Source organism: Chamaea fasciata, unplaced genomic scaffold, assembly GCF_029207755.1.
Source record: "Chamaea fasciata isolate MVZ Bird 193981 ecotype frontalis unplaced genomic scaffold, bChaFas1.0.hap1 SCAF_28, whole genome shotgun sequence".
NCBI lineage: Eukaryota > Metazoa > Chordata > Aves > Passeriformes > Sylviidae > Chamaea > Chamaea fasciata.
Genome location: NW_027094113.1, coordinates 2,321,895 through 2,455,914, shown reverse-complemented (window position 1 = coordinate 2,455,914; position 134,020 = coordinate 2,321,895). Strand labels below are relative to the sequence as shown.

Below are 134,020 nucleotides of genomic sequence, written 5' to 3'. Positions count from 1 at the left end.
GCCCTCCATGAGAGGAAAACGCGGGTTAAGGGCGTCCGTGTGCCCTCCATGAGAGGAAAACGCGGGTTAAGGGCGTCCGTGTGCACTCCCTGAGGGAAAACGCGGGTCAAGGGTGTCCGTGTGCCCTCCCCGAGGGGAAAACGCGGGTCAAGGGTGTCCGTGTGCCCTCCCTGACGGAAAACACGGGTTAAGGGTGTCCGTGTGTCCTCCCTGAGGGAAAAGTGCAGGGTTAAGGGCATCCGTGTGCCCTCCTCGAGGGGAAAACACGGGTTAAGGGTGTCCGTGTGCCCTCCCTGAGGAGAAAACACGGGTTAAGGGTGTCCGTGTGCCCTCCCTGAGGGGAAAACGCGGGTCAAGGGTGTCCGTGTGCCCTCCCTGAGGGAAAACGCGGGTTAAGGGTGTCCGTGTGCCCTCCCTGAGGGGAAAACGCGGGTCAAGGGTGTCCGTGTGCCCTCCCTGAGGGAAAACGCGGGTTAAGGGCGTCCGTGTGCCCTCCTCGAGGGGAAAACACGGGTTAGGGGTGTCCGTGTGCCCTCCCTGAGGGGAAAACGCGGGTAGAGGGTATGTGTGTGCCCTCCCCGAGGGGAAAACGCGGGTCAAGGGTGTCCGTGTGCCCTCCCTGAGGGAAAACGCGGGTTAAGGGTGTCCGTGTGCCCTCCCTGAGGGGAAAACGCGGGTCAAGGGTGTCCGTGTGCCCTCCCTGAGGGAAAACGCGGGTTAAGGGTATGTGTGTGCCCTCCCTGAGGGAAAACGCGGGTTAAGGGTGTCCGTGTGCCCTCCCTGAGAGGAACGTGCGGGATGCGGGTGCTCGAGCGCTCCCCCTGAGGGGCAAGCGCGGGCTAATGGTGTCCTGTGCTCTCCCCGAGGGGAAGGCAGGGGCTCAGGCTGCCCCGCGCTCTCCCTGAGGGGCCGGGACCCTTCCCGGCCGTGCTGCGGCGCGCAGGCGCACCCTCGTCCCCATTTTTCCTTCCGGGACACGGGGGTGTTTCCTGTTGCTGTGGCGGCGGCTCCCGGGACCAAGAGGGAACCGGCGGCTCCCCGGGGAGTCCGGTAAGAGACCGGGCTGTCAGCGCGCCCGCCGGCCCCTGGCTCCGCTCCCCCCGGCCCTGGCGAGTCCCCGGGCACCAGCACACCCTCCCCGGGGCCGCGGCGCGGGGAACCCCCGGCCCCGGTCCCTGTGGGGGCAGCGGGGGCTCGGAGGGCTTCAAGGGGTCTCGGCGTTTGGCCGGGGCAGCGGGTTGATCTTCGCTTTGCCCCAATCCCACAGGTTTACAGCAGTCCCGACCTTTGCAGCTCAGGGCTTCAGCTGCGGGACGGGACGCAGCTCGAAAGATGCGGTGTTTACAATAGAAAGCTCTTTCAAGCGCTACGGAAGGAGTGGAAGATGTTGCTGTGTGCAGTGGGGAGGCGAGCGGCTGTAGCCGGCGTGAAACCGGCTCTCTTTATGCCACAGCTTGAGTCTGAGCATCCTTGTGATCATTAAATCCCGCGCCTCGTCCTCTCGGTTTTTACACACGTTGTATGTACTGGTGCTGCAGCAGCGAGAAAAATCTGGGATGTGCGTGGAGAGATCTTGAATGCGTTAGGGAAAAGGTGGTGGAAACTTCCCTTTGTCCACAATTGGGAAGACTGACCCATTTTAAATATTCCACGGCTCTGGCCCCTTGGGGAGAGGAGCGGGAGATGGTATCAGCTTAGCTTGTGCGTGCTGAAAGGAAACGCTAGGAGTGGTGATGGATTTTGGAGGAGGAGCGGGGGAACAGGCAGTGATTCGAGCAAACAGCTTTCTGAATCTTTCTGGTGCTATGTTTTTTTTTGCTGCTCTAATAAATAAGCATAATTTTTGAATATTGTATGAAGATTTGGTGTGTCACCAAGAGAAAAAAAAGAGCTGCTACTTAGTTCCTTTTCAGTCCCCTCTTAAGAGAGTTTTATGGGAGGCTTTTTTGTTTCTGCCTTTTTGTTTAAATTTATTAAAGTAATAGTTTCTCTTTGGCACGGTAAAATAAAAGAAACCCGTGAAACATTACTCTCAGACAGGAGCCATTGGACATCGTGTGTTGTAGTTCCACCTACTGTTTACCTATGAAATATTTTAAATACCTTTTATGATTGTCATAGTTGCTGCTTCAGTTCTGTATCATAGACTGGGGGAAGGGTTCAGCATGAGAGAATCGAATTGCGACTCCTGTTTCTTTTAGGATAACATGCAGATTTTACTTGGCATTGTTTAAAAACCAGAACTTTTGGTTGTTTATGTGTTTCTGTGCCTAAAGAAAACCCTGTGGCCACCAGACTTTGCACTGTTGCGAATCACACAACCCCTCTCTCTGCTTCATCCAATGGATATTTTGACAATAATACCAGATACAGTGAGCAAGTAATTATAGGTTGTTTTGGAGACAAAGAGGAATGCTCTGACAGGGAGGCTGAAACTTGATAATTTAGTGCTGTTGCTCTCTGGCGTGGACTGTCTCTGTTTCAGAATGTGAAGTATCTCATCTCCCTGCACCCTTCCAGTTTTTGGTTTCTGCCTCTGCGTAATTAGACAAGTGAGAAAACAAGTAAACACCGACCACTGGAGCCACTAGGACAAAGTTAAATCTGCTCCGAGTTCCACAAGATACCTGACCTGGATTTACCCAGTACAGAAACTTCCTCGTGTTCCACTGAAACTCCTCCTCTTTCCTGAGGAGTTTTATCACAGTCACTCTGCTTTTTCTGGAGTGCTGTGGTGGTTTGAAATGTTTCTTGGCTGCTGTGTTGTGCATCTCTGTGTATAAATGCAGAGTTTGTGTTCAGTGTTAATCATTCGTATGAGGGTTGTTTCTTTTGTCAGTTCAAGAGGGAGGAGTTCTCTGTGCGGTGTAAGGGTGAAGAAGGAGGGAAGAGATTCCCTTTGATCCCTGAAGCATTGGACAGTTGAAAACAGAAAAAAAATAATTAAAATTACTAATTTCACATGGAAGCTATTTTGTCCTTGGCTCTCTTCAGCTGGTTGGATTTCATAGGAGGTGAATTTATCCTTGAACTCCTTGCATCATTAGACCTCTGTTAAAATCTTTCCCTGTTTGAACTTAGCTGCTTTAAAGTGTTTTTTTTTTTAATCTGTCATTTAAAAAATAAACAAAAAAAAATCTTTGAGATAAAGAAAGTCAGTAGTTGAATTTTAAATTAATCACAGCTTTTTTGTCAGTGACTTGTTGTTTGCAAATGGCCTTTTAAGAATTATTTTATTGGGCAGTACCATTCCTGACCAAAGGTCAGGGTCATAGTGCTCATAATGTCTGGTGAGTCATAGATTTGTCCTGGAATCCAATTCTGGAAGACATTTATAGGAGATAGGCAGTGTCTGATCCCCTGGAAGGTATTCCTGCTGGGGGAAAAAATGTCTTTGCCTGCCCCTTTCCAGCCAGGTTTGTTGCCCTGTCATACTGTGAACAGGGTGATGCTTTTGGGTGTTGTAATGTGCTGTCCAATAAAATGTGCCTAGGTTGTAAATTACTTTCTGTGAGCAATTGGGAAAACATCTCATTAATAAGAGAAGGTTTTTTTATTAGACCAGATAGTAAATTCATTACTCTCAGTCATGAACAGGATCTTTTCTGATGTTTATGAACCTTTTAGTCTTAAATATTTCTTTACTGGTTGAGATCTTGCTTGAGTCATTCATTAGATCATCTTTGGCACAGGCCCCTGCAAAATGCTTCAAATGAGCGACAGTCCCTGTAGTAAGCAGATCTGGGATAAAGTGATGCTCCCAAAATTCTCAGCCTTAATTCCAAACCTGTGGATTAAAGCCCAGGAATAGCGCTGGTGAGTTTGCTCAGTTCCCACGCCCTGTGGTTCAGTTGCTCTGGTACCCTCAGCTGGAGTGGTGGTGCTCCTGTCCCCATCCAGTCGAGGTGGCCCAAATCCTTGGTCTCCGTGTGTTGGCACTTTGTCTGGTGGTGTCAGCACTGGCCAGAGCTGCAGCCCTTCTGCACAGTCTGTATTAAGATGAAATCCTTTGGAGGGTTTGTTTTTCCCTGCCAAATTAATCTTCTTGCTGTTCAGTGAGTGATTGAGGGAGGAGAGGACAAGGAAGAGCTTGGCTGCAGGAGAAGACAAGGAAGAGCTTGGGTGTAGTGCTCTGAGTTTTTATCTCTGCCTTTTTCAGAAATATCTTCTGTGCTTTACCAGTTTGGGAAGAGATGACAAAACTGTCCTTTCTTCTTTTTCTTCTTTCTCTTTTTTCTTTTTTTTTTTTTGGACATTCCCAAATTCTTGATCTGAATAGGACCAAATGCTACTGATGGTAAATGCAAAAATAATTTTTTTGTCAGTTTGAGTTTACTGATGCTGCTTTAGTCTGGATGACTGGAAAAAATAGAAATCTGGAATTTCTATACACCTGTTAGAGATCTGTTATTTCTTTTCACCTGTAAACAACCCTTCATGTGTATCTCTGCTCTTAAACATCGATCACCATGTGTGCAGGTTGCTGTCCCCTGTCCCTCATTCTTCTCTTTGCTGTTTTTTTCACCCCTGCAGTTCTCTGAAAGCATTTTCAGAGAGGCTTAATAAGAATGCAGAGTAATAAGAATAAATGCAGAAAAATGCATAAAAAGGAAACCACAGTCACTAGTATTCAAAAGCTCCTTCCCATTCTGAATTAGAGCGGCTTGCCTTCAGTGCTGCAGAAGTGTTCAATAGAGGAAGCTGGAGCATGTTTTATAAAATCAAGTATGCTTATAAAACAGTCTTCTGGCAGGTTTGAGAGTTCTCTTACATGGGCAAAAATAATGCCACTTTGAAATCATGAAGTAAATGCATTTCAAATAGTCTCATGGAGCATCAGGTCCTTGGATTCAGCTGCAGTTTCCTGCGGCTTTTCTGTAGCATTTTCCTCTTTTCTAGTATGTTCTCCACTGTTGTGTAAAGAACCTTTCAGCAGTGGAGGGAAGTCATACACAGCACTATTAGAGATGTCAGCTGATTAAGTGAAAAATGCCTACTGAGAGTGCCACAAGCTGTTATCTTTAACTGAGCAAGGGCATGATTTTAAAATTGAAATATGTTTTAAAGTGAGATCCCTTTTTCAGTTACCTTAACAGGGAGCTCAAGTTTTTCAAGTGGAATTGGACCTACTAATCATTGATAGGAAAAGAATTACTGAGTGTAATCACTGAAAATAGGTAAATGTCAGAGAATATAAATATCTTGTTGAAATTTGATGTTTATTGATTACTATATTACAGAATTCTAGGTGAGTTACGTGGATTTCAGGACTGTGTAGGGAAGCAGTGGCTGTGGGAACATGGGGCATCCATCGGGCTGCCTGTTCTGCCCTGGAGGGAACCCATCTGTGAGCAGGACTTGAAGCCAACCCAGCCTGACGTCATGGAGAATTTCCTCTGTTTCCTTTTGTGTGGTGATTTTTGTCCTACAGTTTGTTTCTTTGTCTCAGGGGAGAAGGGATTTCCATTGTCACCTACTTGTTTGTTGTTGTGGCATGTCTTTTAACAAGCTCTTCGTTCCCTCGTGGTAGGTGGAGGCCTTATCATTGCTGAAATAATGAATGTATTTCTTATTCTCTACAGAGTTTTATAGGTGATAATTTTGATACATTTTTCCCGTGCCTTTGCAGAGGCACATACATTTGAAATTAGATGTGGTGCCTTTTGGTTTGTGGCGTGGGGTGTGGTAGTGGTAGGAATATCCCAAATAAGAGAAGCTGTGGGAGGTGATAGTTTTTGTGGAGGTTTTTTGTGTAAGTGTGTGTGTGTGGCAGGCACTTGGGAGCAGAACTCTGCACTCCATTTCCCACACTTGAGGAAGTTTTATAACATGTGAGCATCTTGCAGGTCTGTGCACTCAGTCTTTCTCTCAGTCTTGTTTTTCTATCTTTATTAATTTATTTGTGTTTAAAGCCAAGTAAGTATTTTGGTCCTGTTCTCTGGCTTCTGCTGAAATTAGGGAAAACACAAGTGAGCATCTCTCCGGGTTAGCCAGGAGCCTTAAAGCAGATCCCAGCCCTGGTGCCAGGCGGGGGTGGTTCTGAGGAGACCTTAAATAGTTTTTCCTCTGCACTTTAAACATAAACTGGCTTTTCTCTAGCAGATACAGCGTTCGTCTTTCCACTTTTGCTCTATTTCTTTTTTAACAGGCATGTCTGGCAAAAGGCACATCCTGGTGTCCTTTACTGAGTTGTTGGTGTCCTGCTTTGCTTTTGATGAAGGATCTTGTTTTATGGATGGGCAGAAAGGCTGCAGAAAATATTTGGCACTATCAGTTCCCCTCCTGTTTTCTCAATAAGTAGTTATCAGGAGGAAAGAACCCGAGATTGGATTTTGCTATACTATTAATAGTTTTATGGCTTTTGGGTGAAAGGGCTGCTTTGGTCCCTGTATCTGGGAACAATTCCTTTGTGCAGCTGGAAGGGTGGTAATGCTGTGGTGCTGGTAATGCTCTGATGATTCTGGAGAGTGTTTTGATCTTTAATTTACTGTTGTTACTGCAACTCCCAGCAATAGTCCGTGCAGAAAGGCAGCTGTTCCTGTGGAGCCAAAAAATTGCTGCCCCTTGATTGGTATCAATTTTGGATGGAGAGACATGGAAATGGCCTTTGCAAAGATGAGGAAAGCTGTGGAGGTTGGGCAGAAAACTGCTCGTGCATTCCAGAGTGGCTCTTGGTTCTTGGATGTGTGAATTGCACTCGGTGGTGCAGTCTTACTGAAAAAGCTCAGGGGTTTGGTATAAAATCAAGATCGGAACATGCACAACAAGGATGCTTGCCACAACACCTGAGCTTACTCTGCACCACTTCCAAAATAAAAATCCTTTGTGTGCCATAATTCCTTTCCCTAGACAGGAAAGAATAATTAAGACTTTTTTTTTATGTGTGTGCATTTCAGATTGTGCAGTGAATGTCCACAAGAACTGCAAGAGTTTGCTGACTGAATGCAGCAGCATCAGACCCAAGGTGGGCTTTAACATTTGTTCTTCTTTTATCATAACAGGGCTTGACATAATAAGTTTAATTTATGCAAGTGGTTTGATTTACATCTGTACAGAATCTTGCCCTACATCTTTGAGGCATCGAGTAGTTATTAACTTGTTATTACAGTAATTAATGATAATGTATGGAGGGAAAATAAAGTGAAATGTTTTATTGCCATACTAGGAATTACTTAGCCTGCTCCCCAGAACTGTGACTAACCCTAAGAGTGCTCAAACCCATCACTTCTTTGGGGAATATAATTGAATTACATGGTACTTTTGAATGTTGTGCCATCTCAAAGCTGATAGAAGAGCATGAGGGGTGATGGGGAATTTGGTCGTAAGAGTTGCATATTATTTCTAAGCCAGAAAATGCAGAATAAGTGATTCCGTTTGGGAACTGTGATGAACCTGGTCTTGCTATGCTGTTTATTTTTCATCTCTGTCACTGTGGTGCCTGTGATTGCATGTAAGGTCACAGGTTGTTTCACATAGATGTCTATCTGTTGGGGTTTTTTGTTCTGGTATTGGTTTTGAAAATCATTTCCTCCTCCTTATAACTAATAATACTTGAGGGAGTTTTGGTTTGTTTTAACCTGCAAGTGCTGATGATTTCAGAGACTGATAGCAGATTAGGGAGTACTGTGAGGGGGAAAAGGGAGAGCAGAGCAGCTCAGACCTGAGCAATTAGGGGTTAGAGGAAGTGTGTTCAGCCATTGGTGATAGAGAATGTAACTCTTCTGAGGGCAGAAATGTTCTTGTGGGGGTTTTGATGGATAATTTTAAACATCTCAGGGCATTGTGAATTTCCCTTTTAAACCGAAAAATTCATTTGCTCTGATGCTTTCATTTCCACTCTTCACCATCCTGAACTTCATGGTTGAATCAGCCCTGACAAACCACTCCTGAAGTGAGCAGAGAGGGAGTGGTGGCACAAAATGGGGTGAAGAATTCAGTCAGAAATGGGAACCCCAATGGGAAGCTTCCCAAAAGCCATTTGTTCCAGTCTGTATTATTTATTTATTTACTTTGCATCTTTGATAACTTGCATCTCAATGGTTTTTAATAGCCTAGTGTTGCAAGAAGGAGGAAGCTTAGCAAAGATTGCCAAAGATGCAATTTGAAATTGGCAGTCTGAATTTTGATTGAAAGTGGCTGGATTAGTTTAGTCAGCATTGGTAGGAACCAAACAACAGCAACGTGTAAGTGAAGACTGTCAACGTGAAGGGGTTGCTTTCATCTCATAAATTAATTATCATAGCTTTAATTCAGCTTCAATTTTATTCAGTTTCAGTTTTGGTTCTATTTCAGCCTGATTTATACTTTGTGGAATTTAATACCGAGTGTTAGTGTCTATATGTCATCCGTCTGGCACATAAAAAAATCAAAGCTGTTATTGTGTTAAATCTTTTATATTCTCAGTGAACATCTTCACTTACAGTTAATGCTATAGGATAGGAAAAATCTGATTCATTTTGGACTGAAAGTTTGGTCTAGATGTGTAAGAATATTGTATTTTTTCCTATAGCAGAAAGATTTGCAGCACAGACCTTCTGGATCTCCACAAAGTTCGCCCCAGTGCATTTCCCCAGGTTTGTACTAAAGAATGATTTCTGTGCTCAAGGCTTATCTGTTCGATTGCATTTTTTTTCTTTAATATGTTTTAAAGGCTATACACGGTGTGTTATTGAAGTATAGAGAAGGTCTCTTTTAATAAGATGGTTTCATTTTTTTTTCTATTGGGAATGGCTTAGAGGCTCCTAGCAATCTCCTGTGTGTTTTTATCTTTTTATCTTTTTATTTTTCTTTATACCTTCTTGCTGTGTAACCTCAAAATATCATGGTGAAAAGGGATCAATAAGCTCGTTTTTCATTGATTGTCTATTCTCTGGCCTCTGAAAAGACTAGAACTGTGAACTTTGTTTTACATCAGATTTTCATAATTGTCTATTTAAAACTTGCCTGCAGCTAGTGGTTGCTAGAAATCTCTAAGACAAGCTAGCACTAATGGTCTGAACATAAATCTTTGTTGAAACTAAGTGAGGAAAAAGGATCTGGGAGGAGAAAAAAACCAAGAAGAAAGAACATTTGTGTTGCAGCATAGACTTTGAAATACCTTTTTGCTCCTGGAAAAAGACCATCCCAGTCACAGGTGTATTAAATGGCATTTTAATTTTACAAGATGTTACAAGGTCTGCATTAACAGACCAGGTGAGTGTCAAACACAGCTGGCTTGGATGTCTGAGCACCACTCTGGGTGTTTCAGCTGTTGTCAGGTACCATTTGCGTTGCAAGGTGTCCTCTTCATGAAATGATTCTTCCCAAGAGGCAGCACAGGGGATAATTGTTGTAAGGAGATAAGTGGCTGTTTGCATTACCCAGAATGGGTCTGTGCATTTAGGAGAAAGTGCAGAGACTAAAATAAGAAGCAGGGGCTAATGAAAATGGGAGAAGTTGTCTGTAGGGCTGGTCTGTGTGAGGGGAGCAGCGATCGATGTGGGGCACAGCAGTGTGCAGACAGTGCTAATTGAACTCAGAAAATGGCTTGTGGGCCATGCAGGCTCTGCTAGGCAGACAGTGCTCGTTTTCCTTAGTCAAAAGCAGAAGCTGGAAATTAAAGGAACAGCTAATAGCCTGGGCATTGTATGTTGTTAGCCACAGCATAACCCTGCAGACTGCAGTGCCCAGCAAAAAACCCCCAAAGATATTGTCTCAATGTAAAAGAAAAATTCATTTTAAGAGAGTTATAAACTGTGTTGTGCGTCCCCATCCCTCTCCCCTTGTTTTGCCTCTGAAGATTTTTAGGTCTGGCCTATCCTTGTGTAACAGAACTTCATGTTCTCAAGAAAGAGAACTTGATGGCCAATAATTTCAATACTTCCCCAAATGGAAACACAGGGAATTGGTTATTAAGCCTTTGTTTAAGAAGTCTGACTGGGCAAATCTTTCAGATACTTTGTCTCCTTTTGGATCTTGGAGGGGATGGAAAGGACTCAGTTTACCCAGTTTGTTGTAGACTGACAGTGTACTGTGTGTGTAGCTAGCAGGTTTCAAACCCAAATAGGTTTTGGGAAAGGTATTTCCAGCAGGATAAGATGTGGTGATATAATTTCTATTAAATGTCATTGATGAAACCTCCCCTGCAGCCCCAAAACAATTCTTGTGTCAATGATGAAATGAGAAACAAGGAGGTATAGAGCACGGGATATGAAAAAAATGTGGAAAAACCTGTTTCATGACAAGAACCGCAAATACCTTGATTTAATTGTGCTCCTCTGAACGAGGTAGAAGTGGGAGAGAGAATTATTAGTGAAGGTACACTAAGGAGGGCAGGCTGAAAAAGGGGAACTTTTAGGGCTGGGTGGACACCAGTGTTTTTACTAGAAAAGTGACACATTATCTGGGAACTGGAGAGCCCCTTGAAGTGCTACAGCAGCACCCCCCTGGTCCTGGAGCAGCCTCCTGGACATGGGACTGGGAGAGGAGTTGAGTCTGTCCCTGCAGTGACAGAGCCCTGGGGTCAGGGATCTGTGAGATCCCACTCCCATGTCCTTAAAAGCTCTTTGAAAAAGGGCAGCTACAGACCTTGTCAGGGATCAATTCTAAAGATTGTCTGGCTGAGTCTTCGTCTTTGACTTCCCTAGAGTTCCTTTTTTAAAAGGATGTATTTTGTCTCCTGTTCTTTATCATTTATTACAGACATTAGTACTAAATAATTGTATCCATTTTTTATAAGTCTATTACAGGCTTCCACGTATTGTGTAATAGTGATTAAAATTTCAAATATCTTTCCAGTTCGCAGTCTGTCTAGATTTAAAAAGCATTAAAAAGCTGCAGTATTAAAATTAAATTTAGCTCTGGTATCTATTATGTGCAGTGTGTGTGCATGCAGATATAAATCGCTGTGAGCAATAAACATTGCAAAGAACCTGTGAGGTTTTTTTTCCTGTGATCTCTGATTTTTCTTGTTTGCCATGAAATGTTCTATGCCCTTATACGGTGGGGTGTGAATAATTGTGTGTAGGTTCTGGTGTTTTACTAAAGGAGAAGATACTTTGCAATTTCCACACTAAATGGGCACAGTAGGGACCAATTTCCTGCACTTCAGACCTGCTGATTTAGCCAATACAGTAAGTTAAGTGGCAGCTTTACATTTCTAGAAGGATCACAGGTAGTATAAAAACAGAGCATCTCTGGGGCCACTTTACTGTGGCAGGTCTGAGGGCAGCCAGTGGTGAGCATGGGGAATACAAATTCAAAAAGCAGCGGCAGAAGCAATGCCATTCCAGCTCACCCCGAGCTGTCTTTTTGTGGTTCCTTTTCAAGAAAATGGAATGAGAATGTTTTTTTGGACAATGAGCTCCTCACATCCAAGATCCTGTCAGTTCTCCGTCCGCATTCCGAGCGAGGGCTGAGAGCAGGCGAGCTGCAGTGCACGCCTCATTTTCTGAGTACCAATTCCATTTTTGCTTCTTTAGCCACTTCTCTAAAGGAGCAGCCCCGAAGTCTTCTCCTGGGACCGGATGGCACCCCAGCACTGTCCCGGAACCTCGGGATGACTATCGCCCAAAGAGGACATCCCCAGCCTTCACTCAACACTGCTGGAGCTGTTAATAAATTTGGGTGAGTAAAATGCTTCTTTTCTAATCCACTGGCTTCAGCTGCCCCCCACCTCCCCAGCGTGAAAAGAGAAATGAGACCTCAGATCGAGTTTTCAACCTCAAAAGAGTTTTATTGAGCTTTTAATTCTGAAAGATTTTTCCCTGAACAATGTTGGGTTTTTTTCCTTTTTCATCTTTAGTCCTTCTGTCCTGTGTCACAAAAGATATTGTCTAAAATAGTGCAGTATTTGAGTGTTTCTGTCTAGATTATGGTTTTCATGGATGTATTTTTCTTGAGAACTACTGTGAAATTCAGTGATCTTGTCTGAGTTCAGCTGTTCTAGGTTGGGCTGGTGCTGACTGGTGTAGGAGGCAGCAGTGTTTTAAATTGCTAAATACCTTCATTAAAATAGTAGGCAAACTCAAGGCTATCTGCTGTTTTAAGTAGCTATTTACTTTTGATGTGCCCCAGTTATCCTCCCTTCCCAGTGAAAGTGCCCTTTGTACTCTGAACTGGCTGTGGCTTGTCACCAGGTGATGTCCTTGTAAACTGTCATACCAGAAGTTACAAGCTTTGCTCGTGCTGCTCTAATTAAACTGCAGTATTTCAGCGTTGGAGTTGCTAAATTGATTTAACTGTTTAAAGAGCGCTGTGATATCTTATTTATTTGTTGTAAGATAATTGCACTGTAGTTTAGGAAAGATGCTTGTTAAAGAAGCTGGATTTTTTTTTTTTAATTTTAATTGTTCTGGTCTAATTTCTTTGGCCATTTAGGCTAATTTCAGGAGACATGGATGAAGGGGATTCAGGCTTTATAAAATTTAAGCAGACTTCAGATGACGTTGTCTCGCTTGCACCTTCAACAGCAGACTCCATTTTTCTGGAAGGTATGGAATTTCTGTGCTTTTCAGGATTGTTATGCAACTTCTCCCACGGGTTTGAAAGCAGCATCGAGGTGTTTTTGCTCTTGTTATTGTTACTGATGGTAAAGAGGGATATGGTGAGAAACAAATTAATAAAAATTGAAACTGAATGTGCTTTTGGTCTAGATGCATATTCTGTGTCCCTCCGGAGTGAAATAGAAACAGATGCTCATGAGTTTGAGTCAGAGTCTTGGAGTGTTGCAGTGGAACAGCCTTATGCAAAAAGGCAAAGGAAAGACGTTATAAAAAGGCAAGATGTAATTTATGGTAAGAGTATTTGTTATTCTTAAAACTTCTTCTATTTCATAGTGCCAGTATTGTGAAACAAAGCAGAAATCATTTTTGTTGGTTCCCATTTTGATTTGTGGTTGAAAACTGAAACTGAGTGACAGTTTTTGAGTCTGTTACCTGCATTAATGTGTATAATTCCTTGTGTGAATGTCTTTAAGCATCCCATGGGTTTCAACAGGGCTCTGTAAGCAGCAAAGCCCAACTGTACAATTAGGGAACAGTTCCACTGTCACTGGGAGATGTCCTTAAATAAGTAGGGTCAGTCACTGCTGGGTTGGGATATTAGCAAGGCAAATTTAGGAGCTTCACTTGAGTGATGCAAAGACTGTAGTGAAGAAGATGATCGTGGCTTTCAGAGCCTGCTCTTATGTCTCACTGCACAGCATATAAATGACTTCTGATTTTATTTCTGTATTTCCCCTTGCCCAGAACTAATGCAGACTGAAATGCACCATGTTAGGACACTGAAAATAATGCTGAAGGTGTACTCCAAAGCCATGAGAGAGGAGCTGCAGTTCTCAAATGCAGTCATCAACAAGCTCTTTCCCTGTGTGGATGAGCTGCTGGAGATGCACGGGCAATTCCTGCTCCAGCTGAAGGAGAGACGGAAGGAATCTTTGGAAGAAGGCAGTGACCGAAATTATGTAATCCAGAACATTGGAGACCTCTTGGTAAAACAGGTGTGAATTAAATCCTACCAATGATGTTGACACTATAAAGCTTCTAAAAAGCTACCTGTGAGGGTGAAGTTACGTGATGCAAAGATTGATATCATCCTGGGTTTATGGTTCTCTTCCCAGTTAATGTGGGAATATATCTAGTCACAAATAACATGAAATGGTCATTAAATGTTCTCTGGGCATGCACATATACATGCTGTGGGATATGTGACTTGTCTGGTTCTGTTTTTCATCTATTCCAAGAGTAAAGTAACATATTCCTAGTGTCCATTCCAAACTTGGCTCTCCTTCAGATAAAGCCAGACTTCTTCGTTCTGATCTTTTAGAAATACAGTCAGGATCCTTTGAACTCATGGCAGCTTTAGCACCATTCTTCCTTGGAGTGGATGCAACAATGTTATCCATTTTTTTCTGCCGTTCAACTTTTACAGTTCACAGACTTTTTAAGTGCAGAGATCCAGAAATCCTTTTTAAAAATTCTCATAATTCCAACCATCATTTGATATTTGGTTATCTTATGGTATTCCAAGCCCTTGCATGTCACGCTGCATAAATCTCTCATTTCTGGTACAGAAGAAATTGAAATACAGGAGAAATGTCTCAGAAGCCATGTTAAACCTTGGGTTTGTAGTGGAGGTAGGTTTACTCTGAATGATTCATGTCTTTCATTCTTCTATTTCCAATTAGTTTTCAGGTGAAAATGGGGAGAGAATGAAAGAAAAATATGCTGTGTTCTGTTGTGGACACAATGAAGCTGTTAGCCATTACAAAGACCTGCTCCAAAGCAATAAGAAGTTCCAAAACTTAATAAAGGTAAACAGTAACCAGAAGTCTCCTATTCTGACTATGCAAAATATACTTCACTGATTTGGGCTTTGTTTTATACTTGAAGATCCCTCAAATGTCAATGAGCAGGGTTAAGGCATATTTTCATTATTTGGTAGGTTGTGAGCTGCTTGTATTTTAGATCATTTGAGCTATTTGGAGACAAAACCACAATTAGCAAGTGTTACATTTGAGGCAGGCTCTTGAGAGCACCTAGGACTGGGGAATAGAGTATTTGTTCTATTCAGGGCTCTGTCCTGCTGTGTGGCCATCAGGGTAAATTGGTTTGTTAATAAATTAAATCAATGATAAATGCTGTTGATGAGCTGCTGTGGAAGAAGCAGGGACTCTTAGTCAGATTTTGCTCACGCCATCATCTTTCCAAACCCAGGAGATTGTCTACAGGGTGGTTTTTAACCTGCAGTTAATAGGAAGGGCTGAAGAGACATGGCCCAAGTGGAAGCTGTAACCTGAATCTCAGATGGCTTTGCAGAGGCCTAAATATTCTCATTTTCCAGTCACCAGTAAGTGATACTGTGTGAACTTTCCAGCACAGCTCTGTACTTAATAGCTCATCTTAGCCAGGCACCTTTAAAGTGAGAGCCCTTCACTTCCAAGGCGCTAAATAAGTGACCAGAGTTTGAAAACATGTGGCTTCAGTCCTTGTAGAGAAAGATCTTGGTACTGTGTTCTCCTGCTGCCAGGTGTGTGCTGTACCTGCAGTCAGATTAACTGGTGCTTTACAGTCCTCCCTTTCTAAACAGGAATGTGTTTCTGTAGGTCAGGCTATTGGGGAGCATACAGTGGTAAAATAAACACTTAATTTCTTCATTATTGATTTAATTTGACTGGTAGATGGTTGAGTGTGGTTTTAAAACCACAGAACTTTCCTATATATTTAAGGTCTGACCCTGTTATAAAGGGCGATCAGTTACCAACAGTCGGTCAGACAGTTCAGGTTTGGAAGTTTCCCTGATTGACTCCACATTTAGTTAACAGGATTTGAAAACAATACCCAAGATATTTTCCAGTAGTAAAGGCAAATTTTTGAATGCTGTCAGTTGTTTTGCTTTAGTAGAAGAGTGCAGCTAATTTCATGGTGCTGTCTCTAATGTGCAGAGGTGTTTTGGGGCAGAAAGCATGTGAATGGAGAGGGAGTTAGATCAGCACCATGCACAGTGGGTGTGACAGGTTTTGTCCTGTTTTCTAGAAAATTGGGAACAGTTCCATCGTGAGGAGGTTGGGTGTTCAGGAGTGCATCCTCCTGGTCACCCAGCGCATCACCAAGTACCCGGTCCTGGTGGAGCGGATCATTCAGAACACAGAAGGTGGGATGGTCCCTGCAAGCCTCACAGTTGTCAGCTGGTCCATTTTCTGCCGTGTTTTGCATGTTCTCACCTCAGACAGGCTGTTACCTGCTTTCTCACTTCTCTGTTGGCTGATGGTGCCAGATCAGTCTCATGTCAGAGGGTCAAGAGAATCACAGACTGGTTTGGGTTGGAAGGGACTTTAAAGTTTATCTCATTCCACCCCCTGCCATGGGCAGGGACACCTGCCGCTATTCGAGGCTGCTCCAAGCCCCATCTTGGGGGCCCTTGGACACTTCCAGGGATCCAGGGGCAGCCACAACTGCTCTGGGCACCCTGTGCCAGGGCCTCCCCACCCTCACAGTGGGGAATTTCTTCCCAATCTGCCATCCAACCCTGCCCTTCTTCATCTTAAAGCCATTCCCCCTTGTCCTGTCACTCCAGGCCCTTGTTAAATAATCTCTCTCCATCGTTCCTGTAGGCTCCCTTCAGGCCACACTTAGGTCACTCTGAAATTTCTTTTCTCCAAGCTGAACAATCCCAGTTCTCCCAGCCTCTCCTCAGAGGTGAAGAGCAGCATTTAAAGTCTGCAACCACAAACCCATAGTAGTTAAACCTGTTGGTTCATTAGCTTTTCAGAGCTTTAGGTTATTATATTTTATTTTTAAACTTAAGCTCTTAGAAAATACTGTTAGATGTCCAGTATGGAACCCTTATGCTAACATACATTTGGATGGCTTATGTCTTGTATTCTGGAATTGGAAATGTGGCTGACTGCTTCTCTCTTCCCCTAGCTGGAACTAGAGATTACGAAGACCTGACCCAGGCCCTTGGTTTAATTAAGGACACCATCACCCATGTAGATGCCATGGTAAACGAGTGTGAGAAGGGGCAGCGACTCAAGGAGATCATGCACAAAATGGAACTGAAATCATCTGGGAAATGCAAGAATGGCCTTTTGTTCCGGAAGGATGACATGGGCCGGAGGCGGCTGCTCCTGGATGGGATGCTGTACTGGAAAGCTGCATCAGGGCGCCTCAAAGGTACAACACCAGCAAGGGCAAAAACACAACTGGGAAACAAGATTTATGTTGTTGTATTTTTTTTTTTTTTAGTAACTGTTTATTAGTGATCGATTGGGTATAAAATAAGATGACAATAACCTGCTTGTTTAATAGGATATTGGAGGAAATAGCACTTGTTCTATTCTTGGCTTGTCCAATAAGCATCTCTATAATGGTGCATGATAAGTTCCTTATGCTGTTTGCTTATTATCTGGCTGATCTGCTTCCCAATTCAAGAGGGAAGTCTTCAGGTGGATGACAAAGCTTTGAGTCATCCTGACTTAGTCTCCTGTGGAAAGGCATTATCTTGTGCGAGCTCTGCTTCACACTTTGCAAAACCTGTGTCATGTCAGCTGCGTGACACTTAATTCTGCATTTGCCAGAAAATCAAAGCAGTGGCCATCAGGGAATATTTGAGGAGCTTCATTGCTCAGGTGTTCAAGGAGAAGCTTCAGTGACACAGAAAGTGCAGCCAGGAGTAGGTGGGACCCTGAATGGCTGCAGTTCCAGAAGAATCTGCTGTTGAGAGAGACATGTTCCCTCTGGAGTGCTGGAGTCCATGTGTAGGATGTGTGTGTGGGTGTTCTCAAGCTTTAAATGAGCTCTGTTTAAATCAGCTGGTTCTGCATGGTGCAGCCTGGCTGGGGACAGCCCAAATGGAAGGCAGTAACAGACCCAGTATTGCAAATGGTGACATACTATTCCCTGGCCTGCAGGAAATATAAGTTAAGTGATTTTTGAGTCTGGACTGGTCTTTCTGCTTTAAAATATTACTTTCTTTCCTTTTTTTTTTTTTTTTTTTTGTCTCTTTTGTTACTGTAGATATTCTGGCAGTCCTGCTCACTGATGTACTGTTGCTCTTACAAGAAAAGGACCAAAAATACACATTTGCATCCGTGGTAGGTATTGTTCTCTTTATTTAAAACATGCACTTAGAGGATTTATGAAGGTGACAGTAACTGCAGAAGAAACACAATTAGGGATGTTAGATACTTGTTAGAGGAGGTTCAGAAAGAAAGTTAAGTGAATAAATCAGCCACGTATTATGGAATCACTTTTTCTGAAGCAGTTCTGGTACTTGTTGAATCCTTTCCCCACTCTCCCAGTGCAAAAAGTATTTCCTTGGATTGGCCAGTTGTAGCTACCACATCTCCCATGATTTTCACTGCTTCTCTTCTTGTGCTGTGACTTTCCCTTTCATTGAATTTTGTTCGGCTGAGATTTTGTACAAGTCATGGACATTACTTCTTGGCCCTCCCATGTCAGAGATTACAGTCTGAAAATCATCTTTAATAGCCTCTTCTTCATAAATTGTCTTACAGACACCTACAGTTCCAATCTCTGCAGCAGCCCATAGCAATGGACTATTTTTCAAAGCACTTGCTAGAACTGTGCTTTGAAAAACACTTGCAAATAGATCCTGCTTCTGTTTAGTGTGCAGGGTAAGAATCTGCCATTTCAGTCAGGGACATGGTGACTGTGGTCATAGTGCCCTGAGGTTTATTAGGGGCAGAGAACTTTCCTGAAATACGTGGAATAAGCACTAAGTGCAGATGGTATTACTGCAGCACTCCAGAACATTCAGTGAATTCGTTTGCTTTTCTAGGGCATTTCCACAGGTGTCCTCAAAGAAATTAATTTGTACAATTTGTCCTGATCTAGTTCACTGATGGCTGTTGTAGAACCTGTTACAGAGAAACTCTTCTATGTAATTGTTTTCTTGCATGTATTTTTTTTTCAAGACATTAACATTAGAGCTGAATTCTAATGGCAAAAGCTATTTTGGTGACCTCAGGGCTGTACAAACAACTGCTTTTCAAATTACCCTTCTCCTAATGCACAGAACAGGGTGCTGTGTGGTGGATTTTTTTCCCCTCTGGAAACGTGCTCTACACTTAGAGTCTGACCAATTTTTTTTCATCTTTGTATGTATACAGTTCATTTGAAATTTAATATCACTTCTCCATAAATAAATCAAGTGAGGGAGCAAATGGATCTGCTCAGTGATTCTGTTTTTCCAGTGACCTCTGTTCATGGCTGGAATTGCAGTACAGCTGCTCAGGGAAGCTGGCAGAAGCTGGTGTTCCTGGTGTTTGCTTCACAGTTCACTTCTCTTGTCATGGCTCTAGATTATTCTGTAAAGGTTCAGCAGTCACAAAGAGCTGCTTTATCCTGGGAAGGAACTTTCTAGGCTGCATATGTTGGAGCTATGCTGTAGGAAGCCTAGACAGGTTTATAGTAACTAATACCCCTCCTGTAAATGTGTTTTCATTGCAGAGGCTGACAGCTAATCCAGTTAATGCTCATTATACAATACACTACCTGTCACCTGGTATCATTTTTATCAGGGTCTGACACCCTCTAACACCTCTGTTTTCTTTCTTTTGTTGCCAACATAAAACCTCTAACAGTTCCTCTTGTTCTCTCCTTTCACTTCACAGTGTGTCATTAAGGTTTTTGTTTTCTTTGTCAGATTTTGGGTTTGCCTCCTTTTGAGCAAAATTTTTTGAGCCTGTTCTTGACTTCTGGGACTCAGTGGGAATCTTTAAATTAACACAGGCTTTGATGTTGAATCACATATCAAGACCTTTTGGTTTTGCCATGTTCATTCTTCATTCCATGTTTGGATTCATGGTAGAAAAATGACAATCATAAAAATCGTGAAAAAGCCAGAGTTACCTCATGATGTTACAGCTCCTGGTGGCTCTGGATAAATAGGAAGAGGGGGCAGCTAGGAAACAATTCCTAAAGAACACATACAATGTATTGCAATAAATGGTATTTTATTTTACAGGACTCTAAGCCACCAGTTATCTCACTGCAAAAGTTGATTGTGAGAGAGGTAGCTAATGAGGAAAAGGCAATGTTCTTAATTAGTGCTTCCTTAAAAGGACCTGAAATGTATGAAATTCACACCAGCTCCAAGGAGGAGAGGAATTCCTGGATGGCACACATCCGCAGGGCTGTGGAGAGGTAAGGGAGGAGGGAAGGCAGGAGGGCCCAATGTCTTGCTTGTCTTCTCTTCACAGCACTCACGGGTGTAAATTTATCTTTAAAATCTGTTTGACTCTTCCTAAACTTTCTTTGTAAGACTTCAGTGTGCAATTCTGTTTGTGTTCATTGGGAAGAAACCACTGTTGAAGGTGCAATAAAAACTAGTCAAAGACTTCTTCCTGCTTTTATTTAAAAATAAAAAGGCTCACTGATGTCAGATGCAACAGGGCTTTGGAAAAGGGAGGAAGATTGACGCCCAGGATAAACCACAACTGAGGCGAAAGCTTCAAGTTGAATCCTGAGATGGTTTTAAATTATCTCACATGGAAATCAAACATAAATCTGTCTTTCCCTTTGGACAGCTGTCCTGATGAGGAAGGAGGAACATTTAATGAACCTGAAGCAGAGAGGAGGCTGGCTGAAGCAAGAGCTGCAAAGTTAAAAGATTTTCAAGGTAATGACTTAGTTATATATTCCACAAGCTCCTTCTCAGCATTATTTGTGATTTATGGCTGTCTAATTCTTTATCAAGATATGATCAAACTTCTCCTTCATAAGTCTTTCAAGGTGGTGTAAGGTTCTGTAGAAACAGGGGCTAAAGAAGTCTAATAAGCTTAGTCTGCTCCATCAGTTTTCTCTTTAACTGTTAATTATATCTCTGCATTTGATGCTCTGGCCATAAAATGAATGATAATCTCCCAAATTGAACACAGTTCTGTGACAGCCACGAGGAAGGCAGGACTGAATTTGTTTCTTCCTTCAGAGCGTTTGAACATGAAAGATGACCTGATTCTGCAAAGTCTCACTGAGAAGCAACAGATTTATCTGGAAATGTCTGAGGTGAACGGCTTTGAAGATCATTCCCAAGGATCCCGAGCCAGGCTGCTTCTTCGGGGGGATATCTCAGAGAATCTGCAAGGGGAGACGATTCTGAAGTCTGCAATGACTGAAGGTGAATGGAATGTGGGAATGTGTGGGCATTCACTCAGGTGCTGGGGTGGGGATAAACACCCAGGATCTAAGTACAGGCCCTGAAAATCATCCTCTAATAACATAATGCTTTTATGTAACATGCTTCAGACTTCCTCGTTCTCAGAACCAATCTGCAAGAAAGGTGAAATGGGTTTAGGTGGAAGACCTGCAAAGCTTGAATTGTTTTGTTTTTAAGGATCGGCCAGTGGAATCTTAGGATGAGTCTGTTCAGAAAGGGTAACAGAGTGATCTAATAATACACAGTCCTGAAATGTAATATTATAGGAGGGTTATCTATTAAAAACAGCCTGTCTAAAGATAGTATGTTTAGAAAGAAAATAAGCCCAAACCTAGTTTCTATTTAAAAAAAGAAAGGAAAAACAAACACTCAAGGCTTGATAATCTTAACTTGCAGTTAAGGAAGAGCTCATCTTCATGTGAAGAGCCTGTCATGCAGAGCTACTCACAAAGGAAGATTCATCTGTACTGCAGGACGTCTCAGACTGCAGAACTTTTAGTGGACTTGATGATTGAAATGGGTTTTTTAGACTCATTAGCATGATAACTTGTATTGCTGCATAGACGTGGGTGTTTACATGACATGTTCTCCTCTTCCCCAGCTGAGAGTCTCCAGGACTTTTTCTTCACTCACTTTGGCAGTGCATCCTGTCAGCCTGAGGATGGCTCAGGACTTCCTCGGAGAGCAGAGACCTTTGGAGGATATGACAGTAGTCCCTCAGTTTCAAGTAAAAGTAAGAAAGGGAACATTCAGCATTTTTCTAATCTTTTTACTGTGATTACTGTACAGAGAATAAGAACAAGGAACTGAGGCTCTCATATAAGGAAGCTTCACTAGGCTCTAAAAAGGGAGATCAGAGCAATCTCCAGCATGTTGGATCTTTTGCTCCTGATACCAACACTAGAGAGCAGAGTAGAGCTCCCAGTGATATGCTGAGAGCATTACTTTATCCCATTCTTTATAATTACCACAGTTCCACACAGAACTTTAATTTTGTTAAAAAAAAAAAAGCTTGACCTGAAAACCTAGAAAATTTGAATTCAGCTGTGTGCTTTCATTGTGTCATGAACATTTCCTTCTACTTCTATCTGCACAGTCACTAGAGGTTTGCTGAATCCTTAGATAATATAAATTGTCCTTTTGAAACAGATGATTTATCAGTTAATTAATGAAAAAAGAGGAAAGACCAGATACTATTTATCTTCATTTTTGCTTCATGCATTAATTGAAAAAGTGAATGGCTCTTATTTCACTGGTTGTTAATCTCTAGAACACTTTCTGATGTCTGGAAGGGTCCATACATCTGCCATGTACTTTTTACAAGAGGGAGTCCATCTGCCCTTACCTCCTTCCACACTCACAGTGGTGCTGCTGTGACTGCAATATTCCTGCTGACTGGTATTTCATGTCATGAACTTGCAGTTCTGGGAGCTGATTATTTTCATGCAGACATTGTGGTTACTTCGCTTAAAATAGTGTAACGTAATTTGAACTTACCCTCTCTATTTATCTTAACCCGGCCTTCTCAAGTTTTTAAACTTTTTTGAGCAGCCCTGTGTGTCACTGTTGCCTGATCTTCCACTTGGGATCAGCATGGAGAAGCCATGCAGTTACATTTTGGCTCAAAGTCACCATGTTTTTCTGCTTGCTCTGGCACTCACTGAGTTATGCCAGGCCCTGTGGTGGTGTGAGCTCCTCATACTCCTCTCCTATTTCAGGCAGGAAGAACAGTGGTGGTGACCAGAGGCAGTGGGACTGGAGAGGTCCTGCACTGAGTTCAGATGTGCAACTCCATGACCCGTCTCCTGATGCAGAAGAAGGATCTCAAACTGTATGTTGAGTTTATGAGAGACTTAAATGCTTTTCCTTGTGTTCCACATCATCATAGTCATGCAGAACAACTCTCACAAAGTTAAAAGTTGTCATAGCTGGCAGGGCTGGACTTGGAACAGTTTTGTCTATAAAATTACTTGACTCTGTTTAGGATGTTTTGTGGGGCAACTTGGTAGTTCACCACTTGAGAGGCAAGAAAATTCAGTTTTCCATTTGCTTGTTTGATGCTGTACCATTAACACAGGCTTTAATCACCACACCGCTGTTTCAGCTTGGCCTGTGAATTCAGTATTTTTGCTGTATGTCCTTCAGTGCATGGGAGCAATCCCAGCTTTTTCTGGCAGCATTGCCAGTGCCCAGCAAGTGTCCCTAGCACAAATGTTGGTTTTGTCTCCCTTACAGAATGATGGGACAAGGCTGGATGACAGCAGTGGTTTTCAGCCCACCGTAGAGTCTCAGGTATGTTATTTCTGCTGTTAAGGGATCAATGGCAAATAGCCATAGTATAGTAACAGCATGTAAAATCAAACCCAAGCACCTCCAAAACTCAGTGTTTGTAGTGTCTGTGAAACCCAGCACATTAACAGCTCGCTGGCCAAACTTGCCTCTGAATCCCTGTGAGGTCTGTACCTGTGCAGTGATTCAGTGCTGGGGCATGGGAGGAAGTGATGGTTAAATAGTTCAGGTGAAGAGAAGATGATGAGGACTTCTCCATGGAATCCCAGGGAGATTTGCTGGGCACTGATTCACATCTGCACAAGGATAATAAAGTGGAATTCCTTTTGCCTGCATACTGGCTTTTGCTATGCTAGAGTACTCTGGTGGCCATGCTTCCATTGTGCGTGTTTTTGTACAGATACCATGGATTATTTTCACTGCTTAAAAATAAAAAACCAAAAAGTCTAAAGCCTCAAAACAGAGCTCTGCTCAAGTGCCTAATGTTTTTTTCCTCCTCTTCAGCTTGTCCGAAGGATACAGACGCTGTTACAGTTGCTCTTCAGTCTTCAGGTAAACCATTTTTACCATCCAAGAGATTTGTTAGGCACTAAATGTAATAAAATTTATGCAGGTGTGGAGAGGAGCTACTTTGAAAATATCCCCTAAAGCTGGATGAAGTGCAGAACCTGAGACTCAAGGAAATTGTGTCTGGTATTTTGGAGGAAGTGTTAGAGCTGTTGTCTTAAGTAATTACTTCCTTTTTGCTGCTCACTTAATTCTTTTCCTGCTTTGAGCTCTGTTTGCTCTCTGTGCTCATTGTTCATATACGTGTGTATGAATTAGTTGTTTTTACTGTTACCTTGTAATCAGCAATATTTTGACTGTTTTGATTCAGGGTAACAATTCTAGGTGCAAGAAATGTCCAATTTGACACACATAAGCATAATTTATTTGCCTGGCCATCTTCAATGTCGTGTCAGTCACCATGGGCTGTATGAGCTGGAATTAAGATATGGAAGAAAAAGACTCTGTGACTTCACCTGGTAGATGCTGTTGTCTCCTGCTTAGCTGTGCATGTTTGTTGAACCTGGGTGCCTCATGCTGTACTTTTATCCCCTCCAGGCTGTGATCTCTCAGCAGGACAGCTACATTGAGGTGCAGCGAGCCACCATGGCAGACCGGGAGAAGCAGTACCGGCTGCAGTCCACCCGAGGGAATCTGCTGCTGGAGCAGGAGAAGCAGCGGAACTTTGAAAAGCAGAGGGAAGAACTGATGAATGTGCAGAAGCTCCAGAGCCAGCTGAAGCTGGAGCAGCAGCGCCTGGAGCGGGAGAGGAGCCGGCAGCAGAGGGAATTTGAACTGACGGAAGCACGGCTGCAGGAGCGCGCGGAGGAGATGCGGCAGCTGCGGGAGAGGCTGAACCAGGACAGGGAAGAGCTGGAGAGGCAGAGGGAGGCCTATCAGCACGACCTGGAGAGGCTGCGGGAAGCCCAGAGAGCCGTGGAGAAGGAGAGGGAGCGCCTGGATCAGCTGAAGAAGCTGAAGAAGCAGAACACGGTGTCGGGCACCTTCTCCCCAGAAATGGGCCAGGTGAAGGATTGGTTTTCTCAGTTTTATTCCTAATAACCCGCTGGCTTCTGGATAAGGTTGCACTTGCTGCAGCACCAACCTGTCTTTGCCTTTCACTGGGGTCCTTGAAGGATCACCTGAAGTAGCTGGTGATGGCTACTCTCAGAGAGATCAGAGCTTGGCAGTTTCCCAGTGTCTGTGAAGTTCCACCCAGATGTCTGGCAATGAGAATATTGTTTTAAAGTATAGAAATGGAGAATGAGTTATTTTCAATTGTGTTGAAAATACTCCTGACTGAGTAGTTTTCAAATTCAGGAACTGTCCTGTTGCAGGCAAGTGATTGCAGAAGCTGTGCTTCATCAACAGCGTTTTGTACAGTTGATTTCTAAAAACATTTCTTGTGTTTTGAATAGAAATTTGAAGGTCTGATTTAATTGCTTCAATGAAACTTTCTCAAAGTCCTGCTTTCTCTCTGCTCTGTCATCACCCCCCATGCAGTCTGCTCTTTCCTAGGTGCACTGTTAAGCAGTTTGGAGCTGCTGAGGTTCTTTTCAGTGTCAAAGGACTTACACTCTTGCTCTTCCTTCTATTCCCCAGGAACCTTTAGGCTTTGTCTACCCTGTTCTGCTTTGCACTAGGAAGTGCTTCGTGCTCTCGGGGCTGGGGGTGGTCACTCCTCCTCTGCTGGAGAGGGTGAAAATTTGACTGAGAATGCCTTTTTCCTCTTGCAGAGCCAGATGATCAGTCATTCCATCAGCTTCAACGGAGAAGGGGTGGAAGCATCTGCAGCTGGCTCCAAATCCTCAGTGAGGGTGAGCTCAGTGGCTGGGCTGGAGTACCTGGAGCGGTCGGACCTGGCCCGCAGGGACAGCACCACCCTGGAGAACCGGCCCTCCCTGAAGAACGAAGTGCCAATACATCTCCTGAGTGCAACCAACCAGATCCAGAAACCAGCTGCAGTCCAGCAGCAGATCCCCACCAAGCTGGCCACCTTCACAAAAGGAAGCAAGGAGAAAGGTGGCAAGAGCAAAGCATCTCATCGGACAGACAGTTCCGGTATGTGTGGTTTTAAGTCTGTTTAAATGCATTTCTGATCTCCACCAGGAACACAGGGAGACAGAACCCTGCAGTTAAACCTCTTTATTAGAAATTAATATAGTACAAGTTAATGATGTGTTTGCTGAAATTAAAATCTCTTAACCTCCTAAAATCCTGTTAGGAGTTCCATGTCTATACTATTTGAATTGGAAGTGTAGCCCAGAGAGATGATGTTGAAAATGGAGTTGTGTATTCCAGCAAACAGAATGGTGGTGGGAGGTTTTAAACCTGGATGTAAAATCTCCTTGTCTAACTGTAATGTTAAAGAAAAAGAGCAAAACAAAACAAACAAAAAAAAATTTAAAAAGAAAAAAAAAAATGCTGCTGTGCATGAGTAAAGTGTTTTAAAATGTTTTGAGGCTAGCTTAGCCTTTTCCTGCTGTCTGTCCAGAGTTGTAGTGACATCGAATGCAGTGCTTTTCTTAGCACCAGTCAGTCATTAAATACAGATCTCCAGGCCAAAATTGAGATGTTGTGTGTGTTGTAGAGTTGAAAGGGGCTAATTTTGTCACAAATAGAAGCAAGTAAAACTGCAGTCACCCTGTCCTGGTGTAATTTCTGCCTTCTAACTGCTGGGTACTGGAGTAGTGATCTTTGCCAATGACAGACACACTAAAACCCATTTTATCTCTACCACTTAAAGTAGCCCCACTGCCAGCTTAGGGGAATGGCCTGTAATTTTAAGTTACAAAATTATCTTTTTAACATTGTGCTAGATTTAGACTTGGCAATCTTGTCCATCACTCTGCACTGCTTTAAAGGACTCAGGGCCAAACCTGACAGAGAGCAGGGGGAGTAGCTTTGGCACATTGCAGAAACATCTGTCTCTGTCCTGCATAAAGTTTAGTGCCTTTGCAAACTTGCTAATGGCTTATGTTGCATACCAAATGGTGGTAACATAAAGTTCTAATGCCACATCTCCCCAGTTTATTTTTAATAGCTCTTACATAATGGTTCCTGCAGTGGAAATGGACTTAATGGTGTTTTTGTGTAATTTATATGAAAGGTATAAACCACAAATATATTGGTCTCTATTCTCTTGTGAGCATTAGTGGGCTTTATGCTTGTTAGGGCCATGTGTAGGTCTTAGAATAAAATGGAACAAAACTTTCTGTACCAGAGGCGAAACGCTGTGTATTGAATTTGAGGTTTGCGACTTGTAAGGAATGTGTACTGAAAGAAAGAAGTTCTTTAGATCCAGAATAGCCATTTCATGAACTGCTTTCATTGTTGAAACTAAGAAACTGAGAGGCTGTAAAACCAGAATCAGTGGACTATGCTGCTGAGCAGCTGTGAGACAGATGGAGAGCAGAGACAAAAGTTCATCACAGCTCTGCGTGTTAGAAGTAGCACAAATGGCCATTTGCTCTTTGAATTCTACAGACAAAGATTTTTTTTTTTCTCTCTGCTGTGCTTGAAAATACTGGGTTTTAAATCTGAGATTGTCAGGGTTTTCCAGTAACTGAACTAGGAGTTTCAAGGAAAATAAAAGTATTCATAGTTTAAACAGCTGAAGAGATAATATAAGTAGGACCAGCTCTTTGTGGTTTTGCAGCTTTCTTGGGTGCATAAAGGTGTCAGTAGAGTGGCCTCAGCATGAAGTAGTGACATTTGTGAAGTGCTGCTTGCCTCAAATACTAATTTATGAAATATTTTCTTCAGCCTCTGTTGATCAGAAGCAGCTGCTTCCCCCCAGGCTTGCTGGACGAGAGGAGGCTGTCCTGAGGGGCAGGCGGTCAGCAAGTCCTTCCCTCCCAAGCAGCCAGACCACTGCATTCCAGCCAGGTATGCCTTGGCCAACCTGCCTGTCCATGGAAGTGCCTCAGGCTCTCTCTGCAGTGTCATAAATATGTCTTCTTCCATTTTATTCCCTCTAGAACTGTATGGCCCTACAGATGCTCAGCCAGAAGCACTTTCATCTGCCTCAGCGACCCTCTTCAAGCCTAATAACGTTCAGGTTCAGCCCGTGGTGCCCTCTCAGCCCAGCCTGTTGAATGTGCAAGATGATACCAGCAAAGAGGATGTCATTTTCTTCTAACTGAAGAGGAAAAGTGATTCGTTTGAAGATGAATCACCTGACACACTGTTCCAAGAACTCAGGCCCCAGTGTGCACCGTGATGGAGACCCGACATGGATGTCTTCTGATCCCTGCCCAGTTACTACAAGCAAGGACCAACCCAGGATTACTGTCCTGCTTTGTTGGCTTCTCTGCCAGCAGCTCAGAATGAGGGCACAGTAGTAACAATTTGCTTTTAAATTCTCCAGTGTGTTGACACATGGCATGCCTATATCAATTCAGAGCATGTTAAAATTCTGACATTTATTGTAATGTGCTCTTTTTGGAGAATGTAACTGTTCATGGGCACCATCTTGTAAATTGTTATTGATGATGTTGAACCACCCAGATTTTTATGTAAAAAATTTTAGTAGTAGAGCCCAAAATGGCTGCAAATTTTTAAATCTGTTTTCCCAGGTCCAGGTCAGTAATGGGTTGTATGTTGGTAACCAGGTGACAGCAAGGCAGTCCCCTCCCAGCCAGGTGTGCCAGGCACTGTGAACCCAGTGGCACAAGCCCCGTGGCCAGGTACAGTGGAAGAGAAGGTAAGGTGAGCTTCTGACAGCATCTTCAAGGGGCAGGAGCTCCACCTGTTTGTGGAGGAGAAGGGTTGGACGTGTGAGAATTCACAATGATGATGAAGAATTGGACTGAATGCACATTTCATTGGCCACCAGCGTCACTGGGATCCTGTCTCCCTGTTGGGGACAGCAGTGCAGGTTCCCAGGCAAACTCATGAGTTGGTTCTGATTGAACTTAGAGGCTTAGATTTTGTTCTTTGCTGAAGACGTGTAAGAAGCATTCGAATGCAGTAATTTATTGTCTTGTTTAATCCTGTTTTCTGCATCCTTTGTTTGTCTGTTAATTTGTTGGGACTTTACTCCCAGTACCAGAAGATATCAAAGCTGCTGTTACTGCAGAGACTTCTCTGCAGCATCATGTTAGGAATGAAGGGAATAAGAACTGTTTGGTTGTAGAATTAAAAATAATTATGCTAAAAAAGTACTCTTAGCTAAACCTGTGTTTAGCTGCTTTCAGCTAAAGCAGCTTTGATACCTCTTGTGAAATGGGTCAGTTCTTAAACATGGAATGGTGGTGACATTAAGTGTTCTGCTGAAAAGGCATTATTTCCCTTCGTAGTAATTTGCACAGTCATTTTGTGTTGTGTTTTTCACTCTGTGTCTCGAATTCTTTTCCCACCCTCACCCAAGGATGTGTGTTCTGGTGTGTGTTGAATGTGACTAGTCAGATAATGATGCACAGGAGAGATTGTTTAGGGGTATTGTTACAGAATTAAAGGAATCAGGATCTCGAAGCTTAAAATCTTGGATTAATACCTTTCAGGACATATTTGATAATAGTGTTTTTTTAATATATCTTTAACTGATTTTAAGTGGTTTTAGCAGCAGTGGATGGAAGTCCTGGTCAGTTCTCCATCCAGTCTTATGGCAATGGATCCAGAGGTGTTTGCCAGTCTCCTCAAATCACTGAGTTGTCCCTGTGATTAGGCCCTGTGTGATGTTAGTGATGTCTTTAAGGCCATAACTTCTCTTTGCTTGAGAACTTTAAAATTATTTCAGTAGTTACAGTGCAAGAAACTTCATCAGTTTTCAACAGGAAACAACAGCAGTTTATATTTTCTAGTGGTGATTTACTGGTCAGGGGAAAGATAAGCTATAAAATACTGAGTAGGTCTTAGGGACAAGCACACCTGCTGGAACAGCTCTTGGATTTAAGGGTCTTTTTCTTTGCTGAGTGGTGCTGGTATACACCTGAGGCAGTGGCACTGAGCTCAGTGAGAGGAAACTCCAGACTGGCTCCTTACCAGACTGGGGACACTCCCCCAGCCCCCAACAAGTGAAAATGCACACACTTGGCTTTAATACCAAAGGACTGCTTGGTAAATCAGCAGCATTGCAGAGCCTGGAGTGATTGTCAGCCAGAAACAGAGTGGGACTGTTCCGCTGTTGATTTGGTGTTGTTGGGATAGCGTATCTTTGGTGATTAGAACAGAGTTCCACTCCATATTCAGTTTTTCCTTTCCAAAAAGTTAGTTTGGAATGGAGGGGAATTCTTAAAATCAGTGTAACTCCTGATCCATGCAGCAGTGTGGGATCCAGCAGCTCTGTAGGACTGGCACTGATTTTTCCACTGGGTGTTGTGCAGACTCCAGTCACCTCTGGTCCCCTGTAATATCCCCTGGAAGCACACAGGGAAGCAGCAGGAATGCACAGGATGTTCTGTCCTTCATGCTGTGGTTTGGGCCACTCCTGGTGAAAGCTCGATGCCTCCATTGCCTTAAATTAACAGGTTTTTAGGAGTTTTAGCCCAAAGCTAAGTTGCATCAGTGGAGTAAATCACCTCAGCCAAAAAGGGATGTCAGTTTTGGTGCTTGGAAGCAGTTTTTGGAAACATTTATTTAGGTTTATTTTGTGCCTGTCCTAAAGTATGGGAGGGAGTGTTGGAAGGGCTGGAGCAGCTCATTGGCTGCTTTCTTCTTCTGTGCAATGGAAGAATTTCAATATAGAACAGTGTCATGTGGAAAATGAAGTCTGCAGTGAGGTCCCATTTATTTAATGTTTTAATTTAAACATAACTTCTTTAATACTTCTTGTCAGCAGTGCTTGAAATAAGTTTTGGCTGTTAACAAATGGACCCAGGCCTGTGACAGGCCAGGCTGTTGGTTCAAACTTCAAAAGCTTCTTGGAATATGGGACTTCAATCTGTAACTGAGAAATGACCTTAGAAGTCATTGTCTGTCCTCAGTGCACGTGTCTGGCTACAGCTGCCTTTATGAAACCTGTTTGCACCCTGAGCAGAGATGGTGTCTTCTGTCACTTGGGTCATCCTGGAGGAGGAATTAGCAGGTGCTGTGATACCTCATTGCTACCAGAGTGTGGGCAGGGGATCCACAGAAGGCTGAGGGAAGCAAGTGAATTATTTTCTTTTAGTGAATATGACTTTCTTTAAATGAATCATGGGTCTCTTCACTTGTGCAAAACTGAATCTGTGAAATTGTTAACAAATCACTCCAGTTGAGTGAACTGGTTTTGGACTCTTCACCCAAATCTTTTTCCTAGAAAAATAACTCTTCTAGGTAAATTAGTACTGCTGTGTCCTGGGCTAAGTAACCTGCTATTGATTCTGAGTCACATCCTTCCTATTGGACTTCTTGATCACTTCAGATAAAACTTTCCTTTTAAGTGATTTCTGAGGATTAGACAGTTCAAAATTCTGTGCCTCCCAGGTGCCTTTTGGCTTCTTTCTGAGCTGGGGTGTGGAGGAAATGCCAGCACGAGCTTTGAACTGCCGCCATGTTTGCTTGGTGTCACAGCCTTAAAATTATCAGCATGTTTGTCCTTCGATATTGTGATGTTGCAATGTAGAGGCTGTTTCTATGGTTCTGATTTCAATTTGAACTCTGGTGTTAAAGGAGGCTTCTTCTTTCTCTTCCCATCTGGAATGTGGAAGTTCCGTGTTCCAGGCTGAGGATGCCTCCGCGGCCACTAGTGCTGAGCACAGCTGCCCTGTGTGTGTTGTGGATGCTTGCCTAGTTTTTAACTGTGCTGTCTGTGGATTGTAGCTGTGGCATGTCCCACGATTTGAGATCGCTGATCATCCCCCAGCGTGAGGCAGAAGAATTGGTGTTCCTAGAGACGCTTGCTCATCCAGGTACTCGCCTTCCTGCACAGCTAGGAGTCATTCTAAATAATTTGCAGGCAGTTTTGTCTTTCTGAGTAGTGGTCAGATGATTCTGCATACATGGAACTTGGTGTTTGTCATTTGCATTTACAATGAGAGTCGAAACTTAAACTAGGAAAGGGTTAAAAATACTTACTTCATTTTACTTCTAACTCTGCGGAATGGGAGCTGAGGCTCCCCGGTGCTGCTCAGTGGAGTCCCTATGTGTTGCGCCCCCCATGCAAGGGAGTTTGGAGATTTTGTTGTCTTCCCCAGCAGTTCTCACATTTACCAGGAAACAGATCTGCATGCCAGGTTACACAAGTGCTGTAGGCAAAGCAAAGCCTTTCCCCTGCTCTCTCTTCGAGACCAGACCCAACATCTTCGTAACCACTGGCGACTTCATCATCCACCATCAGCACGTTCCTCTTCAAACAGCACGTGTGCGAGCTCTGGTTCATAACATTTGTGCCATGTTTATAAATCAGTTTTTTATATTTTTGTACTGAAAGAAATCGGAGCACTTTAGAAAAGTTGATTTCAAATTCCATTTCTGTCTGTAGCCGGAAGGAGATCTCTCATGGGTGTAGATCCTGTTGGCATAACTGCATGCATCTCACTCAGAGCTGTGAACTCTCTTGACGCTCTTTAGTCTTAGGTCTGGTTTCTAGGCCCACCTTGCACTGTAAAGATTTAATAAATAATCATGGTCCATGGTTAAATTGACCATTTTGTTGGGGAAGAGTTTGGTTTTGTTTTTTTTTGTTAGGGTGTAAACATTGTAAATATTTCCTTTACTGTTGATACTGCAGTAGCAACATCTTTGTAGTCATTATTTTATTTGTAAAGTTGATGGTTAAATGTTAATATTCTGTTGAATTGTGCACTCTTGATTAATTGTAAACATGATCTTAGCACACCAAATGATGATTTTTACAATGATTGCAATGTTTCTCCACTGAAGGATTTCAGAGCTGCAATAGGACTGAAACCAACTTCTAGCAATAAAAAAAAGAACATTTAAAAACTGTCTGCCTTTTATCTATATAATTATTTATTGTTTTCTATTTGAAAGAAGATCAAAGCAGTTACCACTTCTCACGTGCTTCTCATTTTCTACCCTGGACAGAAATTATGTGCCACAGGAACAAAACCGATACTTTTCTGAAGGAGAGGACGGAGCATAGGAGATGTTCAGTGCAGAATACAAAAAGCTGCAGCCCTTGGCAGTGAGGTCAACACCTGAGGGAAAGATCAGCTGCTCCCAAACATCTGAACTCTGCTGGTGAGAGAGAGAGAGAGAGATAGAGCTTGGTTAAGTTGCTTACATTAGCGTGGAGGTGCTTTGCATGGTGCCAGCCTGAGACATGCCTGGCTCTGTCCCAGGCAGTATCGGTTCCCACTTGGAACGAGGGTAACAAAAATAGAAACTTTCTCCCTAGTGCTCGTGCCAGTTTGGCAGCCCTTGCTGCCAGCACCATCCCATAGCCTCTGGCTGGGGCTGCTCTTCCCAGCACTGCAGCAGGCTGAGTTTCCTGGTGAAATCCCCACTGGTGGCAAGCGAATCCAAGAGCTGTAACCTCCAATCATTTTTAGAGAGAAGAGATGCAAAACCAGGGAGACAGTGGGAGGACTGGGCCTTGGATTGGTGCTCTCAAGGAGGAGGGAGAAGTTTATCATCAGAATCCTGCGCTGCAGCCAGGGGTGAGGAAAACCCTGAGTCAGGATTGCTGGCAGTGCCAGCAGTGTGCTCTGCCTGTCACTCACTGCCTTTGGGGGTTATCAAAGCAGCTTTGGGGAGACCCTGGACCTTTCTGTGCAGGAGTCAGTAAAACAAGCCAGCATTTGTCAGCCTCTGAAGTGCATGTGACATCTGGGTTGTGACACAAACTGGAACTCCACTGGAAAAACAAATTTTTTTCTACTTTTCCATCTATATAAATAATCAAAGACTTCTGGGCAGACCAGTGTTTAAAATTTGGTTTTTATGGGGGCTAACAGGCTGTCATGTGAGAGAATGATGTCTCAAAGTGAGTGTGTGTAGAAGCTTTTGCTTGTGCTCTTTTTAGGGAAATATTTCTTCCATGTGTGGAGCTCCCGGGAGCCGAGCCACGGTGCCCGCTGGAGATCAGTCACTGCCTCTGTGCTTCCAGACCTCGTGTCTGTGTCACCACAGCAAGGCTAGTCACTCCATGTCCATTTCTAAATAGTTTTTGGCAGCAAGAAGTGGAATCGAAGTGGTTTTGTGGGGGACAGCAGGGAGGGTGAGTCTAGGAGAAAAGCTAAGAGGAGCTGCACTGTGCTCTTGTGCAGTTGTTTTCGTCTCAGACCTGTAGGAATTGTTTTCAAGAAGACAAGAAGAGCTTGGATCAGGGAGATCCAGGGTTAACATGGCCAAGAGGGATCCCTGTAGCACAGATTCCCACTGGGAACTGCCCAGCTGCAGCAGCCCAGAGCTCAGCAGAGGCAAGTTTAAATCCTGGGCAGAATTTGCATCTGTTAGAAGTTCGGTGCTGCTGCAGCCATCCGTGTTCAAAGGTGTGTAGGTGTTGCTGTGTTCAGTTTTTGCCACAGTAGCAGCGCAGACATTCCTGGGGGATTGCAAACACCTTGCCTGGCAGTGGCACTGATAGCATTGTCACTCCTCTGTGAGACACGGAGGGTGTGACTTCAGGGAGGGTGTGACTTCAGGACACGACTGGCGGTGCCTTCAGAGCTGGTAACTTGCTCACACCGATATTCCAGCAGCTCCGCCCTGCCTTGTCTCTCTCTCCAATCTGTAGCTAATTAACCCGAAACCCAAACCACATTCTTTCTGTGGATGAATCACGCCGAGGCCATCGGCAATGACCAGCTTTATGCTAAACCTCCCTCTTTCATGTGGGTGAGACAAGGCTGATGGTTCCCATACGTGCATCTGAGATTCATCTGGGAGGCAGATGCTCGAGGACAAACATGCACAAAGGATATTGGCTCCACAGTGTGCTCCAGCAGTGGGAATGTGCTGCTTGCTGCCTTTCCCTTTCCTCAGCCCTGTGACTCAAATCCGATTTAATTTCTCATCCCAGCGCTGTGGCCAGCCCAAGGCTCAGCAGACAAGGGATGTGGGGCCTGTCCTACGTCATTTGCTGCTGCTGTGCCCAAGGGATCTGGCAGAAGATAAAAGCCAAACCCTCCTGGAGCTGGCAGTGCTGGCGTATGTGACACAGGGTCCCCAGCTCTGGGACTGTCACAGGCATTGGAGGCTCAGACAGGGCAGCATCCCTTTGTTCTGGGGCTCCTTGACTTTGCACAAGGGCCTGGAGTGACAGGACACAGAGAATGGCTTCCCACTGCCAGAGAGCAGGGCTGGATGGGATATTGGGAAGGAATTGTTGGCTGGGAGGACGGGGAGGCCCTGGCACAGGGTGCCCAGAGCAGCTGTGGCTGCCCCTGGATCCCTGGCAGTGCCCAAGGCCAGGTTGGAAGGGGTTTGGAGCAGCCTGGGACACTCGAAGGTGTCCCTGCCATGGCAGGGGTGGCACTGGATGGGCTTTAAGGTCCTTCCAACCCAAACCATTCCGTGATTCCCTGTGCACAGGACCATGAAAACTCCTCACTGACAGCACAGTGTGCACGTGCCTCTCCAGTGTCAGAGCAGCAGCTGATGTCATTTCTCTGTGTGGATCAAAGTGTCTTGCTAGACCTGAAGCCGTCCCAGATAACTACACATGAAATGCAGATCTGCCAGGGAATTTCAGGTATGCAATGCCCCTTTTCCCTTCTGCAACATTGGGACTCATGAACAAAACCACACTGTGTGTAATTAAAACTTTGTTTTCTAGGCTGCCATGAATTATCATTGTAAGAGTTCCTTGCTAGATGTGAGGTGGGTGTGCTGCAGAACATTTTCATGATCCATATCACATCTTAACTAGGAAGGGGAATTTCTCAGCCACTGCTGAGAAAGGAAGGGAGGGAGGGAGGAAGGCCACAGTGCTGTCTTGGTGCTCTGGCAGCAGGAGCTGCTGAGCAGGATGCACCTACAAACCCAAGCAGCAATTCCCTTAAAATCAACCCTGTCTGTCCTGTGGCCAGGAGGGAGGTGGATCAGTCTGATCCCAAACTTCTCTGGCTGTGGTGACTTCTAAGCTTTGTGTGAGAAGAGGAACATCCCATGCAACAGTGATACCACACTTGGATTGTTTTGCCTTTGAGCATAGTGCTGCCCATGAGTTGCCTCTTCCAGATGTGACTTTGGGCTGGGGTCTACCTCCTGCAGCTGGAGGTGCAGACACAAAGTGGGGGCCTGGGCTAGGAGAGGCCTAGATTTGAGCTATGCTGATATTCTCAACTAATTCTATTAATTCACGAGGATTCCTACCCCAGCAACCAAATTCACCTCTAAACCAAATTCACCTACAGCTCAGTTGGCCTGAACCTTCTGGCCCTGGCACCGAAGCAGCGAGTGGATCCACGCATGGAAATGTCAAACTGGGAAAACAGGTCTGTTGGGACGACTCCAGCACGCACCAGTGAAGCTCCCTCGTTTTCCCCAGGGTACTCGGGAGCTGGGAGCCGGTTCCTGCCAGGAGGAGGTGCAGCTGGAGGGACAGCACGGGGCTCTCTGCCAGGTGATGCAGTGCAGCCCGGGCTGGCTTTGTTGCTGGCTTTGTTGCCGGCAGCAGGGAGCCACCGCGGAGCAGCCCAGCCCAGGTGTGCTTGGAGAGCCGGCTTTCCCTGAGAGGGGGTTGGATTGAAAGGAGAGAGCAATGCCCAGCCCCTGCAAAAGCTGCAGCAGCCGAGCTGGGGCTCGTTCCCCCAGCTGAGAACACCCAAGCCTGGCTCAGATAACGCCCAGGCAGACGGATCCGTGCTGCTGGAAGCTGCTCCAAGCCCGGAGCGGGAGGCGGATGTGGCGGGGAGCCAGCGTTTATTGCTTGGCAGCACAAACAAAACAGCTGCTGCTGCTCAAACGGTCATGAATGAAATCTCTGCTCCTCTGACTCGCTGAGCACAGTCGGACTCTGTCCAGCTCTCAGGAGTAGCTGGAGATGTAACAAAGGTGAGGCAGCTCCTGGCTGGATAACAGGGTTGGAGACACTTCCAGACGGCTGCTGGCTCCAGCAGAGCCCTGCGCTGTGACTTTCCCCTCTTGCAAGGCACAGCCAGGCTGGGAGCTGCTGGATGGTTGGATCCCATGATCTTAACAGCCTTTCCTCATCAAAAGGAGTCTGTCTCCCTGCTGCTGTCTGTGTGCTCCAGGCGGGCTGTGGGCTCCTCTCCCTGCAGCCTGACGAGCTCCCGTTGGGCTCAGCCAGCGATGGAGAGGAGGCACAAGGGTTTGTGAAAAAAGGCTCAGCCTGGGGGCTGAAAATGGCAAAAGCATCAGAAAAGGGGGTGGAAATGAAGCTGGTGCATCTGCTCCAGCCCCCAGCAGCAAGGCAGGTCCCCTCCTTCCCATCCTGCCAGCTCTTGCCTGTGCAAGCAGCTCGGAAGAACGGTGACATTGATTTATTTAATTCTGAAATAATGGATCACACCCAAACCATGCTTCTGTGGTGAGACAGTTGGTTGTACCTTTGGTGCCTGTTTCCTCTGACCATGCTGGTTCCTGTCTCACCTCCTCCCCTTAACAGAGCTTAGCTTTCCCAGGCACTGCCTCTCCTCACCTGGAGCAGGGCCTGGAACACACAGCCCTTTGAGACAGAAGGGGCAACACCTTCTCCCATTCTTTTGGATAGTGAGGAAACCCCACTCTGCGGAGAGTGACCAGGAAAAGGGCAGAGAATACCTTAATCTTTGAAGTTTTGAAGAGATTTGTGTCTTCTTCAAAGACAGAAGGCAGTATGAGATCTGAGCTTTCCTCAGTCCCAAGTTTCAAAGATACAGGAAGATCTGAGCCCTTGGTTTGGACTGCAGCAGGGAATGCTCCTCACTGTTCTACTAGATATGGTCTCAAGTGTGGGCTGGGAAAACCTGCACCTTAGGCACACAGAACAGACAAGGGACATGGTGGATTTTATCCAGATTTATTGATGCAGCTCCAGGCTGAGTAATAAACACACAAAACTGCTGTATAAAAAAGAAATAAAGGTACAGAACCAGCCCGAGGGCAAAGTACTGTCACGTGTTCTGACATTCCAGGCTACTGCTTGGGTGCTGCAAGTCCCAGCGGTGCAGTCCTGCAGCTGGTCAGGAGAGCCCTTTCTCCTTTCTAGTAACACTGAAACCAAAATAATCCCTCTGGTTCCTGCTCTGAGATCACACAAGTTAGGAGAAAACTTGGAAACCTTTTGCTGTCTCAAGGGACAGCACAAGCTGTCAGCCCAAGGAGGAACCTCCGTGCCTGTCCCCTCCCTGGCCTGACCAAGGGGATGGATTTGCAGAAGCAATTCAAAGCCAAAACCTTGTCTTGGAGTTGCCTTGAGCCCTGCTGGTGCTGATGGGCTCCACACTGGCACCCAGCTCACAGACTTGCCAGGTGGGAGGAGGTGCTCCTGCTGCCTGCATGTTCCATCTGGATCCTCAGTCAAGCGAGGCACTTGGCAAAATCAGGTGAGAAGCCTGTGATGCAGAGCAGAGCACTGTGAGACCAGGGCACAGCAACCCCAACCCCACTCCTCAGGCCTCATATCCCAGAGAAATCCCAGCAATGCCTGCTGATTTCCCTCTACAGCCAGGAATTTTCTAAAGGTATCACTGGATATTTTATTACAGTACGTAATTTTATTTAGACAGCATGACTCTTGCAAGGAGAAAAGGAAAACCCTGCAGGGTCTGTGATTCACTGGCACCGTTTCTGCCAAAAGCCTTTAGAAAGGTTTAATTCCAGTTGCAAATGTTGAAAGTCAATCTCTGTGTAGCAGAAAAGCAATGGCATGAAAGGGACACCAGGGAATAATTAGAAGCAGAGAAACCCTGTGTTTATACATAGACAAGGCTTGTCTTATAAATGCAATTACCCACCATTCTGGGACTAAATCCCAGCTATAATCTTGTTCTGGCACCAGCTCACAGCCCTGGCGTCCCACAAGACATTTGGGTGCCACTGGCAGATTAAGCGTGGCACCAGGAGGAGGAGGCTGTGCTAAAAGCAGCAGCCGGACCCGGTGGCACCACAGGGTCTGTCCCAGCTCCTGCAGACAGCCTGCCTGCAAAAACATCGACTCCTCCAGCCTCCTGACCCAGGGACGACACCCAATCCTCACACACAGCATTCCCCAAAATCTTTGCACAGGCCAAGATGCCAGGTTAAGAGCCTTTTTATACTGATCTTTTCCCTGCAGCATTTCAGCACCTAGAGAGACCTCCTCTCTCCTGCAGGGTTTTATATCCCACACTACCAGCCTGGAAGTTCTGGAGCTGATGTTCACACAAGGTTGTTCTCTAGGACAACTCCAGTCCAGAGCTGCGTGCACCTGCCCCTCAAGTTTTAACCTGACACAGAGGAGCTCTGGTTAACCCACAACTATTTACCTTGCAGGTCCCTGGCCACGCTCAGGCAGACAGGTACTTCCAGGTGCTGACGAAGGCGGTGGGGATGAGTGAGTAGGGCACCGTGGTGACGCTGCTCCAGGTGTCGGACGAGGGGTCGTAGCAGTCCAGGGTTTTGCAGCGCTGAGCCCCGCAGTAGCCCCCCACCACGTAGAGCCTGTTCCCCGAGGTGACAGCGCGGCAGCTGATGCACTTGGCGGTGACATCCCCAAACTTGGACCACTGGAAGGTGTCGCTGTGGAAGCGGTAAGCGGAGCTGGCGGAGAACTCCGTGTCCCCGCCGATGACGATGACGTGGCTGCCCACCACGGCAGCGGCCGTGTAGCGCCAGGGCTGGGGGCAGCTGGCGGGCACCGTCCAGCGGTTCTGGCAGGGATCAAAGCACTGCACCTTGGGCAGCTTGTTCTGGTTGGCGCTGGTGCCCCCAAAAACAAACAGCTTCATTTTGGCTCCCACCACGGCGGCGTTGCTCACGCCCTCCCGGAGAGGAGCCACCAGCGACCACTTGTCCAGCTGAGGGTCGTAGTGCTCCACTTGCTTGAGGGACACGGAGGGAGAGGCGGGGAAGGCGCCGCTCATGGCCGTGTGACCCCCCACCACGTACAGGCAGTGCTCCAGCTCGGCGGAGCCGTGGCCAAACCGCGCCACCAGCATGGGAGCAGCTTTGGCCCACTCGTCGTGGAGGGTGTCGTACACCCAGACGTCCCTGGAAGCGCCGTTCTCGGAGCCCTTGCCGCCGGTGATGTAGACCTTGCAGCCGATGGCGCAGGCGCTGCACTCCTTACGGGGGCTGGGGATGTCGGCACGGGGGATGATCTCGCTGGTTTTATGGTCCAGTGTGTAAATCTTGTCGCACATGAAGGTCTGGCCCCCAAGCAGCAGCAGGGCCTGGCTGACCTTGCGGGGCCGGGCGCAGCACCCCGTCACCAGGCCGTCGTTCTGCAGGATCTTCATTTTGCATCGCACGGCGTCGGCCACGATCTCCTCCCCCAGCTTGTGGCTGGTCACCAGCTTCTCACAGGCCACCTGCTTCCGCAGGTAGGACTCGGGCAGCAGGGCCAGGCGGACGGAGCGCAGCAGCTCGGGCAGAACTTCGTGGCGTCGGGGCAAATCGTAGCGGATCCAGCCTATAACGGCTTCATAGACCAGCGTCTCATCCTCTACCTCCAGCTCCTCGCTCTCCACCAGCTCCAGCAGCTTGCCTTTGGGCAGTCGGAGGAAATCTTCAGTCTTGCAGAGCGAGGTGAAGTTGGCCAAGGCCATCCTCCAGGACAGCTCCAGCAGCCGCTCGCAGCAGTGGGCATCGGACAGCAGCAGCATGTTCAGGCAATTCCCAGGGTAGAGATTCTTCTCCAGAAAGTCAGCCGAAGCATCCCGGATATCCTGGAACTGCAGCATGTCCCCGGCCTCCAGCAGGGACTCCGCATTCTCCTCATTGATCAGCACCCGGGCTGAGTAAGCGTAGTCCAGCAGCAGCTCCAGCACCTCGGGGTGCAGCGAGTCGTGGAAGTTCACCTCGCCATCTCTGCTCTCTTTCAGGCCCCCGCTGAACATGGCGTTGAAGTAGCGGCTGCAGGCGGCCAGGACGGCGCGGTGGCAGGGGAAGCTCTGGTTCCCCGCCCGCAGCACCACGTCGGTGAAGAGGTTCTGCTGGCGGAGCAGGTTCAGTTGGGTGAGGAGGCTGTCGGCGTGGCCCGGTTTGTGGAAGAGGTGGATGTTCATGGAGCCGGAGCTCGAGCGGGATTTCCGGTTCTCGTGGCTGCTGACGGACATAGTGCTGAGGCCGCTCTGCGAGGCAAAACCGGCGAGTCAGCACGGGCAGCGCGGTCCCGGGCCCGGCACGGCCGGGGCTGCGGCGGGACGGCGGCCGCGGAGAGGAGCCTGTGGCGGGAGCGCGGTACCGGCCGGGAACGGGAGCGCGGTGGGGCCGTCCTGCAGCCACGGGGCACCGACCGAAACGGGGCACCGGGACCTCCCGGACCAGACGCAGCGCACGACTCCACTGGGCCTCACTCAGCACCGGGAAGGGGACGATGTGCACTGCAGGTGATGCCCGCGCCCAGCCCGCCCCTCGGTCCCGCACCCAACTCAGGGGTCCCCCAGCCGGCTCCGCTGTCCCGCGCCTGACTCAGTTATTCTGCACCCGGCCCCGCCGTCCCACACCTGGTCCGGTTGTCCCGCACGGTTCCCCTATCTCGTAGCCGATCCCGCACCCGGTTTCGCACCCGGTTCCGTACCCGCTCCCGCACGGTCCCCGCTATCCTGTACGCGGTTCCGTACCCAGTCCCCGCTGTCCCGTACCCCGTTCCGTACCCGGTCACGCACGGTCCCCGCTATCCCATCCTGGCTATCCCGTCCCCGATTCCGCGCCGTCCCCGCTATCCCGTACCCGGTTCCGTACCCGGTCCCCGCTATCCCGTACCCGGTTTCGTACCCGGTTCCGTACCCAGTGCAGTACCTGGTGCCGTACCCGGTCCCGCCCGGTCCCGCTCCGCTCCGGCTCTGCCACCGCCCCGCCGCCGCCGCCGCGTGGCCGCCCCACGCTGGCCCCGCCCCCTCCCGCCCCGCAGCCAATCAGCGGCCGCGGCGCCCACCGCCCGCTCTTTGTGAATGGGAGGCGGGGCCGGCCCTGCGCATGCGCCGCGCGCTGACCCCGCCCTGCCCGCGGGCAGCGTGGCCGTGTCCCCTCCCCACGTGTGCGGGTGTCCCCCGGTGATCCCCGGTGACCGCCGGTGTCCCCCGGGCCGAACATCGCGGCACGGCCCGGGCCGCGGCCAGCCGCGCCAAGGGGCCGGGACGGCGGATCTGAGGCTTCCGAGCTTGGCGGAGCTTTGCGGACGGAGCCACCCCGCCATAAAGGGCCATAAACGGGGCAGCGGCGCCGGGATCAGCAGCGCCGGCCCGCGGCCTTTGGATTCCGGCCTGCTGACAAAGGCAGGTCGCGGCCGAACAAACCAGCCCTGCTCAGCAAATGTTTCCCTGGATGGAGCCCACCTCAGAGATGTGGAGCCCGCCCATCATCTGCAGCACCACCAACAGCAGGGCGGGGTGCAGGGTGCTTTCCTCGCCAAGGGAAGGAACTATCACCCTCTCTCAGGAGCAAGAGACGAGTTGGGCTGATGGTCACATCAGAAAAAAGAAGAAAACCACCAAGTTTGGGGAAGATTGGGTCTGTCTGCACAAGGTCTTGTGCAAAAAATGAGTGAGTGCTGCCCTGGAGAGGCAGCAGCAGCCAGCACAGGTGTTTAAACACTGTCAGCAGGGATCAAAACCACCTCAAAAAAAAAAAGTACAAACTCCAGAAATTCTGAATTATCCAATTCTTTTTTATCTCTGCACGCTCTAGCTTTACCAGCTGCAAATAAAGGTCACTTGTTGAGGAACTGATGAAGCAAATGCACTTAGAGCAGTTGACAGTGTCCTTTCTCTACATTAAAATTAATGCATGCTTAATAGGTTTATTTATTTGGCATCAGAGGTTGTGTGGGGTTTCTTTTTTTTTTTTTTTTTAAATTGGCATATCTACACCTTGTCCTGTGCCAAGCAGTACAGTGAGTCCTGGAGGAATGATTCAATGGGGTTAAGAACACAAAATAAATCTGATTTATTATTAAAAAACACTTAAGTGCAGCAGAAACCAGCACAGTGGGTGACAGGACCAGGCAACAGCCAGAGCTGTCCCTAAGCAGCAGGACTTGGGTGCTCCCCCTGTTCAGGCACAGGGCTGAGAAAAGGAGAGAAAAAACAGGAGTCTCCTCCAGGTAAGCCCTGAGTTGTACCAAAACCTGTCAGTCTGGCAGCAAATGCCCAGCACAGCCAGCAAGGCATCCTGAGGGCTGCTGTGCAGGCTGAAGGTCCAGATAAACACCAAGGACAGGGCAAAGAATAAAGAGTATCTAGGCCTCACTCTGCTCTTTGAACACAGGCAGGACACAGTTCCCCGGGTCCAGGCCAAAAACAACAACACAACCCAAGGTCAAACCTCCTGGAAGTGCAGCATGTGCCGTGCTGGGGGCAGGGACACGCAGACTAAGCAGAACTGTTTTCAAAGGATGCATTTCAATGGCAGTCAGGCAGGGGCTGGGAATTATTTCAGCAGGAGGAAAGCTGGTGACACATGTGGAGCTGCAGCTCACACAGGACTAATGCTTTGGAGCTTTCCAGAACCAGAGATAAAGGACTTCTCCCTGTTATCAGGAGGAATGATCACTCAAGGCCACCTTTGAAGCATTCGTGTCGTTTATTATTGGCAACGCCCAGACTAACTGCAAACCACATCTCGGCATTGGTTTGACTGCTCCTTTTGAAAGGTGATTAATAAATTTCCATTTTTTTTTTTTCAATAAAAAAGGTCCGTTGGCAGCTGCCAGAGCCTGGTGGAAGAGCTCCACCCGGTGGCATTCCACAAAGGCACAGCTGGAGCCTCAGCTCTGCGGGAAGTCTCAACTTCCAACATTTCTCCTTAAACAAGCAAGGCAGGCTAGGAAGGTTCACGCTGCTTCCAGTGGCAATTTCCTGCCCTTCCCACCTCTGAGGAAACACAACTGTCACAAACAACACCCCTGCTCGCTCCTGTCTGAGCTCTGGGCATCAGCTCTGAGCCCAAACCCCAAAATACCTGGAGAGATCCCAGGACAGGGGGCCCATCCCTGGCTCAGATGCAGCACCAAGCCCAGAGTGTGAGCTCACAGGATTCATCCCTTACCAGTTCTCTGGGACAGAACCGTGGCCATTGTGCTCTTTTAAGTGGCAGAAAACACTGGGAGGTTGCATTTATCTTTTGGGACAGATGGAAGCAACTCTTTCCCCCTCAGTTTTATCCATTGTAGAAGGTTCTTGATTTTCAGAGGATTCATTATTTCTGAATTATTTCTCTGATGAAGAGTGATAAAAATTGTCAGTTGCAAACAATCTCCTCTGCAACAAGCATCTGGATTCCAATCCCAATTATGGGATATCTGGAATGACAATCATCAACCCAGGAAAGTTAAAATCCACCCTGCCTCACTAAAGGCACTTTTACCATGTGAAAACTGGGCTTGTGAAGCTCAGTTATGGCTTAAGCAGCTTCAGAACTTGCTCCTCTTGATGCCTGGTAGATTCCAATCAGGGAGGAGATGGTCCCCAGGAGTCCTACTAACCATGGAGGGAACCTTCCTGCCCAGAGGAATCCTGGAGGCAGCCAGTGGATTGCATTGGAGAGATCTGCTGTGTCCATGAGGATGCTCAGAACTTCCGCCTTCACCTGGGCTCTCAGCTTCTGCTGGCTCGGAGGTGAAGAAGTGCTGCCGGAAGAAAAGGTGATATTAGTGACAGTCCAGAATGTCCTGATAACTGTGATGGCTACAGATGGGAACTGAGCAGATGTTGGGTGAGTTACAGGAAAGATGGAGAGGGACTTTGGAAAAGGGCATGGAGGGATAGGACAAGGGGGAATGGCTTCCCACTGCCAGAGGGCAGGGCTGGATGGGATATTGGGAAGGAATTGTTCCCTGGGAGGGTGGGGAGGCCCTGGCACAGGGCGCCCAGAGCAGCTGTGGCTGCCCCTGGATCCCTGGCAGTGCCCAAGGCCAGGTTGGACAGGGCTTGGAGCAGCCTGGGACACTGGAAGGTGTTCCTGCATGTTGCAGGGGTGGCACTGGATGGGCTTTAAGACCCTCCCAACCCAAACCATTCTGGGATTGCATGATCAGCAATACAGCCACGCAGGGAAATCATACCACTTGTGCTGGCTCAATTTTCTTCTTAACTGGAACAAGATTCTCAGGGATCTGAAAAGAACAGAGTTAATTCTCCTACAGCACCAAACAGGAGGGGTTTTTTCCCTCTCCCACTAACTCCTTCAGTGAGGAAGAGCACTTCCCACAGATCATCCCCGCCCCTCCCGAGCCCGTGCCGCCGTACCGCAGGATGCCCAGGAGCAGGGCACAGCCCCAGAGCGCCGTGCTCCGCGCCCACCACTGCCGGGAGCCGGCGCGGACGATGCCGACATCCGCCGCCCACGCCAGGTGCTCGCAGGGGTAGTAGAGCTGGTTGGCCACGTTGCAGAGCACCGAGAGCCCCCGCACCAGCGCGTCCTCGCCCTGCGGGGAGCGGCACATGGGGCAGGGCCGCGGCGGGGCCGGGGGGGGCTGCCGGGGACCCCCGGGGCCGCGCTCACCTCGGGGCCCAGCCCGTAGCTGCAGCTGTGCCGGAGCATGGCCAGGTCGTCGAAGAGGCGCAGGACGGTGCGGCAGGAGCTGAGCTGGGCGGAGGCGGCCAGGAGCCCCCCGGGCAGCCCCGCGGGCCCGGGCAGCGCTGCCCCCGCCAGCTGGCAGCCGTAGGACAGCGCCCGGACCTGCGGGGCACGGCCCGCTCAGCGCCGGCCCCGGAGCCCCGGGGAAGGGGATGCTGCAACCAGGGCTGCTGATCTCTTTTCCTCTCTTCTCTCTTTAATCCGCTCTTCCCCCCCCCCCCCCCCTTTCATTCTCTTCTCCTTTCTTTAATTCACCTCTCCCTATTCAACTTCTCTTCCCTTTACCCGAGCCCCATTGCCCGGTGCTCCGGGGCTCCCACACCCATTTCCATCCCAGGCGCGTCATTTACCGGCAAAACTTGGATTGTTTTGGACCCTCTGCCTGTTGTCGTTCCTTTCCACCAAGCAGCACTTACCAATCTCTCGGGGGCTTCCGTCCCCTTAAGGGTGGGTCGCTACAGCAGAGTCGGGTCCCGTCGTTCACCGCCCGGTACCGGAGGGCTCAGACCGCCTCCTGTCACTCTGCCCGGTACCGGAGGGCTCAGACCGCCTCCTGTCACTCTGCCCGGTACCGGAGGGCTCACACCCCCCCTCCTGTCACTCTGCCCGGTACCGGACGGCTCACACCCCCTCCTGTCACTCTGCCCGGTACCGGAGGGCTCACACCCCCTCCTGTCACTCTGCCCGGTACCGGACGGCTCAGACCCCCTCCTGTCACTCACCGCCCGGTACCGGACGGCTCACACCCCCTCCTGTCACTCACCGCCCGGTACCGGAGGGCTCAGACCCCTCACTCACCGCCCGGTCACGGCCCCGGTGTGTCTCCAGCGCGGCCACGAGCCCCCAGAGCGCGCCCGCCGCCATGGCAACACTTCCGGGTATGACGTCACGTGCGGCCGCGGGGCACGCAGGGAAGGAGGAGGAGCTGTCGCCATGGCAACGCGGCCTGGCTGCCCCCGGCCCAGCCGGGCCCTGGCCGGGGATGGCGCCGGGTCGGGGATGGCGCTCGCCTGGGGATGGTGCCCGCACGGGGACGGTGACTGCCCGGGGCTGGGTCCCGCTGTCCGTGCCCCTCACGGCCTCCGCTCCCCTCCAGTGAATCCTCCGTCTCACCCCCGGTTTCCCCGTTCCGGGGGGTTCTCTGCCGGCCCCGCAGCTGCAGTGGTGCCGGGCCGGGGAGTAGTCAAAGAAATTTGAGAAACCCAAGTTTAAGAGGCCCTTGTGGTCCTCGTTGTGCCCCGACAGTGCTGTGTTCACATGCGCACAGATCTCCACATCCCCATCATCACCTGGGACACGGAGACATCTTCCCCTGTCCCACCTTTAGAGACCTCCCAGCCCCCGGCTGAGTGGTGGGAGGGGAACGTTCTGTGTGGAGACAGAAACGGGCTCTCTCCATCCTCCCACGCCTTCCATACTCTGCACGTGGATCCCGCCCGCCCCCTCCCGGGCTCCGGTGGGTCCAGTGGCTGGGCACGGAGTCCCACTCACACTGCTGTTAATTAAAGCTGTGAGAGCTACGTCGATGTTTTGCTTTCTATTTTTATAGCTGAATCCCAGAATATCCTGAGTGGGAAGAGACCCACAGGGATCATCAGTGCAGCCCCTGGCCCTGCACAGACACCCCAACAATCCCACCCTGAGCATCCCTGAGAGCGTTGTCCAAACGCTCCTGGAGCTCTGGCAGCCTCGGGGCTGGGACCATTCCCTGGGGAGCCTGGGCAGTGCCCCAGCAGCCTCGGGGGGAAGAACCTTTTGAGTAAATCAAGCTTTTGAGTAAATCATCCTTTGAGTAAATCGATCTGATTTCATGGAACACGTTTATAGCACTAAGCAGAGCCACTCCCAGCCAAACTTTTGCTGCACAGCTTCTCCAGTCTGGGAACTGGACCTGAGATCCTTGTGGGTCCCTTCCCACTTGGGATATTCAGTGACTCTGATTGTTCTACACTTGCTGTATCCTCAGATGCTGCAGTTATCCCAACCTGATGCACCACATCCTTGTTCCACAGTCTCGTGACTCACCTCACTGCAATCTGGTGTCAATCCCTTTGCGACTTCATTACGTAAAATGAATAAAATTAATGATTTCTGGGACATGAACCAATGTCTTGATCTTTCTCCATCGCTACTTTTGTTTTTAAAAGTTGTTTTGCATTTATTTTTGGGAGACAGGAAAGGATTTTGATCAAAAGCTGTGCTTATGCAACCTCAGGAAGGGATGTGGTGAGAGCTGGTCATGGAAGGTATTAAGAAATTCCTCCTCTGACGTTGCCTCCTGTTTCTCCAGCAGTTAAGAGAGAGGTCCCTTCCTGCCATGGATCTGTGATTAAGCCATTTGATTTACTAAATGTGGAACAGACCACAGTTGAATTGGCCTTTTCCTTGGCCCTCAACTTCTGGAGCAGCTCCATAACTACCATATGGAGTGATATTCCCGTAACCGCCATGTGAATTTCTTCATTTGCCTCCTCACCCTGAGAGTTGTTTTCTGTTTGGGCGAGGGTTTTGAGCAACGTGCTGACGGCAGAGCCGGCCTTTTCTTCAGGGGAAATGCACACAGGTATCTGTGACTGCAGAGCTTTCCTGCTGCTGCCTCCTAACTTACTGCCTCCAATTTTACTTTGATTCCATCTGTCAGCAGATGAAAGTTGTGTCAGAACCATGCCAGCCATGCTGGCGCCACACAGGCAGCAGAGGGACTCCCCAAAGATGTGCTACAGCAGGTCCAGCCTGAATAGGCTTGGATTAACCACAGGGGAAGTGGGTTTATACCCAGCAAAGCTCCAGCCCCCCCTTAACCCACCCTGGAGTGTGCTCCTGAGCTACTTGAGATGGACCAGTGAGCACCAAACCCTGTCTGCTCCAGCCTCGGGTGGGAGCAGAGTCGTAGACGAGAAATATTTTGAAGGGAGAGGAAGGACAGGCAACCAAATCCCTAAGCCAGGGAACTTTGGGGAGAGGTAGAAGGTAACTGAAGTCCCCCACAGAGGGACAGAGGGGGAAAATTGTCACGGCTAGAGCTGTCCAGGCAGGGTAAACATCTCTGCACCAGCAGCAGAGAAAGCTGAGAATCTGCCTGGTACCGGAGACAGAGGATGCTGCAGCTGCCCGGGTGGAGTGACACTTTAGGTAACAACACAGGGCTCAGATCTCGGGGCTGCCAGGTTCAGTGGTGCCACCTGCCCCTTTCTCAGCCCCATCCCAGTGAGCTGAAAGCTGCTTTGTCTCCTCAGATGAAATACTCATCCCGGGGGCTGCCCAGGAGGGCACAGAACCTCTGCAGGGCTGAGCAGAGAGGCGAGTTCACGCCCAAGCCCAGAAGCCCGCTGAAATCCAAAAGGCAAACTCCCAAGTGAGCTGTGTCCCCATGGGGACCCTGGAAGGGCCCTGTCCCCAGAGGAAGGTGATGTCCTCCCTTCTCCAGCGACTGCTGACGCACTCTGAGCTGCCTACACGGCGTGGGATCTCAGAGCCGTCCTTGTGCTCTGCTCTTGGCCCGTCTGTGTGTTGTCACGGGGAACATCCATTTCTCAGATTGAATGAGGACACAAGGAGGTGTTGTGACAGCAAGAATAAACACTAGGAGATTAGCCCAAAGGCGTGGGTGACACATCCCTCAGGATTGCAGGACCCACGGAGCGCCTCTGGGCAGGCCCCGGGGTGGAACAAGCAGGAGGGGTGGGGGAAGCACAGAGGAGAAGCAGGAGATCAAACAGAGCTGAGAGGCACCATCAGGGCTGTGTGGGGGATGGGATATTCCCTTATTATCTGTTTGGATTTTGGTGTCAAGGCCTGCAACCAAAGGTCAGTGAACAGTAGGACAGCGAGGCAGCTCTGCCCAGCTTGTGATGAGTGGGCTGTTTTCCCAGAGGTGAGCCCTGGGTTTTTTGTTGAGTTGGTCACTCACATGGGCTTCCTGACTGCTGAGCTTGCACTAACTCTGTTTGGGATCTAGGTGTGTTCCAGAGGGATCGGTGGGGGCTGGTCAGCCCCTTCCCTTGGGGGTGGAGTGAGCAGGGTGGTACAGCTGCCACTTCACAAGCGCTTCTCAGCCTTTTCACGCGCACAGGTTTGATTCCTCGGGATCCTTTGAGCACGGGGGCAGTGAAGTTTCACAGCTGCTTCAGTCTGTGTGTGAGCAGTGCCTGGGCCCACGAGCCTTGTACTTTACTTTATGGATTTGATTCTTTATTTTTCAGGAACGGGGCAGTCTCTGCTACACACGTGCCTGAAAGAAGCCGTGCACTCACATTTTCCAAGCGCACACAGGCACTCACATCAGTCCCTCATGCTGGCATGTGGTTGAACGCCTCCAGTCAAGCACCTCAGTTGCATCATTTGGTGGAGTAACAGGGACTTGCACCTGCTCCAGGTCTGCCCCATTACTTCGATGTGACCCTGAGGTGGCATTGCCACCTGTGCTGCTGCAGGAACAGCCACGGGGATAAGTGGTGGAATCACCCTTGGAGGCACCAGCTGGCTGGGAGAGCTGTTGCCGGGGGGTCTCAGTGATCATTAATTTTCTTTTTCATGTGGATTTTAGCGCAACTCAGACACGGAAAGCAAAGCTGGCTTTTGGAGTGAGGGCCTCTGCTTTCCAAACTCCTTTCCCATTCCAGCAGTGCCCCAGGAATGCCTGAAGTGGGAAGGCCAAACAGGCTTTCTCTGGTTGCCCCGCTGTGTGAAATGTGCCAGTGGTGTGTGTGCCACCCCTCCCTGCCCGCGCCGCCACCAGCACGTCCCGGTGTCACGTCGCCAGTGTCTGTGACTCAGAGATAAGATGAAATCATTTTTTTTTTTTTCTCTCGGTCGGTTTAAAAACACGTCCCTCGTCACCGCGGCCCCGGCCCGGGCACATCGTCAACCTCACGCACATGAGGTCAACGCTAAAGCATCGCTGCAAAACAGGGGCTCAGCCCAACCCCCGGGAAGGCCTGCAGGGTGGGGCCAGCTAGGAGCCGGGATAAATTCAGGGATTTTTGGTGTCGCCTTTTCTCTTCCTCCTTTCCCTGGAAGGCTCCAGGCAGGCAGGCAGGCAGGCAGCAGCCTGCTGGAGCTGCAGGGCCAGCAGCCATGCGGCCGCCGGGGCGGGTGCGGAGGCTGGCGGTGAGGCTGCAGGATGGCCCGGCGCATGGCAGCGGGCAGCTGCTGCACGGGTGGGTGCAGCTGGAGCTGCGCGGGGCGCTGCGGGTGCGGGCGCTGGAGGTGTGTGCCCGGGGCATGGCCGCCGTGCACTGGCTGGAGAGCCGCAGCATCGGCCTCAACGTCGTCTACCGGGACTACACGGCGTGCCAGACCTTCCTGTACCGCCGCTGCCAGCTCATCCCCGGTAAGCCCAGGGCGCCCAGGGCAGGTGTCTGCGCCAGGGAAGGGGGCTGGGACCTCCTTGGGTGGATCTGTGTGCCAAGGCATGGGGTTGGAACACCCTTGAATGAGTCTGTATGCCAGGGTGTTGGGTTATGACCCCCTTGGGTGGGTCTGTGTGCCAGGGCGTGGGGTTGGGAACCCCTTAGGTGGGTCTTGAATGGGTCTGTGTGCCAGGCTGTGGGGTTTTGGACCCCCTTGGGTGGGTCTCTATGCCAGAGTGTGGGGTTGGAACACCCTTGAATGAGTCTGTACACCAGGCTGTGGGGTCGGAACCCCTTCGAATGGGTCTGTGTGTCAGGGTGTGGTGTTGGGACTCCTTTGGATGGGTCTGTGTGCCAGGCTGTGGGCTGGGACCCCCTCAGGCTGCAGGTGTCCCCTCAGAGGAACCTCTGCCCTTGTGGGTGTTGCCGACCCACCCCAGGGCTGTTTGCCCCTCTTCTCACCTCAGCCGAGGGTTTCTCTCCTCCTGCTGGTTTCCAGGAGGCTGCTGGCAAAGCCAGGGCACCAGAGATTTGTGGCTTTTGTTGTGTTTGCACAGGGAAGGGCAAACACGAGTGTCTGTTCACAAGTGTGGAAAGAGCACTTAGTGCTTCAGCCAGTGTTTGTTTTCGGGTCCCTGATGCTGGGACCGCGTGCCCAGCTGGCACGTTGCTTGGATCTGCTGCAAGAGGATGAGCCGCTTGCATGCCACAAGCCGTTCTTTGTGTGCTGGGGATGAAATGATCCAGAGCTGAGGGATATGGGATGTCTCAACTGTCCATCCACTCCTTAACTCTGCCTTTTCTTAGGAACATGCATGTCTTTCATCCTCCCCTCCCATAACAGTGTCACAGCCGTTCCTCTGTTGCTTTTCCTCCCCCTTTCCCTGTTTCTCACGGCCTTGTTTCTACCTGTGGCCTGCATGCCCGGCCCTGGAGATGGCTGTAGGATTTAAACTGAGGGCATTTCATTGTGTCAGTGGCCAAATGCAACCCAGAGAGTGGTGCCAGCCCAATCTGGCAAATGTAGGCGTTGCAGGAATAAATTGGAGGGATGGAAAGAGGACCTGAGTTGGCTTCCTGGAGGTGTTCCTGTCTCCGGACTGCACTGGGAAGGTAATTTTCTCTATTTCTGGATGACTGTGCCCTGCCATCTGCTCCCAACACCTGCACTGCTCTGGAGTTTCTGTCTTTTGGCAGCAACTCTTCCATGCTGTGCCTAAGGATGTCCCCTTGGCAGCTGCACCTCTACAAAGTGTCCAAATTACAATTAAGCCCTTGCCCTGGAGACCAGCAGCGAAGGTCCTGAGCACTTGGTCCTCGTTAGCTCTGAGGTGACAGGGTGAGTTTTATCCCCCATTATCCTTGCAGGGAATGTCTGTAGGGAAGCCACGAGCTGCTGCCAGCACGTCCTGATCGTGCTGCTGGGATTGTGTGTGATAGGAGCCATGTGGGGAAGGGCACTTGGCCAAGGGCTGCAGGAATTGCAGGAGCTGCTCGGCCTCACAGGCACCTTGCACATCTGTACCTCGGAGCTGATGGCTCTGGACCCTCCCTTGCTGCACAGGGAGAGCTGAGCTGGGCTGCCTGGGGGGCAGAGAGCCTCACCAGAACTTGGGAGCTGGGATTTTATTGTCTCTGTCCGTACACAGATTCCTTTCCTGCCTTGTGAGAAGGACACGTGTGATCACCAGGGCGTTTTAAGGGAGCGAACAGCGGAGAGGGGCTGTCCTGCAGCCAAAATAACTTCCTGTGGATCCTGCTGTCCCCTGTTCTGTCCCCAACAGCAGCGTGAGGGCCTGCCTGATGTCAGCTGGTGAGAAACGTGCCACCATCCGACAGTCAGTCCCTGTGACTGCTCCTTTCTTGTAGCTTCTCCACGAGATCAGCTGTGTCTGCGTGGTGTTTAAAAAATGCAGGTTTTGTCATGGTAACAAGGCAGTGCAGAGGAGGGAAGCTGGGCACAGATAAGCGCCCTCCCTTCTGCTCTCCCCTCAGCTGAGTTTATCTGCAGTTTCCTGGCAGGGTGGTGAGTGCTGGCACCGGGGTGCTGCGCTGAGAGACAAGAAAAAAGTGTGCAAGAAGGATGTTCAGGCAGGGCCTTTAAACGTGTGTTGTGTAATCATCTGAGAGAGGGAGCAGGAGGAAAGGAAAAGAGAGGGGTTTAATGGGCAAAGGCAGCACAAGCAGAGCCCTGGACTCTTCTCTGTGGGGTGACGGGAGGGTGCCCTAGGGAACGTAAATAATTGTTGTGCGGTGATCTTTTCTGTCCGAGGACCCTGCAGCACTTCCCAAAGGTGTAGTTCCTGCCCTGGCGAGAGGCAAACATCCAGAAGCCATTTTATTTTCATGGAGACATCCAGGAGAGTTATGGCATCAGGGCTCTCCTTCCTTTGCGGGGTGTCCCTCAATCAGCACCTTAATCCTTGTCCACACACAGCAGTCCCACATCTGGCAGGGACAGAGCTGCTCCCTCAGCCTGGGGGCCCGTGCTTGTGCCAGGCTCTGCTTTGTCCCATCTCACCCCCACACTGGGCTGCTGCCTCACCTCTTTACCTGCTGCATTCCCTTCTCTCTGCCGGTCCAGGGCCCCTCGTGTGACTCCGGGCTCGGTGGGGAGAAGCCACCAGGTCCCAGCAGCGGGTCAGGGCAGGTGCAGCCCCCACGGGCCGGGCAGGGTGTCTGTCAGCTCCTGCTGGGAGCGGCTCCAGCCTGGCCGGACTCTAGATGGGGCTGAAGAGTTGGAGATCGTGCCCCGAGCGCTGTGCCCGGCCTGGCCGGGCTTGCCTTGGGCACAGCGCCGTTCCTGAAAGGAAAGCCCTTGGCTGTGTTCCCACAGGGTCTGGAGATCCCAGCAGAGGGGAGAGACCCTCTCTGGGTGCGGAGGTCCCAGAAAGGTCCCAGAGGGGCTGCCCTCCCTCCCCACGTGGAGGGGACAGCCGGGGGCATCGCGTGCGCTGCCACGGGAGGAGGTTTTGGTTTGCAGGGATCCGCATCCCGTGGGCGAGGGCTGAGTCACGGCCCAGGGGTGTGTGCCGGCAGGCGGGAGGAGGATGATGCCAAGCAAAGAGAGGGGCCCAGCCAAGGCTCCAGCCCCTCTCAAGAGCCTCCCCACCTCTAATGTCACTGCAGGGACACCAGGCGCCTTCCCAGAGCCGGTGTCACCAGTTAACTCGTGCTGTGACGTGCCTTCCTTCCTCCTTTCCCTCTCCCTCCGCAGCGTTTGCTATGATTCATGTTTGCCCGTGGCAGCAAATGGTCGTGCATATAAAACAAACCACAGCCCCCTTCCCCTGGGGAGGGAGACAGACAATTCCAGTCCGGCCTTGGAAACAGCCAAAGCAGTGCCAGGCTTTAGCCCAGCTCGTTTTATAAGTGGCTGAGATCAGTCGAGTTCAGCACAGCAGGTCCTGCCCGGCATGGCCGGGAGCAACTCAAAAATCCCCAAAACTTCGGCGGCCAAATGCTGAGTAACGTTTTTAGTGCCTGTTCTGTCTTATCCCCGGCCCGTGCTGAGGGGGCAGGGCTCTGGTGCTCCGCAAACGCGACAACCATCACCAAAGTGGAAGTTTCGAAGGCTGCATTGACCCTTTTGGGGGGCACACATTCCTTTCTCCTTGCTGTTACGATATCTCTGGGCACTGCTGATGGTGATGTCCACCCTGGGAATCCCCAGTTCTCAGTTTCCACACTTTCATTCACCCCAGCTGAGCACCGGCAGCCAGGGATGCTGCAGATGGAGCGAGTCCCTGTGCTGCTCCTGCCTGGGCAGGAATTTATCACTGGGTTTTGGACACCAATCCCAGCAGGATCTGGTGGAAAACTGGCACTTGCCTGGTTAACAAGTGCAGCGAAGAGGATTGCTCACCCTGTTGCACAAGCTGAATCCCAGCCAGTTCTTGATTTCTTAGAACTTAGCAAAGCGATGTCCCAGACATCAGCGCCAGTTGGCCGGGCTGTGTCAGGAGCCCAGATCCAGCTGTGGCCTGTTCCGAGCCCTGGGAATGGGGAAGGAAGGATGAGGGTCAATGGGGGCACTGGAAAGAGGGAGGCTTGGAGTGAGGCATCCCCCCCGGCCACAGCCCATGGCTGTGGGAATGGGGATCCTGGATGATGATGGGGTGGGACGTCAGGATTGGAGCTGCAGGGGGAGTTTGAGGGGCAAGGATGGGAGCTGGAAAGGAGTTTTGGGGGACAAGGATGGAGGTGGAGCGGAAATCTGGGGGGCAGGGATGGAAGTTAGAGGAGGGCTTGGGGGTCGAGGATGGGAATTTTGAAGGGCAAGGATGGGCATTTTGGGGGGCAAAGACAGGGATTTTTGGGGCAAGCTTAGGAGCTGGAGGGGAGTTTGAGTGGCACGCTTAGGAGCTGGAAGGGGATTTTGAGGGCCAAGAATGGGAGCTGGGAGGGAGTTTTGGGAGGCAAGGACTGAGTTGGAGAGGAAAGTGGGGGGGGGTGGGGCAAGGATGGAGCTGGAAGGGAAACTTATGGGGAAAGGACAGAAGCTAGAGAAGGGTTTGGGGGTCAAGGATGGGACCTGGAAGGGGATTTTGAGGGTCAAGAGTAAGAGCTGGGAGGGAGTTTTGGGGTGCAGGGATTGAGTTGGAGGGGAAATTTGGGGGGGGAGGGGCGGGCAAGGATGGAGCTGGAAGGGAAATTTGTGGAGCAAGGACAGAAGCTAGAGAAGGGCTTGGGGGCCAAGGATGGGAGCTTCAGGTAGTCTTGGGGAGGGGACACTGAAGGACCCGGCAGCAGACAGGGGCTCACCCCCCGAGCACCGGCAGCGCTCAGCCCCCTGCCCAGCCCACGTCTCCGCGGCGCTATCTCGGTGCGGCGCCGCGATAAGCCGGGGAGCCCCGCCGGGACCGGACACGGCACCGCGCGGTCCAACCCCCCCGGGGAGCTGTGGGCAGCCGTGCCGAGGGGCCGATCCGCACATGCTCCCTGCCTTGTTTTGCAGAGCTCGGCGGGGCCGGCCCGTCCCGGCCCGTCCCGCCCCGCCGGGGCCGCCCCCGGCCGCGCCGGGCGCTTAAAGCCGGGCCGAGCCGCGCCGGGCAGGGTAGAACCGCATCGCGCCGGTCTGGGCTGAGCCGCGCCATGATTTTCGATCGCCTCAAACGCTTCTCGATCGTGCTGGAGGGCGCGGAGCGGGACGGCCCGGCCGCCTTCAGCCCCGGGCAGGCGGTGTCGGGCCGCGTGGTGCTGGAGCTGGCGGCGGCCGCACGGCTCGGGGCGCTGCGGCTGCGGGCCGTGGGCGCTGCCCGCGTCCACTGGACCGAGTCCCGCAGCGCCGGCTCCAGCACCGCCTACACGCAGAGCTACAGCGACCAGGTGGAGTTTCTGAACCACCGCGACACGCTGATGGCACCGCCAGGTACGGCATCCCCCGCCCCGGGGGCACCCCCCGAGCCGGGGCGTGGGGACAGCGGGCACCCCGGGGCTGGAGCAACGCGGGTGTGCGGCAGCCTGGACAGCCCGGCTGTTGGGTGCTCCAGGCACCCCAGCCGGCTGAAATCTGGGGGCCTGGGGCAGCCGCCGATGCTGAGAGCGTGGCACCCCAAAACTGCAGAAATCTGGGTGCCTGGGGCAGCCGCCGATGCTGAGAGCGTGGCACCCCAAAACTGCAGAAATCTGGGTGCCTGGGGCAGCCGCCGATGCTGAGTGCGTGGCACCCCAAAACTGCAGAAATCTGGGTGCCTGGGGCAGCCGCCGATGCTGAGTGCGTGGCACCCCAAAACTGCAGAAATCTGGGTGCCGGGGACAGCTTGGCTGCTGGGTGTGTGACACATCAAGAAGCTGAAATTTGGGTGCATGGGGTGCCTTAGGGTGTGAGGGCTCTGGGAATGGGCTGTGTAGGTCCCTGGAGGCTCCTCGTGTTCTGGGTGTACCCCGAAATCTCGGGGTGCACCGCTGCACTCTGCTGCTGTGCAGGGCACCTCGGTCAGGGACAAGACCAACCCTTTTCTCTGAGCTGTTCATGGCAGGGAAGCAGCGTTGGAGAACTGTGGAGGTTCAGGAGCTTGTTTTGGGCTCCAGCGGTTGGCCTCAATGATCCCCTGAGATCCCCTCCAACTTTGGGGTGCAAACTCTTGAGGGGCTTGGGGGCTTGGCTGGTCACTGCCCTCCAGCTGGGCACCTTGGGCTCTCTCTCCAAAGCTGTGCAGCAAGGTGGCTGCAGGATGAAGCAGAGCCCTCCTGGGGAAGCTGCCCAGCTCTCCGAGGAGGTGCCCCTGGGCAGTGCGTGTCTGCAGACACATGGAATGCAGGCAGTGCCCAGCTCCTGTGTCACAGCTGCTGCAGCTCAGCCCTGGCAGAAACTCTGCTGTGCCCTTGTCCTGCCCCTTGCTGGGTGCTGTACATCTCTGTGAACTGCCCGGGGAGGAAGTTCTGCAGGAGGAGTTAATCCTCCTCAATCTGTTCTGCCCACAGACAATGGTGAGGCCACTGTCCTGCAGGCAGGAAGGCACGAGTTCCCCTTCACCTTCCAGCTCCCTGAGTAAGTTGGCATTTTTTGGGGGGAGAGGACATCCTTAAAATGAGGGGTTTTTTTGAGCAAAACCCTTCTGAAATTGTTTGTTTCTTGTGCCCAGGACTCTGGCCACCTCCTTCGAGGGGAAGCATGGCAGTGTGCGCTACTGGGTGAAGGCCAAGCTGCACAGACCCTGGTCAACAGTGAAGAAAGCAAAGAAGGAGTTCACTGTGATTGAACCCATCGACATAAACACCCCTGCACTGCTGGTGAGCTCCCCCTGCTCCACCCCAGGGCTTTGGCATCCAAAACTTACCCAGGAAGCCCCTGGGGAAGGTGTCTGCCTCCCCTTCAGCATTACAGTGCAGGCCTGGTTTCCAGAGGGAATGTTCCCCCCTGTAACTTGTGCCCTCCAGCATTACCTGGGCTGGGCAGAGGTCAGCTGTGCCTCTTTGCTTTTGGAAACTTTAATGCATTGCAACAGCTTCTTGCATCAGATACCTGAGAAGTTGCTGATGCTCCCCGGCAGGTTCTTGGTGCCAGGGAGGTGATTGCTTTGAGTTTCATCCTTAGTTACTAAATAGCCTAAATATTTCCCGTTCTCCAGGCTCCCCAGGCAGGTGCTAAGGAGAAACTTGCTCGTGCCTGGTACTGCAACCGTGGCCAAGTATCTGTGACTGCCAAGATTGACCGAAAAGGCTACACCCCAGGTGAGACCAGGTGCTGGGGCCCTTGAACCTCAGTGGGCCCTGGGGCAGAGCCCGGAGGAGGGGGTTTGGGTCACTGTGAGCTGGCAGGAAATCAGAGCTTCAGTGCGTGCACCTGATGTGGGCAGCGGCCTTGGGATGTTCCTCCTGGGTGAACCCATGTGCCTGCCCTGTCAGGCAGCGTGGCCAACCCCCAGTGCAGCAGTTCCTTGAGGCAGGACTGGGCTCTGCCTCCCCTCCTCCAACACGTGTGTGTCTGTTCTGGCAGGTGAGGTCATCCCCATCTTTGCTGAGATCGACAACTGCACGAGCCGCGCCGTGGTGCCCAAGGCGGCCATAATCCAGACCCAGACCTTCATCGCCCGGGGCACCAAGAAGCAGAAGAAGTCAGTGGTGACCAGCATCACTGGGGACCCCATTCCAGCTGGGAAGAGGGAGGTGTGGCACGGGCGGGCGCTGAAGATCCCTCCCGTGGGGCCGTCCATCCTCCAGTGCCGCATCATCCAGGTGGAATACTCCCTGAAGGTGAGGCAGCTCCCGAGGAGTTCTGCAGGAATTCCCTCCTGCCCCTCCAGACTGGGAAAACAGCACCAGCTGAGCTTCCCTGCTGCTCTCTGTCTCGACAGGTTTGTGTGGATATTCCTGGGACGTCCAAGCTGCTCCTTGAATTGCCTCTTGTCATCGGGACCATCCCTCTGCATCCCTTCGGGAGCCGCACCTCCAGTGTCAGCAGCCAGTACAGCGTCAACCTGGACTGGCTCAGCACCATCCCGGAGCAGCTGGAGGGTGAGCATCTCCTTCTCCCTGGGATAAACCCCCTGCTCAGGACAGAGAGACTCAAAGTTCTCCACTGGGCCAGTTTTACTTTTTTATAAACATAATTTTTTGGTTGCGGTGCTGAATCTCCTGGGTTCCTTCCTCAGGGACCTGGGATGGTTTGGGGAGGAGTGGGTTTGAAGCCCTTTTACCTGCGTGTCCCCCATTTATGGCGAGTGTTTGCTATTCCCTGATGTGGTTCTCCTTTCTCTTCAGCCCCTCCTGAGTACTCAGCAGTCGTGTCCAGCCCAGAGGCCGAGCAGAGCCTGGCTCCCCCGTGTCGCAGCGAACTCGGGGACATCCTGGAGGGTCCCTTCTTCGCCTACATCCAGGAATTCCGCTTCCGACCACCTCCGCTGTATTCAGAGGTGATGAATCCCTCTGGGCTGGGGGGCTGCTGGCGGCTGGGATGTGCCACTGCTGAGGTGTTTGACTCTGGCCTTGGCTCTGCAGGTGGATCCAAACCCCGCGTCAGACAACATCCGCCCGCGCTGCATGACCTGCTGAGAGAGGCGCTTTGGCCGCGTGTGACAGCGTGAGCATCCCTGGGGATGGCAGCGTGCACCCTCACGGCACTCGGGTCTGGAAATGGGGATATGAGACCCCGACCCGCCCACAGCCCTCGGCCACTCCTGTGGGGACTGTCCCACGGGCCCAGAGCCAGCGTGGTGCCGTGGCCCCGGGCAGGGCAGGAGAACACGAGAGGCTGGCGGTGCAGAGCGGCTCCGTGTGTGGCCGGGCAGGACACGCAGGGTTCAGAACTGTCCTGGGATTTCGGGCTTAGAACGGGGAATATGAGCAGAGATTGCGCTCTGCTTGCCTGCAGTGCCGTGCTCTGAACACTCCTGTCAGCTCCTGGTGTGGAAAACAGGAGCTTGAAGGCATTTCTCAGGATTACTGGAGAATGTTTGGATGGCGCTCAGGGTTGGGCCCCGGGGTGATGTAGGTGCAGCCCTTCACCTGTGGCTCACCAGGACTGCAGGTCCCCAAGGCAGTGAAAGGTCCTTTTCTGGCTGGATGAAGCAGAGGGCTCAGCCGCTGCTGATAATCTTTGCCACAAGCCTGTGGGTACCTGCGGGGGGGAATGGTTTGAGCCACTTAACCATACTCTAAAGGCCTCCAAGGGCTGATACAAGGACTTGGGAGGTGAATTCATGATCTGTGGCAGTCTTTTGGTGCTGTTTATTGAGAACAGGAAAGCTGGTTCGTGAGCATCAGCACCCAAACGTGCTCAGTGTGCTGCTGCCTCCCCGAAGATGGGGCTGAAACCAGCCCCAGACTGTGGTACCAGCACAGGGGGTTGGAGCTGTGTCTGGTGGCCAGGGAAGAGAGGGGGAAGCCCAGTCTAAGGCTGCTGGCAGCCACAGGTGCTGATGGGAGATGTGGAGTTGGGATAAATCCTTCGGGGCTGCGAGTCCTTGGTGCTGCACCCACAGAGGGGTCGGGGGCCCTGGTGGGGTGAGGACGCAGCAGGAACCTGTGCTCTGTGGGGTGGGAAGCAGTGTGGGAAGGGTGAGCTGGATGTTGTGGTGAGGAGCCAGGGGCTGACCCCGCTCGCTGCAGGGGGACCTGAGCAGAGTTTGGGGGCTGAGGACCTTTGCATTCCCTCACTGAGACAATCCCTGGCCGTGCACAGCCAAAGCCAGCGTGCCTTGGGCTCTGTGCTGGGGTTGCTCAGATGAGTCTTTTCTATCTGTGAACACTTTTGTAATGACCACTCTTTGTCTCTACTCTTTTTGTACGACTTTTTTGGTGGGGAATTTTTTTGTCTGTAATAAACTCTTAAAACCAAACTGATGCCTGGATAGTTTTCTGTTCCTCTTTCTGCTTCCCGTCTTCTGGAGCCATGCTGTGGCTGCTGGGATCTGGGGGAGCTCCCTGGCCTCTCTTCATTGCCCGGCAGGCACCCAGCTCTACCCTGCACCCAGTTCTACACTGGGATTAACTGGGTCACTCAGCCAGCACTGCTCCCCAGCAGGATTGGTCCCTTGAGCCTCCAGCTCCTCCACATCTGTGCAGTTCTGGCACTTTTCCCCTTACCTGGGATGCAGGGCTGCGAGCAAACCTGTTGTATTTTTCCACGCTTGCTTCCTGTTTGTGTCCAGGCTCCTGGAGGACAGACATTCTCCTCCATCCTGGAAGCCTGGCAGGGACCCAGCAGGTCCAGCTGCGAGCTGGGACACTCCTGCCTTGGCTCAGCCAGTCCCGAGGAGGGTTGGGATCAGCCTCATGCTGTGCTGGCTGGGAGCTGCTGCCGTGTGGGAAGAGCAGGAAGGCTCCTTCACCTGCTTCCCTGGGCTGGAATTTGGGTTTTCACAGCATTTCTGTGCTCCACATCTCCACTGGGCACGGCAAATCTTGGCGCATGCAAGGCAGGGTTTGAAATGGGGCTTTAGTTTTCTCTTCCATGGACTGTGCTGATTAAAAATACTGCCACTGGAATGTGATTTCCCCCCCCCTTACCCTTTTATTTATTTTTTTTGTTTGCTGAGCTGCTCAGCCCTGCAGCTGCATCAGAGCACGTGCTCCTGCCCTGGGCCAGGGGAGAGAAGTTGTCCCTGTGTTTGCCTGGGAGAAGCTGGTGCTCCTGCAACCTTTATTCAAATCTGGTTTTTATTTGGCATCCCTGGTGCTCTGATTAATTCTTCCCGGGGGAGGATTAACCGGCCTCACAGGGAATTTGTTTACATCTCTGTTTGGGGGGATCGTGTCTGGATCTGCCGCTGGCAGCAGCCGCAGTGGCCGCTGCTGCGTGTCCTCTTGGCGGTTTTTGGTGACATCAAAGGGGACACGCAGCACAGCACACCCCTCAGGTGAGGATGGCCCCGGAGGCAGCCCTGTGACCAGCCCGATCCCAGCCAGGCACAAGGGAGCCATTCTGTGCCCAGCAGCGGGGATGGCCGGGGGCTGCTGGTCAGCCCCGGATCATCTGCCCCGGCTGCACAAGAGGATGTTTATTCCGCGGGCCAGAGGGGAGGCGAGCGGCCAGCACCCCGTGTCTGTCCTGATGCGTCTTCCTGGGAAAACGCGTCACACGGTGACGGGGACAGGCCATGCCGACCCGGGGAACCCGATGCCGGTGGGCAGCGCTCCCGGGGCCTGTGTGGCAGCGATCTCCCTCGCCAGCAGGGATTCTTGTCGCCTGTGCCTCCAGGTTTTTCTTGTACAGTCGGGCAGTAGCACAGCGAGGTTGGGGTGGGGGGGGCATGGCCAAGCTGGGGCTCCTGCCAGGAAAGGGTTGCACTCCTGAATCCTGAACCCTGGAGGGGCTAAAAATACCTCGTCTGGACATTTGGAGCCAGGGCACGGTGCAGACCCTTCCAGGCAGTGCTTTCACAACTGCTGGCAGTGCTGCCGGTGCTCCCTCCAATCTTCTGTTGTTTATCTGCCCCGGCTCCAAAGTCCTGATTGAACAGCCCGGGCTGTTTCAGGTTTATTGGTGCAGCCGGGGAGTTTGAGGCTCCCTGGGGGTCCGCTGAGCCGGAACGGCCCCGTGCCCTGGCGGTGATGCCGCGGCAGCACCGAGACCCGACCCCGGGCAGGAGGCGCGTGATGCAATTACAGTGCCGGGATTATTTATAGCTCCTGGCCCCGTGCGCTGGAAAATGCTGCCCAGACCATCCGTCAGAATCTGCTCCTTGCGAGGGGCACGGAAACCCACCGCCAGCCCCTGCTCTGCTCCTCCACCCTGTCCTTTTTGCCTTTCACTCCCAAAATTGTGGGACCCCTTTGCCTCGGCCGCAGGGCTGCTGGGGACCCCCTCCCCGCTGCAGCTCGCGGCTCTGCAGGGCGCTGGGACACCCCGGTCCTGCGGCCCCTTTCTGCAGCATTTTGGGGGGCTCCCCCTTCCCGCAGCCCTCCCCGGCCCCGGAGGATGCTCGGTGCCGTCCCGGTGGCCCCAGCCCGCAGCTGAGGCTGTTTGTCCTGTGGCCTGGGGGCTCAGTGGCGGGGGCCAGCGCGGCCGTGCCGCGGAGACGGTGACACGCAAATCTTGTGGCCGTCCCGGCGCTGGCAGGGACAGAATGTGCCGGGGCTGGCGCAGCCCTGCGAGGGCCGGGATTAGCTGCGCCGCTGCTGCCTCCGGCCCGGGCGCCCGTCCAGCTCCCAAAACAAGCACCGCCTTCCCCCGTCCCAGCTGGGCTGAGCCCTGCGGGGTGCAGCTCACCCCAGAACCTGCCCTGGGGCACCCAGCGGGGGCTGATCTGTTTGCACGGGGGACGGGCAGCGGTGATAAATCTGGGTTTTGGCCGAAGCAGAATGCCCTGCTCTGTCCCTGTGCTGGGGTCGGGGTTCAGGCACTGCCCAAATTCAGCATCTTTGAGCCGGTGGGAGGCAGGGCTCACAGCACTCGCACCCTGCGGAGCAGCAGTCGGTGCTGATGGAGGCTCGGGTGCACGGGGACCTGCCCAGCCCGGGTTACAGGGTCCCTGAGCGCCGCGGGGACACGCACGGTCCCCAGCAGCACCCGGCCTTGCTTTGGGTCTGCTCCAGCCTCCGGCGCTGCAGAAGCACCAGGGCTGAGGACGGCACGGCTTGGGCCTGGCAGCATCTTTGGGGGCTGGGACACCGAGGCTCCCCTTCATGCTGTGCCAGGGCTCCGGGAAGCAGCCGTGCACCCCGACATGCCGGGGCGGCATCGCGGCCGCCCTCCGCCCGCTGACTCAGCCGCCTGTTTGCCGGAGCTGCTCCCGCCCACGGAAACCACAGGCAAAGTCCCCGCATCCCTCCGCCGGGGCTTTTCCCGCCGGCTCGACAGGAATCGCAGCTTTTCCCCAGCCTGGTGCGGGCAGCGAGCCCCTCCGGCTGCGGGGGAAAACTGAAGAGAAACCGCAGGATTTTTAAATTCCAAACCGGTTTTTTAAGGCCAAAAAACGGGGTCTGGAGCAGCCGGATGGCCGCGTTGCACGTGCCACACGTCCCGTCCCCTGTGAGCATCGTGCCAGCAGCATGGTGACATCACCGGGACACCCCACAAACCTCGATGGTGGCCGGTGCTGCCGGTGTTGTCTTTGCAGCAAACCGCCGCCTTTATTCACTATATCAAAACCAACCCCTTGTTTTTTTGGGTCTGACCGCTCATTTGGGGTCCCTCGCTGTTGGCACTGCCCGGCCCCTTGCACGGTTACTCCTCGCTCCCTCCCTTCCTCGGGCAATGGAAAATTTTTGTGACTTTTTGACTTTCCTGCAGTTGTTTGGGAGCGAGGAAGGGGCCGGAGCCGCGCACAAACATGTCTATGTATAAACACTGGGGACCGTGCCAGGGATGGAGCCGCCGGCACCGGACCCTCCCCACGGAGCCGGGTGTCCCCTCTCCTGCCGGGACCCCAGTCTGGCGTTCCAGCTCAGTGACCCACAGCCGTCCCCGTGTGGGACGCAAATATTTTGGCTCTGTTAAAACAACAACAACAACACTTAAAGAAAAAAAAAATCCCCCCCCCCCCGCCCCTCCCGGGTCCTCCAGGAGCTGCACGTGATGTGTTGGCACACAAACAGGGAGCTTGGGGACAGCGCCAGCCCAGCCGGGGACGGGGCACGGCTCCCACGCCACGCGCGGGGACGGGCCGGGACCTGCGGGTGACACGGCCGTGCCCTGTGCCGGGGATGTGGCGCGATGGGACTTTGCTCCCAGCGCCGCTCCACACGCCGGCTGGGTCTGCTGTCACTCCCAGGCGCCGCTTCAGAAATCCCCGAAAAATCCCCGAAAAAATCCCCGTGCAGCCCCGGGTGGGTGCGTGTCCAGGGGGATGTGGCACGGCGACATCCCACGCCCCGACCCCTGCAAATAAAGCCTTGTTCGTGAGGCATGTGGCACCAGGGAGGAGCGAGGGTCACTGGTGAGCTGCCCCGTGTCACAGGGGACACAGCTGTCCCCAGCTGAGAGGCGAGGCGTGCGGGGCTGTCACCCTCGCTGCTCCCTGTCCCCTCAGGAGTGACGCCTTGTCAAACCCATGGATCTGATCCCTCCTCCCAGGCCCCAGCCTCAACGTCTTCAGAAACCGAGTTGTGCTCTTTTTTTTTCTTCCCTATCACCCTGCAAGAAGCAGCAAATTTGAGCTCGGTTTGGGGGAAGAAGGGTCCAAGCCAGCTGGCAGGGATGCCCACACATCGCCAGCAGCCTGCAATGAACCCCCTCCCTATTTCCCAACCCCATTAGCAAGCCCGAAGGCGGTTATCTTTAAATGCGCGGGGTTATGTGGAGCAGGGAGAGGGATTTTCCTGCTGAGCAGCTGTGTAAATGCCACCGCATCCCGTCCCAGCGATGCAGGCAGCGATAGCCCGGAGGGTCCCGGCTGGCTGGAGGTGGCTGCGCCGGGCAGCGCCGGTGGGGAGGGCGGCTGCGGAGCTGCGGGACGGTCCCGGAGGGGCTCGAGCCGGTTCCCTCCGCCTTCCCGGCGGTTTTGGCGTGTGAAAAAAAACCCGAGGGAGAGTCAATCTGCTTGCAAAGAGCTGGTAAACACCCTGGGAGCGAATCTGCTAGAAGGGGGGTCGCTCTTGGTCCTGTGTTTATCGCTGCAAAGCTGGGCTGGCGGCTTGCTGGGATGAGACAGATGGGGGAGGCTGCTGTAAAAAGGCGATTTTTTGGGGGCTCTCTGGTTATCGAGCTGTCCTTAGCTCAACTCTGGCCGTCTGCTTGAGCAAAATATGTTTATGCTGCAAAACGTCTGGCCGGCTCCGCTGCCAAGGGGGCAGGGAACGCGTGTGCCGATAAGGGCGCAGCGTCCTCCCCTTCCCGATCACCCGATACCCGGGGCAGCGCACGGAGGCGACCGCCCGCCTCCCGACACCCTGGGTTTATGATTTCTTTTACGATTATGATAAAGCTTCCCTTGAAATTAAAAACAAAAAAACCAAAAAAACAAAAAAACAAAAAAACAAAAAAACAAAAAAAACCAAAAAAACCCAAAACCAAACCGAACCAAAACAAACAAACAAACAAAAAACCCCCAAAAAACCCCAAAAACAAAACGAAGGAGACCCCCATAATTCAGTGGCTGTCGCTTCGCAGCTGCCAAAGCCTGGAAAGCTCTTGGCCGTGCCAGGGGCTGAGCTGCCCCTGGGGCTGCCGGCCCTGCGAGCAGCCATCCGAGAACATTCAAACTGCAGGGAAGAAAATGCTTCCTGCCATGGCCCGGGCGTTCCGGGCAGGAAGAAGATGGTTTTTCAACCACTTCTCCCAGCTGGCGTGCTGGGGCTCGCAGCATCCCGGAGGGGTTTTCTGTGATCTGAGCATCCAGTGCCGCCCCGAGGGCAGCTCCGAGCCCCTCTCGGTGGAGGGGAAGAGATAAAATATTCACTTTCGCTGCTGCTTCAAGTCATTTTCCGTGGCTGGGTTTGGAAATAGCCGTGGCCGGGTGAGGCAGTTGCAGCTGACGTGAGCAGGAAAGAGCCGGGGCGGCCCCGGGGCCTGTTTGCGAAGTAGAACCGAGTTGTTGTTGTTGTTGTGACACCGAATGGTTGCAAAACGCCGGCGTTTAAATACCCGTGACTTTCAAAACAAGCTGAGCCCAGCTGCGGCCGGCGGCTCTCTGTCCACATGTGTCCTTCTGTCCAGCTGTGGGCCCTGCAGCCCCTTCCTACTGCTGGGATGCCTGTACCAGCAATGCTTGGGTTTTTTTTTTTTTTTTTTTTTTTTGAGGGGGCCAGAATCTTTTTTTTAGGGAGGAAAAGTCCCAATTCCCCAGCTGCAGAGGTTTCCTACCGCAGGGAACTGCCAAGCGTCCTGCCCAGGGGGGCTTTGCAGTGCTTGGGAGGTGAATGGGATGAGCTGTCTGCAGCCTTTGAATTCTGCTTAAAATATAACAATAATAATAATAAATCCCAGTGATCAGTTTGTTTGCTTAAGGATTAAGTCACCTAATCTGCCTGGCAGCGGGTGACATTGTGGAGGTGGTGGCAGCCATGGCTTTTTGCCCAGCAAATAATCCTGCTCCAGGCCAGGGCTGGTGCTCGGGCGGGGCTCAAACTTCTCACTGGTATCAGCTCTTCTCCAGGATGGGGTTTAGGAGCAGGAAATGGTGAGGGGTGCAGCGAAATAGTTGGGAAAGGGATGCATGGATGAGGGAAGGGGCTCGGAAAGGGATGGATGGATGAATGAGGAAGGGGGTTGCAAAGTTGTGACCTCCTCTCCTGTGTAAAAGCCAGGCTGTGGCTCTGCGGGGCTGTTTCCCCGAGGTTGGAAAATAGGTTAGACTTCTCAACCTGGGAGCAAAACATCCTAATCTGGTGTTAAAATATCAGTCTGGGCCTTCACCTCTCCTTCTGCAGGGGCTCAGATCCCCCGAGAGCTGATGTTGATGGGGCTGTAGCAAACCCCTCTGACTATTTTATGTTCTGCCTTTGGGATCCCATCCCCCAAAATCAAGAGGAAATGGCTTCAATTTGCACCAGAGGAGGTTTAGGTTGGATATTAGGAAAAATTCTTTCATGGAAATGGTCAAGCACTGGCACAGCTGCCCTGGGCAGTGGTGGAGTCACCATCCCTGGAGGGATTTAAAAGCTGTGTGGCTGTGGCACTTGGGGACATGGGTTAGTGGTGGGTTTGGCAGTGCTGGATTGGACTCGATTATCTCAGAGGGCTTTTCCAACCTTAACAATCCTGTGATTCTATAAAAGCAGTGAGCCAGGAGCAAACCCCCAGGCTGCCACCACCTCCCCGCAGCTCCTTCTGGCTGCCCCACCTGCTTCCTTGGGATGCGGTGCTGAATTTTCCACTCCACAAGAGCAAGTGGAGCCAGGTCAATCCATGTGCACATGTCCTCAGTGCCATTTGCTTTTGGGGACACAGCATGGGGACCCTGAGGGAATAGGGAGAATAGGGTTTTTTCCCTTTAGGGCAGGGATGCTTCATGCTTCTGCCAGCAAATGACATTGTCACCGGTGGTGTGTGGGCAGTGCTGGCACTGCTGGTATGAACAAGGGACCCCATGGAGTGACTTTGGTGTTGATGCATCCTAATGGCACTGGGCTGACCTTTGTCTTCCCTGCTGGGGTGGATTTTGGGCCAGAGCTGTCCTGGAAGGAATCCCCCGTTGGTGTAATGAGTCCCCTGCTGGGTGTAATGAGCAGTCCTCAGGCTGTGGGTGGCAGTGTCTCTTGCCAGGCCAACCAGTGCCCTGTGGCACGTCAGGGTGCTGTGCTGGGGTAGAGGAGCAGGCAAGGTCACATCCTGGCTGCAAAAGCTGGCCCGGCGGCTGTCTTTGGGTCACCAAGCTCAGCATGGTGCCTGGGGACTCATTTGGAAACCAGTCCTGTGAAATTTAAACTAATTAGCAAGTCCTGAGCCGCTCGCTAGCACTAATTGGCAAGCCTGGCTTGATTAGTTTTCGCCGGCACGTCCGTGGCTCCACATGGCACCGTGTTCCTGGCAGAGCACTGGGAGCTTGGAGGACGTGTGGGGAGAAATGCACAGGGCCACTGGTGGGGACAGAGCCATTGGTGGGGACAGGGCCATGCCTGAAGGTGTCAGAGGGGATGTGAGTGTCACCATGGATGGGGTGGATCCCCGGGGAGTGACCCCGTGGGGGCAGTGAGGGGGGTCTCATGTCCCCTCCCTGCCCAGGGTGTTTTTAATGCAGCAACCAGGCCTGGCTGTCCTGTGGTGAACTCGTTCCATGAGCTGGAATGATTAACTGGCATCGGCGCTGGCTCCGAGCCGGGCCATGTGTTTACTGCTGCCACCCAACCGTGCTGAGCTTTCAGTGACCCCCAGCGCTGTCCCTCATGGCTCTGACCCCCAAACCCGGCTGGAAACAGCGGCCGGGGCTGAAACCCCAATGTGCCTCCACGCCCGTAACCCGATACTTCCTCCACATGTGCCTGGAGGGCTCTGAAGTGAGCCTGGCATCGCCCAAATCCCAACAAAATCCCTAAATCTGATCTCTGCGCTGGCCTGCCGCGTGGCAGGATGCCAGATCTGCCCCCTCCAGCCGATCCCCAGCGATCTGGGGGGCCGGGGAGGCAAAGTTGCCGGGCCTGACAGAGACTCCTGACACACATTCCTGACACGCCGAGGGAGGGAATGACGGATTTGCTCTGCCAAGAGGTTGGGAATCGCCGTGGGGACGTGGGGCTGGTGCCACCTCGTGGCTCCACCAGCAGCAGAGCCGGGCTGGACGCGAGTGCCGGACAGCGGTGACACGGCGCTGGGGACACGGCGATGGGGCATGTCTCCATCTGGATGAGACCCCCAGCCACGAGAGCGACAGCACGGCAGCCGCCTCGTGCCTGGAGCGCTGGGAATGGCCGTAAATCCAAGCCCAGGCGTCCCTGGCCGGGGTCTGGGTGAAGGTGCAGCCCCGGAGCGCTGTCTCCGCTCGGCATCGCCGCGGTTTCCGCCCGCGGCTGCCGCTGCTGCGAGTGCAATTTGAGTGAAATACTTTGCAAAACACGAGTGGAGCCAAGAGCAGCAGCGAGGAGGCCGAGCGTCAATGGCTGAGACACCGCGGCTGTGCTGAGACACCGCGAGTTACTAAACACACGTAGCTTTCAGGTTTTTATGATTTTTTTTTTTTTTTTTTTTTTTTTTGCTATCTCAGCAAGTAAACACCGCCGCGCCAGGCAGAGAAAACCACAAATCGCTTTTCATCTCCGGTTCTGTCCCAGATAAGGCCCGAGGTGGTGGCGTGGCCCCACGGGAAGGGGCTGGGGGGGCCCCCATGGATCGCCCCCGTCCCGGCTGCCTGGCAGCGTCCTCCACAGCGCCGTGGATTGAACCTCGGCTCTAAATCCTTGCTGTAATCTGCTCGGGTCAGGAGAGGGAAAACCATCTCAGCCCTGCTGCTTTGTGCAGTTATTTTATTTTAAATATTTTTTTTCCTTTTTCTTTTTTTCCTTCTTTTTTTTTTTCTTTTTTTCTTTTTGCACGTAGCTGGTGTTTGGTGCTGGGGCTTTTTGTGTCCCCACTAAGATACTGGTTCCAGAGGTAGCAGCCGGCTGGGATGGAGCTCGGCCTCTCCTCCCAATCCAGGCATGGAAATACCCTCTGTTCTGGCCAGACTCTGCAGCCGCCTTCGCTCGGGTTTTATTGCCGGTGAAAGGTTGAGGCTGGAAATTGCGTGGCCAAAACCCGTCCCGGTGCAATGCTGCATCCAGAGTCATCACCTTCCCTGTCCTGGAAACCAGAAACCCCCTGAAAGTGCCGGTGCCACCCACGGACTGGGCACTCAGCATCCCACACAGACACTCCCCATCCCATGGGACACCCCCGTGCCCTTCCTTCCCTCTATCCCCGCTGCTCCAGCCCGGTGATGGCTACGGCACTGACTTCTCCGGCGAGGGATCCCATCCTTCCTCATCCCTGATGATGATGGGTTTGTCGGAGATGAGCAGGGCAATGGGGATCAGCGGCTGGTGCAGCCCCTGCCTTCCCTCCTCTTCCTCCTCTTCCTCCTCCTCCTCTTCCTCTCCGGGTGGGTGCCTGGTGCAGGGTGGAGATCCCCCTGGGCTCAGCATCTCCTGCCTGCGGTAGGCGAAGGGCAGCTCCTCCCCGCAGCCCTGCGGGGACACCACCACTGCCGCCGGCTTTTCCAGCGCGGAGCCGGGCTGTGACACGTCTGGGTGTGGCACCGCAGTCTGGGTGCCCGTGTCAGTCGTCTCCTCGCTGGCATTCGGCTCCGTCAGCAGCAGCTCGGCTGGGTTGAACCTCTCCGAGGGCTCCAGGAGGCCTGTCCGAGTCTGGCCCTAGGGGTTGGGTGGGTTTGGGGTGGAACGTCCCGTGCCAAGGCTGTGCATGGGCGTTTGGGGCCGTGGGATCTGCCCCCTCCTGCACCTTGCACCTCACCTGGCTCATCTCACCGGCAGAGAACTGGATGGCTTTGGTGCCCACGGGCTTGGGAAGGGGTGGGAAGAGGAGGCGGCGAGCTCTGGGGAGGGAGTGGTTGGTGAGGGGTGGGCAATGATGGGGGTGGCCTGGGCGGCTTTGGGGACGAGGGTGCTCTGTCACCTCTTTTTGCTCAGGTGGTAGATGACAGCTGTGGCGGGGAGTACAAGTGAGATGCCCAGGTACTTCAGGTTGCCTCTCCACGCTGCTCCCTGGGGACCTGGGGATAGGCGTGGCTGGGTGGTGGCATTCCTGCCCCCAGCAGGGACACAGGAGATGTTTTGGGGTGAGGGCGAACACACAGTGGAGAGAGCACCCCATGGGGAGTGGGGGGGGGTTTCAGCCATTACCCAAAGCCTTGGTCTGGAAGGGCCGCCAAGCGCTACACGTCTCCTCCCCGTCCTCTGTCACCTCCCAAACACCCACCCTGTAGACTCTGCCAGGCTCCAGGTTTTGGAGGGTGTAGTTTGATGCCGTGGCATCCACTTCACTGTCTGGGCGAACAAAACCGAATGTGGGGCAGTCTGGCAGCTGCCTGTGGGCAGCACCCTCCTCCTGCCCCACGGGGATCGGGGGGTCCCACTCACAGATCACATTGTCCCCCTCGGCCACGTGGCAGATGAGGTACTTGTCCAGCGCTCCGGGACAGGCAGCACGTGGGGATGGTTCCCACTGGAGGACAACTGCGGCGTCTCTGGTGCTGATGTTGATGGGCACGACCAGAGAATCTGAGTGCAAAGAACCCGGGGGATTGTTTCAGGAGCGCCCCTCCCGGGGTGAAGCCAGGTGCGGGCGCCCCGTGCTCGCACACGCACCGTTTCTGGAGTAGTAGTGCCACACGGCGAAGGTGGCCCAGCCCCACTCCGGGTCCCAGCCGTGCACGGCCAAGCGGTGACAGCCCGGGGCTCCCAGCTCCCCTGGGGAGGAACCGGCAGTGCTGGTTAAACCCTCTGACCCCGGGTGGGGGGACAGCGAGGGGCTTGGGGCGCTCCCTTGCCTGTCTCCACGTGGATGCTGTTGGCAGGGAATTCCTGCGGGATGCAGACTCCCCGTTTGGGAGGCTCTGGCAGCGTCTGCTGCTCGAAGCAGGAGGCATCGCCAGGGACCGGCGCATCCCACAGCGCAGTCACGGTGCTGCCATCCACACTGGTCTCCTTGAAGCTGAGATCTGGGATGAAACAGGGGGTATTTGGAGTAGCTGGAAAAAAATAACGCCCCGAGGGCTGCCAGGGGAGCTCAGCTGTTCTAGAGGGGCAGGTACCTGCGTGCTGGTCTGCCGGCACACGGAGCTGCTGCGCCAGCCTCAGCCCCATGGCATTGACTGCAGTCAGCAGGATTTCGTATTCAGCCCCGGAGAGCGTGAGGTTGTGCTCTGTCACCTCCCAGCCCAGCTCCACAGTGTCCTCCTCATCTGACTCTGCACAGCTACACGCCGGCATGTGGACGTCCAGCTTGTAGGTGCCACCTCTTTGCTCCTTGAGGACTGGCTGGGGAGGAAAAGGAGGTGGCTTGGGGCACGAAATGGTGGGGGACACCCAGGTGGGCCCTCAGGGATGCCACTGTACCTGCCAGCTGAGCCTCAGCACCCGCTGCCCATCTCTCCCCAGTTTGCCCAATTGATGGCTCAGCAGGCTTCCTGCAGGAGGAACAAGCCAGACTGAGCCATCAACATTTTTGGGAGCTGTTGGGATCTCACCAGGCTCCCCTTCTCTTCCTCACCCTCCAGAACAGAGATGTTGCTGCTCCAGTCACTCCAGTAGCTGCTCCAGTGAGGAGGCTTGTGCCGGAGCTGGACCACGAAGGTGCTGTTGACCCCCAGGGCACAGGTCACTAGAGAGGGGTGGCAGGGTCAGCTGGGGGGTGACCCCTCCTCTCCCCAACTTTTGTCCATCGTGGGGTGCTGGCTGGGGACCACCCCCGGGCGATGCTTGTCCCCAACAACCCCACAGGATAAACCAACCTGAGTCACCTTTATCCGTCACCATCACAGTCTCACATGCCACCTGCAGAGAGAACCAGGCACAGAGACACCCACCCAGTAAAACCAGTATTTTTCTGGGACATCTGTGCTGCCCTGTGATCCCCAAACATCCCAGGGACTGAGACAGCCAAACAGTGCAGGGGACATGGTGGTCAGGGACCCTCTCAACTGTGGGACTCTCCTGGCAGCAACTGAGAGGGATAGGGGGTCTCCAGCTGTGAGAGCTTTGCTGGGGACAAGCGTCCGGATTTGATCCATTGTCGTCATTAGTATAATCTGGGGTTTTGTCTATGTAATCCCTGAGAATCCTGTTATGGGCAGCAGCAGGATCCCATGGCGAAGGCAGAGCCGATAACGCGGTGAAACAGATGGGACACAGCTGGGTTTGGGAGGGGACAGTGACATCACTGAGCCCCCACACTCCCTGAGCTGCTGTGATGGTCACTGCCAGCTCCGGCAAGCAGCATTTTTTTTTACCTGTGTCCAGCTGTTGTCTCCCACCCTGCAGAAGCGAGCCTCACGCTGTGGCGGCTGCTCCAGGCCGTGGCACTGTGGCCGTGGCACCTGCAGCCTCAGCTGGCCTCCAGTCTTGGAAAAGAGCATCCCAGCAGGAGGATCCAGTTTGACTGAAAAGATGAGGCGGTTTTGGGGTGGTCTGGCAGTTTTTAGTGCTGGTGCTGGCTGCCAGCCTGGTCCCTGGGGCACTCACCAGCCTTGTCGAGGTGAAGGGTGTGGTTGAGGGTCCTGTGGACCTGGTCCCCCCAGCGTGCCTCCACCCAGGCCGTGGTGTTCCCTAAAGTGTACACTTCCCGACGCGAGGGGCTGTACTTGGTCACCGTGCCCGCCTTAAACCGGCGGCACAGGCTGGGCTCCTCAAAGCTGGGGAGGGAGTGGGCACAGGGTGGGATCCGGGACACATCCCATGGGCTCCCCCTCCCCGCCGAGCTGCCCAACTCACCAGAAGTTCAGGATGTAGGAGGTGTTGCCGGTGGGGCCGAGGGGCGGCCAGGAACAGTGGATTAGCCCGAAAGTGTTGCATTTCTTCCAGCAGGAGACGACCTGGGCTGCCACGGTGCCTGCGGGACAGGGCAGTGGCTGGAGGCTCCTGCATCCCAAACTCCATCCCGTGCATGGAGGGAGCAGTGGTGTGGTGGTTGCGTGCTTGCCGTGCTGCTCAAATGGGGAATCAGAGCGGCTGCATCAGCGATTCTCATCCCAAGCCCACCGTGTTCCCCCTCCCCGGTGAAGCGGCGCTGGCCGGTACAACTTGCCCCGGCTCCTGCCCTCTGCCAGTGGGGATTCACCATCTTTACTCCGTCCCTGTGGTTTTGGGTGAGTATCTCCATCTCTCTCCGGGAGCTCCCCAGGTCTTATCATCCCCGAATCATTCATTGAAAGTCTTCTGAAGTTATCTCTCATCTCCCAGCACCGCAGGAGCACTTACCGCCCTGCGCCAGCGCCGCCAGGGCCGCCAGCAGCCACGCCAGCATCGCCCACCCGGGCTGTCCCACACCGGACCGGGGCTCGGCCGCCCTTCCTGGCTCCCCAAAACCCCGGCACCCCGCGGGTGCCCCTCTCGGGCGTGCCGGCAGCCCCGCTCCTCAGCCCAGCTTCCCGCGCTTGGGGTTTCCTCTTCTGCCGAGAAGGTGCCGTTTCCAGGCAGGGCAGAGCCCTAGACGTGAGTGCATGCCCCACTTTTACCAAAAGCAAAAGAGAAAGCAAGCAGACTATCCCCTTTTTTTGGCCGGCACGGCTGCCGGGATGAGGCCAACCCTGCCCCGCGGCCACACCGCGTGTCCCGGCCACGCCACGTGCCCCGGCACGGCGAGAAGAGCAAGGTAAGCAGAGATGAGTCTCGGGGGTTTTGGTTGGGTTTTTTTTTTTTTTTTTCTTTTTTTTGTAGACACAGCGTGTTTCTGCTCCTCTGCCCGTAACTGTGTGAATCTCCAGCGGCTGCTCCAAGGTTGGGGTTCTCTGGGATTTTTTTTTTTTTTGTCGGGGGTCTGTTGTGCTTGTCCCCAGAGCCACTCATTCCCTGCGCCGCGAGAACAAAGCCCCAGTGAGGCAGGAGAGCGCGGCGGCACCGGGGCAGCGGAGCCGTGTGACGGGGCGGGTGACCCGGGACGGTGGAGCCGGGTGGCACCGAGGGCCGGGCACAGAGTGTCCTTGTTCCCGCAGAAAGCCGCCCCTTGTGTGGCCCTCGCTGGGGGCCGGAGGGCGGCGGTGGCGGGAGTGTCCCTGTGCTGGGACAGCGTGGGCACGGCCCGGCTGGGGGCACAGAGGGTCCCCTGGCACCTCCTGACTCTCCGTGTGCCCTCCCTGTGTGTCCCCCTGTCCTGCCCGGGGTGGGGATACAGATCAAACCGTGTTGTGCCAAACTGGGCCGTGCTGGGCTTTGCTGTGCCACAACAGACAGCAGGACTGGGCTGTGCCATGCTGAACCAGGCCAGGCCATGCTGGACCATGCTGTGCCAGACCTGGCTGTGCTGTGCCATGCTGGGCTGGACTGTACTGGGCAGTGCAGCCCCAGGCCATACGCTCTGTGATGTGCTGTGGCAACCAGGACAGACCTGAGCTGAGCCACACCAAGCTCCCAACTCCGTGCCCTGCTGTGCCCCAGGCCTTGCCATGCTGGGCTGTACCATGCCAGGCAGACTGTGCCAGCCCCAGGCCATCATGTGTGTGCCAGAGCTGTTGTGCTGGGCTGTATCAAGCCAGAAAGACTGTGCCAGGCTTGGGCTGTCCCGTGCTGTGCTGTGCAAGGCCTGTGCTGTGCTGTGCCATGTCGTGCTGTGCTGTGCTGTGCCATGTCGTGCTGTGCTGTGCTGTGCCATGTCGTGCTGTGCTGTGCTGTGCAGGCTCCATGCTGTGCTGTGACATGACGTGGCAGACTCTGCAGTGCCGGGATGTGCTGAGCCTTTGCCAACCCCATGATGTGCTACACAGTGCCATGCCGTGCCAGACTGTGCCATACTGGGCTGTACTGAGCAAGGCAGACTGTGCCAGACCCAGAATGAGCCATGCCCTGTTAGCCCCACACCATGCCATGCCATGCCATGCCAGTCCTGTGCCATGCCAGCCCCGTGTTGTTTCCAGCCCTATGCCACTTCAACCCCATGCCATGGCAACCTCATGCCTTCCTGTTTGATGTTGTGCTTTGTCATTCCAGTGCTGGGCCAGGTGGGTCTCATGCCATGCTGTGCCATCTCCAGGCCATGCCAGCCCCATGCTGTGCCATGCCAGCCCTATGCCGTGCCCTGCCATCCCTGTGCCGTGCCATCCCTGTGCCGTGCCAGCCCCATGCTGTGTTGTGCCAGTACCATGCCGTGCCATGCCATGCCAGTTCTGTGCTGTGCCAGCCCCATGCCATCCCCAGGCTGTGCCAGCCCCACGCTGCTCTGTGTTCTAGCACTGTTCCATGTGGGTCCCATGCCATGCTGTGCCAGGCCTGTGCTGTGCTGTGCCAGCCCCATGGCGTGCCAGCCCCATGCCGTGCCGTGCCATCCTCATGCAATGTCAGCCCCATGGCGTGCCAGCCCCATGCCGTGCCGTGCCAGCCGTGCCATCCTCATGCAATGTCAGCCCCATGGCGTGCCAGCCCCATCCCGTGCCGTGCCAGCCGTGCCATCCTCATGCAATGTCAGCCCCATCCCGTGCCAGCCCCATGACGTGCCAGCCCCATGGCGTGCCGTGCCGGCTGTGCCATCCTCATGCAATGTCAGGCCCATGCCGTGCCAGCCCCATGCCGTGCCGTGCCATCCTCATGCCGTGCCAACCCTATACCACGCCAGCCCCATGCCGTGCCGTGCCAGCCCCGTGCTGTGCTAGCCCCGAGCCGTGCCGTGCCAGCCCCGGGCTCGGTGCTGATGCGCGTCCGGTGACGCGGCGGGGCCGCTGGGCGGCGCCCCGGGCGCACCGGCGGGGCGGACCGGGCGCACCGGGCGGAGCGGGCGCAGCGGGAGGCGGCGGCGGCGGCGGCGGCGCGGCGGGATGGACGAGCCCAGCATCCTGCGGCGCCGGGGCCTCCAGGTGAGCACCGGGCACGGGCACCGGCGCCGCGGCCGGGCGAGGCGGGGGCGGGAGGGAGCGCGGGGAGCCCGGTCCCGGTGAGCCCGGGCTGGGGGGTGCGCGGGGTGCGGGTCTGCAAGGGGTGGGCGCTGCGGGGGCGCGGGGGGCGGGCGCTGTGGGTGAGAGGTGGGTGCTGTGAGTGAGGGGTGGGTGCTCCGGGTGGGAGGTGGGTGTTGGGGGGTGAGAGGTGGGTGTTCCGGATGCGGGTCTGCGAGGGGTGGGTGCTCTAAGTTGAGAGGTGGGTGCTCTGGGGGTGGGTGTGCAAAGAGTGGGTGCTGTCGGTGAACAGTGGGTGCTCCGGGTGCGTGTGAAGAGGGTGCTGCGTGTGCAAGAGGTGGGTGCTGCGGGTGAGAGGGGGGTGCTCTGCGTGTGCAAGAGGTGGGTGCTGCGGGTGGGAGTTGGGTGCTCTGCGTGAGTGTGCGAGAAGTGGGTGCTGCTTGTGGGAGTGGGGGGCTCTGCGTGGGTGCGTGTGAGGGGTGGGTGCTGTGGGTGAGAGGTGGGTGCTGCGGGGGCCAGAGGTGGGTGCTGTGAGTGAGCAGTGTGTGACAGGTGGGACAGGAGCCGGGCACCCACCTGGGAGCCTGGCAGGGTCTGAGCCCCAGCTATGCCTTGGGATGTTGGTGGGGGGTTCCCAACTGTGTGGGGGCTCCCTTGGGAGCACCGTGGTCCCTCCAACCCCGCGCCCGATGCCGGTTCGTGCCGAACCGCTGTGCCAGCCCTCTCTGAGCCCCTCTATTGCCTGGCGTTCCCGCTCCCTTAGGCTGAGGGACACCCATCCTCCTGCCCATCCTGTACCGCTCCCGCAGGAACCCGGCGCTCACTGCCGCGCTCGGAGGGGTGATGACCGGGGACCCCCCGGCTCGCAGAGCTGAGTGCTGAGCCGGATTTTCCGGGTGACCTGACGCCTCCATCCCCATCTGCAGTATCCGGGGGGCCCGGGCGGAGCTGTCGGGGCGGTTGGAGGATGGCACGGCGCTGCCTTCATCCGAGCTGGCAGCTCCGCGGGCAGCTGCGCTCCGCTGCACGCTCAGCCCGGGAGGGAGCCCTGTGCGGGAGCTGCCTCCCCGCGGATGCGGATGGACAGAGCCGTGGCCCTGGGCTTCGGGGCTCCTGGCTGTGGCTGTCGTTCCTAGCAGTCCCGGGAAGGGCAGAGCCGTGAGACCAGGCTGAGTGCCCACACGCCCATGGCGGGAGGGGTGGGAAGGGGCTCCCACCAGGGTCTTAATCCCAATGCGCTCAGTAGCAATGCTGTCCCCGATGCTGTCCCAATGCCATCCCCGTTTGTGTCCCTGAAGCCATCCCTAATGCCATCACTGATGCCATCCTCGGTGCTGCCCCAGTGCGGTCCCTATAATGCTGTCCTCACAGGGATCAGCTGATGGTTAATCCTGGCTCCCACTGGGACTTGCTGAAGGGAGATGCAGAGTGCTGGACGGGCGTATCAGGCGCCCTGTGGGTGCTGGTTCTGTGACACTCCCCCACATGGGTCCTCAGGGCCAGCGGGGGGTGCTCTGGCTGTCCCTGGGGACACAGAGTGGCTGGAGAGCCCCTGGCAGTGAAGGGTATTGGGTTCTCTGTGCTCTTGCACCCATAGGTGGGTGTGGGTGAGCTCGGGCGCCAGCCCTCTGTCCCGCTGTTCCATCTGCACAGGGCTGAGCAGTAAAACCCTCAGCGTGACCCTCCTCTGCCTCCTCCCCTGCGCAGGGGCTGGTGGCCAGTGGCACAGCTGCGGGTGTGGGTGGGGATCCGGGCTGGGTGACAGCAGGGCTGGGTGAGGGTGCTGGGGGGCTCCCCCTCCATGTAGGGACCCCATATCCCCTTGCCCAGCCCGGGCCTGGGGTCAGCCCATGCTGGGTGCACAGGGACGCCCACACCCATGCCATGTCCCCTGCTCCTGCACCCACAGACATGTCCCATGCCACCCCGGGGCAGACGTGCACCCGTGGGCCCCGGGGCTGCCGAGTCCCTGTGCACCCAGGCATGATGTCACCCGTTGCCATGGCAATGCTGCTGCATCACTGCGTTGCAGCGCGCCCCAATCCCGGGATTTCCACAGGGGCTGCGTGGCGTGGGCAGCAGGATGGGGCGTGGGAACCTCGGGGATTGGGGGGTGTATGGGTGCTGCTGGGGCCCCCCTCATGGGTGGCAGCAGCTCCAGCCCGCAGGGAGCTCCGTGCCTGTGCCAAAAATGGGTCTGGGCTGCTCAGGGATGTGGGACCGGTGGGCACAGGATCAGGGCAATGATGGGGCATTAACCAGCACTTGGAGCTGCCACAGGTCCCTGCATCCCATGGTGTGCCAGGGCACACATCAGCCTGTCCACAGCCTGTGCCACTCACAGCGTGCTGGCAGAATCTGTGACACTGTGTGGGGTGACAGGTGGCACACAGGTGGGCACCAGAGCAGTGCTGGAGCCAGATGGTGCCCAACACCCCAGGAGGATGGCACTGGCCTGGGTTCCTGTCCCCAGCTGCCCTTTGGCCTGTTGCACCACCTGTGAGCAAACAGTTCTCACAAGAAATATTCCCAGAGGCTGGAAAAATAAATAACAGAGGGGCTGCTGGCTGCTCCCCACTCCCGGGGTGGGGGGGACGAGGTGGGGACAGTCTGAAGCCACCATCCTGGGGTGCTGGTCCCACTGCACCGCCCTCGTGCCATCTCTCCCTGGCCTGGCCATGGGGCCACCAGCCCTGGGGACACTGGAAGATGTCCTCTTGTGCCGGCCCGGGGTGGGTGATTTGTCACCCTCACCCTGGGCACTGTGAGAGGGGATGGATCCTGGGGTGACAGCCTCGTGTGGCCGTGCTGCCAAGTGTGTGGGTGTGGCTAGCAGGAGTGGGGGTCCTGCAGGGGGTCACCCCCGGCTCCCAGGGCCACACTCTGACCCCACCTCGTGCTTGTCTTGTTGCAGAAGGAGCTGAGCCTGCCGCGCCGAGGAAGAGCGTAAGTCCCCAAGCTGGGCCACCCAGGGTGTGGGGCAGGGTGTCACTGGGAGGGTCACACCTGGGGACACTGGCACTGTGGGTGGCAGCAGGGATGGCTGTTGAATGGCAGCAGGCTTTGTTGTCCCCAAATCTGGAGTGGCATCATCATGTTCTCTGGCACTGGAGGGACCTGATTGCGCATCTCCTGGGGTGTACTGGGGTGTGCTGGCGTTCACTGGGGTGTCCTGGGGTGTGCTGTGCTCTGCTGTAGGTGTGTTGGGGTGTTGTAAGCAGAATTGGAGTGTGCTGGGGTGCATTGGGGCACACTGGGCGTGGTAGGAAGCTGCTGCAGGGCTGCCCTGGGTGTTTGTGCCGGGGCCGTGCTGGGGACGCACGGCAGGAGCACCGGGGCTGCGTTAGGGATGCGCTGCAGCCATACCGGCACGGTTAGGGATGCACTGGGGCTCTACCGGGGCTCTACCGGGGCTCTACCGGGGCTCTACCGGGGCTCTACCGGGGCTGTGCTGGGCTTGCGGTCTCTCAGCAGCGGCAGCGCCCCGGTACATCCCGGGAGCGGTGCGGATCGGGGCCGCCGCTGGACCGGGCCGGCCGGGTCGGGTACGCGGGGGCGCGGGGGCTGCCGTGCCGTGCCGTGCCGTGCCGTGCCGTGCCGTGCCGTGCCGTGCCGTGCCGTGCCGTGCCGTGCCGTGCCGAGCCGAGCCGAGCCGAGCCGCGGGGGCGGGCCCGGGCCCGGCGGGCCGAGCAGGGAGCCCCGTCGGGGCCGCCGGTGCCGCCCGCCCGCGGGAGCCGCCCAGCGCGGGGGCAGCCGGTGCGGCGGGAGCGGAGCGGGAGCGGAGCGGGAGCGGAGCGGGGCGGCGGCGGCGGCATGAAGTCGCGTCGGGACAGGCTGAAGATCCCCTCGCTGACCTTGGAGTGAGTCGGAGCCGGGGCGGGGCGCGCCGGTACCGGCACCGGCACCGGCAACGGCACAGGGGGAGGGCGGCAGGACCCCGGGCCATCCCCGTCCCGCTGCTTCCCTGTCCCGGCACATGCCCCATCCCGGTCCAGTCCTATCCCGCTGCATCCCCACCCCCAGGCCGCGAGTCCTGGTCCTTTCTCCTGCAGTCGCAGCCCCGGACCCTCCCGGTGACAGCCCCCGCGACAGCGCCAGACCACCCGCTGTCTTTCCCAGCCACAGCCTTAGATACTGCAGTATCCCTGCTGTCCTCTGCGCTCCCCCTCCAGCTCTGCCACACTTTCCTTGCCTGACCCCCCCAGCCCATGTCCCCTCTGCTCTGGGCCCCCGGCCCCCTCCAGACCCAGGGGACTGTGCCACCGAGGGGCCACCAGCGCCATCCATCACCCACTGACACGGCGCCGGCACGTCTTGCCTTGCAGCTTGTCTCCGAGCAGCCAGAGCCCGACGCTGCTGAGCCCCTGCAGCCCCTGCAGCCCCTGCAGCCCCTTACTAACCCTGCACCCCTGGAGGTAAGACCCCCCCAGACCCTCCCTGGGAACCGTGACCACCTGCTCCAGGGAATGAGGTGGGAGAGGTGGAGATGGGGACAGAAAGGCGGGTCCCTTCCACCAGGGATGTCCTGGGCACCCCAGAAGGGTATGACGGTCTTTGATGGGACACATGGAGCGATGTGGCTGGGACACACCCCAAAGCCAGCCTGGCTACGCTGCTGCCTTTGTTCTGCTACTGACTGGTCCATTTTGAGGAGCCCCAGTGGGAATGTTGTGGTAGCAGCTCAAGCTCAGGCTCTGAGCACCCCTGTTGTGAGGGGAGACTTCGAGAATGGACCAGTGCAGGGCACTGTGATGGGAGCAGGGTGGGAGTGAGGATGGCGCCTGGGAAACCTCCTTTGTCACCTTTTCTGCTGCGCCGTGGGTTGAAGGTGAGGAGGGGCTGCTCCGAGGGGGGTGGGACCCACCTCCACTCCCCCTCTACCTTCGCCCAAAATGCCACACGCCCCTTGTGGTGCCCCGGGCGTGGTGGTGGTGGCCGGGTCCTGTGCCCTGTGCCATCTGCGCTCTGCCCCGGGGACAAGGTGCAGGCGCTGTGCTGGCACCGGCGGTCACACCCCGCCCCGTGCCCCGTGGCACCCGCGGCACGGAGCCGCTCCTGCCCGGCACCCGGGCGTGACGCCGGTGCCTCCGTCGGTGTGCCGGGGAGAGCAGCTGGTGCCGGCAGAGCGGGATCCGGCGGGAGCTCTGCCGCTGCTCAGCAACAGGCAGAGCCGTTTGTGGGCAGGGAGGCACCTGTGCCCTACCTGCACACGGGGCCCTGCCTGCACACGGGGCCCTGCCTGCACACGGGGCCCTGCCTGGCCCCCTCCCCTAGCCCTGCCTGGCCACCACTTGTCCCGTAGCGACAGCAGCATGTGGGAGTACCAGCGTGGCCTTGTGAATGCTCAGCTGAGGCCTTGAGGAGAGAGTTTTTGGGATGCTCACGGTGGGGATGAGATGGTGACGAGGAGGGGGATGAGGATGGGGACGAGGACAGGCAGCCTGTGCTGGTATCTCATGGCTGCTGGGCAGGACCTAAGGGGAAAGGTGCTGAACCCGTGCCCAACCCAGCAGCAGCAGGATTTCTGGCTGTGGCGCTGGCGAGTGTGGCAATGCCATCCCACACAGCCCGGGGAGGTTCTGGTGGCCCTGGTGTGCCGCCACGCAGGAGGATGGGTGTCCCTGGCCCTGTGCTGGGATCTCCCCGGCTGAACGGGAAAGCCGCTGTGGGCGGGAGGTTGCAGGGCGCTGCCAGGGTGGTGGGTGGGTGCCCTCGGAGGACACATCCCATGGTGGCAGGGGGCTCCCAGGAAGCGCCAGGCCTCGGGGCTGCCCCCGCTGACTTAGGGGATGATATTTGTGCCCCTCGAATGCATCAGTAGCAGACGTTGAATCTCCGTGGTAATCCTGACCCCATTTTGGGGTGCTGCCCCTGCCTTTATGGTAACCCGAAGCCCGTTTTGGGGTGCTACCCCATCTCTGGGCTAACCCTGACCCCATTTTGGGGTGCTGCCCTGTCTCTATGGCAATCCCGATCTCCTCTTGGAGTGCTGCCCCACCTCCAGGCCAGACGTGACCTTATTTTGGGGTGATGCCCCATCCCTATTGTAACCCCGACACTGTTTTGTGCCGCTGCCGCCGTTCTGTGGTCACCCCCACCCCCACTTCCTCTCCTTTTTGGGGTGATCCCCCCATCTCCATGGAAACCCCGACCCCGTTTCGGGGCGCTGCCCGTTTCCATGGTAACCCCGTCGCCGCCGGGCGGGAAGGGGCGGGCGGCAGCGGGAGGCGGCGGCGGCGGGAGGCGGCGGGAGCCCGGCCCCGCTCCCGGCCCCGCTCCCGGCCCCGCTCCCGGCCCCCCGCACGGTCCCGCACGGTCCCGGGGGCGCCGCTCGGTGCCGGGGGAGCCGCTCGGTGCCGGAGGGCGAGGCCGGACCCCGCCGGGGCCGCGATGTCGGACCCGAGCTGCTGGGGAGCCGCCCCGCCCGGTTACCGGGGCCAGCGGGCGGCCGGCGCCCTCCTCCAGCGCTCCAAGAGGTACCGGCGGCCGCCACCGGCACCGGGGGGACACCGGCGGGAGGGCTCAGGGTGGGAGCGGCGCCGGGATGCGTGGTTTGGGGGGGTTCGGCGGGAGATGCACCGGGGTGTGTGGTTTGGGGGGGTTCGGCGGGAGATGCACCGGGATGCGTGGTTTGGGGGGGTTTCGGGGGGAGATGCACCGGGGTGTGTGGTTTGGGGGGGTTCGGCGGGAGATGCACCGGGGTGTGTGGTTTGGGGGGGTTCGGCGGGGGTGATAGGGGCGCGTGGTTTGGGGGGGACAGGACACGCCATCCTGCATGGGGGGTGGGCACCGGTGTGCGTGACTGTGCGGGGGGGGGGATGTGTCTGCACCGGGGGCACACGTGGTATGTGGGTTTGGGGGTCCTTACACCGCGGGGGCTCCCTGAGGTGTGTGATTTTTGAGGGGCTCTGGGTGCACCAGAGGATGGACCAGTGTATGGGGGGTGGGGGGGCACGTGTGTGGTTTGGGGTGGTGTCTTAGCATTTGGGAGGCACAAAGGGATGTGTGGTTTGGGGGGCTCTGTGTGTATCGTGGAGTGCAGCAGGGTGCTTGGTTTGGGAGTGGCAACAATGCATGGTGGGGTGGGCACCAGACTCTGTGATATGGGGGAGGCTGTGCAGCAGGGTGTGTGGTTTTGGGGGGGTCTGAGCACTGGGAGGGAGGGGGGGGTCACCTGTGGGTGTGTGAGTTTGGAGGGGCTGTGCACCACAGCTGCATCTTTTTGGGGGATGCTGTGCCCTGAGGCATCCAGATCCTGAGTGTGGTGGGGTGGGATGGGCTGTGCAGCATTGGGTGGGATGATTGGGACCCCCCAGAGCCATAGGGGATGTGGGGTTGAGGGTTCCAGGGCATTAGGGGATGTTTTGGGGTGCTCTGTACCCGTCCTTGGTGTGTGTGGGTTTGGAGGGAGTGTCTTACATGTTCGACGGGGGACATGACCCTTGTCATCCCCTGTGCCAGGGTGGACACTGCTGATGGGATGGATCCCATGTGGCACATGGCCTGAGCCAGGGTGAGGGTCCCCAGGGTGCCTGGAGGGGTGGGAAGGGGCCAGGGCTCGAGGGTGGAAAAGAACTCCCACCCCCTTGGCAGCAGGGCTGGGGCAGTGGTGGGGGGTGCATAAATGGGGTGCAGTGGGGCTGCCCCGGGTCTCCAGCTGCAAGGCCAGGCCTGACCCAGGCAGGCCGGTGGGACACACCGCCGAGGAGGGGGACAGGAGGTGCACAGCACCCGCTGAGCCCCCCAGGTGTGGGTGGTGGAGGCTGGGACCTCCATCCAGCAGGTTTGGGGTGCTGTAGCTGGCCCAGGCATCAAACCCTCCCAAGGCTTTGTGTGACTGAAGTGTTTAAGCCCGTGCGGAGGCAGAGCAGAGAGATTCCCATTGTTGCTGTCTCTCAGTGTCAGTGTGAGCTGGCACAAAGCAACACGGTTGCTTAGCAAAGGTATCCATCCCATCCCAGGCACCTGCCTCACCTGGGCTGTGGGAATTCCTGCTGCCAGTGCATGAGGATGGGTGAAGAGGGCCCTTAAAAATTAAGAAAATGCACTGGATGGGGTTTTCCAGTCTGGGGTGGCCAAGCTGGGGGGGGCTGTGGGAGAGATGTGTAATTGGAAAGATGATCTAGGCAGTCATCTGTCTCCAGCTGAGCATGATGAGGCTGTAATTCTCATGAAGGGCAGAGGATTTGCTCTTCTTTCATTGGTATTCCTAGAATCCATGGTGAGGACAGGTCTGGCCTATTTAACAGAAACCATATGATGTTATTTAGTGGGATTAAGAGGTTTGAGGGATCCTAATTTCCCGTGGGGGGATGCAGAGATGGCCGGTGCAGGGCAGGAGAGCCGGTGGTTCGATGCTGGTGAGGTTCTCCTTCTCCGTGGATGCTGCCCGTGGCTGTTCACACCCCAAACAGCACAGGAAAGCAGCCCAGCAAACCTAACAGGTATGATTTTTTACCCACCACCAGGAACTCGTGGTGCAGGGATGTGCAGGGATGCACCCCAGGGTGCTGGGCAGGTTCCTGAGGCTTTTTTTGCAGTGCAAAGAAATAAATAAGTTTATACCCAACTTGTTACCCTGTGATTCCCTTCGAGGATTTAGGATTTTGCTCTTGGGACGTGCCTGATGTGTTGCTTGGTCCTCCAGGGTGGGTTCATAGGAGCACTCACAGTGCTTTTGGCCGGGATGGGATGAGGGGACAGAGTGAGGGTGTGGTGGGGTCTGTGCCAGGCAACATGTTGCATTTCACCATCCAGACCCTGGTCCTCGTCCCAACCCCATTCCAGCCCTCTCCCAGCCCCATCCCTGGAGGCAGCCGAGTTCAGCGCTGTCACAAGTCACAGAGGACAAATGTCATGGAGAAACTTGGGATGCAGCTGCTTGGTTCAGCGGGTTTCAAAGTTGAACATGAATTTATCCCACTGGAAAACAATTTTTTTTCCAGGACGCGGTGATCCATGGCACTTCCCCAAATCTCCAGGCACATCAGAGCTGTTGGGGGATATGGAGCCAGCAAGGAAGGGAGCTGGGAGCACAGACACGTGCTCTCAGTCACGCAGCAGGAGCGGAGCCGCCTGCTCTGCCCTTTGAGATTGTGCCTGTTCCCTTATCACCGCCCTACCCCACCTTGCTCCCTGCACTCCGCACCCACTTTGTCCCAAACCGGCTGTTTTCTGCCTCGGATTCACCTGCCTGCAGCGCCCGGCCCCGGGCTGGCATCTGCCACATGGTGCTCTGATGTCCGGGGAGGTTGTAGGGGCGGATGCCTCGGGAGAGGAGCGGGAACTGCAGCCCCTTTGTGCACTTCCCTGCCTGCCCCTCGGTGTTCCACAGCCCGGACCCCAAGCCCCCCATCCTTCTGAGCTCGCCCAGATCCTGGCAGAGCCGTTTGCCAGCTGGGACATCGGCGTTGTGCTGTGCAGCCGCATCCTGCCCTTCCCTGAGCTCCGAGGGAGAGCCCGCGGGAGGCTCCCCAGGGAACCCTCATGGTGCCCAGCCTGAGCTCCGGGAGTGTTTGGACAACGCTCTCAGGGACACCGTGGGATTGGTGGGGTGTCCTGTGCAAGGCCAGGAGTTGGACTCGATGATCCTTGTGGATCCCTTCCAACTTCAGGATATTCTGGGATTCGATGGAGCTGCCAGGTTCTACTGCATCTCCTGCCTCTGGACATCCCGTGCCGAGGCCGGGTGCTGCCGCGGTGCCGGCAGGCGCCGGGAGATGCCGGTCCCTCCTCCCAGGCAGCCTCCCGACGGGTGACACACGAGTTTGCTCCAGGCTTTGGGGTCACACTGGCTGTCACACACTTTCCATATCCCTTGGAACAAGTTCTGGATGGCAGCGCAGCGCCGCGGCTGAGGCAGCCTCAGCACGAGCGGCGCGGGAGATGCTGACAGCGATTTTCCACTCCATTTTTGGTACCAAACGTGCAATTAGGTGATGGAGGCAGAGCGGGCAGCAGCCCCAGCGACTGCCATCGGGGCTCGGCAGCTCGTCTCTGCCCCGGGGCTGGTTTCTAGGCCGAGGTTTCCGTGCGGGAAGGATGGGAAGCAGCTGTAGATGATGTGTCAGGCGGAGGGGGGTTACAGTGGTGCAAGATGGTTGTGGGAGCCGAGGGTGGAGCGCTCGGAAACAGGAAACGTCGGCCTCTCTCTGTGTCACCATTACTGGAACTTGCTTCACTAAAGGTTTGTTTTCACTTCCAAAATGAAAGCGAGGGAGGAGAGGTGAGCCCCTCGTACCCCGGGCTGTCCCCTCTGCAGGACACGCACACGCACCCCGGTCCCTGTGGCAGGGCTGGCGGTGGAGCAATGTCAGAGGTGCTGGCAGCTCTTTGCAGCCCTCCTGGTTCCCAAACCTCTTCCTGTGCCGCTGTGGGGCCGGGGCAGGGCTGCTCACGCTGCCTCGGTTTCCCATCCGGCGCACGGAGCCGAGGCTGCGGGTTCTGGCTGCGAGTTCACAGCTCTGACTGGGGTTCAAGCCCGTGTTTAAGTGAGAAAATCAAACACCGGAGGCAGGAAAGAGAGTAGGGTTAGATGGTAAGGAATTGTTCCCTGTGAGGGCAAAGGGGCCCTGACACAGCCCAGAGCAGCTGTGGCTGCCCCTGGATCCCTGGAAATGTCCAAGGCCAGGTTGGATAGGGCTTGGAGTAACCTGGGATAGTGGAAGGTGTCCCTGCTCATGGCAGGGGGTGGGATGAGATGATCCTAAAGTTCCCTCCTAACCCAAAACATTCTGGGATTCTGTGATTCTAGGAAGGGGCAAATGGTCAGAGAGGGGAAGGTTTCTGTCTCCTTCCAACATCTCAGCTCAGGTCTTCAGGGGGAACCTCTGAGCCCTCCATGGTCACTGCAGCTCCTGGTGCGCTCAGAGCAGTCACAGGATGTGTGTCCTGGGATGCAGGGATTCATCCTGGGTGCAGGGAGGTGCAGAGGAGGGGTCTGGAGGGCCCAAGCACCTTCCCTGGTGGCTGACACCTTCAAAAGAGTTAGGGCTCCTGGTTTTAGCCCAGAGCAGGAGGGGCCCTGCAGGGGAGAGACTGCCAGAGGGAGGTCAGGGATGCTGGATGTCAGGTGTAGAGCTCTGTCCATGGGTGTGGAGCTCTGTCCATGGGTGTGGAGCCCTGTCCATGTGTGTGGAGCCCTGTCCATGTGTGTGGAGCCCTGTCCATGCATTTGGAGCCCTGTCCATGTGTGTGGAGCCCTGTCCTTGCATGTGGAGCTCTGTCCATGTGTGTGGAGCCCTGTCCATGTGTGTGGAGCCCTGTCCATGCATTTGGAGCCCTGTCCATGTGTGTGGAGCTCTGTCCATGTGTGTGGAGCCCTGTCCATGTGTGTGGAGCCCTGTCCATGCGTGTGGAGTCCTGTCCATGCATGTGGAGCTCTGTCCATGTGTGTGGAGCCCTGTCCATGCGTGTGGAGCCCTGTCCATGTGTGTGGAGCTCTGTCCATGTGTGTGGAGCCCTGTCCATGTGTGTGGAGCCCTGTCCATGTGTGTGGAGCTCTGTCCATGTGTGTGGAGCCCTGTCCATGTGTGTGTAGCCCTGTCCATGTGTGTGGAGCCCTGTCCATGGGTGTGGAGCCCTGTCCATGCATCTGGAGCCCTGTCCATGCGTGTGGAGCCCTGTCCATGTGTGTGGAGCTCTGTCCATGTGTGTGGAGCCCTGTCCATGCGTGTGGAGCCCTGTCCATGTGTGTGGAGCTCTGTCCATGTGTGTGGAGCCCTGTCCATGCATCTGGAGCCCTGTCCATGGGTGTGGAGCTCTGTCCATGTGTGTGGAGCCCTGTCCATGTGTGTGTAGCCCTGTCCATGTGTGTGGAGCCCTGTCCATGGGTGTGGAGCCCTGTCCATGCATCTGGAGCCCTGTCCATGCGTGTGGAGCCCTGTCCATGTGTGTGGAGCTCTGTCCATGCGTGTGGAGCCCTGTCCATGCGTGTGGAGCCCTGTCCATGCGTGTGGATCCCTGTCCATGTGTGTGGATCCCTGTCCATGTTTGTGGAGCCCTGTCCATGTGTGTGGAGCCCTGTCCATGGGTGTGGAGCTCTGTCCATGCGTGTGGAGCCCTGTCCATGCGTGTGGAGCCCTGTCCATGCGTGTGGAGCTCTGTCCATGTGTGTGGAGCCCTGTCCATGCGTGTGGAGCTCTGTCCATGGGTGTGGAGCCCTGTCCATGCGTGTGGAGCTCTGTCCATGCGTGTGGAGCCCTGTCCATGCGTGTGGAGCCCTGTCCATGCGTGTGGAGCTCTGTCCATGTGTGTGGAGCCCTGTCCATGCGTGTGGAGCTCTGTCCATGTGTGTGGAGCCCTGTCCATGCGTGTGGAGCCCTGTCCATCTGTGTGGAGCCCTGTCCATGTGTGTGGAATCCTGTCCATGTGTGTGGAGCCCTGTCCATGTGTGTGGAGCTCTGTCCATGTGTGTGGAGTCCTGTCCATGTGTGTGGAGCCCTGTCCATGTGTGTGGAGCCCTGTCCATGCGTGTGGAGCCCTGTCCATGTGTGTGGAGCCCTGTCCATGTGTGTGGAGCCCTGTCCATGTGTGTGGAGCCCTGTCCATGTGTGTCGAGCTCTTACCGTGCCTTGCTGGCGTTGGCTGTTCATCAGTGTCTTGTACATCCACCTGGAGGGACCTGTTGTGGGTCACTGTCCTTTACACCCTGGATGCCACATCTGCCTCTCCCTTCTGTTTTCGGGATCCGTGGAGAATCCCTTTGCTTCCAGTTCACCCCCTCAGTGCTGTGGGTGTTTGTGGCCCTGGTGTGATGTTAAATGTTGTCCTTTAATTAGTAGCATCTGTGTGGGTTCCTGTTCCCAGCTTGGTGAGGAAACTCGGTGTCTTTGCGGAATCTGCAGCCTGAGGAAGCGGAAATAGAGGAAGGGGAGGGTTGTCCTCGTGCTTGAGCTTCTGCTCTGTGCCGTGGATATTTGCAGTTTCCTCTTGGCAGAGTGAAGGAGAACTTAAATGAGCCCGTCATGTTTTAAACGCGGTTGAAATGTGGGAGTGGGGTACAACAGGAGTGGGGTTGCAGCAGTGGGGATTTTTGAGGCTGAGCCACTCTTGCAAGGCAGCCTTGGACTCAGGGATGAAAGGAAAGGAAAACCAAAATTCCTGTAAGGATTGAAACCTTGTGTGCTGGGAGGGTGGGAATGGAGACAGGGATGTGGAGACCCAGCGCTTGTGGATGTGGCCTTGCAGAGATGCCCTGTGGAATGCTGGGCTGTGCTACCAGGATGGGATTTCTGGGGATTTTGGGGGTGTCGGGGTGCTGGTTCTGCTTCTCACCTGGTGCTGATGCACGCGGCTCCCTCCTGCTGCCAGAGAGAGCGTGGCCCAGCCGGGGCAAAATTCCCACAAATTCCTGGTGACACTGCACTCTCAGGGGGTTGGGACCGTCCTCTCTGCTGTGACATGGGGATCACCGAGGGCAGGGAGATTTATAGGAACTGGGGGCATTTTCCATGCACCGGAGCAGGTTGTGGCCACTTGGCATTTCCACCGCTTCCTCCTTTTACATCCCTTTTTCTATTCCTGCCCTGTGGCTCTTGCCCAAGGGGCCTCCTGCCTCTGCCCTCCCCAGCGAGCCAAAACCAGAAGTGGGACCTTGATGGGACAGTTCTTAGTTAAAAATAACCCTGTCTGCCCATCTCCAGCAGCCTTGGGCCTGGGGATGGATCTTCCCTGTGGCAGGAGATCTGTAATCAGTGGGGTGACAGCAGCAGTGTTCCCTGGCACAGGAATTCATGTGCAAGCAGATACTTAGGTGCCTGAGCCCATGCAGCTCTGGCTGTCATTGATTCCCTGAATTAATTCCCTCTCTTTCTTCCCCAGTTGCCGAAGCAGCAATAGGAAGAGCTTAGTGGTGGGCACTCCCTCTCCCACCCTCTCACGGCCTCTCTCCCCGCTCTCCGTGCCAACAGGTAAGGGATTATCCCAGTGGATGAGTTCAGCATCTCCCAAAATTACCCAAATATTTTGGAGGGCTTCAGCACCTTGTTAGCAGCAGCTGACTGGCTCCTGGCTGCCAGGTGCCTTTTCCAGGGGGGAGATAGGTTGGGAAGTGACTTCAACACTTTCCCCTGAAGGAGCAGCCCAAAGCACCCTGGACATTGTACCGGGGTGGGTTTTGGGGTAAATTTTCTCCCTTTCTCCCTGCAGCTGGGAGCAGTCCCTTGGACAGCCCACGGAACTTCTCTGCCAGCACCTCCATCAACTTCCCCTTCGCACGCAGGTGAGCTCCCAACCCCAGTCCCAGAGCAGTAAATATTCACTAGTAAAGATCATTCCCCTACCTGGGAACTGTTCTGTTGGTCTCAAGTGATTTGTTTTGCTTTTATTTTTGCTTTTCTCCTGCCTGGTTTCTGGCCTGGTGGTGTTTCCTCTGCCATGACTGGTTCTTTCTGCCACCCCAGCCATGCTCCTCGGACTGACAGGCAAGTACCAGGGATGGGCATGGGCTGCTTTTTGGCGAGGTGTCTGCTCCACATCATCAGGGACATTCTTTTCTAAGTGTTCAAGGCCAAGCTGGATGGGACTTGGAGCAATCTGGTCAAGTGGAAGGTGTCTCTGGACATGGCAGGGAGTGGGACTGGGTCTTTGAGGTCCTTTCCAATGCAAGCCCATCTGGGACTCTGTGCATCCGTGGGTGGGAAATTTTGCACCAGGACTGGGCTCCCTCCAATTCTGGGAGCAGAAATCTCTCTGTTCCCATCACACCACCCCTGGCCATGTATTCAACCCCATCTTGGACTCCTGATGGATTCTCAGAAGATGTCCAGGGATGGATCCAGGTCCCCACAGAGGCAGATCCTGCTGCATCCTCTCCCCAGCCCACGTCACCCCAGATGCAGCCACCAAACAACTAATTAATTAATTGTGCACATGGAGGGCGGGTGGCTAATTTAACCCATCAATTGTCGCACGGAAAAACGCCGGAGGCTCTCAGATTGTTTGCACGCTTGTCACAGAGGGAACAGCCAGGCTGTGGGGTCAGGAGTTTGCCAGTGCTGGAGCTGCATGTGGCACCCTGCCAGCTCCTGCTGTCCTTGACCCCACACGGGAAATGGCAGTGGGAGGTGACGGGCCTCGTCTTGACCTGGACGTGTCCCCATCCCTCGGAAACATCTCCAAGAGGAAGCATTCGCCTGTGTATGAGCAGTTCCCTTCCTGTTTATGGCCAGGCTCTGCTCCCCGGCGCCTGCTGTCTCAGGATGAGTCTTTGGGAATCCCAGCTTCTCACCAAGAAAACTCCCAGCAGGCTGAATTTTGTTCTAATTAAAAATCAGACTCTCGCAGGCGTTGTTTTTTTTTGCCCTGTGTGAAATGGATTTGATGGAGCCCCAGCTTTGTCCCTTCGCAGTGACCCGGCCGCCTGCCACTGTCCCTTCACACTGTGGCTGCAGAGCCCCCCTCTCCTGAAAACCCCTTATTTCACCCCATTTCAGTCCATTCTGAAAAGAGGTTTCAGGGCTTTATTCCTTAAGCCATGCCTGTGTCCCGTTCCCCAGCTTTTGGCTCTGATCTTGTTGATTTGCATTTAGATGTTGTTTTTTTTCCCCTATATGTGATTGTCACGTTTCCACTCACAGGGCTGATGGCAGAAGGTGGTCACTGGCTTCGTTACCCTCCTCTGGCTATGGGACCAACACCCCCAGCTCCACGGTCTCGGTAACGTTTTCTCTCTCGTGGTAGAAGATGATAAGATCCTAAACCCCCTAATTGTTTGGTGAAATGCCTCCCAAGCTCCACGGTGCTGGGTTCTAAAGGACCATGGTGCTTTAGCTGCATCCTGCTTCCCAAATGAGCTTTCAAGAAAGTCATAAGGCTTGGCTGTGGGCTTGCAGCATCCCTGGGGGTTACAGTGTCCAGTTACAGCATCTCTGGGTTAACTTCATCTCTGGGAGTTACTGTGTCCTAGGGTTCCAGTGTTCCTGGGCCTACAGCATCCCTGGACATTAGAGCATCCCTGGGAGTTACAGCATCCCTGGGTGTGGCAGGGCTGAGTTGCCTCAGTATATAGTATACATCCTCAGGGATATTGGATTTACAAGGGATGGGGCTCAGTGGAGCCAAATTGAGTGGGAGAATGGGGGACATTGGGTGGGAATGGGCAGCGCAGACCTCCCCAAACGGCTCCTCTCCACATCTCACACTCCTGAGCCCAGCCCATGCTGCCTGTCAGTGTTTCCAACCTCCTCAGAGGCTCCAAGGGATATTTCCCTCATGGGCTTGCTGGTTCCCACCCCACCGCCGGGAAGCACGTGTGGGAACCCTGGAGGCTGAGAATTTCAGGCTTTCTGTGCTAACAGGCACTGGCCCTCAAGCAAGCACTACATTTGACTTGAGGCCATGGAACAGGCTTCCAAAATTGAGTGATAGCACTGGGGTTGTGGGTGTGCAGTTTGAATAGAACTGTGTGATATCACAGGGTGCAAAACTTAGGATTTAAGATTTTAGTATATAGTAATGTATACAGAGCAGGATGGAGGATTCTGGGTGTTCTTTCACCTTCTTCATGGTTTTGGGTGTTTTTTTCTACTTGGGTGAAAAGGTCTGCATTGCGGCTCATGGGTGGTCATTATTGGGTTAAAAGTATAAATAATATAGGTGTCATCTCGTTATTGGGTAATTAGCACTTAAAAGACCATGGAAAGAGTTAGAGCCATTTTCTACCTTGTTGGCTGGAACTCACAACTTGTGAGACTGTGCTTTAGATAAAAATCAATAAACACCTGAATCCAAACACGGGAAAACTGCATCTCCCATGCTTTAATCCCAGCTCTAACACAGAAGAAGATAAGAAACTGACAAGGAGGGACCCATCCACTGATCTCCTGCATCCCTCTCTCTCTCTCTTCCCAGTCATCTTCATCCTCCCAGGAGCGCCTGCACCAGCTGCCGTACCAGCCCACCCCCGACGAGCTGCATTTCCTTTCTAAGCATTTCCGCAGTACGGAGAGCGTCACGGACGAGGAGGGCAGGCACTCGCCCTGCCTGCGCCCACGATCCAGGAGCCTCAGGTGGGCCAGGAGCTCCCAGGACACTGCACTGGGTGCTGGCACGTCCAGGGCATCCTCTGCCCTCCCACGAGCTGTTCCTGGGGTGTGTTGGTCCGGCTAAGCTTGTCCCAAACCTCGATACAGGTTTTCCCCTTGTGGGGAAGTGGAGAAATTTTGGCTTGAGGTTGTAGGTGCCTCATCCCTGGAAATATTCAAGGTTAGGCTGGATGGGGCTCTGAGCGGCCTGGCCTGGTAGAAGGTGTCCCAAAGTATTCCATGATTCTGTGATCCTAAGCTCCATGGTCTGGTTCCCAGCATCTTCTCAGCTGTCGGGAAGCGGCATTGCTCTCCTGGCAGCAGGCGATATCTGTATCCTAGAGATGAAGCTGGAGAAGCTGGAATTTGTTCCACAGTAGTTGGTTTGCAGCCTCTTGCCCAGTTGTCTGAATGATTTTGGTGTTGAGGAAGGGATCACCAAGCAGAAGCCCAAGCAGTGGCCATCCTTGTATGACTTACCTGCTGTTAAAAAATAAAAATCCCATGTCTGGGCTTGCATCAGAAAACATCACCTTTGCTTGCTAGGACTGGCCTCTGCAAAAAAAAATCCACATGGAGTGCAGGTGAATGGGCATTTGTGGGTTGGAGAGAGGAAAATTTGGAGAAGGCATTGAGCCAGTGGCCACAGCATGGTGTGAGCTGACCCCCAGCTGTACCTGCTGAGCTCCAGGGTGCTGCTCCAGGACCACACCCCGTGCGGTGTGAGCCACCCACATTGCCCAGCACCAGAGGCTTGTGCTTTTTGCAGGGGATGTTTCGGTTAAATCCTCTTTTCCCTCTGAAAAATCTCCTGACCCTCTTTGCTACCAGAGGCAGAGCGACAGCCCTGCGTGTTGCTGGCCGAAATTTCATTAAAATCAGATTAATTATCTGACAGGTTTGTGGCGAGATTTTCACTGTGGAGATGCCAGCTCTGCAGTTGGCACAGCAAAGGCTGAGGGCTGGGGCTGGGCTGGGGCTGGTTTTTATCACCATGTTTATTATTTTATAGTGGTTAATGAGTTACTGGCTGCTCCTGTGACTTGCTTTGCATAACGGGATTATCAGGCAGAGCCCTGGGAGGGGCAGTGTTGGGTGAGGGAAGGAGGAAAACCATGTTTAATTAAGGTTGCTGCGTCCACCACAATGTTTGGTTGGTTTTTTTTTTTGTTGTTGAGCTGCAAAAATGGCAATGATGGCAAGAAACTGTGGGCTCCAGAGGAAGGGAAAAATGAGCTCGTCCTTCAAAGCCAAGTGGATGATGGAACAGCCCCTCAGTTCTGGATTTCCAAGTGACTCTTGTTTGGCCACCTGGATTAAGCTTCCCTAGACCACGTCCCAGGGACCTCCAGTGGTCGGGATGCAGCTGGGAGTGCTGGCCCAAAGCTGATGGCTCCACTTGGATGAGTTTTAACCACTTGGAGCCAGGAGTTGGCAGCAGGGACCAAACTGCTCTCCAGGAGTAGTGGCTGTTCGCACAGGTGTAAATGACTTGAACCTCCTAACGCTCCCCCTCTCCTCCCTCTGCAGCCCTGGACGGACGAGCGGAACGTTTGATAATGAGGTGGTGATGATGAACCATGTCTACAAGGAGAGGTTCCCCAAGGTAACTGCCAGGACTTGGGGGTTGAGTGTGTTGGGATCCTGGCAGCCAGGAACCTTCTCCAGAACAACCTCTGCTCCCTGTGGGAGTATGGAATGCATGGGTGGATCATAGGGGGTGCTGGGGACACTGGAGACATAATAAACCTGTGGTTTCTTATCCACACAAAGCCCCATCACACAAGCAGGCAGAGGGCTCTGGAGACTTTGGAGGAGCTTTTGCGGGTCCCACGTGGGGCCTTTTGTGAGGATTTAGCAAAGTTAAATCCTCACATATGACAGCGACCACCATGAATTTGTTACTGCCAAAATACTTAATCCTGGGTAACACATCCCAAATACCATAATACATCATGAAAAGAGTCAATAATTTAAATAAAATTTGCTGTGTAGCTATGAAATTAATTTCATAGGTTGATCAATAAAAAGCAGTGCCTACTGCAAGCCTTAAATCACTTCCCTAAGGCAATAATTCCATTCCAGCAAGGGCAAGAGGTTGATCTCTATTTAAAACATAAAAAATGGCCCCAGATATTTGCATGTGTATGTGAATATTTGAGCTGCAGGAGGTGGTAGGGTGAGATCCTGGCTTGCCAAACACAGTCCAGGCGGCAGGATGAAATCCTGGCTGGTCGAACCTGTGGCATGAGGACATTTGTTCCTGGCCATCACCATCCCCTCTGCCTTGCAGGCCACAGCTCAGATGGAGGAGCGCCTGCGGGACACCATCACAAACTTCTCCCCGAGCAGCACCCTGCCCCTGGCTGATGGTGTGCTGGGCTTCATCCACCACCAGATCATCGAGCTGGCCCGAGACTGCCTGGCCAAGTCCCAGGGAGCTCTCATCACCTCCCGCTACTTCATGGAGCTGCAGGAGAAACTGGAGAAGATGCTCCGAGACGTGAGTATGAGGCAGTTCCCTGGCTGGTGCCACCTTGTGAGGACACCAAGAGACACCTGCCTTCTGTCTCCATTCCCAACAGGCTCAGGAGCGATCTGAGAGCGAGGAAGTGAAGTTCATTGACCAGTTGGTGAGGAAGCTGCTGATCATCATCTCCCGCCCCGCCCGACTTCTGGAGTGCCTGGTAAGACTTGGAAGCTCCTGTCTTGTCCTTCATGGTCTATGCCAGCCCAGAGAGGAGGCAAAGCCTCCCGGATACCCCTGGATCCCTGGAAGTGTCCAAGGCCAGGTTGAATGGGGCTTGGAGCAACCTGGGATGGTGGAAGGTGTCCCTGCCCATGGCAGGGAGTTGGAATGAGATGATCTTGAAGTTCCCTTCCAGCCCAACCTTCCAGCCCAAACCATTCTATGTTTCTGTGGCTTTCAGGGCTTTTTTTGGGGTTGATACACTGAATTTCTAAAGTAGTGACCTTTTGCTGTGGTTCCTGATGAAATTTTCATCTCGCTTAGTTTTTTCTTCCAAAGCCAACTCACAGAGCTACATTTTTTTTACTATCACCCTTGACATGGGGAATGATGGGGGAATGATGCATCCAGGGCCTGTCCCCTGTTACAGGTGTCACCTGCAAGGCTTAGAGGGAAAGTTTTACTTTGCAATATCTCTCTCCTTAACTGTGCTTGGCTTTCCCCATGCAGGAGTTCGACCCAGAGGAGTTTTACCACCTCCTGGAAGCTGCAGAAGGACATGCCAAAGTTGGACAGGGAATAAAGACCGATATTCCCCGATACATCATCAGCCAACTGGGGCTCGTCAAGGACCCACTGGAGGGTAGGGAAGCACTTGGGCTGGGGCCTCTGAGGTCTGCAGCAGGATTTGGACTCCCAGTTTGGCCAGTGGTGATCACAACTGAGCACTGGGAGGTGTCAGGGAGACCTGTAGGGCTGAGCTGGTGTCATGGCAGGGAGGTCACAGCAGGACCAGGATGATGGCCAAGTCCTTCTGGCCAACCCCACATCCCTTATTATTGCTTCCAACACGTTCAGCAAAGCAGATTAAGCTCAAAAACACTTAATCCGTGGCCCTGGGGGGGAATCATAATCCCTGGAGAACGCAGGGATGACTATCAAAAAAAAAGAATTATATAAATGTTTAACCTCGTGTTGAACTTCTTAACGTCATGACCTGAATTTCTCCATACGATAGCTCGAGCAAAGCATGTGCCTAAATCCCTGTGGGGTCTCTGAGTTTGGAGGGAGAGTGGTTGGGCAGGGGGTGATTTTGGTGGGCGTTGAGCATGAGGAAAGTGAAAACCATCCCTGTCATCTGCAGAAATGGGGCAGCTGGATCACTTTGACAGCGGGAACACCATCACACCGGAGAACGATGACACCTGTGAGGTGAGTGTGGTCCCACCTGCATGTCCCACCTGCTGCCTCACCCCACACCAGAGCTCTTTTCAGCTGTCCTAGACTGGGAGATGTTCATTTTGGATTGTCCCCAGGGGTGATTGATGTATTCAAAGGGAAGATCTCACAGTCCCTCATTTAGCTTCTTGAGCGGACAGAGTTCAGTGCGGGCTCTTGATCTGCACAGCATTTTGGGCTTCTGGTTTGGGGTTTGTGACTGGAGAGGGCTCTGGCAGAAAGAAGCTTTTGGAAGTGGTACATGATGGTGCCGAGTGAATTCCTGCCTACATTAAAAACCCACGTATTCCTCAGAGCCAGACTTCCATCACCGTCCCGCGGAGGAAGCCCTGCGAGGGGGACTTCGAGACCATCAAGCTGATCAGCAATGGGGCTTACGGGTGAGTTGGGGATTTCCTGTCACTTGTCTCCATCTGTAAATGACTCCAAAGCCCCTCTTTGAGCCCCACGGTGTGGGGTGGCCAGTGGTGGTGGCTGGAGGACCTGTGTTGAGGTCCAGCTGTTCCTCCAGGGCCGTGTACCTGGTAAGGCACAGGGAGACGCGGCAGCGCTTCGCCCTGAAGAAAATCAACAAGCAGAACCTTATCCTGAGGAACCAGATCCAGCAGGTGTTCGTGGAGAGGGACATCCTCACCTTCGCTGAGAACCCCTTTGTGGTCAGCATGTTCTGCTCCTTTGAGACGAAGCGACACCTCTGCATGGTCATGGAGTACGTGGAAGGTGAGAGCAGATGGGGGGCTGGATGGTACGGGGAGGAGGGCAGGATATCAAACTCTGAGCATCAAGGACACCACCTGGACATCTTCTGCCCTCCTTTGCTCCAGGCAGCAGAGGGAAGGACAAGGAGATGATTTTGTGATCCTGATCTTGATGAAGGTGGTGGCCATGGTCACCTAGGAGAGCGTTTGTGCCCCACGCCTGGGGATCAGCTGCTCAGAGGGGCTGGCTGGGAGCCTGCTGGTCCTGCTGACCTTGCTGCCTTCCCTGAGCCCCCCGTGTTCCCACAGGGGGGGATTGTGCCACGTTGCTGAAGAACATGGGCCCGCTGCCTGTTGACATGGCCAAGATGTACTTTGCTGAGACTGTTCTTGCACTAGAGTATCTCCACAACTACGGCATCGTCCACCGGGACCTCAAACCTGACAAGTGAGGATGTGGGTCAGGTCTGAGCAAGGGTGGGGGTGGCTTTGGATGGGGAAAGGAAAGCCAGGAGGGAAGGGCAGAAATGGTTTTTCTCCCCAGAAACTGGTTCTGTGCCATTGCATCAGGACCAGAGGCCCTGGGGTGCAGCTGGTCCATCTCAGGTCTCCCCAGAAGCAAACAGCAGCATTGTGGGGCGTCTGTCTTCTCTTACAGTTTGCTCATCACCTCCATGGGCCACATAAAGCTGACAGACTTTGGTCTGTCAAAGATAGGCCTGATGAACATGACCACGAACCTCTACGAAGGGCACATGGAGAAGGACACGCGGGAGTTCATGGACAAGCAGGTAGGAGGTCCTGCTCCACGTGGCTGACCTGCCATCACTGGGGTCTCAGATAACCTCGGGGTTTGTTGCAAGGGTCACTGCAGAGATGTCAGCCCCTGCTTCCCACACAGGTGTGTGGCACTCCAGAGTACATTGCCCCCGAAGTCATCCTTATCCAGGGCTATGGGAAGCCCGTGGACTGGTGGGCCATGGGCATCATCCTCTACGAGTTCCTGGTGGGCTGCGTCCCCTTCTTCGGAGACACGCCCGAGGAGCTCTTCGGGCAGGTCATCAGTGGTGAGTGTCAGGGGCAGGTTTGTGTTCCCAGCAGCCAAGGCTCGTCCTTTCACAGCGGGGAAGCTTCATTCCTTCCTGTCACACTTGGCTGAACAGTGAGGAGACTCCTCAAGCTTTGACTTCCCACTTTGGGAGGCCCTTCCCCTGTTGCTGCTCCTGGGGGACTTTCCTGTTGCCCAGAAGTGTCCAAACTCTTCCAGCCACCCCGAACCCCTGTTCCTGTTTCCTTGCAGATGAAATTATGTGGCCGGAAGGGGACGAGGCTCTCCCTGCAGATGCCCAGGACCTGATCACACGGTTGCTGAGGCAGTGTCCCCTCGAGCGCCTGGGCACTGGTATGCACAGCAGGCCCCTCAGGGCACCTGGCACCTTGATTCCCATCAAATTTTTGTGGCTTTGAGTCCAAAGCATGTCCTACCACACTGAGGGTCCTCAGAGGAGGTCTCCTGCTCGGGGTTCCCCCCAGGGAGGCTGCACAGGGCTCCCATCCATCTTTTTCAAGCCAATTGCTCTGTGTGGAGGAGAGGCTGTGCTGTTTGGGGTGGGAGTGGGAGCATCCTGGATCCTGCCCCATACCTGACATGGATTTCTCTGCCTGGCAGGAGGTGCACATGAGGTGAAGCATCATTCCTTCTTCCTCCATCTGGACTGGAACGGGCTGCTGCGGCAGAAGGCTGAGTTCATCCCCCAGCTGGAGTCGGAGGACGACACCAGCTACTTTGACAGTGAGGCCAAACTCATCCCTCTTCCACATCTGCCAATCCATTATTCCAGCTGCACTTTGGATGCTCCCATGGGGGGTGGAAATCTCCTGGGTGAAGCTGGTGGCTGTACAACCCGAGTCACAAAACAGATGCAATCCTCTTTCCAGGCTGCTCACCCTTACCAGCTTCCTCCTCACAAAGTTCCCCTGGGATTTGGGACTGGGCTGTCACCCAGCTGTAGGTCCCACCTGGCCCTGCTGCAGGCAGGATGTGGGGTGTGGCAGGCAGGGTGACATCCCGTCCCCCTCTGGCTCTTGCTTTCAGCTCGCTCCGAGAGGTATCGTCACTTGGATTCGGAGGATGAGGAAACCAACGACGAGGAATCATCAGTGGAGATTGGGCAGTTCTCCTCCTGCTCCCACCGCTTCAGCAAGGTGCTCCAGTCCCTCCTGCAGCATCCAAAATGCTTTGGCACCACAAACAGCGTGGCTGCGCCGAGCGTCGGTGTCTTGGCTGACACCAGTGCACACAAATCCCCAGATTTCTGCCCCTTGCTGATGGTTCCTCTCCTTCTCAGGTGTACAGCAGCTCAGAATTCCTGGCGGTCAACTCCACCCTCAGCCTCTCCTCCTCTGACCGGAGTCACTGCGATGACAAAGAGGAGCGGTGGGACCGGCACTCGGGAGATGAGGACAGGAGCCGGCCAGCGGGCACCGAGCCCCGGTGCGTGGTCAGGGGGGGCTGCACCGCTGGTGTGGGCTCTTGCCTGTGCCCAGGGCTTGTGCCAACACTGAGGGTTTGTGTCAGGACCAAGGGTTTGTGCCAACACTGAGGGTTTGTGCCGGGACCAAGGATTTGTGCTGACATCACGGGTTTGTGATGGCACTGGAGGGTTTGTGGTATTTCTGAGGGTTCAGAGAGGTCAGTGGGACATGTCCTGGAGGTGCTGCAGTGGCTCAGTGCCACCACCTTGCCCACCTTGAGTAGTCCTGAGCCCTCCTGCTCTTCCCACGCAGCCTCCGCTCCTGGACGTCTGGCAGCTCCACGCCGTACACCTCCCGGCACGAGCGGAGCCGCAGCCCCACCGCGCTGCCCAGCACCCTCAGCCTGGACACCATGCCCAAGTTTGCCTTCTCCTCAGAGGATGAGAGCCCCTGCGTGGCATCCTCCAAGCCAGAGAGACCCAAGTTTGTGGTGGGAGACTCGGACGCGGGGGCTGGCGGCGCGGTGAAGCAGTCGGCGTTATCTGGTGCGTAGGCTGTGGCCACCAGTGTGGGGTTCTCTGGGGGCAGCCAGAGTCCTGCATGGCACGGGGTGGCTTCTCCACATCCCCAAACTCTCCCTCCTCCCCTCTGTGCAGCTGATCTCGTCAGCCTGAACCGCATCCGCCTGCGGAGCAACAGCACCGGCACCAAGAACTCGACTCCCCGGAGCCTGGAGCCGAGCGGGGGCCGTCGACTGAGCACCCAGAAGGATGTGCCAGAGAGGCAGAGAGCCTCCCTGGGCAGCCGTGTGCCCAAATCTGCCTCCGTCTCAGCCCTGTCCCTCATCATCACCTCAGGTCTGTGTGCTGTGTGATTTATCCTGCTGGCTGGCCGCTGTCACATGGTTTTGCCGGACTGAGCTGGCTCCCTCTGCTTGCAGATGACTTTGGTGGTAGTGCCCTGATGAGCCCCATCTCCCCTCACTCCCTCTCGTCCAACCCCTCTTCCCGGGACTCCTCCCCGAGCCGAGACTCCTCGCTGGCCATCGCCAGCCTGCGGCCGCCCATCATCATCCACAGCTCGGGGAAGAAGTACGGCTTCACCCTGCGAGCCATCCGCGTCTACATGGGCGACAGCGACGTCTACACCGTCCACCACATGGTCTGGGTACGTGCCCTGGGGTCTAGCGGTGCCTTTCCCAGTGGGAAAACCTCAGGAGGAAGCTTGCATCCAAATAAAATCACTGTGTTTGGGTTGCAGAGCGTGGAGGAGGGCAGCCCTGCGCAGGAGGCCGGGCTGAGGGCAGGAGATCTCATCACACACGTGAATGGCGAGTCCGTGCTGGGTTTGGTCCATCGGGATGTCGTGGAGCTGCTGCTGAAGGTGGGTGACCAGAGCCACTCTGCTCTCCCAGGACATCAATTCAGCAGCTCCCTGGTGTTGCCTTTGGTGGCAGCTGAGGCAGGAGCTGGCTCAGATCTGGTGCTGCAAAGATTTGTTTTCCATCCCCCAGAGTGGGAATAAAGTGGCCCTGCGGACCACTGCCCTGGAGAACACCTCCATTAAAATCGGGCCTGCACGGAAAAACAGCTCCAAGACAAGGATGGCACGGAGGAGTAAAAAGAGCAGGAAAAGGGATGGCCAAGACAGGTAGGTTAAACAGGGATAAAATGGCATTTGTCCCAGTGTGTGAGGTACTGGGGGAATGCTCTGGATCTGCCATATTAGGGTGTCCAGTGGGGTCTGGTCCTGCTGCCACCAGGTCAGCAGACTTGAGACTAACAGCTTTAAGGAGAAGCCAAACTTATTCCTGTCCCTGCAGCAGGAGAAAATCCCTTTTCAAGAAGATCTCCAAGCAGTCGTCGGTCCTGCACACCAGCCGCAGCTTCTCCTCTGGTCTCCACCACTCGCTGTCCTCCAGCGAGAGCCTCCCGGAGTCCCCCACGCACAGCCTGTCCCCGGGCCCCACGACGCCGTGCCGCAGCCCCGCTCCCGACCTGCCCTCAGGTACCCCAAGGCGGGACGTTGGCTCGGGGCAGGGCAGGATGCTGCGTGTCCCTCGGGGAGGCCGTGTCCCTCCACCCCTACAGTGACCTTTTCTCTTTGTACGGCAGATGCTGTGTCCCCTCAGAGCACCTCTCCCTCCTCCAGCACCCCAACGTCACCCGCCGGCCACGTGCGCCCCAGCTCCCTGCACGGGCTGGCCCCCAAACTGGGTGGGCCACGCTACAAAGTGGGACGTCGCAAATCCACCAGCAGCATCCCCCCCTCGCCCCTGGCCTGCACCCCTTCCTCGGCCCAGCGCCCGCCTTCCCCCCAGCGCTCCCCGTCTCCGCTCCCTGGGTACCCCAAAACGCCCCATTCCTTCCAGGGCAAGACCCTGTCCCCCCCCACCATCGTCCGGCAGAGCTCCCGGCCCCGCAGCGCCGACTGCCCCCGCTCCCCCCTGCTCAAGCGCGTCCAGTCGGCCGAGAAGATCGTCACCATCCTGGCCGAGAAGAAAACGGGCGGCGGCCGCAAGCTGGGGCTGGAGATGTCCACGCTGGATGGGGAGGCCATCGGGGAGGGCGACGCGCTGCCGTACCCTGGGGAGCACGGCTACCACCCCGCCAGCTCCCGCCTGGGAGAGCGGCACGACCGGGACCAGGAGATGGTGGTGATGCGGCGCCTGAACCTGTCGGAGCGCCGGGACTCCTTCAAGAAGCAAGAAGCGGTTCAAGAAGTGAGTTTTGATGAGCAGGAGACGGCGGCAGGGAGCGAAGAGGGCGGCAAGAGTGAAGAAGGGCAGGGCACTGCTGCCCAGGGCGGCGGCACGGCCGGCGCGGAGCCGCCGCCGAAGCCGAAGCCCAGCACGGTGCCGCAGATCGCGGTGCAGGGCTCGGAGAGCGACGAGCAGGAGCCGGCGGTGGCCGAGTGGGAATGCCAGGGCTCCTACCCCATCAGCAGCACCGAGCAGCCAAACAGCAGCATCTCCTTGCCGTGGTGGGATGGGTGTGAGCACCGGGACCGTGGCTCCCAGCAGCAGCAGCAGCAGCAGCAGCAGCGGAACTGCGGGCAGGGATCACCCGGCCACCGGCAAGTGCCAGCACAGGGCCAGGAGCCGCCGGGTGCTCATCTCCCGGCTCCCCGGGGCATGTGGAGCGGGGCCAAGCACGCCTGAGCCCCACACTGGCACCAGGGATGGTTCAGGCTCCCTGTGGCATCCCAGTGCCTCCCCAGCACCCCGTCCTGTGCGGCAAATCCACGAGAGAAACGTCCCTGGAGCCACTCTGGACCGTGGCTGGGCCGGCTGTACCCCGGCACTTCGCCCCCCTGGAAGGCTTTTTGTACTCCCTGAAAGATGCTCATATTTTTATAGAGACGCAGGAGCTTTTCCGGCAGCGGCGTTTTCCCAGCTGGGCCCCAACCTCTGTGTACAGAAAGGACTTGATGCAAATATTCCTTAATTAATTTATTACTTTTTATAAGCTAAACGGGCAGTGCAGGACTGTCGCAGGGGCCAACCCAGCTCTGGGAGTCCCAGCCTTTCCCGTGCGTCTCCCAGCTCCCAGCCCACTGTTTTCTAACCCACTCGCTTTTCCCTACTTTTTAACTTCAATTCCAGCTGGAAACACCCCAGATCTCCTAAGAACCCCATAATTCTAATATTTAAAATTAAAACAAAACCCCAAGTCCACAACAATATTCCCCAAATGCTGGTACTCTGGGCTGGGATGCAGAGGGAGGGGATATTCTTTGCATATGGATCATCCGATGGTGAGCGTACAGATCATTTTATAAGCTTATAGGAGATATAAAAAGGGTTTAATTATTTTATTTGGAGATTTTATAGCCACCTGGCTTCATTGGCCCGTCCAGGTGGGGAAAACGGAGACATTCCCCAGACAGGAATATTAATGGGATTTTTAGGGTCAGTTTTTGCTCTTTCCATTTCTCTCACACAAAATCCTGTGGAGTTGGTTGGTCAGTGCAAAGACAACTACAAAATCCCAATTTATCTTTTTTTTTTTTTTCTTTCTCTTTTTTAAAATCACCCCAACCCAGTGAGCACCTGTGCTGCTTCACTTGTAATTTGGGAATTTCAGCCCTTTCTTTCCCCACCCCGTTGCTCTTTATCCAACAAACAACAGCTCAACCCAGCATTTCTCCCCCATTTCTACCGTTTTCTGGGATATAAACGTTTCCATTTGTTGATGCATGTTCTGGCTTTCCCCACCCCGCCGTGGTTTGGTGCCGTGGTGCTCCGAGCACCGTGACGGTGACAGGGGGACATCCCTGGTTTGCCGACCCCGCTGCCATCAGGCATCACCGTGCCCCCGGCGGTTTTTGGGCTGCGTGTTGGATTCTTTTGTGCACGTGTGGTTTGTGCCAGGCTCCGTAACCCGCTTCTCCCGTTCAACTGGTGCTGTTAATCCCCTCCAAAAACGAGTAACCAGAGCTGCTCCGTGTTTCCTTTGCTTCTCCCTCCACTCTCTGTGTATTAAGGTCTTGGAAAGGCAGCGGGGTTTTGGGGAGACACCGGGCACCCCCTGCCCACTGACACGGCAGGATAGGGGGGCTTGGCTGCGCACCGGTGGCGTGGATAGGGTGGGAAAAGGATTTTTTTTTTTTTTTTTAATGGGAAATGTCTTAAAAGCCGAGGGGACTGTGTCTTCCTGCCCAGTGCCCGGCTCTGTTCGTACCTTTGGGAAGTTTTATGTTGGATTAAAATTGTCCCTTGCGCTGAGTGTGGTGTCCAGTGGCACTGGAGCATGCAGGGCAGCGAGTGCCCGCTCTGGGCAAGGGGGGAACGGGGTCCCAGCACAGGTGGGAGGGGAGGGGAGGTGGCCCTGCAGTGGCACCGGGATGGCTGGCACCCAGCCTGCCTCCGGCACCGGGTCCCGGCTGTGGGTGTTCGGTGCGGTGCCGGTGCCAGGAGCAGCGTCCCACACCCCTGGTGCGGTCCCAGTGCCGTCACCTGTGCCCAGGGTAGTGCCCCACGCTTGGTGCCATGCCGCACTCCCAGGTATGCCCCATTCCCAAATCTGTGCCCCATGCTCTGTCCCCGGTGCCTCATGCCGAGTGCGGCCCCGGTGCAGTGCTCCATGTCCGGTGCTGTGCCCAGTGTGCAGTGCCCAGTCCGTGCCTGGTGCTGTCCCGGTTCCCGGTGCAATCCCAGTGCATTACCGGTGCCGTCCCGGTGCTGTGCCCCGTTCCAATCCCGGTACAGTCCCGGTTCGATCCTGGTGTGATCCCCGTTCAATCCCAGTTCAACCTCGGTGTGATCCCGGTGCTGTGCCCTGTTCCCGGGGTGATCCCGGTGTGATCCCGGTTCGATCCTGGTGTGATCCCGATTCAGTCCCGGTGTGATGCCGGGGCTATGCCCTGTTCTCGGTCCAATCCCGGCGTGATCCCGGTGAGATCCCGGTTCAGTCCTGGTGCTGTGCCCCTGTTCAATCCGGGTTCAATCCCGGTTCAATCCCAGTTCAATCGCTGTTCAATCCCGGTTCAGCCCCGGTGCCCGATGCGGTGCTGTCTCCACTCACCACCAGGGGGCGCCGCCGCGCTCTCCCTCCGGGCCCCCTCGGCTCCTTCCGGAGAGGCTCGCGCGAGAGGCGGGGCCCCGATGGCGATCGGGCCGGGGAAGGGGCGGGGCCAGAGTCTTCGGGCAGCTCCGCCCGCTGCCGTCTGCTCTCGGTTATTTCCGGGATAGATTCGGGCAGTTCCGTTCTCTCTCGGCTGCTGTCGGCTGTTTCCGGGGCGGGTTCGGGCCGTTCCGGCGGCGGTCGGGCCTGTCCAAGGCTCCGCCGGGCCGGAGGCAGCAGCGGGCTGGAGACGAGCGGCGGCGGATGGGGCCGGCGGAGAGGTGCGACGGGGCCGGGAGCGGCGGGATCGGGATCGCGGGGATCGGGATCGGGGAGAGCGAGCCCGGCTCGGACCCAGGCCCGGGGTGGGCGTCGGGACTCCCTCAGCGTGAGGCGCCCCGGGGCTTAGCGGGGAGCACCGGGCTGGGCCCTGGGCCGAGGCTCTCTTCCTCATGGCACAGCCTCGAGGATGTCCCCGGACCCTTCGGGAGCTGCCGGAGCATGGTGTCCCGCTGCCAGGGCAGTGCCACTGCTGTGTGCCTCCGCCGTGATGCCAGGGCTATGCCCCCGGTCCCCTCCAGGGCTGTCCCTGTGTCCTCCCACTGCCGGGGCTGTACCCCCGATCCCCCCCCGAGCTGTCCTTGTCCCCCCCATTGCCGGGGCTGTACCCCCGATCCCCCCCAGAGCTGTCCCTGTCCCCCCCATTGCCGGGGCTGTGCCCCCCGATCCCCCCCAGAGCTGTCCCTGTCCCCCCCAGTGCCGGGGCAGTGTCCCCCGATCCCCCCCAGAGCTGTCCCTGTCCCCCCCAGTGCCGGGGCAGTGTCCCCCGATCCCCCCCAGAGCTGTCCCTGTCCCCCCCATTGCCGGGGCAGTGTCCCCCGATCCCCCCCAGAGCTGTCCCTGTCCCCCCCATTGCCGGGGCAGTGCCCCCCGATCCCCCCCAGGGCTGTCCCTGTCCCCCCATTGCCGGGGCAGTGCCCCCCGATCCCCCCCAGGGTTGTCCTTGTCCCCCCCATTGCCGGGGCTGTGCCCCCCGATCCCCCCCAGGGCTGTCCCTGTCCCCCCATTGCCGGGGCAGTGCCCCCCGATCCCCCCCAGGGCTGTCCCTGTCCCCCCCAGTGCCGGGGCAGTGCCCCCCGATCCCCCCCAGGGCTGTCCCTGTCCCCCCCAGTGCCGGGGCTGTGCCCCCCGGCCCCCCCAGGGCTGTCCCTGTCCCCCCCAGTGCCGGGGCAGTGTCCCCCGATCCCCCCCAGAGCTGTCCCTGTCCCCCCCATTGCCGGGGCAGTGCCCCCCGATCCCCCCCAGGGCTGTCCCTGTCCCCCCATTGCCGGGGCAGTGCCCCCCGATCCCCCCCAGGGTTGTCCTTGTCCCCCCCATTGCCGGGGCTGTGCCCCCCGATCCCCCCCAGGGCTGTCCCTGTCCCCCCATTGCCGGGGCAGTGCCCCCCGATCCCCCCCAGGGCTGTCCCTGTCCCCCCCAGTGCCGGGGCAGTGCCCCCCGATCCCCCCCAGGGCTGTCCCTGTCCCCCCCAGTGCCGGGGCTGTGCCCCCCGGCCCCCCCAGGGCTGTCCCTGTCCCCCCCAGTGCCGGGGCAGTGCCCCCCGATCCCCCCCAGGGCTGTCCCTGTCCCCCCCCAGTGCCGGGGCAGTGCCCCCCGATCCCCCCCAGGGCTGTCCCTGTCCCCCCCAGTGCCGGGGCAGTGTCCCCCGATCCCCCCCAGAGCTGTCCCTGTCCCCCCCATTGCCGGGGCAGTGCCCCCCGATCCCTCCAGTGCCAACCCCGCAGTGCCATCACAGATTCCCCCGCTGTGCCCCTGTCCCCACAGTGGTGGCAGTGCAGCAAGCCCCTCAGCACGGTGCAGTCCCCATTACCGGGAGCCCCTGGGGGCGGTGAAGGCAGAGCGGAGTGGCCTCTCAGGGGCCCAGCTCTGTTCCCCCTGCCCGGGGACAGTTCGGCTCCAGCAGTTCCCAGGCTGGAGCTGGTGGCCCAGGGATGCGCCAGGTTCAGCCCAAGGGTGTTTAACACAGCATCCCCCAAACCCTGGCTCTGGGATGAGCCCCCCCACTGATTCCCAGGGAGGTTGGTCATTGCGTTTCTTCTCTTCCTGTGGATATTTCTCAGCCTCCTGAGGAGGAAGATTCCCATGGTCATGGACCTCCTAAACTGGGGGTCTGTGATCGATGGGAGATGAAGCCAGGGGGCAAAACTGTCGAAAAATGAGAGCTGTGAAGAGCTGGAACGGCCCCAGCCCAGCGTTGCCTTTCAATGGAGCCGTGGCTGCCTCTCCTCCCATTAATGCGCGGCTTTGATTTCCCAAGCAGCTCTTGGAGCCGCTGGGGAACTGGCCCTGTGACTTTCTCTGTGAGAGCAGAGAATGGAGACAGCTGAGTAAATATAGCCTAAATCGCTGCTTTCCTGGCCATTCCCCCACCCTTCCCTGACATGCCAGGGGCTGGTGTGTCCCCGAGGCTGGACTGGGCTCTGCTCTAGCCTTGCACGGTGTGGGAAAGTCCAAAGCCATGGTTTGGTTTCTTTGGCGACTCTCTTTGACGTGGGCAACTCGTGCCTCCATCTGCCCGCGCGGTTCGTGGCACGGACTCGTTCCTCCTAAAGCTGATCTCTGCCCCAAAACCCCGCGTTCCCAACTCCCTGGAACAAGGCTTTAAGCACGCAGGAAAATCCTCTCTGCCTGCAGTTGGGTCTCGCCTGGACAAAAGCGCTGGGTTGGAAGGGAAAGCGCGGCTCAGCTGGAATGTGGCGAGGAGCAGAGTGGTTTGCGGAGCCAGTTTGGAGCCGTGTCAGAGCTCTGAGTGCCGGGGTGTGTTTACAGTGAAAAAGAGTATTTATAATATCGAGGGCTCTTTTAATTCCTCTGGGAATCTCTGAAGCCGCAGCTTGGAGCTAAAGTAGCTGGGTAATGGAAGATGAAAAGCAGACAGAGGAAGGGATGGTGGATTTCTCAAGTTGGAAGGTCTTGGCTCTCTCACCAATATCCAAATCAAGCTGGTCTTTTAACTTGGGTGCTTCTTACCTCGTCGGTTACTTCATGTGATTGCTGAGCTGTACAGAGCTGCTAATAAATCATATAAATTCCAAATACCCTGGGGAATGTGATTTTAAGCAGATAAGTTAGCAAGAGCAGTTGGATTTTTTTTTTCATGTACTCAGGTTTTTTTTAGAACTGTAATTTTTTTGCCAAAATACAGCTCCTGGGTTTCTATATCCCTAAAGCCAACTCCGTGAATGCTCCTAAAATGGAATTAGTGTGTTCTTGCTGCGTGGGGGATGGTGTAAAAGCAGCCTGGAGCGAGGTGATGGGGCTGGTGTTTGGTGCTGGGTCCTTCTCTGCCCACTGCCAGCAAATAAAAGTCTCTGGCCAAGTGAAAAGCTCTTGTAGGAAGGAGGAGAAAATTTGTGAGGTGTTAAGAAAGAACGAGCTTCAGCTGGAGCAAGGAAGTTCAGTGTCAGGAGAAGCCTCTGGAGACCATGAGAAGTCTTGGAGTAGGTGTGCAGACTGCCTGAGGTGGTCTCATGCCTTTGAGCAGGAGGTCTCTGGGACCTCCAGTGGTCTTCCAAAAGTGAGGAAGGTGTTGGTCATCCTGATTTATTCAGCTCCTCATGTCCCTGCTAAATCACGACTTTGACCTTTTCAGTGAAATACTTCAGATATTCCTTCACTTCCTCGGGCTTTGGTGAATAAAGCAAAATATTTAATGCAACTCAGGCATGGGCAGTAAGTGCTCTGTGTCCCTGGCAAAGGGTGGCTTGTGGTTGTGGGCAGGAGCTGCTGCTCCTGGGGATCTGTTGCTGGCTGGCTGGGAAGCATTTCTGGTGAAAAGAAGAGGTGCAAACGGCCTCGGCTGTCCCATGCCTGGCTGGGGCACGGCTCAGGCATAGCTCCCCTCCTCCCCTGCAGCTTTTCCCTGTTTGGAAGGAAATACCAGCTGGCTTGGCAGCGCCGTGGCCAGCCCGGGCTCCAGCTCTCCCTGCTCCGTTGGCCGCTTCCCCAGGGGCAGCTGCTGGAGTGTGTCCAGCTCCGCTTCCCGCCCGCTCCAGCTCCCTGCAGGCTCTCCCAGCTCCTTCCCCCACAGCTCCTCGTGGCACTGCTGCCTTTCCACGGCCTCGCTCATGGCTCCAGCCTCGCGAGACGTTTTTCCAGTCATTGTTCCTGCTGGGGAGGCAGCGGGCCCGGGAAGCTGCCTGGGAGCACAGGGATTTACTGTGCTGTTTGTCCTGACTGTGAGTCAGGGACTGCCAAGCTCTTGCCCTCTCTGCCTCTGCCACTCGGTGTGGTGGGTGCCGGTGGGCACAGGGTGACCTGTGATGTGCTTGCCATTGCCAGCTTCAGGAGCTGAGGCCATCAGAGCTGTCCTGGCTGCGTGGGTCAGAAGGATGTGATGCAGCAGCAGATGTCACCGTGGCAGGCAATTCCCTGTCCATTTTTATTCCCATCCATCTTTGCATTGTTCTATTTTCTCTTTTAATTGAAGGAAAAGTTTGTTCTTTATGTCTGTAACTTGCAGTTCAAACTCAATATGGTGTTTGTGTTGCTCGCTGTGGATCTGATATAACTTGGAGAGGTTGGAACTGTGCATACTGTTGTGAGCATATTCTTCTTTTAAATGTTTTTATGCATTCTTTCCCCCTCTCTGGAAGGAAAGTAACTCAGTCTTGCTTCAAGTCAAGCTGCACTTTGAACTGCAGTTGGAACTGGGTTAAAAAGCACAGGAACCACATTTAAAATGTTAAGATGCTTTTATTTATGTACTGGGCACAGAAAAAAAGACTCGTAATGTGTTTTTTGTTTCAAACCGATGTATTAAACAAAGAAAGTATTGACAGCAGTTAATGAATCGAGGGATTGTTTCTGGGCGCTGAGATAGATTTACCAAAGGTATTTAGCTGTCTGAAGCATGGGATTTTCAGAGCAGCCTAGCTAAGCAAGTGCTCGCCAGCACAGACACATGAGGTTCCTCTCCGAGAGCCGAGTGAACCTGGAGCTGGGCCCAGCAGAAATCTTTTGGCAAGGTGCTGCCTCTCTCCTGCTCGGAGGTGTGCTTCCAGCCGACAGGCTTGTGCGTGTCCCAGCCTCTCGGCGCTGCCTTCCCTCCAAAGAGCTGTTCCAGGGCTTTGGGAAGTGTGTGTTCCCAATCCCCAAAGACTCTGTCAGCTGCTCTCCGAGGGTGCAGAGCTTTCCTGCAGCTCAGCCAGGGAAGCCTCTGGCTGAGTCCGTGGCAGGACAGAGGACAACTGCTGCCCCTGGAGAGGACGGTGCCGGCATTAGCCATGAGGATTTGGTTCTCCTGGAGGGCTCCTCACTCACGTTCACGAGCCCACCTGGGCTGAGCAGGGGAAAGCAGGTGAGGCTTATCCAGGAACAGTCTGGCTCTGAGTTCTGGGATTTTTTGTGTGCTCGCTGGGATGCGCAGAGCGTGGTTGCACAGAGCTGGGCCTGCATTCCCACCCCAGGGAAGAAGGTTGTGGAAGGAGTCAGTTGGAAGAAGCTGTGGGACCTGCTCTTTGGAGACACTCAGTGCTCCGGAGTCACGCTCTTCCCACCCCTCCGCTCAGATCTGCTTTTAAAAGCTACTGAACAAGTTTGCCAGGCCTGAGCGTTTTGTCCTTCCAGCCTCTTCAGCTGCACCAGCTTGTCGGAGGCACCTGGAGTCGGGGCTGGGATCCGCGGGGTGAAGCTGGGGGGTGCCTGCAGGGGGGCATCGACCCTGCTGGGGGTGGGCTCTGCTGCCTCTGGGTGACTCTGGGGTCTGTCCTCTCCAGGAGAAGCCACTTTGGGGTCTGTGCTCCCCGGGAGGAGGGGAGTTGCCAGCGCTGTGCCCAGCGGGCAGCGGCCACTCAGGCCCTTGGCATTCAGACAGTGCCCCCAGCACAGCGACTCTGCTCTGGGGAGCCCTGACAGGCAGCACTCAGAGGGGCAGCCAGTGAGCCCGGTCATAAATCTCCCTTTATGCTCTGGATTATGAAGTAATATTTTCCTGGCTGGGGCTGGTTGGACTGGGGAAATGCGGGCTCTGCTGCGAGTTCCCTGCAGCCACCATCCCAGCATGGTGGGAGCTTTCACAGCGGCCATGCTGGGAATGTGCCGCTTCCCCCGTGAACATCAGAAACCTCTGTAAGGTCTCTCCATGAATTCTGCAGTCTGGGGTTGCTCCTGGAGTTCAGGAGAAGCTCTCCAGCAAGCTGGATCAGGCTCAATCCTGTTCCCCACCCGCCTCTGGCCGCAAGTGCCTCACCTCCCCGCGGGCAGTGCCTGTTCATTCATGGCAAAGACAGCCCGGCTGGGACGCCTGCCCGAGCTCAGGCAGGCGGTGCGGGCTCTGGCTGCTGCACAGGTTTCCTGTGCCATGGCCTCTTTGTGCCTTTTGTCCTTGTCAAGGGAAGGGAGCCCTGGTGCCAGGCTGGAGAGCCTGGCTGGGAGGTGGCGCTGGCTCCTCTCAGGGGACTCACCCCGATCTCAGACTCTGTGGCAGCACGTGCAGGTGTGGTGACACGTGCAGGGGTGATATCACGTGCAGGAGGAAAAGTGGGATTTGTAGCTGATATGAGCTGTAAGGTGTTGCTGGGTCGGAAGGATTCTTTTGAAGTCCTGCAGTTCACCACCGTTGGTGCCTGTCACAGAGTCCAACCGGCAGTCGGAGCAGCCTTGGCTTCGGGCCATGCTTGGTTGTTCACTGACCCCTCTGGGAATGGTGTCCTGGCTCCCTTTGCCTCCTCGCCTCCCTCTGCCCAGGCTCCCACAGCCCTGAGAAGCACCTTCCTGCTCGTTAATAGTTTTCAGATGAGAGTCAAGAGTTTGAGCTGGGTTTGGTGGTTTCTGGGCCAAAACAGCTCAAACCTTTAACAGGACTGCAGCGTTTGAGCAGGCCCAGGGTGTCCCTGGGAAGGCTGGGCTCTGGCTGCCCCGGTGCCTTGTAGGTCCGGTCCTCGGCCGCGTGCCATTTCTGCGGGAACCAGAGCTCTGGGATTTGCCTGAGGGAGGTGGAAAACTGGCCTGTGCGGCCAGGAGGGGATGGGAAAAGAGGACGTGCCTGGCTGGTGGGAATGTCCCAGCTCGTACATCTCCTCAGCAACATGTTATAACCCAGGTTTATTCTTTTTGGTGGATTTATGGGCAGGGCAAGCAGCATATTCAATTTCTCTCTGAATAGCTGAAAGGCAGTTAGGAGCTCTAAGTAGACTTGAAGGCTTCTAAAGATTATTTTAACTCCTTTTGCCTCCATCTCTGCGAAAAGAACCTGTGCCTGCACTTGATGCTGCTGCTGCTGCTGCTGCTGCTGCTTTTGAAAAGTTCAAAAATTGACTTTTTGCTCAGAGCAAAGCTTTGAAGTGCTGCTCTGTGGGAATGGCAGCACATCTCGAAAGCCTTTTACTGAAAGCGTGGTTAACCTACATTTGTGGGCAGCTCCCTTCAGAAGATGCCTTTGTGGGGGATTGCATGGCAAGATGTAAAGGTGAACTGTGAAATTTAATCGATTTAACAAGGGAAGGTTAAATCTGTTTGTTCTGCTCCTATTCAGGGCCTGCAGCTGGTTGGGTGCAGGGTCACCCTTTTCTGTATGCAAAAGTTATCCTGCATAAAGGCTGTTCTCTCCCACTTGTTGTCTCCTTGTTTGCATAAGTGCTGCGAGGAGGGTAAGCTGAAGAAGCAGGGGTGAACCTCTTTGAGATGCAGAGCTGGTGCCTGACTGTAGCAGAGAGGAGGTAGCGTTCCTGCCCGCAGCCACTGGCTCCTGACTTGCTTTTGGGCGTGTAAATCGGGATTAGCATGCCCTGCTTGGATCCAGGGCTCAGCATCAGCTGCTAGGTAGGAGAGAAACGAGTCCTGCCTCTCTCAGGTGAACCCCTGGTTTGAATGTTGGCGTGTCAGGAGGGTGTGGGGTGCCTGGCTGTGCAGTGACAATTCTGCTTCTCTTTGCAGGCCCTGGGAAGGGGAACGTAGCGTGCAACACTATTCCAGGCTGGAAGCCTACAGTGCTTTTCCTCCCCAGACTCCAAGAGACTGGCTTTTTTGGTGAAACAGACCCTGATCTCGGGTTTCTTTGCTGCATGCCCGCTCACCAGTGCTGGATTATGTTCGTCTCCTTCTCCCTTTGCTCCATAATTTGGTTGAATCGTGGTTTCAAGCTGAGGAAAAGGGGCTGCACCTAAAGCGCTCCGGGGCACCCAGACCAGGCTCCTGGGGCGCCGGTTCACACAGAGACACTTCAGAGTGCTGATGGGGGAGAGCTGCCTCTGAGGGCTCTCCTCTCCCACCTGGAACGTGCTGCCTTACCCTTCAGAGCCCTTCTCCCCTGGCACAGAGGATGGGCAGCACCGACGGCTTCCAGTACCGCGCGCTCTACCCGTACCGCAAGGAGCGCGAGGAGGACATTGACCTGCTGCCCGGGGACATCCTGGTCGTCAGCAAGGGGGCCCTGCAAGCCTTGGGCTTCAAAGATGGAGATGAGCAGACCCCCAATCAGATCGGGTGGATCCTGGGCGTCAACGAGCGCACCAAGCAGAAGGGGGATTTTCCCGGCACCTACGTGGAGTACGTGGGGCCGGTGAAAATCGCCGTCCCTTCACACCGGCCCCGAGTGCAGAGACCCCTGCCTGCCACACCGGGGGCCGGCGGCTGCCGGCTGCCCGAGGCTCTGGACCAAGGTAAGCCCTGCTGTGTGCCCTGTTGCTCTGGGACACCTCCAGTCTCCCTGTGTGACAGATGAGAGTGTGTGAGTGGCTTTGTAGGACGGCGGTGAAACCCTCAGCTCGGCAGCACTGGGCTGGCCCACCAGCAGCAATGCAGTTAAGTCGCAACCAAAAGCTGGCCTCTCTCAGTCCTGGCCCAGAGAAAAGGACTTTGTTCCTCCAGCTTGTCAATCTGCTCAGCAGAGCTTCCTGGAGCAAGCCTTGGCCCCCTCTTATATCTCCAAGATCCTTCTCCCTCTCTGTTCTGCAACCAGCCAGGATCCCCATGGTCCCTCTCCCTGCTCCACTGAGTTTTGCCAGGCTCCCTCCCTTCAGGATAAGTCCTGACCTCTCCCAACCACCACCACCCCGCCTCTGCAGCGCCTGGGGCAGTGCTCCCTGCCAAGAGCTGCTCAGCCCTGCTGAGAGACACAATTACTTGTCTCTGGGCAAGAGGAGAAAAGTCAGGGTCTAAAAGAGTGCTTCTGAGAACTGGAGCTAATTGCTTGTCTGCCTGGCAGCCAGCCCATCCCGCGGGTCACAGAGCCCTCGCTGGGGCCGGGCAGCCACCCTGGGGCTGGGCATGGGCTGTCCTGCACCTGCGGCTGCCTCCCAGCCCGCCTGGCCTTGGCACAGACCTGGTCGGGGAGAGCCAACGTGCCTCAGCCCTGCCTGTGGAGCTGTGGCAGCTGCCTGCTCTCAGCCTGTTTTTTTGGCTCCCAGGCACATAAACCCTGTGGCCAGGGCTCAGCAGCCCCTGAGTTTTCCCCCTTTCCTTTGTGAGACCCCCACCTGCAGTGTTGAGTCTGGGCGTGGAGAAGACAAGAAAGATGTCGACCTGTTGGAGCAACTCCAGGGGACGCCACAGAAATGCTCCTAAGGCTGGAGCCCCTCTGCTCTGGAGCCAGGCTGGGAGAGCTGGGGGTGTTCACCTGGAGAGGAGAAGGCTCTGGGAGACATTATTGTGGCCATCCACAGTACTTTATGGGAGCTTATGTAAAAGATGGAGAGAGACTTCTTATAGAGGCAGATAGTGATAGGACAAGGGGGAAGTTTTAAATTAAAAGAGGGAGAGATTTAGATTAGATGTTAGGAAGAAATTCCTGACTGTGAGGGTGGTGAGGCCCTGGCACAGGTTTCCCAGAGCAGCTGTGGCTGCCCTATCCCTGGAAGTGTTCCAGATCAAACTGGATGGGGCTTGGAGCAACCTGATCTAGTGGAGGATGTCCCTGCACAAGGCATGGGGGTTTTAACTGGGTGATCTTTTAAGGCTCCTTCCAATCCAAACCATTCCGTGATTCTCTGGGGGGGTGACAGCCACGCTTTGCCTTCCCATGCCTTGCACAAGACCTCGTGCTGGTGTACATGGGAGGAGCGGGGTCAGCAGCAGGAGCTGGAGGGTGCCAGGGAACGCTCCCAGCTGGCAGTGCTGCGTCCTCCCCATCCCTCTCTGCCTGGGAACCACGGCTAACCCAGCAGACGCTTCTGGCTGTGTGAAAACACCCCTGGGGTCTTACGAAACCGGGGTTGTGGGGCTGGTGTGGCTCCCTGCAGCTGCCTCCCTCACTCCTGCTCCCGGAGCCGGAGGGGCGGCCCCAGGAAACGTCTCCGCAGGGTGGGAATGCGGCCGGGCCCTGCGTGCGTTTGGGTTGGCAGCGAGAGCCTGACCTGAGTCATCCCGCTCACAACCTGCCTTTCCAAGAAAGCTGCTCCTCTCAGGAGCTTGGGATGTGCTCTGTGCTGGACCTGCATGCGGCCCGGTGCTCCCTCAGGGGCTGGATTTCTGCCCTCCTTGGCTCTCCCCTCTTCGCAAGGGAGCTTGGTGGAGGTGTGTCTGGGTGGTCAAAGCCACCGCTGGGGTCTCTGGGATGTGGAACAAGATACGTGCCAAAGCTCCTGCAACACAGAAAAGACAAATTCGGGAAGGAAACCAAAAGCCAGCCTTTCCATCCTGCCCAAGGATGGAGGGTGTGCTACCAGGGCACCTGAGACCAGTGCCAGCCCTGTCCCTGTCCCCTGTGGGGGCATCCCCAGAGTCAGCCTCCACTCTGGGCACAGACAGGGCCTGCAGAGAGGCAGTTCAAACACCCAGAGCCGTTTTACACTCACCCTGCTGGTTTGATCCCTGTATGGGCCATTCACTTAAGAGCTGGACTCGAAGATCCTTGTGTGTCCCTTCCAGCTCAGGATATTCTGCGATGCTTTATTTTTGTATTCTGCTGGGGAGACACTTTTTTTTTTTTGCAATGGAAAAACCGTATTTCAGCCAAGCCTGTCTTATTTCTTCACGGTGTGCACTTTAGGCGGTGCAGAACCGTCTCCTGGCAGCTCCTTCCCTGCCTCCCAGGTCCTGCCCTGGCTGGCAGGGACCCCATTGCCCCTCAGTGTCACTCGTGGAGCGAGGCCAGCACCACAGCTGTCCCGCGAGCGGGGCAGCGAGACCCAGCGCCTTCTGCCAGTGGATTTACGAGCTGCTGGTGTTTGCCTTCCGCAGAGAACACGAGCGGAAAATGCGGCTCGGGAATATTTCCGCAGCTGCCCGGGCCGTGCTGTGAGCAGCCTTGTTCACGGCGGCCCAGCCCGGAGGCCCGGCAGGCTCAGGAGTTGCTGCTGGCTCCGGCTCTGTGCCTGACAAAAAAAGACAAGCTGCTGCCTGCTGAAGCAGCACATTCCCGGCCGGGCCACGTGGGCAGCGCCAGTATTTACTCTCCCTTCAGCCTTTCCCGAGGGTCAGGCTGGGAGCTGCCAGCCTGGAAGCTTGCCTGCAGCTTCCCCACACCAACCCAGACCACGCTGGACCCCTTCCCGTGCCCAGGAGCTCGCTCCAGTGAGGGATTGTCCCCCTTTCCCAAGCAGCGCAGGCCTTTGCAGAGCTGCTGGGTGCCTGACCCATGTGCTTCCCTTCCCACGGCTCTTCTGTCTCCCCTCGAGGCCGTGGGTGCAGGAGGCTGAGCTGGGTGCGCAGTTCCAGCTTGCTGTGCCTTGTGGTGAGACCACACCAGGCGAGTTCGGGTCAGATCCATGACAACGGAGCTGTTTCGCAACGGGGAGCAGCCTCTTGGCTCTGCCTCTGCCGAGTGGAGTGTGCTGGGTGTCCTCACCCACTGCGGGCTCCCCAGGGTCTGCCAGGTGCTGTGGACCAGCCTGGAGGAACCTCCTGCTCCGGCTGGTGCTCCTTTGGAAGCGGGATGGAGCCTGGCACTGCTCATCCTTCGGCAAACCTCCTGCTGGCAGCTCCTCAGCCGGGCCTGCGTGCTCCTGCCCTGGCATGCACGGGGGAAGGGGTGCCTGGAGCCAGAACCTTAAGATTTTCTGGAAGTGGCAGTGAAATACCACCCGACCCGGGGCTGCAGATCCCCCAGGAATGGGGGGACTGGCCCCATGCCATGGGCTGTCTGTGCCCTGTAGCAGCTTGCACAGAGGCTGTGGGCTCATGGGGAGGGGGAGGCACAGGGCCGGTTTCCATGTTAAACGAGCAATCAAGGGCAGGAATTTGCTGACTTGGCGTTCTGTCTGAATCGCTGGATTAATCACAGCTCACCACGGAGCAGAGCGAGCTCCCTGGCCCTGCTCTGCTGCCAGCCCTGCACAGCCCCTGTGCTGGGCAGGGACCCAGCCCTGAGCTCCAGGAGCCCTGGTAACCCCTGTGCTGCCTGCCCGGGGGGGTGTGGGTCCCCAGGGGGATGGGCTCTGTCTCCAAGCCTCTGCACAGAGCAGTAGATATCTCCCTGTGCACACCCAGTCAGGGCTGGAGCTCAGCAAGTGCTGTGCTGGCTCCTGGGCAGGTTTCTTGCAGGCTCCATGCTGTGTTTGCCTGGACCACAGCCTCACAGTGGGGGCCACAGCTTTTCTTTCCTCCTGTTGGGTGTTGCCTGGGTTGTGCCCTGGCCCAGCTCTGCTGCTGAGGGCTGAGCTGGTGCTGAGCCCTTCTCTCCCTCCCTCTCCCCCAGGGTCTCCTCTCCCGGACTTGCAGGAGCAGTTCAGCCCTCCCGAGATTGCCCCGCCGCTCCTGGTGAAGCTGGTGGAAGCTATTGAGAAGAAAGGTAAGGGGGCAGTGCTGAGCACCGGGGGTGCTGATACACCCCAAAACCCCACAATGAGAGCTGGGCTCTGTGGACACACAGGACACAGCTGCTCTCGTATTCCTCCCTGGGTTGAGCTGCTGAGGCCCGTGAGGGTGTTTGGTTTGAGCACCTGCACACACAGGGTGGGTGCTGGGGTTTGGGAAGCGCTTCCAGCCTGGATCTGTGCCATGGTGGAGAAATGGGGCCACTGAACCGGGTGTCCTGGGGGCCAAGGAGGCTGCAGCAGCCCCTGCAGGGGGTTGGCTTGGGCACCATCCAGGCCTGGTTTGCCGTGCCACAGGCATTGCCCAGCTGGCACTGAAACAGTGCCTGTGCTGGAGCTGACAGCAGTGTCCCCCCTTCCGCAGGGTTGGACAGCGAGATGTTGTACAGGACATCTGGCTCCGAACTGAGGCAGGCGCTGAGAACCGGTAAGAACCAGCTCGGCGCGGTGGAGGCGAATCGGCTCAGATGGAGGAGATTAGTGGATGTGACAGCGCCAGCACTAATGCAATCCAGGCCAGGCTGCCTGTCCCCGGCAGTTCCTGACTCCCAGCACGCTGCCTCTGGGGCTGGGCTGTCCCCATCCCAGCACAGCCTTGTCCTGCGTGGAAGGGATGGGATGGGGGAGAATTCCTGGCACCATCCGTGGGGGGGCAACAAAGGGATGTGGTGCTGGCTCAGAGACTCGCGGCAAACAAGGGAACCCCTGTGCTTGTCCCCCGCTGTCTTTGGGGTGCTCTGCTGATGGGCTGGTGGAGGCTTCTGCGGTTCTGTCACGCCACTAATAAGCAGGGGAGGATCTTTCAGCTTGGCTTGGTGGGTGGAGCTGTGGCTCCGCGGTGCCGGCAGCCCGTGTCTCTGCCGGGGAGCCCTGGGAGCCGTCTGCCTCTCGGCTGGGCTGGGGCCTCATCCGGCACCACGCTGGCGAGTCCCCTCCCGCAGACCTTCCTGCAAACCCCAACCACGCGGTGCTGTCAGCCCGGGCTGTGCTCTCAGGACAGGCTTTGTGTGCTTCCCAACATCCCGTGTTCGAGGGAGGTGTTTTCCCAGTTGGGTTCAGTATGTGGCTGCTCAGCCTGCACTCAGCTCTTGCTGGTAGCGAGGAGCAAAACTCTTACCAAAGCTATGCCTGCCAGAATTCCTGTGTTGGGGCTCAGGGCAAAAGTTGTGGGTACCCAGAATGACCTCTGCCCAGAGCCAGCTTATTTCTAGGGTGCACATCCTCTGTCACATGGGCTGCCTGAAGCTCCCTCGTGGTGCTTATGAGCTCTCATGATAGCTGTCTGCTGTGTGATGGTTTCTGGGATGGGTGTTGGCAGCACCAGGGCTGCCAGCTGGGTGCCCAGTGCTGTATCCACCCTCCCATGGGAAATCTGTGCCCTGACAGATTGGACCCTGGGTGACCTGGAGCCCCTGGACGTGCACTCCCTGGGCGAGGCACTGCGAGGTTACCTGCAGGACCTGCCCTCCCCGGTGGTGCCAGTGTCAGTGCATGGAGATATCCTTCGCATCCTGCAGGGTAAGGGCCTCCCCTGGCTGCCTTGGGAATGGGCAGCTGGGCGGGGTGGACACATCTGGGCTGTTAAACTAACCCCTGTCCCCATGGGGCCTGGCACATGGCCCCGCTGCTGGCAGTGCTCCTGTGCTGTGACGCAGCCGGAGCATGGAGAGTGGTGCCGGCTGTCCCAGCTCTTCCCTCGTGTCTTGTTCTCTCCCCAGAGATCCCCCAGCCAGAGAATTGCCGGAAGCAGCTGCTGCTGGCCCTGGAGTCGCCTGCGGTCCCGCTCCAGAACACGCTCACCCTGCAGTTCCTGCTCCGGCATCTGGGGAAGGTATCGCAGCAGGCCGAGAGCAACAGCCTCCACCCTCGGGCCCTGGGAGAGATCTTCGGCCCCCTTCTCCTCCGGCTGCCTGGCGCCAGGTACGTGAGGCTTTTGGTCCCAGCAGTGTTCCCAGCTCCGGCCACTGTGCCTGCCAGGACACGGAGTCCAGCCTGGAACAACAGGGCTGCCCACAGCCCTCGCTGGGCTGCACGTGGGATGAAACTGCTGGCAGCACACAGAGGTGGGACTCAGAGCTGGACAGAGCCCTTGCTGCCCTGTCAACCTGGGGATGAACGAGCTGACACCAGGGGACATGGGAGCAGTGCCATGTTCTACCCCACAACTGCTGTTCTTAACTTGTCTCTTCTCTCCCTGCAGCCCAGAGCTGAGCCCTGACTTCTCCGTGCTGTTTCTGGAGACACTTCTGCAGACGAAGGAGCTGGAACCAGAACAGTTGCCTCCAGGTACTGAGATACCCCTTCCTTGGGGCCTGAGGCGCTGGCATTTGTGGGTGTGGACTCTCTGCCCCCATGATTGGGTTGCTGAGGGCGTTTTGATAGCCCAGCTGTGCCTGGAGGCCAGCTCAAGGTGTTCAGCTGCTGGAGATGTGCCGGGAGCTCCAGGAAACATGGTGGCCAAGAGGCCTTCCCAGACCAGTCACTGCAGGAAAGGGGGGACTCAGCATGCCAAGGGATTGCCAGTGGGGAGCTGGGATTTGGCCTCACGCTGTTTCATCCCTCCTCCTCTCACAGCCCTGCCTCCCAAACCGCCGAAGCCAAAGCCCAGCGCAGCCAGCCTGGCCAACGGGAGCAACGCGCCCTTGCAGGACGCCGAGTGGTACTGGGGGGACATTTCTCGGTAAGGAGGTGACTGGCAGCTCACACCTGGAGTGCCCTGTCCATCAGGTGAGCCTTGGGACCACCTTCCAGGCCGTGACAATCCTGTTCCTTGCAGGGAGGAGGTGAACGAAAAGCTCCGGGACACACCAGATGGGACCTTCTTGGTGCGTGATGCCTCCAGCAAGATCCAGGGAGAATACACACTCACACTCAGGTAGGGCTTTGGGATCCTTTGGGAGCTGGGATTCCCTGGGAGCCTCAGGGATGCAGCTCTTGGGACACGTCCCTGTGCTTCCAGCTGCAGGGATGCCAAGGTCTGGCTGGTGTAGGGTGCTGGGGTGGTGGTAAGTGCCCTCTTCTCTCCCCTCCGCTACAGGAAGGGAGGCAATAACAAGCTGATCAAGATCTTCCATCGGGAAGGCAAGTATGGCTTCTCGGAGCCCCTGACTTTCGGCTCGGTGGTGGAGCTCATCACCCACTACCGGCACGAGTCACTCGCCCAGTACAACGCCAAGCTGGACACCAGGCTGCTCTACCCCATCTCCAAGTACCAGCAGGTGAGGCCTGTGCTGCAGGGACGTGGCTGGCAAGCACAGCCTGAGCCAGGGGCGTGTGTTCATCCATCCCTGCCCGTTTGGTAGATGACAATGTCCCATCCCTCTCCCTGTGTGCTGGAATGTTTTGTTGTGGGGGTTTTGTGGGACCGGCTGGAGCAGGTTCTGACTGAGGCTGTGCCTATGGCAGGACCAGGTGGTGAAGGAGGACAGCGTGGAAGCTGTGGGGGAGCAGCTGAAGGTTTATCACCAGCAGTACCAGGATAAGAGCTGGGAGTACGACCTGCTGTATGAGGAGTACACGCGCACGTCCCAGGTATGTGGGCACTGCCTTCCCCATGGGCTGCCTGAGACCCCCAGGGGCTGCTCTGTCACCCCCTGAGTGCTGGCAGCCACCCTGCTGTGCACAGGGGAGACCAGAGATGGGGCACCTGTTGCCCCATTTGTCAGCTCATGGACTTGCAGGACTCCCCAGAGGACGGGCTTTGAAGAGGGGGATATTTTGGCTGCAGCAGGGGAAGTTGAAAGAAGGAATGCAAATGTGCAGAAATGTTCCTCAGCTTTTCTTTCTCTTCTCCCCAGGAGCTGCAGATGAAGAGGACAGCAATCGAGGCCTTCAATGAGACGATCAAGATCTTTGAGGAGCAGTGTCAGACACAGGAGAAGTGCAGCAAGGAGTACATCGAGCGCTTCCGCAGGGAGGGCAATGAGAAGGAGGTGCAACGGTGAGGATGGGGGTGGTGGTGGCCTGCCCTGCCTGGAGAAGGGCCCCGGGGGCTGGAAGGATCCTCCTGGCTCAGCACAGAGCCGAGGCACGCGGACTCCTTGTCTCTCCAGCAGCATGCTGTGGGCTGGAGCTGGCAGGCTGCCTCCTCCACCTCCCCCACTCTGGCTCACAGCCTAAACCCCCCTCTCTCTCTCTCCCAGGATCCTCATGAACTCGGAGAAGCTCAAATCCCGCATCACAGAGATCCACGACAGCAAGATGAAGCTGGAGCAGGACCTGAAGAAACAAGCCTCGGAGAACCGGGAGATCGACAAGCGCATGAACAGCCTCAAGCCAGACCTGATGCAGCTGCGCAAGCTGCGGGACCAGTACTTGGTGTACGTAGTGCCCCTGCAGCCCCTGCGGCCCGGGAGCCATCCGCCTGCCCCCCCAGGGCTCCGGGGCTCGTCGGACCGGCTCGCAGCCTGCTGTGAGCAGGAGCCGCTCCCGCAGCGCGGCCCCGGGGCTCGGCGGTCCCCGGCAGCGGCGGCTGCTGCCCTCTGGTGACGGCCACGCCCGGGGCTCGCTGCAGCCGCGCTCAGCTCTGCCCTCCTTCCCCAGGTGGCTGACGCAGAAGGGTGCACGGCAGAAGAAGATCAACGAGTGGCTGGGCATCAAGAACGAGACAGAGGAGTGAGTGTCCTGCTTGTGTGCTGTGGGATTTGGAGGATGTGGGAGTATAGGCTAGGCAGCTGGTTCTGCCCTTGCTGCGGCCCTGGGCAAATCCCAACTCCCTGCCTAGGGGCTGAGGATGTCTTCCCTGCCAGATGGGTGATGGCAACTGGCAGTGTGGGGAGATGTACGGACCACAGTCCCAAATTTAGGGAATCTGACCCTGCCTGTGCTCGATTGCAGTCAGTACTCCATGATGGATGACGAGGAGGAGCTGCCCCACCATGAGGAGCGGACGTGGTACGTGGGGAAGATCAACCGTGTGCAGGCAGAGGAGATGCTGTGTGGGAAACGGGACGGCACCTTCCTGATCCGTGAGAGCAGCCAGAAGGGCTGCTACGCCTGCTCCGTGGTGTGAGTATCCCTGTGCAGGTGGGGTGGGGTGGGAAGGGATGGGAGGGGACGGGATGGGATGGGATGGGATGGGATGGGATGGGATGGGATGGGATGGGATGGGATGGGATGGGAGGGGACAGGAGGGGAGGGGAGGGGATGGGGCTGGCCCAGGTTGTGTTCTGGCCTCGCTCCACCCTCCCCTTGCCAGATGCTGGAGGTGACAGTTCCCATCTGCCTTGGCTCCTGCCAGGGCCAGGTGTATCTTTACGCTGCTTTGGTGGCCCTGTTTGTGCTCCCCTGTCCCAGTGCTGACCCAGGCTCCCGTGTCTCCCTGGCAGGGTGGATGGTGACACCAAGCACTGCGTGATCTACAAGACAGCCACGGGCTATGGGTTCGCTGAACCCTACAACCTCTACGCCTCCCTCAAGGACCTGGTCTTGCACTACAAGCACACGTCCCTGGTGCAGCACAATGACTCCCTGAATGTCACTCTGGCTCACCCGGTCCTTTCCCAGCCACCAGCCAGATGAGCAGCCCATGCACAACACAACAGCTGCCTTCAGCTTCTCCCCAGGGCGCTGCTTTCTGGCTCTGGACTCTTGCACCCTGTATAGTTGAGTCTCTGTGCTCCTGCTCCTTCAGAGCCTCTGAGATGTCTGTGACCGTTCCTGATGTCCCTCTTGGTCAGTAGCTGAAACCCGTGTTGGCTGATGGGACAGAAAGGCTGGGCTGTAGATTTGCAGTGGGCTCCAGCCTCTAGGAGGTGGGATCCAGCTGTGATTGAATTGCTGGGGGTGAGCACAGCCCCCTCCCCTTCCCTGATAAGCAGGTCAGATCCCCTTCTTGCTGGCAGGTCACCCCGCTATGCATCACTGTAGAGCTTTGGTTCCTGATTCCTCGGTGCTGTGACCGAGGGGTTCCCTGCCAGGACACTGGAGGATGCAGAGGAGGAGCCTCCACTGAGTGTGTGCATCCTTCACTCTCGCTTCCCTCGGTGGCCTTGCGGGCTGTGATGGTGTCTGGTACGAGGGGTGCTGCTCTTGCATGCAGTGACACATTTAGGAAGGATAAACCTCATCCTCCATGGGGCTCCCCGGCCGAGACCTTCGCTCCGTGCTATGCCCCACCTCGCCACCATTCCCTCTCGTCACAACCACCTCTGGAGTGTTACTGCCTGGGCAGGGAGGATCTGCTTAGCCGTGAATCTCCTGCCTTAGTTGTGCCAACGAAGCTGTGAACTCCGTGTTGGTACCCGTGTGTTTCCTGGCAGGATCTATGGGATGCACAGCTCGTTGTTTCCGGCCGGTTTCGGTGACTCTGCACACGTAACCCATTGAAGCTGACTGTAGCTTTGTAAATATGGTTCTTTTTGTGACCGGCTGCTCCCCTGGTGCTGGTGTTTGCTGAGCCCCCAGTGCCACCCCCAGCGTGGGCAGCAGCTGCCAGGCTGCCACAGCCCCGGGCCCTGCAGCTGAAGCAGGAGAGGGCTGGAGTCCAATGCACACGACGAGCCCTACCTGGAATGAAGGACCTCTGCTGCAGGAGGACACATCTGCGGGGCCCAGGGCATGCTGAAATGTATCTGCATGATGGTGAACTACGTATGCAAAGCACTTACAATCGTGGGTACTGTATGGGGCCGGGGCAGGGCTGCCCACCACAGCTGCTGTGGGCAGGGCGCTGTGTCTGAGCTCAGAGGGCCCCAGGGCAGCGCAGGTGGGCCTGGAAGAGCTTTAAAAGCTGAGCTGAGATTTGAGGCCATGGTGGCGTTTGCTTTCCTGGGTTATCTGAGCTGCCTGGCTAGAGGAGAGAATTCTTGGTCCTCTTGATTTGCCAGAGTGGCTCGTTCCCTCTTGGAGTTTCCTCCTTGGGACAGGTGGGTGGATGCTGTGGACTTCGGCACTTCTGTTTCCTGTTGCAGCTTGGGTTCTGATGGATCCATGGGGTGCTCTGTGCTCATATGCTGTGCCTGCATCCTGTCCTTGATGTGCCACCTGCGTTGGGGACTGCACTGTCCCTCCCTCCCCGGCCAGCTCTGCTGCTTGCCTTGCTCTGGGCTGGTCCCCAGATCCTTCTGGAGCTGGGGCTGCTGGAGCAAACATCCCATTCCTGTTGCTTGTGGCAGCTCTCCTATGCTCGGCTGTACAGCCCCATTCCCTGCTCTGCATGTCCTCTCCAGGCCCTGGGCCCTGGTTTTTGGGTCTGGTTTGTCAGTGTTTGGTGCTCAGGTGAAGGCAGTGGGTCAGGGGAGCTGTGGGGACACGGCCCAGGAGAGACTGTGGTTGGCTTCAGGCATCACTTGGGAAATGCTGCCAGGGATGATTAAGGGAATAGTTTGGACTCAGGCACGTGAGAGATGAGGGCGCGTGGGACTGGGGCAGGGAGGCTCAGTCCTCACAGCTCTATCCAGAGGCTTCCTGGGGCCTGTGGAGTGGCCAGGGGGCTGCACCAACACTCCAAAGCTTTGTTAGTGTTCTACACCTTTTCAGCCAGGGGACTCTGCTGGTCCTGTGCTTGTCTCTGCACTACCAGCACATCCCCACATCACAGGACAGGCTGTAGGCAGATGAGATCCTCGGCCTCTCATCCCATGGGCTCCATGTTCCTCCCACCACCACCACCCCTAAATGTGAGCCTGGGGCCAGTCCTGCATCAGGGGATTGCTCCCTGCTCATGTCAGGACCTGCTGAGCATCTGGAAGAGTCTCAGCTTGAAGCTCTCACCTGTCAACATCTGCTTGGTGCTCACCTGGCTCTGTTACCCAGGGAAATTCCAGCTTCTCTTTATCCTGTGTTTTTATCCTTTTGGCTGAATTTCTGTTCTCCCTCTGCTGTCCCTTCCTGCTGTCCAGCCACAGCCCAGGGGGGGGTCCCAGTCACCCCTCTGCACTTCCAGCACTGCCTTCCCTGCCCGCTGGCAGCCTGTCCTTGCCAGGGCACTGCTGACGTCCTGTGTATGACGAGGAGGAAGATGCCCTTCCCCAGGGCTGCCTTTCCCTGACGGTGCTTCACTTGGCTCCCTGAACAGCAGCTTTCCCCTGCTCTCCCTGGGGTGGAAGCCCAGCCTGGAGCTCCCCCAGCATCAGCTCGTTGTGATTTGTCCTTTGCTGCTTTGGCTCGTTCTGAACCCGGCCGTGTTTCGAGGCGCCGGGCTGTGCTTTGCTGCTTGTGACCCCCATGTCCCCCAGCCGAGCCACACACCCGCGTCCTGTGGGTGCCACATGGCTGCTCCTGCTCCCCAGGGCACAGGCTGGGGATCGTCCCTCCGTGTCCCTGCTCTCGGGGGGCTCCAGGCTCCCCCATGTAACCCCCGAGGTGCCAGCGGAGGCTTTGTGCTCGGAGAGGACGTGGCTGCTGCGTGAGGTTTTAGTTTCTAGGTATATGCAATAAGGAATAACCTGCCCCCTGAGCTGTCCGTTACCAGCAGTAGTGCTCTCTGCTCTTTCTGTTGATGTTTACTAATGTAAACCCAGTATTTGTTACTGTAAGAGGATTTTTTTTTTTGTACGGTACTTCGAAAAAACCCACAAAAACAACAACAAAAAAAAAAACTCAAAAAAAAAAAAAAAAAGGAAAGAAATAAACAGAGTTAATGAACCAGGCTGCTGGATTGCTGTGGGAGGTTGTGCGGGGGCAGGAGGGCGGTGGGGCTGTGCCCCAGTTCCTGGGCTGGGTGCAGGATGTGACCCATCGTGCCAGGATTGTGCTCCCCGGGATTGTAGGGCTGGGGCACGTGGAGACAGGGGCCGGAATCAGCGGCTACGAACGGGGGAACGACGAGGTTCCTCCTCACTCGGCCCCGCAGCTGAGCTCAGGATGTCTTGGGCCGCAGCGGGAGCTGCCCCGGCACCCGCGCCCCCCCGGGGGCCGTGCTGGGAGCCAGCCCCGTCCCGCTGCTCGGAGAGCTCCACGCGTGGCTGCTCCAGGCTGGGTTTCGCTCCGGGACCTGTCACAACCCGCGGGGAATCGGCGGCTGCGGGCAGGGCGGTGAGCCCAGAGCTGGAGGTCAGGGGACAGCGGGGACTCGGTGGCCGGAGCCCGGCGGCCCCACGTGGGCCGGCGGCGTCACGGGAGGCGGCGGCAGGGAGGGCAGGAAGGGCGCAGGGAGGCGGGCGCAGCCGAGCTTTAAAAGTCCCCTCTGGGACGGGCTCGTTTCCGCGTCACCCCGGCGTCCTCATGGCCCCCACGGTGCCGCTGGCTGTCCTGGCGCTGGTGGCCCTGGTGGCCCCGGGGCTCGGCGCGGCCCCCGGCTGTGATTACCCTGCCCACCGCTGGTGCAGCTCGCCGGACACCGCCGCCGCCTGCCAGGTCAGAGCCGCTGCTGCTGCCGGGGCTGGGGACAAGGGCAGGGTCACCGGGCACGCGGGGCCACCTCCCGCTTGCCCGGCCGCAGGGACGAAGGGTTGGGGGAGCGAGTGGCAGCTGTGAGTATCGCTGGGGCGCAGGCTGTCACATCCACAGGGATGCTCAGAGCCTCCGGTGCCACACGGGCACCGCGGCATTCCCCAGCATCCCTGCGGAGCGGCCGCGGTCCAGCCGGACCCTGACCGCGGCCCCTCCCCAGCCGCCGCTGGCACTTCTGCTTTTTAAGTGTCAAACCGCTTTTCGGCTTATCGTGCCCCAGGGGGACCCGGGTGGTGACAGCGCCCTGTGAGCCCCACGGGGCTGCCGCTTCCCCCTGGCACTGGGTGCTGGGCCATACCCCCACCCAGGCATGTGCTGGTCTAAATTTGTTTTCCTCTGAAATATTTTGGGGAAGTTCTGGTGGAAAGCCCCAGCGCTGGGTGTCAGCCACGCACGCGATCCTGTGGCGGCAGAAAGCTCCCGGCCACTCTCACTTCCCTCTAGCCCTGCACATCCTCATCCCCCTTTCTCCCTGCATCCCCGGAGCTTTGCCCCATCCCTACAGACAGTGGGATGGGGGGGCCGCAGCCATATCCCCCCCGTGCACCCCGGATCCTTCCCGTGTGCAGGTGCAGGGCCGCTGCCCCAGCCTCCCGAGCCCCGCGGCCGCGCCCGTGGAGCTGAGCCTGTACTACGAGAGCCTGTGCCCGGCGTGCCGCCAGTTCCTGGTCTTCAAGCTCTTCCCCACCTGGCTGCTGCTGCCCGAAGAGATGCTGAACATCACCCTGGTGCCCTACGGCAACGCCCAGGTAGGAACCGGCCCTCCCGGCGCCGCGGGCGCTCTCCCCGGCGCCGCCGGCCCCGCTCAGACCGGTTGGTCCCGCAGGAGAGGAACGTCAGCGGGAAGTTGGACTTCCAGTGCCAGCACGGCCCCGAGGAATGTTTGGGCAACATGATGGAGGTGACGGTCCCCGTTCCCGCGGTGCTGGCATGGAGGTGTCCAGCAGCCCCTCACCGCCCGCCCTGTCCCCGTAGGCCTGTCTGATGCACGAGGCCAAGAACTTCAGCACCTACTTCCCCGTCATCTTCTGCCTGGAGTCGGGCAGCTCCGTCACCAAGAACCTGGAGGCTGTATGTCCCCCTCCCCGCCCCTCCTGCCCCACCGTGGGGACATCCCTGTCCCCCTGACCGTCCCCCTGTCCCCTGTGCCCGGCAGTGCCTGCAGATCTATGCCCCAGAGGTGGACAGCGGCCGCATCGCCGCCTGCGTGCAGGGGGACACGGGGGTGGCCCTGATGCACCACAACGCCCAAGTGACCGAGGCGCTGGACCCCCCGCACCAGTACGTGCCCTGGATCACCGTCAATGGGGTATGGCAGGGGGGCACCAGGGTGCCAGGTAGGGCTGGGACGCCTTGGGGACCCCCCCTGACCATCCCCGTGTCCCCCCACAGAAGCACACGGACGAGCTGCAGGCACAGGCAGAGGCCTCGCTGCTGGGGCTGGTTTGCCACCTCTACCAGGTAGGACAAGGCTCTGGGGGGACAGCAGGGCTTGGGGACACGTCCCCGTCCCTGCTGGGGCTCTCATGACTGTGCTCTGGCAGGGGGAGAAGCCTGAAGTCTGTGGGAGCTCCAAGGCCCCAAAGTTCCCGTCTGGCTGCAGGCGCTGAGGGATGTTGTAGGAGCAGAGAGAGGACAATAAAAAGGATATTTTTGTTGAAAACCAGCAGGATCTGGAGTGGTGTGGTGGGGGGGGGCAGGGAGAGGGTGGTTTGCCCTCCAGGCCTGGGAATTGCCTGCTCCAGAGGCTCATAGAGAAGCCCCTAAAGATTCTCAGGGAATTCTGCTGAGCAGTGCCCTGTGGAGCAGAACATTTCCTCTCTCCGTGTCTTGGGAAGCAGCTCTGGTGTCCATCTTTCTCCTCACACTGGCAGCATTAAACTCAACCATTTCAGGAGCCCCGGGGCCAAGACCATCCCAGTTCCCACCAGTCCTTCTCCATTCCCAGCCAGCAGGTTTAGGATGGCACCTTCCCTGAGCACTTGTGATAAGGAATTATTTCCAGCAAACTTCAAAAATTTCGCAGACCTGCTTGCCCCAGCAAGAGGCTGTTCCCAGCTGGGGTCTGGGAAACTGAAATTCACTGCAAGGACAAGGAATTCCTGATCCAGAGAATCCTCCTCACTACCTGTGGACCAGCTCCTCAGTGCCGGGGTCCTGGCTGGGTGATGGGCACCAGAACCCCCACCTGCTTTGTTTTCCATCCCCCTCATCCTCAGCCAGAGGCTCCCAGCTGCAGGGACTGCCCTCAAACCTCTCCTCACACAAGGTGTGACCCCATCCCCTCACCAGCCCTGCCCACCTGAATCCTCCACTCCAGCACTGCAGGCATGGGACTGATCCCACCACATCCCAGCTCTGGGTGCAGACCAACGGCACTGAGAGCCGCCTGTCGCCTCCCTTAACCTTTCCCAGAGGAGCTGGGGAGGCTGTGGGAGCAGGAGGGACACAGGAAGCCCCCACATTCCTTCTGGAGAGATGCCAGAGAGCCTTGAGCAGCCAAAAGCCAGGAGGCTTTGCCACCACAGCCATCACTCTTATCTCTCTCAGGCTGAGCCAACCTGGGACACCTGTCCTGGGCACCCCCCTCCGTGTCCCCACCACCCCAAGGACAGCAAGGGAAGCAGCTGCAGGCAGGCAGGGACCCTCCTTCTCTTGTCTGGCTGCACCTCAGGCAGCAGCAAGACCTGGAAAGATGAGGGAGGAAAAAACCCCAATTTTTTATATTGAAAAAAAAAAAAAATCACAGCATCACATCAGAGAGTGCCTGGAAACTTCATCTCTCTTTATTGTCCATTTCTCATCCAAAACTTGGACCACAAACCCAGCTCGGGCCCTGAGCAAGCACAGTCCCACCGGCACGAGCACAGCACGGCACAGCTCCTGCTGCTGCTCAGCCTCTGCCTCGAGCGTCGTCCTTGCCCCTAAACTTCTGTCCCCTGGATCAGCTGCACTGCCACTGCCCACAGCTCGCAGGGCCATAGAAACCCCTTCTGCTCGAGAGAAGGCGGCAAAAAGAAAACCATAAACCCTGAACGTGAAGGAGTCTCAGCGCCGGAGGACGAGTTCTCCTCTCCCGAAGGTGGTGCCGAAGCCCTCGGTGCCCTCGGGGCTGCGCGGCAGGCGCGGGGCCGGGTCCCAGCGGCCGAGGGGCTCGGACACCCACGGTGCTGCCAGGGCGCTGCTGGGACTGAGGCTGCTGCTGCCCCAGGGCGTCCAGGACCCCGCCGCGCTCCCCCGGCGGCTCTCGGCGCCCACCCCGAGCGGGGGGAAGCCCTCGCTGCTGAGGAATGAGCCGGGGAAAGCGTTGGATTTTCCAGCCGTGAAGTCGCTGCCAGGCCAGGTGGGCGCCACCGGGTCCTGGTTCAGGAGGAGGGACGGCGACCCTGAGGCATCATCGGGCTCCGGGGAGCTGCCGGGCAGGGAATCCTCGAGGCTGCCGGGGAGGGTCAGGGCCGGCGGCGGCGCCTTCCAGCCCGCCAGCTCCTCCCCGGCTTTCTTCTTGCCGCCCTTCCCGCAGAGCCGGACCACCCTGATGCTGTGCCAGTCGCGGTGCCCGAGGCTCTCGAAGGCCCTGCGGGCGCTCTCCAGGCTCTCGTACTCCACCAGGGCACAGCAGCGGCTCAGCAGCTCGGGGAACCGCGAGGAGTATTTGCGAACGTCCGAGGGCAGCTTGCGGCCCGGCCGCAGGAGGCGGATGGAGATGATGGCGCCGAAGGGGCTGAACATCCTCGTGATGGTCTCCAGGAAGTTTTCCTGCAGCGGCAGGTCCTGCTCCCGCGGCTGCAGCTCCCAGGCCAGCAGCAGTTTGCTGGGGGGGACGCTCATCAGGTGCTCGGGGATGGCGAGCCGCCGCCTCACTTTGGTGCCCTCCTTGTTCACCTCCAGCAGAGCCGAGAACTTGAGGGCGTAGAGGGTGAGGCGCCAGTCCCGGGTCAGGTATTTCATCTGTGCAGAGAGGGTGGAATTGCCATCAGCCTGCATCCCCAGGCAGGGACGGCCCTAAACCCCCCCTCCAGGCAGGCTGTGACCCCATCCAGTATCCCCCACGGCCACATCCCCCTTCCACCCGAACAGCTTTGGGATCTGCAGAGAGTCCCCAGTGTCCCCTGAGCTCTGGCAAGAAGCCACAACTTCCCCCGAAGCCACACCACCACCACCACCACCCTGGGTTCTTTTGGTTAAGGGGTGACCACTCCCAAAGCAGTCCGGGGGTAGACGAGGTGAATCCAGCCCTGGGCGTGTTTTGGGGAGTGTCCACTGCTCCCCCAGCCCCCCACCCTGGGAACAGAGCTGCTGCAGGGTTTTGAGTGCCGGGACCACCAGGACACAGCCCAGAGCTCCCACACGGCCCGCTGGAGGCAGCCAGAGCACCCCTGCACGCCCAGGACCCACCTTCTTGAAGGATGTCAGCAGTTTGATGCTGACAAAGCCCATCTTGTTCTTCTGCACGTGTTTGAGGAGGAAGGCGTCCTTGGCCAGGTTCTCGTCGGACAGGTAGAACTCCACCTGCGCCACGATCCTGCGCACCAGCTGCGGGTCCGGGGCCGAGCAGCTGCACTCCAGCAGAGCCACCCCCAGCTCACAGGAGCTCCTGCCACAGCAGTGGGGACACACAGGGGTCGGCTGCTGCCTAGGCCACCGTGGTGGGACAGCAGAGACACCACGGGCACCCAGAGCTGCCACCAGCCTTGCCCTGGGCACAGGGAACAGCTCCAGCCTCCCAGGAGAGCCGCACTGAATCAGACACGTCCCAGGCAAGGGACACGGCCCCGGGCAAGGGACAAACACACACAAGGAGCAGGGCTCAGCCCCTCCCCACATACCCTCTGTAGCTCTCCACGACGTCCTCCTGGCCGAGCAGGGCGAGGGAGCGGCTCCACGGGGGAAGGAGAGGCTGTGCCAGGTGGGAATTCCTTGGTACAGGCGCTGGAGAATCCCAGCTGGGCTGGGAATCGAGCCCCAAGGCCACTGCGGAGCCGTGGGAAGACATTGTCCTTCACCTGGGATGTGACACAGGAGGACAGTGCTGGGACACCCCGAGCACGGCAGCCCTGGGACAGAGCCCTGCTCTGGGCTGCGGCCCCCAAACCCAGCCCAGGGGCACTGGACGAGGTGATGGTTGTGGCCTCACCTGCTGGGCAGCTGTGGAAGGCTGGAAGTTCTAAGTTCTAGCAGTACATCCCAGACAGCCTGAGGGCAGCGACTCCCAGATTCCCCTCAGCTCCAAACTGAGGCTCCCAAAACACAAAGGGGCAAAAAAAAAAAAAAAAAAAAAAAAAAAAAAAAAAAAAAAAAAAAAAAAAGAAGGAGGAGGAAAAAAGAAAGAAAAAAGAAAAGAAAAGGAAAGAAAGAGAGAGAAAGCCCGTGGGGTGAGGGGGTGTGGGTTTATAAACACACCCTGAAGGAACTGCCGGGGTGGTTGTGGACCTGCCCCCAAACTGCCTGCTCCAGGTGAAACCTGTTTGTGGCTAAACTGCCCCAGCTGAGCCCTGGGACCAGCCAGGCTCCTCCTGCCTGCGCTGCAGAGCCTGGCCAACGACCAGGCGGGGTAGGGCAGCAGAACCTGTCCCCTCTGGCACCCAGGGGGTGTGAACTGCAGCCATGAGGCCTCTCGGTCTGTGCCTCAGTGTCCCTCGGTGTGCAGGGACAGTGGCAGCCACGTGGAGGGGAGGGAATCTCCTGTCCAGGGAATCCTTTGGGTTCTCAGGGCTGCCAGAGCAGCAGGGAAAGGCTCTTCTCCCTGCAGAAACATCCCCCGGGTCAGTGAGGGAGCAGGGATGGTGTGAAGCCCAGGGCAGGGGGACAGGAGGGCCCCTGGCTCCAGGGGGAAGGGTCTGGAGTGGAACGTCCCATGGCCTGAGCCCCACAGAGGGCTGGGGACAGGGGCCTGGGGCAGACAGGGGGTGACACTGGGCTGGGGACAATGCCAGGGCA

The 134,020-nt window shown here is 55.6% G+C and overlaps 9 protein-coding genes across 17 annotated transcripts in view; 5 read left to right on the top strand and 4 right to left on the bottom strand.

Annotated features, from left to right (window-relative positions):
* The window catches only part of ARHGEF18 (Rho/Rac guanine nucleotide exchange factor 18), a 43,326-nt gene extending 10,965 nt beyond the window's left edge, over positions 1–32,361 (top strand). Inside the window, exons 1-22 of one of the 6 annotated variants that reach the window (XM_066205495.1) lie at positions 985–1,050; positions 6,897–6,964; positions 8,510–8,573; positions 11,460–11,604; positions 12,358–12,470; positions 12,633–12,773; positions 13,227–13,477; positions 14,165–14,290; positions 15,513–15,630; positions 16,404–16,652; positions 17,496–17,572; positions 19,468–19,646; positions 20,030–20,121; positions 20,431–20,619; positions 21,260–21,385; positions 22,377–22,489; positions 22,894–22,950; positions 23,452–23,499; positions 24,052–24,519; positions 25,230–25,554; positions 27,259–27,381; positions 27,474–32,361. In XM_066205495.1, the coding sequence (XP_066061592.1) occupies positions 11,537–11,604; positions 12,358–12,470; positions 12,633–12,773; positions 13,227–13,477; positions 14,165–14,290; positions 15,513–15,630; positions 16,404–16,652; positions 17,496–17,572; positions 19,468–19,646; positions 20,030–20,121; positions 20,431–20,619; positions 21,260–21,385; positions 22,377–22,489; positions 22,894–22,950; positions 23,452–23,499; positions 24,052–24,519; positions 25,230–25,554; positions 27,259–27,381; positions 27,474–27,634 (3,024 nt within the window). In that variant the 5' untranslated portion in view covers positions 985–1,050; positions 6,897–6,964; positions 8,510–8,573; positions 11,460–11,536 and the 3' untranslated portion in view covers positions 27,635–32,361. Of the gene's footprint in view, positions 1–984; positions 1,051–6,896; positions 6,965–8,509; positions 8,574–11,206; positions 11,605–12,357; positions 12,471–12,632; positions 12,774–13,226; positions 13,478–14,164; positions 14,291–15,512; positions 15,631–16,403; positions 16,653–17,495; positions 17,573–19,467; positions 19,647–20,029; positions 20,122–20,430; positions 20,620–21,259; positions 21,392–22,376; positions 22,490–22,893; positions 22,951–23,451; positions 23,500–24,051; positions 24,520–25,229; positions 25,555–27,258; positions 27,382–27,473 lie in introns of those variants that run through there. The other 5 variants (XM_066205494.1, XM_066205496.1, XM_066205497.1 and 2 more) reach the window with 5 other exon arrangements.
* Positions 32,362–37,326: 4,965 nt separating this feature from the next.
* LOC136302182 (ectoderm-neural cortex protein 1-like) lies at positions 37,327–41,342 on the bottom strand. Its single transcript, XM_066205542.1, has 3 exons — positions 41,269–41,342; positions 38,793–40,598; positions 37,327–37,880 (listed from the first exon to the last, which is right to left on the bottom strand). Exon 2 carries the CDS (start codon positions 40,581–40,583, stop codon positions 38,814–38,816), a length of 1,770 nt encoding a protein of 589 aa, XP_066061639.1. The 5' UTR covers positions 40,584–40,598; positions 41,269–41,342; the 3' UTR covers positions 37,327–37,880; positions 38,793–38,813.
* A 1,672-nt stretch (positions 41,343–43,014) lies between these two features.
* Positions 43,015–45,925, bottom strand: PEX11G (peroxisomal biogenesis factor 11 gamma). 2 transcript variants are annotated; one of them, XM_066205659.1, is made up of 6 exons: positions 45,844–45,925; positions 44,971–45,147; positions 44,715–44,893; positions 44,531–44,581; positions 43,834–44,095; positions 43,015–43,684 (listed from the first exon to the last, which is right to left on the bottom strand). In XM_066205659.1, the coding sequence occupies exons 1-5, from the start codon at positions 45,907–45,909 to the stop codon at positions 43,870–43,872; spliced, it is 699 nt and encodes a 232-aa protein (XP_066061756.1). In that variant the 5' UTR covers positions 45,910–45,925; the 3' UTR covers positions 43,015–43,684; positions 43,834–43,869. The 2 variants fall into 2 exon arrangements, with proteins under 2 accessions (XP_066061756.1, XP_066061755.1); XM_066205658.1 differs by having other exon boundaries at positions 43,017–44,095.
* Positions 45,926–49,907: 3,982 nt separating this feature from the next.
* Positions 49,908–60,178, top strand: ARRDC2 (arrestin domain containing 2). Of its 2 annotated transcripts, none has more exons than XM_066205557.1 (8): positions 49,908–50,377; positions 56,823–56,889; positions 56,984–57,131; positions 57,470–57,572; positions 57,838–58,094; positions 58,196–58,355; positions 58,602–58,753; positions 58,839–60,178. In XM_066205557.1, the coding sequence occupies exons 1-8, from the start codon at positions 50,122–50,124 to the stop codon at positions 58,890–58,892; spliced, it is 1,197 nt and encodes a 398-aa protein (XP_066061654.1). In that variant the 5' UTR covers positions 49,908–50,121; the 3' UTR covers positions 58,893–60,178. The 2 variants fall into 2 exon arrangements, with proteins under 2 accessions (XP_066061654.1, XP_066061653.1); XM_066205556.1 differs by lacking the exon at positions 49,908–50,377 and adding an exon at positions 55,012–55,767.
* Positions 60,179–68,957: 8,779 nt separating this feature from the next.
* On the bottom strand, positions 68,958–73,955 carry IL12RB1 (interleukin 12 receptor subunit beta 1). The gene is made up of 14 exons (XM_066205649.1): positions 73,629–73,955; positions 73,143–73,260; positions 72,894–73,063; positions 72,662–72,810; positions 72,164–72,206; positions 71,923–72,033; positions 71,769–71,839; positions 71,201–71,690; positions 71,019–71,120; positions 70,791–70,931; positions 70,554–70,697; positions 70,327–70,423; positions 70,165–70,246; positions 68,958–70,064 (listed from the first exon to the last, which is right to left on the bottom strand). The coding sequence occupies exons 1-14, from the start codon at positions 73,672–73,674 to the stop codon at positions 69,636–69,638; spliced, it is 2,193 nt and encodes a 730-aa protein (XP_066061746.1). The 5' UTR covers positions 73,675–73,955; the 3' UTR covers positions 68,958–69,635.
* Positions 73,956–75,659: 1,704 nt separating this feature from the next.
* Positions 75,660–105,100, top strand: MAST3 (microtubule associated serine/threonine kinase 3). Of its 2 annotated transcripts, XM_066205646.1 has the most exons (28): positions 75,660–76,213; positions 79,164–79,195; positions 90,071–90,159; positions 90,398–90,470; positions 90,652–90,672; positions 91,828–91,906; positions 93,101–93,258; positions 94,804–94,879; positions 95,567–95,776; positions 95,859–95,960; positions 96,473–96,605; positions 97,107–97,174; positions 97,496–97,581; positions 97,713–97,921; positions 98,209–98,347; positions 98,558–98,690; positions 98,801–98,966; positions 99,200–99,301; positions 99,569–99,691; positions 99,995–100,104; positions 100,248–100,393; positions 100,687–100,919; positions 101,031–101,231; positions 101,315–101,541; positions 101,635–101,757; positions 101,888–102,024; positions 102,197–102,381; positions 102,489–105,100. In XM_066205646.1, exons 1-28 carry the CDS (start codon positions 76,175–76,177, stop codon positions 103,532–103,534), a joined length of 4,446 nt encoding a protein of 1,481 aa, XP_066061743.1. In that variant the 5' UTR covers positions 75,660–76,174; the 3' UTR covers positions 103,535–105,100. The 2 variants fall into 2 exon arrangements, with proteins under 2 accessions (XP_066061743.1, XP_066061742.1); XM_066205645.1 differs by lacking the exons at positions 75,660–76,213; positions 79,164–79,195 and adding an exon at positions 82,626–82,725 and having other exon boundaries at positions 102,200–102,381.
* Positions 105,101–106,095: 995 nt separating this feature from the next.
* Positions 106,096–125,053, top strand: PIK3R2 (phosphoinositide-3-kinase regulatory subunit 2). The gene is made up of 16 exons (XM_066205647.1): positions 106,096–106,219; positions 113,874–114,598; positions 118,573–118,665; positions 119,055–119,117; positions 120,077–120,208; positions 120,409–120,610; positions 120,891–120,976; positions 121,265–121,370; positions 121,467–121,565; positions 121,728–121,908; positions 122,096–122,221; positions 122,488–122,630; positions 122,833–123,009; positions 123,233–123,304; positions 123,527–123,697; positions 124,018–125,053. The coding sequence occupies exons 2-16, from the start codon at positions 114,259–114,261 to the stop codon at positions 124,208–124,210; spliced, it is 2,184 nt and encodes a 727-aa protein (XP_066061744.1). The 5' UTR covers positions 106,096–106,219; positions 113,874–114,258; the 3' UTR covers positions 124,211–125,053.
* Positions 125,054–127,791: 2,738 nt separating this feature from the next.
* Positions 127,792–129,752, top strand: IFI30 (IFI30 lysosomal thiol reductase). Its single transcript, XM_066205549.1, has 7 exons — positions 127,792–127,987; positions 128,653–128,832; positions 128,910–128,984; positions 129,059–129,154; positions 129,240–129,392; positions 129,476–129,544; positions 129,628–129,752. Exons 1-7 carry the CDS (start codon positions 127,856–127,858, stop codon positions 129,691–129,693), a joined length of 771 nt encoding a protein of 256 aa, XP_066061646.1. The 5' UTR covers positions 127,792–127,855; the 3' UTR covers positions 129,694–129,752.
* A 1,095-nt stretch (positions 129,753–130,847) lies between these two features.
* Positions 130,848–133,454, bottom strand: LOC136302195 (la-related protein 6-like). The gene is made up of 4 exons (XM_066205555.1): positions 133,218–133,454; positions 132,910–133,086; positions 132,479–132,677; positions 130,848–132,031 (listed from the first exon to the last, which is right to left on the bottom strand). Exons 2-4 carry the CDS (start codon positions 133,074–133,076, stop codon positions 131,132–131,134), a joined length of 1,266 nt encoding a protein of 421 aa, XP_066061652.1. The 5' UTR covers positions 133,077–133,086; positions 133,218–133,454; the 3' UTR covers positions 130,848–131,131.
* Positions 133,455–134,020: the final 566 nt, after the last annotated feature.

Bases quoted from the DNA above. Each gene is read 5' to 3' on its own strand.
- IFI30 (XM_066205549.1), top strand. From the start codon at position 127,856: ATGGCCCCCACGGTGCCGCTGGCTGTCCTGGCGCTGGTGGCCCTGGTG. The intron at 128,985-129,058 runs GTGACGGTCCCC...CTGTCCCCGTAG, and splicing joins GTTTGGGCAACATGATGGAG to GCCTGTCTGATGCACGAGGC. The intron at 129,393-129,475 runs GTATGGCAGGGG...GTCCCCCCACAG, and splicing joins CCTGGATCACCGTCAATGGG to AAGCACACGGACGAGCTGCA.
- PEX11G (XM_066205659.1), bottom strand. From the start codon at position 45,909: ATGGCGGCGGGCGCGCTCTGGGGGCTCGTGGCCGCGCTGGAGACACAC. The intron at 44,894-44,970 runs GTGAGCGCGGCC...CGCTCCCCGCAG, and splicing joins GCTACGGGCTGGGCCCCGAG to GGCGAGGACGCGCTGGTGCG. The intron at 44,582-44,714 runs GTACGGCGGCAC...TGTTCTTTTCAG, and splicing joins CTGCTCCTGGGCATCCTGCG to ATCCCTGAGAATCTTGTTCC.
- PIK3R2 (XM_066205647.1), top strand. From the start codon at position 114,259: ATGGGCAGCACCGACGGCTTCCAGTACCGCGCGCTCTACCCGTACCGC. The intron at 114,599-118,572 runs GTAAGCCCTGCT...CCTCTCCCCCAG, and splicing joins GCCCGAGGCTCTGGACCAAG to GGTCTCCTCTCCCGGACTTG. The intron at 120,209-120,408 runs GTAAGGGCCTCC...TTCTCTCCCCAG, and splicing joins TATCCTTCGCATCCTGCAGG to AGATCCCCCAGCCAGAGAAT.
- MAST3 (XM_066205645.1), top strand. From the start codon at position 82,640: ATGTCGGACCCGAGCTGCTGGGGAGCCGCCCCGCCCGGTTACCGGGGC. The intron at 98,967-99,199 runs GTGAGTGTCAGG...GTTTCCTTGCAG, and splicing joins CTTCGGGCAGGTCATCAGTG to ATGAAATTATGTGGCCGGAA. The intron at 102,025-102,199 runs GTAGGTTAAACA...TCCCTGCAGCAG, and splicing joins AAAAGGGATGGCCAAGACAG to GAGAAAATCCCTTTTCAAGA.
- LOC136302195 (XM_066205555.1), bottom strand. From the start codon at position 133,076: ATGTCTTCCCACGGCTCCGCAGTGGCCTTGGGGCTCGATTCCCAGCCC. The intron at 132,678-132,909 runs GTATGTGGGGAG...CTGCTGTGGCAG, and splicing joins GTCGTGGAGAGCTACAGAGG to GAGCTCCTGTGAGCTGGGGG. The intron at 132,032-132,478 runs GTGGGTCCTGGG...CTCTCTGCACAG, and splicing joins TGCTGACATCCTTCAAGAAG to ATGAAATACCTGACCCGGGA.
- LOC136302182 (XM_066205542.1), bottom strand. From the start codon at position 40,583: ATGTCCGTCAGCAGCCACGAGAACCGGAAATCCCGCTCGAGCTCCGGC.
- ARRDC2 (XM_066205556.1), top strand. From the start codon at position 55,491: ATGATTTTCGATCGCCTCAAACGCTTCTCGATCGTGCTGGAGGGCGCG. The intron at 56,890-56,983 runs GTAAGTTGGCAT...TCTTGTGCCCAG, and splicing joins TTCACCTTCCAGCTCCCTGA to GACTCTGGCCACCTCCTTCG. The intron at 58,095-58,195 runs GTGAGGCAGCTC...CTGTCTCGACAG, and splicing joins AGGTGGAATACTCCCTGAAG to GTTTGTGTGGATATTCCTGG.
- IL12RB1 (XM_066205649.1), bottom strand. From the start codon at position 73,674: ATGCTGGCGTGGCTGCTGGCGGCCCTGGCGGCGCTGGCGCAGGGCG. The intron at 73,064-73,142 runs GTGAGTTGGGCA...CTCCCTCCCCAG, and splicing joins TCCTACATCCTGAACTTCTG to CTTTGAGGAGCCCAGCCTGT. The intron at 71,691-71,768 runs GTACAGTGGCAT...TTTCCTCCCCAG, and splicing joins TGCTGAGGCTCAGCTGGCAG to CCAGTCCTCAAGGAGCAAAG.